The following is a 121,896-nucleotide window of genomic DNA, read 5'->3' as shown; positions in this document are numbered from 1 at the left end:
ATATGTGTATTGTGTGTAATGTGTGTTTATAACGTAGGTAGCTTTAGGACAGGATAGGTTAACTCCTCATACCTACATTACATGACGACATTTTCAGTTACCTACCGCAGATACCTGCATAAACTAAATGCATATAAGAAACGGTCTATAATGCGAAGCTCAATGTGTAGTGCAGCTAGTGTTTGTGATACGCATTTGACTGTTGCTCCTCGTGAATCTACGGTAGGAAAGTGTCCCGCACAAGCTACATGAAGCAGCGGTGATGCCCTGGGGTAAATGTGTTCACGTGTCGCATCTGTCTGCATAATTTAATTCGTTTAATTACTAATGAGTAATGGCAAAGATGATTCGAAACGGCGCAATGCGCATGTTAGTTATAAATGCCATTATTTATGTTTATATGTATTTATGTGCTAGCGCGTCTAATGTTGGTGCCGGTTCTCATAGATCTATATGATCTCTGTGTATACCGGTTCTCACGTAAAGACATGTTAGTTTCGCAGCGCATTTGATGTTCTTACTTCTTTTATGAACATTTATGTTAAAATTGCACGCTGATTGCTCGGACAGTTGGCAGGAAGGATTTTTTTCGTGATTTTCGTTGTGCGGCTCTTTTAAAGGGACCCTCCCACCTTCAAAAAAGTTGATGAATTGGCACGAAAGTGATGTCGCTCGGTTCGGAAAGAGCGAAAACGAATATCTACCAAATTTCATCGAAAAATATTCACCGGTTTTCAAGATATTAGACTTTTACTTTTGTTTACTTTTTGGGATCTCCGCTGTTCCTAGCGACTTTATTTGAAAGTGCGGCATTTGTTGCGCGCAAAGCAGCATATACCACCGCGTGCTACCAAACGTTTTAGTAAAAGATTTAAAAATCGTTAGATCTCCGCTGACGTCACAAATTCTAAGGGGGCATACCAATGCACTAGCCCCTTAGAATCCGAAAACTGCAAGTTTGAAATTCCATATCTCCGAATTAAAGCATTTGTCGATGTTGTGAGTGCCCAAACCGGTATTTGCAGGCCATGGCCACCAATTTGGCTATCTCAACTCAAAACTAATGTTAAGGTGGGAGTGTCCCTTTAATACTACCGTAGGACAAATGAGTCTGTGACGGCGCCTCTATGACGATGTTCTCAACACATCAAGTTGTCAGCTTTGTGTGCGTCGTGTGATTCATCAACTGATGTAACTTTCTGCCGATAATTGCTTCTCTCACTGTTGACTAACGCTGACTGGACTTCCGAGTGATGTGCTGCTGTTATATGTTATTACTTTTCTGTCTATAGAGTTGTCATAATCGAGCAAGCAATGACCGTGCTTTCTGTTATTCGTAAGTCCTGTCAGCGCCAATCATCCACGAATCAAGTCATGGGGTGGAAAAAGGAAAAGAACAGTCGAATGGCCGGTCAGACACGAATCTTTGGTTCACCGGAATCCGATTCCAATTACGCCTCCTGAGAATGGCGTTCTCTTTGTTCGGCTTTTATTCACGCCACCGACAATCAGTCCGGTATGGCGGTTATCACATGTCAGGTCACACAGCGAGCTTGGGGGAGCCGGCGGCTGGACCGCGGGGCCACGGGAGCACCCGCGGCCGGTCGGAGAGGAAGGGACCGGTGCGGGTCTCCCGCGCCCTCTTTGGCACGTGTACGATCACCAGGGTCCCCAGTCCCTTCGGTCGGTGGCCCGGCGCGCTGGGTCCTCCAATGCCGCACATTTGGTAGTCTGAAGATGGGTCGCAGTCGGCCTGACTTCAGAAGATGAGTCAGGCCTACTGCGAGCCAGCAACAGGCTCAAGCGACAGCAACACATCAACACATGTAATCTACAATCAACTCTTTGTCACTCATTTAACACCAACATGAAGTAGAACCATCCAGTTGGTATGCCTCTGCTTCGGTACAATAGAACAATCGCTGGACATTCTCTCTCCCGTGCGTAACACAATGTCGAAGCGCGTGCGAGACACTCGTTCGCAGATCCTGTTCGGAGTCCTGGTTCTCGCCGGGTCGTTATCCATTCTCAGTCGTTCGGCGGACGCGGTGGGCGGTCCCTCGTTACGCCACGCCCATTTCCTCGTCAATGAGCCGGTCGGTGGCGGCGACTCTCTCGGGCTGTTCGACCGGCGGCGGTCCGGCGGCGGAGGCCGGCCGTGAGTTGATGACCCGCGCGGACACTGGCCGAGGTGCCGCCTCCGCAGCAGGCGGCGACTCTTCCGCCTCCTCCCGGCGCTTCTTGCTCTCCTCTCGGTCCTGATCGCGCCGCTTCTTCTTCTTGCGCCGCTTCTCGCCGCCGGCCGGGGCGCCGTCGTCGGCCAGCGACGTCTCGGGGATGCTGGGGTCCCGAGAGCGCTTGTACTTGATGCGCGAGTCGGTCTTCTTTTGCGACTCGATGATGCCTACCTCGGCGGCGAACCAGTGCACCTTGGCGACAATCTGGTCCTGCATCATCTGGATGCACATACTGATGAGCGCCATACCTACGGTGACGAAGAGAGATGTTATTAGGCGGGCGGCGAGGCCGCGAGCGCAGGATAAAAACGGCATTATTTCCCTAATTATTATTGATTTAACGGAAGTAGCCCCTTTTTGTGGCTTTTAGTCGATGGAAAAAACGGCAGATACATGATGAGTTTTTGCGTTTCAACTCGTCACATTTCCTGCGCACAATATGCCTGTTTTTCCGAATATCGAATATATGTACCTATAGAATAGCTAATTAACATTTAGTGAATAATTGGTAAACGTTATGCATGCCTTTGTACGCACCGAAGATGCAGTAGAGAATGGTGACCATCATCTTGAACGCTGCACTTGCACCATCTTTGTAGTCGAGGAAGCTGAGAAGGGGGAAAGACGTTTATCGAGCAAGTGAAGCAGGTTGTTGTCAATCACTTCGAATGATCTTCTTAGTATACGACCTTTTATGCGGGCTATCTGGTATTTTTTTTTTTTTTATACCGGGGCCGCAACTACTAAATTGGGTGCTTCCTTTACACTCATTGCCATTTGCTAAAATGCCTGTTGGTAACGCTTATGGGGTCGCGGGGCGTAAAGAAGTGCTACTATTATATTTACAGCTACACTGAGTTCGCCGGACCGTCCCACTCGGGGCTGACCTGTTTCCGGGCACCATATCTCCGAATCCGATGGTGGACAGGGTGACGAAGCTGAAGTAGCACGAGCTGCCGATGTCCCAGCCCTCCCAGTTGGAGAAGATGACGGCGCCCATCATCAGGTAGAACACAATCAGCACCATGTTGATTGTGATTGGCACCATCACCTGGAAAGCAGCGTACTCGGTTAGCGCGAGTGTCACCTAAGCGAAGCCACATTAAAGAAAAAAATAGACGGGCCGCATTTAAATCGGTTTCAATATGAAAGTTAATCGGGGTAGTCTTTCAAATACGCGTTTGATATGTAAAAGACACCCTGGCTGCTACTCCAAACTTCAACGAATGGGAAAGTCCTGCTTACCATAACCCGTTGGCCGGCATGTTAGTCTATCCTCACCTCGTTGGTGGGCATGTAGGACTCTGAGCCGACTTTGTCGTTGGCCAGTCGTTTGACCTTCTTGCCGAAGCCGGCCTCTGAGTGGTACCGGCGACTGCGGCACCATCGGCAGCAGACGCGACTGCAGGACAGACGGCATGCTGAACAGCTGCGCCATGAAACGCTGGCCGCTTCTGTGCGTCATTAGTCTGGTACAATGACGAGTGAGCGTTGCGAGACAATAAACATTATTGACCCGATAAGTTCGGAGGCATGAGTGTAACAAATGCTATTGTGGTTGAACGAGAAACAGGTTGGAGCTTTGAAATGAATCTACCTCACCTTTTAGATTAATACATAAAACCGAGCTCACAGCATAAATGGTGGGTTATTGAAGGCCAAGCTATACCAAAAGACGACTAAGGAAGCTCGCCTTTTGACACAACCTTCGATCGCAGACACTATAAAGGAAAATTGGCCAGCCTAGCTCAACCTTGCGTTGAACAGAAGCTCCTGACAATGGTTATATCGACAATGCTCCCTATAAGACGCTGACGTCAAACGAGCTTGCTGGCATTATTATCGTGACATTTTGTACCTTGAACCGGGCTGCTAGCGTCCAACGATAGTGGCTATATTTTCAGTCATGCGTTCATTACGCGGCCGATAGTCTGCAGAAAACCTTGTACCTACTAGCTGTCGTCTGATAGAAGCCTGCGGCTGAATAGTGGTCCCGAGCAAATGGGTACTGACAGATAATTGTTCCATATTTCCTCTTGTAGAAGCACCTAATGCACTGTCAACTCTTTCAGGGGACGATCGATAGCGGTACAACGAAACGATATTCCAAGGCTCATATATGCAGTATAAAAGCAAAGTTTTTTTGTACACACAGTCAGGGGCGGATCCAGCCGATCCGTTTGGGGAGGGCAAAAGTTTAGCCGACCATCGGCGACTCCGACCCACCACCGCGCCAGTGACCAAGTTACTTCACAACGCCAGTTACACCATCTTACCGTAAGATGGTGTAAAATGGCTTATGTTCACCCGTGCCCAGCCGCGCTGGGGCTCCTGGATTTTCACGCCCCTGGGGGATGTTTGAACGTCCATATCCCTTCTAACTCGGCTCCTGGGCCACGTAGCAACACGCGGTAGGCGGCGTTTGAAAGAGTGTCAAACATAATGACCAAATTACCCCAGTCACTTTTAAGGTCAGGTCAGATGTCAGATCACCAGGGCCCATCAAAGGCCAAATCCCGATAATACATATTTAGGTCCAGTTTCGACAATTTTTGAAGAACTGGCGCATAACTCGGAAACGAATAGAGCTAGAGCGCCCCAGAAAAGCTAATTTGATAGCACTGTTACTGCTCTTTCTGGATAATTCGCTCAGATTGGACCTAAGATCAACGGTTTAGCCTCCAGGGGAAACTGCCATAATATATACTATTTTTACGGGAACGGATTTTCTGCGATAACTTTTGAATCAAACCTTGTGCGATCTTACTTTTACCGGCATCGTGTTCCTCTTGCGAAGGCGCGTCGAATGAGTTATAATTTGATCTTAAAAAGTGAACCTACAACTTTGACATTTGGTCAAGTCATGACCTGACCGGAAAAGGTCGTATTGCATATCAGTCGATCCGTATCGTAAAGCTGAACGCATCTAAGGTGTTTCTATTGCTCTAGAATGCCTCCAGCAGAAGTTATTAGCGCATTGCTGCAAACTATTGCATATCTTTCGTGACCTGAGATGATCTCAGGGACATAAGGAGGGGCCCGGGTCACGGGTGCTATTTTCCGGTTCACTGTGTGCTGTTTAGGTTGTAACTCGGTATTGTTAAGAGTGACGTTTCTTATAAATTTAGCACGAATGTTTGAAAGGGCGGATTGACGGGAGCTGGACCTACGCTAAGCAGAGCTTGTTGCGTAGATCCCGACCCCTACCGTCCGATCGCGTAATTCCGGGTGACAGGAGAATTTAGTTTAACGTTTAACGATGCCAATGTTTTACGTGCTCTTCGAAGCCGGACACGGCCTGTCCCACTCCTGACTTTGAATGCCTGCGGCTGCTCCCACCAACCTCAGACCATCCCCGTCAGGAGTCTCAAATATCGAGCGCCGGAGCGACTCAAACCCGGGCTCTCACTACCGGGAGTCCACTGCTTTACCAACTGAGCTACCGGACAGGAGGTTTGCCCAAAAAAAGGTGCCTTTCAATTTTCTCTTATTGACTTATAGTGGAGAGGTCGCAAAAATGACCTAGCCCTAGGTCATCGATATAAAAATCATGTGACTAACAATTTGTACGTAGGTACTGTTACCCTTATTAACTGCTGAAAGTTTCAAAGCGATCCGTCACTCGGTTTAGCTATGGCAAGCATTGGAACTGTTTTTAGGTTATACAGCTTAGTGACTTCGTGACCTTGAGAGACCTTGGTCTGACATTTTCAGAACATATGCAAAAAATAGGTATAAAATGGCGGCTAGGCACGTCGCCGTTTTTTTTTACGCGGAACGCTCCACAGCAATGTGGCTCCCAACAAATGACAAAACTGTGGATTGCTTAGGTAATTTCGAATATACCGAGGTAGGGTGGTGGGCGTCTTACCGACTGGGCATCTTGCCCCGTGTTACCCCACACCATGGCCATTGGCCACACTGCATATGCTTATGCATGCATTCAGTTCAGGGGGTTCAATCTAATATCAGCATATCGACCCAAAATATCAGCAGCCAGTGGTCAGCTCCTTCCTTCGGAATGGCCGTCACGGAAAGAAGCCCTGCTTTTCGTCCATATAGGCATCGACGCCGTATTAGATTTGCTCATCGCTACATGCTTTGGGAGGGGCAAAAAGATAGTCTTGCCCACACGATTTGGCTTTGGGGAGGGCAAATGCCCATTTTGCCCTCCCCTGGATCCGCCACTGCACACAGTTTCCAATAGGTTTAATGGGTGTGCTGCCTCATCAGTGTCCAACCTTTTCGATGTCATAAAAGAAATTGGCACCACTTACTGCAGTTCAGCTACACGAGGCGACTTTTTTATTGCAGCGTGGTTTCTGCACGAGTCTGCCCATCGTGCATTGACGCTGCTAGGAATCGCTTGATTGACTCGATACGCATTATCCGACACCCGTGACAATACACAAGCTACCAAAGGCGTTAAATAATGAGTATAAGGCACAATATAGGACTCGACTCCGGCGTCAGCCCAGTCAGTGCAGCGGGGCTGTGATTCGGTCGCCGCGCCTCTCACCTGTAGGTCAGTGCGTTGGCCATGGTATCTCCCTCCGTATCTCACCTGGAGGTCAGTGTGAAGGCGCTGCCGCCTGCCTTGGCGCCACCGCCTCTCACCTGTAGGTCAGCGTGAAGGCGCTGGCCATCGTGTCGCCCACGTTGGCCAGGTAGACGAGCAGCAGCGGCGTGCCGATCATGGCGTAGCAGATGGTGAACATCTGTCCGGCGAACGTCACCGGCGAGATGTGGCCGTAGCCGATCGTCGTCATGATGGTGATGGTGAACAGCAGCGACTTGGGGAACGTCCAGTCGTAGTTCCAGTCGTTCACCGTGCCGTCGTAGTTGTAGGCCTCCACGGCGTTTATGATAAAGGTCTCCATGGTTTTAAGGTTGTCTTTTACCTGTGCGTGCAGTGAGTTTATTGGGAACTTTAGGAAAGAAATACAGCTGGTATGTGCATGTGTTGTTGTACATGTATGTAAATACCTACATGCATCATTTGTGTGTTGATATCGCTCTCGTAAAAATAGATTGTAGATTTTTACCTACAAGACACTGCAGGATCTAAATAAGTACACACTTAGACCTATTTAAAGCGTTCATGGTCATTATCTAAAGCTATTACGAAAACGAAATCATGGAGCATATTTGAAACGAGCTGCACATTTTGTTTTCACGAGCTGCAGAAGTGCTATTTCATTTAGGTACAGTGCCATTAAATTAGCACAATGGCTGCTCATGCAACGTTTAGCGCTATTCTTGCCCCAAATACCTATAGCAATGTCCATCATAACACACAGGATCGCATGCGGAGCAGGCGAGCATATGAAAACGCCCGAATGCACGCACCTTACGGTCCCACTGGACAAACGTCATGTTCTTGCCCTGGTAGTGCCAGAACAGGGAGCTCATGTAGTTGTAGGCATCCTCTACGTCGGCGGCCCGCACCTTTTTCAGGGCGAACCGCTGCTCCTCGGCCGGCAGTTCCAGCTGTATAAACGCCCACGCTCCTGAGGTTAGTAAGACCGGAGCGTGAGGGACGCGGCTGCTGAGGTGTGTAATGGTACTGAGGAATAGCTCGTGATCGGCTCAGCACCGTGAACATGGGTCTCGCAGGTATACATTATTTATATACACTGTGGTATACATGATATTGTGCAGCCGCGTGACGGGTCTTTTTACGAACCAATTTTAGTGATGAAGGATCAATTTCGTAAAATAGGCACGGCATCCTACTTTTTTTGTTGTAAATATTCAAATATCCCCACCCAACTGATTTGGTAGTATTAATCATTCTGCCGCACATACTATTTATGTGTTCACTTATAAGTGGACGGTGGCGGCTGGCAATTTTTATTATGTGGCGAACGAGACTAGTCGGTGGACAATATAAAAAAAAATGTTGCTACTCATTTCTGCACCATCTGGTCAAGATAAGGAAAATGGGCACAAGCGGCCTGTAGAAAAACAAACATTGAAAGAAATCAAACCTTCTGGCTTCCTCGATTCCACTGACCAATTTCGTTCCCATATTTGTACTACGGATTGCGTAAGGACCTTCAAAGTTCAAGTTGACATCGCATTACTGAAGAGCGGCAAACATGTTTGCAGTTCGGTCATATCATGCGAGCGGCTACAGTCGCAGATACCGAGTAATAACTGTTTTTCACTCGGCCGCTTGTCTGGCAAATTTTCTTCTGCGACAAACACGTGATCGATTTGGGCGCGGAAGTTGCCAGGACGGCCCAGTGCACTATGGTTGGAAACGGCCTCACGGATGGCCGTGGGCAATCTCGGAATATATGTATATTTGGGGTGTCATTCTGTTGGAAATTGATGAAATGTTTTGAATTGGGCAGAAAAAATTATTTAGTTGCGCATTTAGTCTCCATTATTGTACGTGGAATCGGGAGTTTCTGAGAGTGGCTTTTTTGGTGCGCCGTCAAAGGTTTAAACAACCGCGCTGGTGATAGCATGTGGAGTACCTCCATGACGTTGTAAAACTGGATTATTATATATCAAAATAATCCTTGTTATGTTGGCTATCGAGTGGAGTGACTCTTTTTCCCATGCGTGTTCAAAATCAGGAACGGCATTGCATTCTGTTTGCAGTGTCACCACAGCAATATTTGCAAAATTACGTTTATGTTTCATTGGACATACAAAAAGTTCTCCATCGACCTCCATTGAGCTTTTTGGCAGAATAAGTCTCTGTTCAATTCTGCGTAAGGGGAACGTAAAAGCAGACTGCGCACTTGTGCGCAAAATCGTCCGTGAAGCTTCATCTCCCGAGGCGTACCTACCCGTCGCTTCGTTAGCACCAGGTCGACTCGTCAGTCTTGCAATCGCTTATCCTTATAAATGATGGTAAGAAGCAGGGTTGCGGAGTCGTGGTGGAGCCAAATCCGACTCCGACTACGACTCCGACTCCTGACTCGTTGCCATGACTCCGGCCGACTCTGTCTCCGACTCCGGACCCCTGCCAGTGTTTCGGAGTCGTGATGGAGCTGTTCCGATTCGGACCGACTCCGACTTCCACTGCGGGCTCCTGACCGACCCCGACTCCGACTCCGACTCCTGGCTCGTTGCCACGACTCTGGGCGACTCTGGCTCCGACTCCGACTCTGACTCCGACTCTGACTTCGACTCCGCACCCCTCGTAAGAAGTAACTGCTCGCCGCTGCACCTGGAGTATGGATATCGTGCAAACGTGTATGGATATCCTGGAGTATGGATATGGATATCCACCGACAGAGCAGACATACAGACATGCTGTAAACGCCATTACACTGCCAATACCATGGCAAATCAAATGGCTATCTATGGTTTTTGATCATCGTTCTACATTTCCCAAAATCTTGAACTGAATGTTGGCAATTTCTCGTGACTACTTCACGACCATGATGCATGCATTTCTGAAATTGATCTTTTTTCAACCAGCTACGTACTCGTATGATAAAATGAATGTCCCCATCGTGTTCTACGCCCAAAAGTACCCATAAAACATGTGTCATGCATGGGCTGCGAATAGGTACCAGTTTTAATTTTCGGGGTTATGTGCTTACCTGATTGACCTGACTTTGACCCTGGCCAGTGGCCTATGTTTGACTGACCCCTACATTGATCTGACACTCTTTTAGCACTTATATGAAGGGTTGTGACAGTTGTGACAGATTGTTTAGGACCAACTGATGACTGAATTTATTTAGGACCAACTGATGACGATATAATCGAAACGCGAAACGCGAGGCACCGATTGCGAGGTTCTAAAGTCCATGCTACTGAAAACCCGATTTCAAGTGTTTGACCTGACCTTGACCCGACCTGTGACCTCGAAATTCAACTTTAAAGTATTCATGTGAATCGTCTCGTCGCGTTCTTCTTTCGTTTGCCGCGCCTCGTGCGCTTCGCTGCGCCTATTTGTTCGCGAGTTATCGGCTGGGGGCGTTGAACGCCCCCCCCCCCGGGCAAACGGCGGATGGGGAAATACCCCAGCAACTGCCGGGTTAATCTGACGCATGTTTTGTCATTTGATCGTCATTTTATTTCTTACTTTTTTGCCCAATCTAAAAAAAAATCATAAATACTCTTTCTCCAAATTTTTGACCGTTTATGACCAATAGTAAGACACTGTGCGTCACTACGTTGATATGTCTTGCCATAAAGCATAACAACAATATCCATTCAGTAATAGCAGTATTCAAAACATGTTCAAAATGCCTCGCGATATCGATAACATAACGAAAGACATAGGCGACTTATAACATACTTGCAATGATGACGTCACACACGCGTGACGTGACGTGACCTCGTCATTTCTGAGTTACTGTATGATGCACGAAAGACACTGGTATACCTATGCAAAGTTTCATCGCAGTCGGTCTACGCATTAACAAGTTATGGGCAAAACATTTTTTCGCGTTGACCCCCGGCCATCCGTGAGGCCGTTTCCAACCATAGTGCAGTGGTGTTTTGGCCGTCTCCGCGGTGACCCCGTGTGCTTTTCCCACCGTGCCATACCGATAAACACGAATGTCCCGAGGGACAGTCGGCCGTGAGTGTCCCCCTCTATTTGGCCGCGTTGCCGGGGTACCGTCCATCGGACGGGGGCCAGGTCACACAGACAACGATTGACGGGACACGCGTATTATATATGAGCCGCCGACCCGGGGCTCGCTGCAGTGAGTGAGCCGATCTATACCCGACATTAGTTCAGTTCCAGGTCGGATTTGTGTCAGCGGCCAGTCCACAGGTGGTCGTTTGAGTCGGCATGAAATTGCGACGTGCGCAGGTCGCTACAGAGCGTGACAGGCTAAAATGAATCATTCAGTCCTTCGAATGTTATGAGAGGCGTAAATGAATGTCTCATCATGTCTTTAAAGCATGTGAATGCCATGCAATGGGTTAATAAAAAGTAAAAACGTAGAGGCTGCGTGGAGGAACATATTCGCCGTTACCCCCTCATATTGGCGAAGTGTTTAATTTTAGACTCGTGCAGGTGCATGGTTGGCACACGCTTCAGGACACCGAGGGAATGAATGAAATTAACGAAAAAGCTGCCGTCATGCGATCATGAATCATGTAATGCGCCCGTAGACGTCATGTATGTGATATAATCAAAATGCAACATGTACAACAATGTAAGGTAGGTATTTACAACAGTAAGCACTCACCAAGGGCGGCGACTCCACCCACGAGAAAGAACAGGCCGACATGTCCGAATAGGAACCTCAGGAAACGCTGGTAGAACGGCGTCGGCTCTTGGTATATGGCTGGGGGCTACAACGAAATGGTGAGTCAATAGGAAAATTCAAACACAATAATTTGTAAGAATACTGTTGAATGCCTGTCTGTTGCTATGTTCATATTTCTACCTTTCCTTCTGCGTATTTCCTATTCTCTCTTTATCATCCTCTCTAATATCAATTTCATTACTTTCTTCCGTAAAGACCGGCATATCTTTGAAATATGCGTTTCTGTAACATTTGCACTTTAACCCTCGCCATGGTAGGGCATTTTTCATAACGCAGTCTGGCAAAATGTGTGTGTGTGGGGGGGGGGGTCGATGCCACCCCCACCCCTGCGTTTCGAAACTAAGCCTCGTAACGCTGTGCAACAAAGACCAGCCGATTACTCTCAACGAGTACCTACTCGTAATTGGTGATATATTTTTGACCCGAGGTCAATATTTGACCCCCTTATGGCAGGTCAATTGTCAAATTTCGGGGAAAGCTATAATTTTCCAAATCATTTAATAGCTAATATTGGCGAATCTATGAAAGATACCGACATGAAACCTTCACGACAGTGTTTCTCAACGAATTAGCGACAAAGTGATATAGGTATAGCTGACTGCATTTCAGTCATTACTGGTATGGCGTAATCACCGGGAACACGGGACTCGGCAGGTCACACCCGCCGCCGGTGAGGACGGTCGTAATTGACCTATTGACCTTGTAAAGGTCAAGGAACAGTTTTGAGGGCGTTTAGGTGAAAATTGAACCACAGATTCGGATTCAGGACAAAAAAAAAACACTTAACACGGTTCATATCACGGAGGTCAGCGTGTGAACATGCGAGGTCTTTGACCTTGGTTTACTTTTGAAAGGTTAGTATACAATGTAAAGATTCATTTCTTGTCCAAATCTGACATAAACCACACGGGTTAGTTTCGTTCTTGTCGATGAGATCACGTATGTACGCGGAATGTACGATTTTGTCAAAAACGGTCGGAAGTTGTATCTATTATGACGTCGTAGCTCGGTAATCTGACATGACCCGATAATATATTTTGTTACCAAAAGTTGCGCAACGGATGCCCATAGATTGAAAACTTCAGCACGATCCGGTCAATAGTTCAGCACCCATCGCAAAAAAACTCAGGGGGGGGGGGCATCGCATCGACCCCCTTCCTACCAGGGCGAGGGTTAAGCTATTGCTATTGATGCATGTGTTTGTTGATTTTTTTTTTTGCAAATACGGTATCCATAGGTTCATTAGGATCTTATTATTCACGCATTCACACACTTTGAACAAGTTGTATTTCATTTTAGAGATCGGTGTCTTACCTGAATGCCACCGTCCAGCAGTGGGCTGCTAGAGCCCTTGGAGTCCATTTTCGGGCGCCTTACTGACGGCGGTCGAGTTGTCTAAAGACGCCCTCTAACCTGGAAACTGAACGCGTATTTACACACTTTAACACTTCCGAACATAACCAACGATATGGGCTAGTAATTTGTGTAATGCCAGTGTCAAAGTGTCCGTTAGGTAAATTCATGATACTGCAGGAGAATTATATGTTCAAGTGAGAGTAAGACAGATGGCAGTGTGCCTGAAGTAATCAGTGTCAATTGAACACCACATACGTTATGTTACGTAACCGTAAGTCTGCAGAATTAGCTCGTCACCTCCGCCCACTCACCATGGCTTGCCGGCCGCCGGGCCGCCAGCGCTGGAGGTGCTGTCCGCCGTCGGACCGGTCGGGGCAGACGCACTGGGACCGTCTGCGACCGGTGCCGCCCGGGCCGACCGACCACCCCCGCGGCTACTCCCCGCGGTCACAGCGAGTCGCCACGCTGTCACCAGCAACAAACACCGACCCCTCCCCGCCGCGCCGGCCCGACATGGTCAACGACGATCACCGATATAGCGGTCACCCGCGGCTCATCGGTTAACAGTTTCCACCAGGTTGTAGTAATGCAAAAAGTCCAGTACACTCAGATGCCTCTATTCACACCCGTACCCGCTCGTGTCCCGGAGCGCACTGCCCGGCTTCACCACATTAGCCTAGATCATACCTCTGTACACGTCATATCACGTCATATCACGTCATTCTGAACCCTAGACAAAGGCTGATCAATTTCTCCCTCCGCCGACTCACCGTCGCCATAAGACCCTGGCTCGCAATACGACGCGCACCATCATCGCTCGAACCACGCAATGACTAAGACACAGACTACACCTCACCCTGATCCTCAAGATCATCACTTCCGCTGCTGCTGTTTAACGCATCAATCGGCACCACGTGGCCGAAGAAGTCAGGCGGCCGCCGATTACGCTGACCTCGGCGCACCACCCTTTCGCCGCTGTCGCTCTCAGACCGGCCGCATTCACCACCCGCATCATCAGCCTCCTCCACCGGGCGCCCCGGCGCGCCATCGCCCTCATAACCGAATGTCATGACGATCGGGGACCCGGCACGGTCCTCCTCCGCTTCCTGTGGGCCCCCGCTGCCCCGGTCGGGGGTCCGAGGGCCTGCTGCTGGTCCCCCGGTGTCACCGCAGTGGCGGAGGTCTCTGATGTGCCAAGGCACGCCGCCCACTTCAACCACCTGCGGCGACACCACGCCAGACACCGTTCCTCGAACCGACCGCTCGGTGCAGCGGGTGCCCGGCCGCCTCACCCACACGGCGTCCCCCACCTGGAAGTCGCCCTCCCGCCGGGCTGGCGGCCGTCCTATCACGGCCTCCTCGGACGCTCCGGCGGTAGCTCTTTGTCTCACGGCGTCCCTCACAGGGTAGCGGTAGATGCCGTTGGCGGGCGCCTCAGCCGCCGTCCCGCCGTCACGGGGCGTGATATTGTACAGGTGCACGGCCTCTCCGATGCCACACTTCTTCCGCGCCGCGATCACTTTGACACTGCGGTGGTTCCGCTCCACGATGGAGTTCCCGCTGGGGCGATGCACTGCGCGGAAACGCAGCAGCACTCCCCAGCGGGCAGCGAAAGCGGCGAACTGACGACTGCGGAAAGCGGTGTCGTTGTCCGCCAGAAGCTCAGCCGGTGCGCCTCGCTCCGCGAACACTTGTTCGAGTTCACTCGTGACTGTCGCCGCGTCCGACCGCCGCAGCAGCCTCCACACACAAAACCGTGACGGGCCACAGTCTATCACCGACAAGTAGGACTGACCACCGTAGTGCGTGACATCGATGGCCAGCCGGTCCCACGTCCCCTCCACAGCCAGCGACCCGTGCCTCCAGGTCACCGGCGCCGGGTCAACCGCGCGGCAGACGTCACAGGCCGTCACCACTTCCCTGACCACTTTCCGGGAAATCGACGATGACACATCCCGACGCGCGAAATACAGCGTTCGTCGGACACCCGGGTGACCCGCCCTGACATGTACGTCAGTGACGGCCTGTCGGAAGTCCACGGTAACGGCGCCGCCGCCGTCTCCCACTTCCGATCCAACCACTGCCGCTGCTGCCACTGGCTGTCCATCGCTCGGCCGCTGGTCCGCTGGCTGCGAGTCCTGACGCAACCACAGGGACGGCACTCGGGTCAGCGTGTCCGAACGGTTCTGAGACGAGCGGACTAGAGACACGGTGAGAGAAATGCCCAGCTCTGCGACCAGCTGCCTGATGACGTCGACCCGCCGGCGGATAAGCATCTCTCCATGTGCCTTGGTTCGCAGTCTCGCGCGCCCGCTCAGAGCGTCGCTGACCCACCGGTGAACAGTGGCGGAGTCCGTCTTCAGCTCGATGGTCTTCATGTCCCACGCCAGGGCCAGGTTGATGCCCCGCACGGCGGCGTCGAGCTCCGCCATGTTGATGTGGGTGGCCTCGTCCCGGCGGAGCCAGCACGCGTCCTCGATGACGTCACCTCCCTCGCTCTCCAGCACGACGCCGGCGGCTATCGAGCTGGCGTCCGTCCACAGTACGGCGCGGTGCCCAGTCACGCACCACTGCCCACGGGCCGGGTCCTCGCTCGCCAGTCGCTCAGCCACGTGCTTCAGCTGTTCCCGCAGGGCCGCGTCGTGTGTGACGTCATCCCACCCGCGTGTGAGAGAGTTGACACGACGCTTCAGCCACGCTGTCGCTGGTCTCAGCCAACCGCAGACCGGCAGGTGCGCCACGATACGACCACACCATGAAAACACGGAGCGCCGCGTCATTGCCGCGGGCGGTGAGCCGACTGGGTTGTCACGCCTCCAGGCCAGCCCACCCCCGACTGGCTCCACACGCAGTCCCAGCAGCCGCGCTCCGTCCGCAGCCCGCTCCGGCGGCTTACACTGGAGCCCATAGCTCGCGAAGTGGGCGATCACGCGCTCCGCGCTCACCACGTCCTCATTGACGCACAGATCGTCGACGTACGGTATGACGGCGCCCTGCATCACTGGGTCCTGTTGCAGCACCGTCCGCACCACCGCCTTCATGATGAGAGGCGCGACGTTGAGCCCGAATCCGACACGGGTAAGAGCGTACCTTTGGCCATCAATCACGACTGTCTGAAACGGCCACAGCCGACGATCGGTCCTGAGCTGCAAGTACGCCCTCTTCAGGTCGACGACGGCGACGTTGGCCCCGTGCCGCCGCCATTTCCTCAGCGTGTCGGCACATACGTCAGCGTCGGCCGTGTGTGCCTCCACATGGCTGTTGAGCTCGCGGCAGTCTAAGACTGGTCGTACTTTAGTCTTGTTCTGCTGTTCAACAGCCATGAGAGGGATCAGCCCGCGCGGCGGCCCGTCCACCGTCTCGTCGTACGGCTCCAGCCAGCCGTTGTCGATCCATGTACGGAGTTCAGCATCAAACTCCTGCCGTGCCTCGGCCGGCACGCCGTACTGGGGGACACCGTTCCTCACGCACCCTGGCTCCGCCCCGTTCCGCCACTTCCACGCCACCGTCCAGTGTTGACTTTTCGCGTCATAAGTGACCGTGAAGTCTCGCTCTTCCACGGTCAACGCCGGGGGCGTCACGGCGCTGCATCGCGGCGGCACCCCTCCCGGGCCCGGCACGGCCACGTCGGGCCTCTCGCTGGCACCGAACACCACATCGTCCGCCGCCCGCACTGTCACCCCGCCCAGCGCCGCGATGCCGGTCATCCCCACCAGCATATCCACGCCCAGTGGTTTGTCCGGCACTACCACGGCGCTGAGCGTCACCGCGGGCCCGCCGCTCTTCAGCTGAACCGCCACCTCCGTTACTCCGCTGCTTGGCAGCCGGGACCCGTTGACGGCCATTACAGTCACGCCGCACCGTCTCCAGCTCGCGCAGCACGACTCGTGGATGATGGTGCAGCTGCAGCCCGAGTCGATAACAGCCACTCTGCGCTGCCCATTCACCAGCAGCTGCACCGTCGGTAGCGCGCCTCTTACTCTTGGGCTGCCCGAGAGGAGGTTGGCGCAGACACCGCCTCTCCTGACGCGTTTCCCGGCATCCGTTCCGGGCAGCGTGCCGCGGCGTGTCCTGGCTGCTCGCACCGGAAACAGATGATGTCCGCTCTCCTCTCCGCCCGGCAGTCACGAGCGAAGTGACCGGCTCGACCGCAGCGGTAACACCGTGATGACGCCGGCGTGTGGCGGGAACGGGCCGGCGCAGCGGCGGCAGCGGCTGCAGCGACGGCATTCTCTGCCATCAGCGCCCGAGCCCGCTCCACCAGCTCGGCCAGCGTCAGGCTCTCCATGCGGCAGCCGGCCCTCAAGGTATGCCTCGCCGCATCCGGGAGACCGGCCACGAAGCCGCACATCAGCGCCGTGTCGCCGAGCCCGCCGAACAGGGAGGCCAGCCGCCGCAGGTCTGCCAGGTAGACGTCGACGCTCTCGCCGACACGAAGTCTTCTCGCCGTGAACTCCTCGTACGCCTGGAACTTATCCACAGCGAACGCCCGCAGCAGGGCAGCTTTGACGGCAGAGTACTGCAGCTTCTCCTCGGGCTTCAGCTGCTGGTAGACGCTGAAGGCTCCGCCGGTCAACCGCAGGGGGACGACGGTTTGAATGTCGGACACTCCGCGCAGCTGACAGACGAGCTCCGTCTTATCCAGCCACTCTTCCACAGAGGCGTTACCGCCATCGAACTCGGGGATTAGCCGCATGTCCAGCGCCGAACTTGCCACAGCGCTTTCCTGTGACATGGTTGCCGAAATAGCTTGTAGTAATGCAAAAAGTCCAGTACACTCAGATGCCTCTATTCACACCCGTACCCGCTCGTGTCCCGGAGCGCACTGCCCGGCTTCACCACATTAGCCTAGATCATACCTCTGTACACGTCATATCACGTCATATCACGTCATTCTGAACCCTAGACAAAGGCTGATCAATTTCTCCCTCCGCCGACTCACCGTCGCCATAAGACCCTGGCTCGCAATACGACGCGCACCATCATCGCTCGAACCACGCAATGACTAAGACACAGACTACACAGGTCACTGAGGGTCGGGTCAGGCAAATAAGTATCATGGGTGAGATCGTAGCGGGTGTCACCACACACCGGTGCTAATGTTTTTGCGCGTCGACCTCGCCAAGAGAGCTCAACTTTGTTCATACATCATGGCGCCCCTGGTGCCTGACTGTCATGAACTTCCATTGGTGTCTACATAATTTTCCAGCATTATTCAGCAGATATCACCGGAATGTTATCAGACAATGAAATAGTTTGTCTCGGGAGACGGCGTCTCGCGTCGCTGGCAGAATAAATACTAATAGAAAATGATGTGAGTCGGAGGGATATGTCATGCTCGGCTGTTCAGTGATAATCTCAATGCAAATAACCAATTACGTACATAGTGCATCAGGAAATAAGATGGGGAAGGACGACGAGTGACGGGGCTCATTGAAATAGGGTGGTAGCTAGGGGCCGTTGAATGAAAAGACAAGTGCGTTCAGTCGACCACAAATGATGTTCTACTTCTCACAGGCAGTCGGTTACCTGGAGTGGTAGGCTGTGCCGCACCACACGGGCTGAGCTCGCCCGTAATAGGGGTGGGGGGTCAAACGGACCCGCCCGGTTTTTCGCGAAACACTCGCGTAAAAGCGGCCGATCGGGACGAAAATTTCAGTACTCAGGAGTTGATTAATTCTAAACCTACCCTGAAAATTTCATGATCGTGACCCAAATGACCTCCGACCGCCTACTTTTCGAGACCATGTTTGACCGGAGTCGCGAATGCGATTCGGCACATCAACATGTTGGCTCGTATTAGCCGCGCATCTGCAGTCTTTTCGTGGTTCAGTTCAGCAAGCGTTCAAACATATGATATGACGTTGCTGCCAGGCAATATGGTGGGTGTCAAGGTCACCTGAAGGTCAGGTCAGGTCATTGACCTTTGATGACCTTGACCTCAGTTCATTTTTTAGAGTTATACATGTTTCTAGGCTAGTTTTTGGAGCTGAATTCGAATTTAGCAGCTATTCGAACATTCATAACGAACTACGAAGTAGTTTTGGTGCCTTCGAAGTTCGATGGAAACATGCTGCGAAGCTGTCAGAGGCGGTTGACGCCTTCTACGAATGCCCGGCAGCCTCACGGCAGGACCCCTACTGGCTGACCTAACCTGACCTGACCCGACCTGGACTAACCCGCGCGGGGCTGGGGTCTCCAGCCGAACGCGCGGGGCTGGGGGGGGGGGTAAATTTTACCCCCCCCCCCCCAGTTATCTCCCGAACTAATGGTCCGATTTGGAAAAATCAAACGCCAATCGCAAGATCTCATCACGAACAACTAAAAACATGTACTTAATTTAAAGTTTGAGGTCAAGGTCAAGGTCAGGTCAAGGGTACAAATTGCAAGTTTCTACAGTATCGGCCTTGCGCCGTAGTTGCCGAAGAATGGAGTCATCGACTGAGACTGATTGCCCAAAACGTGTTCTTAGGCTACCAAGACAATATTCGTTGCATACAATATCATTCAGAGGTCAAGGTCAAGGTCAGGTCAGGTCAGGTCAGGTTAGGTCACCAAAAAACAAAATATAGAAAAGGGCATGTGCGACACATGTTTTATGGGTCATTTTACTCATAGAATTCAATAGGCAAACTCAATAAGTGATATGGACCACCTCTGCATGAATTTCAGGTCGAGGTCAGGTCAAGGTCAGGTCAAGTGAGGTCAAATTTTGAAGTTGGTTGTTAAGCCCTAAAAAGGTGTCTATCTGATGCAGTTTTTCACGGCCAATCGAATGGTGCTATTTTTGTTTCCGTACGAGGTCTAGAACTTCCAAAAAAAATCATTTTTCAAAATTTTTGTGTGTCGTGACGTCATAAAATATTGAATAGCTCCCACATTTTTGAACCGATTCTTCTAAAAATTGGTATGTAGGTGCACATAGACCACTTCTCTGACATATATTCCGGTTTTTTCGATACACTCAAAATTTTGGATTTTATAATCATTTTCCCAAAAAAATCAGTTTTTTGAAAAAAATTTGGGCCAAAATCCAAAATTTTCAAAAAACCGAGATAGCCATTTGATAGACAAAGTAGAATTACGTGTAACATTTTTTGTTACGTCTTGATTCCTTTAAAAATGAAGATGTTAGCGGCGTTTGAACTTTTGCCGTTTTTGAGGCGAAAATGGCGAACATGACGTCACTAAAACGTCAATTTCTCAAAAATTTTCCGACGGATTTCGCTCAAATTTTCAGGGAACGTGTCAAATTGATGTAAGAAAAGGTACTGAAAGTTTGGCGGCGCTGCGCGCCGCCGTTTTTAAGATATTGCAAAAATTCGCGAGGGGGGGGTAAAATTTACCCCCCCCAGCCCCGCGCGGGCTAAATGATTTTGGGCCCTTCGAGACACTTGGGGGCCCTTTTCCTTGAAGGCCCCTCAAGGCCTAGTCCTCCCCTCCCCCCACCTCTGAAATCATTTCCCCAGGCTCCAGCCCTGTTTGGGCAGTTGAGAAAGGTTAGGCATGACGGTCCATCTCGCAGCTCCCGAAGCTACTTTTCAGTTTTCTGCAATTTGGCAATTTGCAACCTTTCTGCTTCCGCCAGCCAGTGTCTGACGTCTGTGCCTCGTGGGTACCGTACCTAAGGGTGAGATGACAGCGGTCAGCGGCACAGTTGACTGCTCGTGTTCAGTAAAGAAAAGCAATGATCATAACTGTAATCTTGTAATCTGTAATCTGAGGATGAAGATGGTCATCGCCATCGGTACAGCGTGCCGTGCCAATTGCCAAACCAAACACCGTGGGAACTACACCGACTCAATCGGCAGTGGTGTCCGCTTAGGGCGTCCTCTATATATACCAACATCAACTATGAGGCTGTGGCGTGCCGTCACATAGGTGTCGCTAAAATCCGGCTGTTGGGTTTTCTTCCCAAAACCAATGCCACTGCTGATCGGAAGCAAGGCCGTATAAATCGGAAGAGCTTTCCTGTCGCCTAGCAACGAAAAAGCAGCGTCTTGGAGGTTTCTGATAGTATTTTTCCAGACTCTTTTTGAAAAAAAAACGTCGAGCATTTGAGTTGGGCTCGAAACATTTTTCTTCTTCTTTGACCTGCTAAAAATTAAAAGTAAAAATAGTTACACATAAATATATTGAAAAATTAGTTTAAAACTGATGAAAATATCCAATAATTTTTACGCTTGCAATGACAGCCACCAGGTTTGCGTCATAAAATTGCCCTCAAGGCTGAAATTCGCTTTGTTTTGGCAGTAACCGGTGGAGGGAATTTTAAAAATTGGATTTCTTTATAAACGCTTTTGCGTATTGTTATTGCTATACGTTTTACTGTGCAAATCATGTACCAGTGAATTGGACAATATTTTGTAAGTATCCTTTCTTTTCATTCTCCATAACCCTGCTGATGAGTTATTCTGTAATCCTGGCATTTTCGTCATACAGTCTGCAAGCACCAGTCAACTAATGGACCCAGTTTGAGTTATTGACTATTGAGTCTTGCATTAATATATTTTGTGTAGCATTGATATCAACATACTGAGTTGTCATTTGTCATTCATTCAGTGAGCATGCCTATAAGTTTTTACGGCATTTAAAAGCATTAAAGTAGAAAAGGGATCTGAGGATATGTTGTGGGTATTTTTATCATTTTGCTCTGATTCCAGCCCAAATCTTCCTGCGGAAACATTTTCACCGTGCTTTTCAGCCAACATTAGCAAAAGATTGCAGTTGCTACAGCATAAGAATCTTTGCTACAGCAAGAACATTTCTATAATATATATGTCGGTATACTGATTCTCCATGGTCAATTACACTAGCAGAGCAGCGCTAGATATCAATGCCAAGTACAACTAACTAAATACCTATCTTTTAATAATTTTTATGAGTGCCATTTTGCGTGTTCTACCGTGTTTATATCAATAAATAACAAAGCTATCATACGTCGCCAGCTGGCCAGCCAGCTGATTTTATCCAGTTGTTGGTAAGGCACCAATTTGATAGGTTTTCAAAAAGTTCAATGGACAGGCTTTTGTCATCAGCATAGATTGTGTCCATAATGATGTAAGATATGCCCCTCCCTGCATCATTCAGAATGTCAGCATTTGGCTAGTGTTATTGCTAAGTTTTTGCCTTCCTGCATTGTTGTTAATTTATGATAGAAACCACACTAGCAATTGCCTCAATAACACAAGGGAAATAAATCAATATATGAGTTATTGGATTTAGAGAACAAAAAGAGTTGAATTGGGACACTGTAAATTGGATTTGGGTAATTTTGTTACCCAATACATGAAAACAGCACTGCTGTAATTCAAATTTTGCTCACCATTGGGCCAATGATTGCTAATTGATCACAACATTGCTTAGCTTCTGGTTCTGGCTGTTTGTTTTCTTCACTAGTACCTACATTGTTTGTCTGAAGCATGATTTATTTACAGCATTGCTCCATTTTCCTTTTTCAGAACTTTAAGATGTGTTGTGAAAACATAGATGCTAGGGCTTTCTGTCTACCAAAGTTGTCTGTTTGTTTTGTAGTGTGATAACTATGCATCAATAATTATTATTCCTATTTCCTGAGCTAAGATGTTGAACACTTGGTGTCAGTTTGAAGCATGGCATGGAATCATATCATGACCAATTTATATTTATATGATCAATGATGTCTCTCAGTGAATATCCAAATGCTGGGCTATTTGTTAGGTATTTTTATCTTAACACGCGCAGTGGAACGGGGGGGGGGGGGCGGATTCCGCCCACCCCTCCTGTTTTTTCGCCAATAACTCGCGCCACAAACATAATATTAATGTGAAATTTTGGCTACCTGTCCAGAATTGAACTGCGGATCTTCTCGTGCAAGAAATAAGAAAATCGGGTCACAACTTTTTAGTAATAGCGGTGTAAAGTAAACATCCTGTCGCCGCGGCGGCGCGGCGGCGCGGCGGCCGGCGCTTACCGTTACGCGCCGCCTGAATTGTAGACTGTGCCGGGGCGGGACGGTTCCGTCTTTACATCGCGCTCCTTACCGCTGATTATATTCGATTAGCGTCAAACTTTGTGAGAAGACTAAGAAATGTACAGGCAATCTCATGGTCAAAGAATTTTGAAAATCGGCCGGTAACAACTTGAGTTATGAGTGTGTAAACACAAAATTGTGATTGCCGCGTTTCCCGCGTCGGCCGATCCCGCTTCAGCCGGCGACATCTTACCCTTAGCAGGCTTCTAGCTGCCATGTTTATTGTTGGATTAACTAGAAATTCACCATACATACTCACAAATGTATGCTCTTTCGTATAGTGAAAAAAAGAAAATCGGCCGGTAACTTTTTGCGTTATCGGCGTGTAAACGCAAAAAAGTCGCTCATATGGCAGATTTGACCACATTTGACCTCATTTGACCTTGAAGATATTGACCTAGGGTCATGAAATTCACACACAACAGAGTTCCCCAGGGCCTTCACCTACCTTCCAAATTTCGTCTTTCTAGCTCCAGTGGGAGCTGAGATCTTAGGGGGGGGGGGCGACATCCGCCCCCCCCCTTCCACTGGGCGTAGTACTCGCAACGCTTCCACTGCGCGTGTTAAGACCAGTTGATTTATTTAAATAAATGAAGCTAAAGCTATGATTCTTACAGCTGGCTTTATAGCATCCCAGACTCATGTATTGCATTATTACAATCATTTTTTTTATTTCAGTGCGAGGAGACGACATAACGACGACGAGCCAATCACGGTAGAACCACTACGAGAATGACGACTGATATTTCGTCCAGCTATAGCTGTTCGACTTTGCGATCCCAGGAAGATACATCACCAACGAAACATCCTGCCATCAGATCACTGAAAACCTCCAGAAGAGATGGTCTGTTGTTGAAAGATGGTCACAGGCATATTTATGCATTTGCTTGCTTGTCATTCTTTTAGTGGTTACTGAGCTTGTTTAATGCATCAATATTGTTATAGCCAATGGCTGACACGTTTCTTAAGAGAATTATGATGGATAGCATTGGGTGTGCCTTCTTGGCATTGGACTATCTAATTTGACCGAGTTAGAAATGTTCTCGAGTCTAGCAATATGTCTCCATTTTTTCTCGAAGGTTGGTAACATACTATTTTTCCTTTCCCAGAGATATCAGAGGGGTTTGATAGCCTTTCAGGACTACTATCTGACTTGAGGTCAGCTCAAGATGATGCCCAGCAAGAAGTATCGAGGGCGCTTAAAGAGCGCGATAAGCTGCTATCATGTTTGCAAAATAAGGACGAAAATGACGACAGGATGCAAGGTAAGTGCGCGTCTTTGTATATAGGGGCTTCCAATTGCGTGGCTTTCCATCCAGCAGCTGATCCTGATAATCTGTCTTGAATAATTGTGACTCAATGTTCAACTTAAACTGGATATGCTATTTTACAATATCATGGACATCGCTATTTATGAAAGTATTAGTAAAGACGTTAAGTGATGGAAATGAATGTCACCTGCTTTGCTGCCTGCAGATTTCCTGAGCCAGCTGAACGTGGCCGAGTCTCGGTGCAGCAACCTGCACGACCAGCTGGACTTTATGAAGCAGATGTACACGAACGCCGAGCGGTGCGCCCGGTCGCGTCGGCAGGCGCCCCGGGACAGCCGGAGTCCCTCCGTGTCGCGCCGGAACAGAAGCCCGACTCCCTGTCGAAGCAACCCCAACAAGAAGGTGCAACAGGTGAGCCGCTGCGGGAGTTTTGCGGGAGTTTCGTCTTACGCCCATAAGAGCTTTTGTGCATAACGTTAGTGTAAGGAATTAATTAATAATTATTCGTCGCAAGAACTGTGCCAGGGCCCAGGTCGGGATGAAATTCAGAATATACGGCTTAGAGTTTTTTTTTGGGGGGGGGGGGATAATTCGTTCATATGCAGGCTACCGGTGTGTGATTAGGAAAACTTTGTCCTGGTAACGATCCTTCCTCTTTGACAGGTGTTGTTAAGCATTTATGACGCCTTCAGACCAAGTTTGATCTTTGCTAGATGACCACCCGCCTCCTCTCTCCCCGGCAGTACATTGTGCAGCGTCGCCGGTCGCTCTCCAACTCTACCCACCCGCAGCCGAGCCGCTCGCCGCCGCGGCGCAGACAGAACGCCTCATCACCATCGCTGCGCAATTCGAACCCGTGCACATCCCGCTCGCCGGGCAGGAAGCCGCCCTGCACCCGGGGAAAACAGCAGACCAGACGTGAGTGGCCGCCGGCAGAGACTGGCGGCAGGAGAGGTTACGGGGCTGGATGGTATTGGGTGGAGTGGTAGGCTCGACGTAGCGTGTCGGGTGGATGATGAATTACGACTATGAAATATGTTGCATTGTAGTGGGCGTATGGTGTTGTTTGAGGGCTCGGTAACGTTAGACGGTGACTCATTGCCGCTGTGGGCCCGTCTGTTGTCGGCGACCGGCTCGAATGATTCATCCAAGATGGGATGAACCGGTGGTGGAAGGTCCAACAGCTCCTGACGGGCCGCACATGTGTCGCTCAATGAGCCTATGTCTGGTAAAGACTATTGTTTGTGGCCAATGTGTCCTTGTCCGGTGACAGTTGTGTCCGTGTCCGCTAACTGAAGTGTCTGCTGACTGTTGTGTCCCTGTCCGCTGGCTGGTGTGTCTTTGTCCGCTGACTGAAGTGTCCGATGACCCACGTGTCCCTGTCCGCTGACTGCCGTGTCCGATGACCCACGTGTCCCTGTCCGCTGACTGTCGTGTCCGCTGACTGTCGTGTCCGCTGACTGCCGTGTCCGGCTGCTGATATGCCCGCGTCCTGTGGCAGCCGGTGTCCGTCTGCGCGCCGAGAGCCTGCTTCGACAGGCGGGCGGCGGCCGACGGGACCGGGGCGACGAGACGGACGCCGACGGCGACCACCTCTGGTGTGACAAGACCCGGCCGCGCTCCCGCTCCCGCTGCGCAGGAGGCATCCTGGCCAACGCCTCCAAATGTACGTCCGAACTGCAGTGTGCTGGAGAGACTAACAGCACAGCACTGTCGACATTGTGTCTTCTATTTTTTTTTTCAAATGATGTACCTTTGGGTATTTTTACGATAGAGGTCGTCTTAGTTTTCTCATTCTGAGGCCTGTTTCACTAACAAATAAAGTGTGTAATTACAAAGAAAAAGCTTGAGTTTAAAAGAAATAATTACCAACATTTGAAATTTGGATTTCACGAAACTTTCGGGCATGAATTTTGAGTTTAAAATTTACCAACTTTTTTACAAGAAAAAAGTTTGTAAGAAACATCGAAATCGCAAACTTTCTGTTTCACGAAGACCAAAAGCTTTAAAGAAAACGTTGTACTTACAAACACGAAATTCCAGTGGCCCTTACGTTTGGAATTTTATTACTTTTTGTGCAATGATGCAAAGCAATCGATTATTTAAAACAAATATGATATGCTGAGTCATTATATGCTCTTTTTCACTTAGCACATTCCCTACGAACCAGCTACGAGCAATAAATAAATATCGTCATGTTTTGTCATTCGCGCGCCATAATTGCATTCAACAGTCTTCTGCTGTCAAATGCTTTACGTGCTATTTTCTTTCAATAATAAGATATTGTGAACTATCATTTATACCATTCAGAAACAGCATCATTATTTTTAATTTATTCCTGCAATTTCTGACATGAAAACTAGACATAGGTTGATAAAAAGAAGCAATATCTGTAACATGTTATAGTTCTTGATTAAAAACATTTTTACTGTTAACAAGTTTATTTGCAAACTCTTTTTATCGGAGGTGCCGCTGGTGATGAACTTTAGTGAAATCCGATTTTACATAGTTTGCAAAAATACTTATGAATTGTAAAGTTCAAACACTTGTAATCGCAAGTTTTTAGTGAAACAGGCCTCTGGTTAGTCTGTATCCGCAGTCAGGAGTAATCTACGTTAACAGTCCGCTTAACTTGTCTGACGGACGTCTAAGGTCGTGTATCTGACCGTCACTCATTCGTTCTCCGTTGCAGACGTGCCCGGCTCGGTGCAGGAGCTGCGAGAGCGGTCCCGCGCCGCGTCTCTGGCCTCGCGCTCACGTGCCAGCCGCTCTCCGGCGCCGGCTCGCGGCGGCCGGCCCCGGCGCCGCGCTGCCAGCGAGTCGGTCGGACGCCGGGTATGTGTGACGTGGACTGTGTACATCCGCCGCGGGCAGGGGGACGGGGCTGGGGCCTGGGAGGATCACAGAACTGAGCTGCGCCCGGCGTATGGCTGGGTCTTGGTCGGCATAGGGTAAGGGCGGGTAAGAGTACGCGGGCGATAAGAGTACGCATCAGCTGTTTCGGTTGCTTAGCAACGCGGGTTTGTCGAGTTCATGAAGTGACATGAAGCCGCCAGTGCGTGCATGTCACCAACGGAACGTGGGCGTTGAGCTGCGACGCTGTTGAGTTTAAGGCGATGAATATTATTTTCGAGCGTTATGATATTATTATGATATGGTACAATAATTTTGATACTTGGCAGTTGAGATGTGGTACATTTCCGTGATTGTTGTGGGAAACTTGTGAGGTTATCTGGGGAAATACTGTACAGTGCAATATTCTGTTTGCGAAGTTTTGCACAACGTTTCGGGGTTGTTTTGTGCGCGAATTGCATGTACGGTAAGAGGACGCACTGTTCAGGAGGGTAAGAGTACGCAGAATTATACATTAAATCGAATATGCAGAAATGTATAATTATTAATCTTTCGCTCAATGACGTTTGTTTTGTAGGTATATCATCAATGGAGCACTGTGATGCAGATGCGTACCCGAAATTCTTCCAAATACGAGTTATTCTCCTTTTTGATTGTGCATTTTTTTAAGAAACACACGACATGATTATTTCCTGATTTATAGACTTGAAAGATTTATTTTGTTTTTCTTTTTGGATACTAGAATTAACTTAAATGCCTTCTGAGTTTGAAGTTAAGCATTTGGACAGTGCAAGCTGCATAGGTGTGTGTTCATATGCTTGCGTACTCCACCCGCCTGGCGTGCGTACTCTTACACACCCCATATGGTAAGAGTACGCAAGTGCAACGGTTCAGAAATTGTCAGTTTTAGACCACTTCCATTTACGCTGAAGGATCGTTGCCCCATGGGTTGATGGCTAATTCAATGAACTTTAATATTCCCTATTTGCGATTTCTTTCCTTCAAATATTAAACAAATGAGAGCAAGAAATCCACTAAGTGCGTACCCTTATACGACTTCACCCTACACAAGCGGAGAACGGACTGGTTGCAATGGGACGATGGTAACAGTTCCAGGCTGTGAAACAGGGCGCGCTGTTCACAGCATCAGCTCTACTCTCTTCGGGTTTTCATCCACCTCGTAGCCTAACGAAATGTCTAGCTGCACAAATAATGGACTGTGTATTGTATTTCCTATTATTGACTGTTTTCTGATGTTCCGTGGTCTGACTCGGCAGTGCGGTCCCGACTCCGGTATCGACTCCGACTCCGAGTCGCCGTCTCGGCTGGCGCGCCACACACTGGAGAGGGAGCAGCGGACGCGCACCCAGCGCGATAAACAGTACCAAATGGGACGCGCACCGCTGCCCTTCCTGTCATCGTCGGTACGGCTGACGGGGATTCCCGGGGGCCGGGGCAGGCCGGAAGCGGCCAGCAGGGCAAGTGGGGCTGAAGTAAACATGGACATGGGTGTAGATTGAAAATATTCATATTCGCGCAGGAATGTGTTACAGCTGTGATTCGAAACTTTGCGATCACGAAGCTATTTTTCGCTCAAGTGTCAGTGGGCTAGATTGATCCCGTTCTCATAACGTTGATGGGTGTGCGGTATGATTCAGTCGTTTGCTAGGTATCAATGCCTTTCCTCATGGTGGTCATGTTAATTTATCACTTTCGAGGAAATATCTGATCATCCCTTGCCTTCTCGTCTCCGCCCCGGTCAGAACACCAACAAGAGCCACCACATCGGCGCCAACATCCAGCATGTGATGAGCCTGGCCAAGCAGGCGGGCGGCTGCACGCGCTCCGGCGCGCCGCTGCCCGACATCAAGGTGGGCCGTCTACCGGCGCGCGGCCCCTTCCTTCGCTACCGGCGCAGAAAACCGTTCCGCTACCACGACAAAATGGAGATCGACAAGTATAAGATCGAGGTGGACCCGCGCAGGTAGGTCAGGCGGTCGACAGTCCGGGTCGGGAATCCCCTCCCGCCGCTGCCCATGTCATCCGCGACGCTTGTTTGTGCTAGTCGTATTGTGCAGGAGCTGCGTAGATGCTAGTCTGCTGCTTATAAATGCCAGATTGAATGTCATCACCCGACTACATTTTGCTGCCAGTCGGATGCCAATATGTTGTGCACTGCGCCATGGTTTATCTCGGTTTGCTCATTGCCAGTCATGTCCTGCCTCCCGGCCTCGTTACTGCCTGTCTGCTGAGTATGCTTTGTTTGCCGCTCTCGTCCGGTCTGCGGGGGTAGTGTGTGGCGCCGGACTGACGGGACCCCTTCCGCCCCCAGGCTGGCCGGCCGGCTGGGTGCTATGACCATCACTACCCACATACACACCACCAGATAGCGGGGCAGAGCCGTCTGTGTGCCGGTAGTACCGTCCACACAGACGTTTGACTCAGCTAGGGAGGCGGGCAACGTGTGTTGTACCCAAACCACAGCGGCGGATTGTGGTGACTAACCTCGCGTCCCCTGGCAGCTGTGGCGCTCGTTGTTGAAAGTCTGATAGGGGTGATAGGGGGCGAATGACGCACGGTGGAGCCGCGCGTGGTGGGACCATTATGCTCATTGTGAACTATGAACTGGTGGCGTAGCCGGCAGTAATTAGATAAGCCGTGCCAAGGTCCTACCCGAGGCTGCTGCAGTGCTGTAAACGTACGGGCAATGCGAGACTACTCATGTGTGATACCATTCGGTAGAAGGTCAACTATAAGAATCTGATCGCTCGCAGTTAGGTTCTGCTTCGTTTTAGTTGCACTACAGTATGTCGTTGCGCCCGTCGCGCCTGTGCCTACCTCGCTACCGCATTTTTATTTCGCACACGTCGCTCATTACGTAATCGCTTTTATCATGTAGTTGCTGAGCTTTTAACCGGCTGATTTCCGCGGATACTCTCTTTATTTCGTATTTGAACCAACCGCACCCGTTTTTCGTTCGTGAATTTGTAATCTCTGGTCATATTACGCCTGTATACTGTGTGTGGACCATGTAACCGGCTGTGCTGTGCTGCGCCGGCTGTGCTGTGCTGTTTGCTGTGCTGCGCGCTCGCCTGTACATGTGCTGTGTTTTACCGTACCGACCAGCTGCGGCCCGGACAACACGGCCGACTTTGCGCGCTACGAGCGGGACCGGCAGGGCTGTGTGATTGACCACTCGGAGACGCGTGAGATGACGCGACGCGCCGCCTACCGACCTGCGCCGGCCAACAAGGTATGTACGGGACGCGTCGGTATCGGTCACAACAGTCTGACTCGGTGTAGAGAACCGGGGGAGATACGGGCATTTGAATGACGTATGACTTGTAGGCATTATGGCACGTCGCTGATAATTACGAGCGAGCGAGCGCAGCGAGCGAAGCGAAGTCTTTTCAATATAAGGGAAAAATCTCAGTATGAGCGGCCCGGCCCGGCCCGGCCTGTAACGCTTTTGAGAGGCTTATATCTCAGCAACCGCTGGACCGATTGGCCTGCGGTCTTTTTTGCTGGGTAGCCCCATCCCTTCTACCCCGTAATTGACTACTTTTGATACATCTCAGTGACCGTCGTGGCACGTGCCACGTGAAAAGTCAAGGGTGTTCAAGCAGTTTTGCAAAAGTAATGATTTTGAGAGGCCCATATCTCAGCAGCGGCTTGAGCGATTGTCTTGCGGGAATTTTTATAGGGTAGCTGCATCCCTTCTACCAAAGGTCGGATACTCTTGATCTATGTGAGTGACCCCCACTGCACGTGCAAAATACAAAAAGAAGAGGTGCCAAATTTGTTCCCATTTCAGTAACTCGGTAATTACTGGGGCGATTTCGCTGAAAATTGGCATACAGGTAGGCACCCACCAGGCAATGCATTCCCATGTGTTGCGGTTAGGGTGCTACTGCACGTGCGCACGTGCAGGGGGCGTTTCCAGATCTCGAGAACGGCTGGGCCGATTGCGCTCAAATTTAGTACGCGGTTGGGGACCGTTTAGTAGGGTGCCGTGCAAAAGTCATTTTGGACCCCGTTTGCACGTGCGCACGTGCAGAATGCCGCTTCCAGATCTCAGGAACGGCTGGGCCGATTGCGTTCAAAGTTGGCACACCGCTAGCGACCGGTTAGAAGGGTGCTTTGCACAAGCCCGTTGGAAGTACCCTCTCGCCCTTCCGCACGTGCAGGGCTCACTGTCTCGCTCGCTCGTTCTTCGCCCAAAAGGCGTTTTACTGGTTGATACATACTCGGGACGAAAGTCTTGTTTGTTAACGTCTACCTAAGTCATATGTTAAAGCAAAATGTAAATATTTGGACAACACAAATTGTTGGTAGGTCACACCCGGTCAGCCCCCGGGTGGGGTCGGCTCCGGCCGTCCGTGTCCGACCTTGACTCTGCCTCACTGACCCGTTCGCCAGATGTCCGGGTACGACGAGGACGCCCGCTCAGCGGCGTCCGTCCAGGTGCAAAAGATGCTCTGCAACCCGGCCACGCTGCGCAAGACCAAGCGCAGTCTGAAACAGCTACTGGAGGAGCTGGCAGAGGAGTTTGCCGGCCTCGAGTGCGTCTGCCAGCAGCTGGAGACGGACATGGGCCGCGCCGACGGCAGCGTGGACCGGTGTCAGCTGGAGGAGCAGATCGGCCGGCTGGAGACCATGATGGAGGAGCGACGACGCCAGGTCTGCTGTCTGCTCAAACTCTACAAACAGGTGAGAGAATAGGGGCGCCGCGGCGGGGGAGGTACACACTTCGAGGCAGGCGAGGGGAGAGGAGCCGCTAGGGAGAACGTGCATTCGCACTGCCATCTTGGTTCCGCTCCGGTGCCCTGACCACTGACCATCGCGGTGCGTTGTGCTCTCCAGATCAAGAAGCTGTCGCGAGCCGGTGTGGGCGCCGGGGGCCAGGACGGTAGCAGCGTGCGTGGCAGGAGACTGGTCGGACGGGCCGGCCGCGGCCTGCCCGCCAGGCCGGGACGACCGATGAGGGTCAACACACGCATACAGGTACGTACGGCCACTGAGTATGCAAAAAGTGTTATCAGGTGATACCTCATTGATGACGTAACGTGATTCAACTATTCATTTCCTTTTATCTACCACTGTTCGATGATGAAAGGACCGTTATTTTTAACCATGTAAAAATGGATTAATCAGGCAGTATGTAATTTTCTCTACCACCTGGTCCGGGGCCGACTGGTATCATTCGCAGCCACCTAGCCAGCTCGGTTCAAATTCAAAACACAGCGCTGCGACGACCTTACACTGACCTAGCTGCCGAGCCGCCGGCACCACACGATCCGTCGGCCCGTGGCGGTGTCTGCTGGCCGTCTGTGCAGGACAAAGCAGTTTATGAGCCGACTCCGAGCGGCACGCTGTGCCATCGGACACCGCTGGCGCCCGCGCTGACCGCCGCTCCCGTCCCGTCCACAGCCCAACAGTGTGCGCCCGCGTGGTGTCACCTTCTCCATGCAGAAGAACTTCCCTCTGCGCCCGGTGCAGCCGCGCTCGCGGCCGGCCGGCCAGCCGCGGCCGCGCCGCCCGGCCGGCTCCAAGAACGCCGACCCGATCCACTGTGCGCAGCTCAAGGTGCTGCGCGACATGCGCAACATCCAGCGCCGCATGCGCATCGAAATGGGCGAGGAGTACTAGGTGAGGCGCGCGGCGCTGAGCGGCGAGCCGGCCGTCTGGTCCCGTCCCCCGGTGTCCGCTGTGCAAATTGGCCGCGCGCCGGCCGGCCGGCCACCGCCGAGCCGGCCGGCGGCGGTGTCGAGCTATCCGTGTCTTTGGTCGAGACGTGAAATTGCACCCCCCCCCCCGCAGTGGCTGAGGCAACGAATGACATCGAAACGAATGCGTAACGACATCAAAAGGAGCTGGAGGTAATATACCGGTTTTTAGCATTACGCGTCTTTTTTTTTAAGCTTTATCGGTGTATATTTTCCGGATACATGGTGTGCCGAGCGACACGAACACATCCCACGTGACACGATGACACGACGCGGCGTGGCGCGTACATCACAACAGCCGCATTACGCGTCTTTGCTAAAATCGACACACGGTGTCAAGGAAAGCAGGCATAAAGAAACTACGCAGAGGAATTGTGCACTAAGTATTAGACATTGTGCTTCATTAGGTAGCTTTGTTATTTTTCCGTCCTCACAAACATACTGATATGGGACAATCTGGAGCTGTTCTGCCCATTGGCCATTACCCATATTTTGTATTAACACATACATTACCGTCTTGGTCCCTGAAACAATTAATGTGAACATCGCCAACATGACTGAACATGCTCTGGCTCTTGGTAATGCGCTCAACGAGCTAATCTCTCACCCCCTCACGCTGAGGGGTACAAAACGACAATCACTTATAGCTCAGCGTACATACAGAACACCTGATGTATGTCAAAACATCTGACTGATCATAAAACACCACACACGCAATGGCAATGCGCGTGCTGGGCCGATCCTATACGTTTCCTAGGCAGTGTGAGCATCGTCTGACCGGGAGAACGGTAAGAACGCATATCACCTGGAGAATGGTAGGAACGCATGTCACCGGGAGAACGGTAAGAACGCATATCAACGGGAAAATAGTAGTAACACACATCACCTGAACAACGGTACCGAACACATCACCGGGAGAATGGTAAGAACGCATATCACCGGGAGAACGGTACGGAACACAGCACCGGGAGAACGGTAAGAACGCATATCACCGGGAGAACGGTAGCGAACACATCACCGGGAGAATGGTAAGAACGCATATCACCGGGAGAACGGTAGCGAACACATCACCGGGAGAATGGTAAGAACGCATATCACCGGGAGAACGGTACGGAACACAGCACCGGGAGAACGGTAAGAACGCATATCACCGGAAGAACGGTAGCGAACACGGCACCGGGAGAATGGTAGCGACGATATGACTGGCCGACGAGGAATGGTCGGTCATGTATGACCGCTAGGCTGTCCGGTGTGCCGGTTCGCTTACCACACCAGAATCCCCTCCTCCCACAGTAGCTGACCAGTGACCAGTGATGCTTCTATTGCACACACGAATGGCCTAGCCGATGGCATCTTCTGCACAGTTGTTGTTGATGATTTTTGTCCAGATCACATACGTCGTCCATCCCTTGGGGCTTATACAGCGGCCTCTGAAAAGTGTCAGGGGAGACACCGGTTGATTTTGACGATGTGTTAAACAATTATTGAAGGAAAGTATCACAGCGAGTCGAGCTCACCGTGTGTGATATAATTAGTACACAGTATTACTAGTTACTACACCTGGAGAGTTTCACTTAGAGATATGATGCATTTGCTAGCGGTGGGGTGAGGGGTTGGTCCTCATGATAGTGTTCATTTCTGATAAAGATACTGATAAAGATAGGGGTTGGTCCTCATGATAGTGTTCATTTCTGATAAAGATACTGATAAAGATAGGGGTTGGTCCTCATGATAGTGTTCATTTCTGATAAAGATACTGCGAACCATTGCCGACCGTAATCCGCAATTGGTTACGCCGTACGTGTTCCAGCCCCTGCCAGGACTGGATGGGAGGGGACGGTCTGTGGCGGTGTGCTACTGACCTGCCTGTGCGGGTACACGTAGACCTTACAGTCCTGGCACGCCTGCTGGGTGTTGGCCCAGCTGCGACTGGACACCCACAGGCGTAGGCAGCTGCTACACTGGTACTGACCGAAACAGCGCCTCTTGCCTTGGTAGGGCGTCCGCTGGCCGGTCTCCGCCGCCTGCCGCGCCAAAGGGGGTCATTTGAAATAGCAATTTATGCGTCGCAAATGATGAGACGGAACGGTGGATTGGTTTAGATAGGGTACTGGTTCAGAGTAAGGAACATGTTGACTCAATTAACTACCACCGAGAAAGGTTTTCGAGGGGACTCAAATCAGTCACCGTGTTTTCTTTACGAGCTAAGTGTATTATGCATGCATCATTTGCTATGCTCCTGACTTTGTGTATTGTGCAAGGTAGTATCGGATCCACACAATTGTTTCTCGAGCGTGATTCGCTTCAGCGCTCACCGTGGGACAGTCGTTGATGAAGTGGTCGCCGACCTCCTTACAGACACCGCACTTGTACTTCCTTGGCGGGGAATTATCCACGGCCAGTCCCTCGAAATCTTCGGCCAGGTCGTCTGTCCGACAAACATAAACAGTCGGCCGATCTATTGCCCGATTGTATTGTATTCTTGAGCAATTGCCCACGTCGGGATATTTGAACGAACTGCGCGCACACTGATGAGCGGATCATTTCATGATGAACTTCGGACTGCCGAAAGGTTTGTGGTTCTATGAAAAACAAACCTTCCCTCTGTTCCGAGAAATAATGCCTCTGTATAATAATCTCGCTTTTTATGTTAAGTCGCCTTTTTAAAAATCTCGCTTTTTATGCAAAGTCGTTTTTTTTTCTTCAAAATTTCGCTCTTTATGCAATTCCTTATGAATACCGTATTCGAATAAAATGTGAACTGTAGAAAATATTTGATTTCATTCAAGACATTCTTACATCGTAGGCCTTTTACCAATAGTCAAGTAGGTGATGAAGTGTGCTTACCACTGTCGTATTCGGAGGAATCGCTCATGGCTCTTGGTGATGTCCAAGTGGTGTCTGTCTGCCCGAGAGAAAGCAGTTATCGGTCAGGCAATCCTGCAAAACAGCGGGCCTGATCTGATCGAGCCGAATAGCGTCAATCTGAGAAGGGCTTGACAGAGCCTGTTTTGATTAATTGTTAGTAAAAACTAAATCAGCATGGTTGAAACTTTGTATGTGGTATATGTGGCGATATCCAAATCTTGTTGATATTCACATCTTGTGGACTGTGGACTTTACACCCAACTATAAGACAACGACGACGACCCGGGATGAACTGCCCTGCCTTTCGAGTTGACCGGTGCTGAGTCACGTAGCGGCCTTAAACAATCGAGTCCCTCTCGAATCATGAGTGTTAGCATTGGTATGCGCAAAATATTTGGCCCGTCGAAGATATGGATACCTACGTGATGAGTCGCCCTCGCTATCGATAACTGAGTATGAGCATGGTTGGTACTCAGCTGATTGTTGATTTGACGCGATGATTTGATTCACAGGCTGCGCGTCGTGATAACTTATCATGACGAAGGCCGTGTGATTGTCGCAGCCTTTGGTGATCTAATGTCCGGCCCGTAGAAAGTTTGATGCCTACCCTCCCCAGCCGAGGAGGTGATGGTGCTACCTTGCAATTTTCTAGGTGCTATTTTTTCAGGAGCCAGGAATATGTGTCTTCAATCTCACTTTCTCGCATGAGACACCTGACGCTAGGTCATCTACGTTAGTCTTAACGACGGAAGCTGCTTGTTCAGCGCCGGAAATGATACAATCTGCTCGCAAGCGATTCGAAACTTTGTTATGTACATGATTAGTAGGTATGATTCTTACTTGCCTGATGTCTAAGCTTTACATTTCGCACCTTCCGTGATCCGTAATAAGCTGAATGTTATCCAAAATGAATCTCCTGAGCTAAAGGCCGACTTGACCAGATGTGACCCGACCGTGACCTGCGGTCTTTATCCTTCCAGGCGGTGGGGGGGGGGGGGGGGGGCATTTTTTGCCTCCCCTCTTTAGTTTTTTTTTCGATATATCTCCAGAACCGCTGCGCCGATCGTCACCAAACTCTCAGTACCCTCCCGTGAATAGCTATTGCACATTGTGACCGAAATTTTTCCAAAGGCTATGATAGGTTGGCCGGTAATGACGTCGGAGTGACGTCATTTCTGCCATTTTCGACCCCAAAAAAGGTTTCGCGGGAAGAGCTGTCAGGCCTACAGCTTTAGAGATACAGAAAAATGTTTAAGACATAAAAGGTGTAGAATTAAAAGGGCTACAAAATTGCTATCTCGGATTTTTGAAATTTCTGGATTTAGACCCCCAAAAATAAAAAATAGTTTTTTAATATAATGGCCAAGACATCCAAAAAGTTTTTGGAACTTCGAAAAAAAATCGGAATATAGGTATGTGATAGTCCTTACCGCCTTCTATTCACATACCAAATTTGAGATCGATACCTCTGTTTTGGCTAAGTTATAGCGAAAAAAACTGCTCAAAATTGAGGACGTCAAATTTTCAAACTCATTTTTTTTTAGCAATTCTAGACCTCGTAGTGCAAAACAAAGACCACCATTAGACTCCCCGTGACGAGCTGCATTGAATCAATACCCATTTTATGCAAAACTATCAACTTTGAAATTTGACCTTTTTGACCTGACCTTGACCTGACCTCCACCAGAATGTGACCTAAACCGTACCTGATGGTCTTATAACCAACACCATTGAGTTGGAAATGAAAAATTGGCCATAAAACATGCATCGCACAACCTTCGTAAGGTTGGATTCATGTGCTGACCCTTGGTGACCTGACCTGTGACCTGACTTGGTGTTGTCAGTGACCTCTAATAGCAACATATGTACTAGGCAACTGACGCCCTATCGCTGTTTTTCGACAAAATGCGTTTTCCTCGGTGTTAAAGCGCATTCCCTAGAAGACCCGTGAACGGTGAAACATTTTATCGTTGACCTGACCTGTGACGTCATCAGTGACCCCGAGGTCGATGAATTTCGTTTTCTTGAGACAAATTTGACAGGGCTATCGAACGCCGTTTGAATTTTACGGATCTGTTCAGTAGTTCGGAGATACCGGGGGCGGGGTAAAAAATGCACCCCCTCCCCCCCCCCCCACCGCGCGGAAGGTGGCCGGGAGACTCACCGCCTGCCGGGTTAAAAAAAAATGGCCTAATGGTGATATTCGTCACTTCAGAGGTCGCCAGATGACAAGAGACAATCGTTGTGGGATCCGTGTTTTTTCCTACATACCAAGGGTGTTATTCCCCAGTCGTTTGGCCGCCGATATTGAACTAGGTATGTAGAGTTTTGATGAAAATGAAATGAGAGTGTTGAACTTCGGTATGCGCAGCGAATTTAAATGGTGCCTACCAAACTTGGGTCCACATTCCACACACTGATTAACTTATACGCAAACAGAGCAAACTCGATCAATTTTGACCGCGAAAGTCATCACCGTTTGTTTGAGATAAAAAACCGATCAAATTTGAGACCGGTCAGCAATTGTTTACCTACTTATACCTACCCCTGGATGATTCATACCTACTACGTACAAAATAAAGCCACCAATGGCCATTGAACTACGATACACCTCCACACAAATCACACAAGGTTTAGCGTTATGGGAACCATGAAATCCACCGTTCGGTTCAGTGACAGGTTAAAACACGCACCACGCAAATAGGATGCGCGTTGTGATGTCAATGACACCTGGCCCATCCGTCAGCAATGACTAGCCATCAAAACTCAGTACTCACCGTACAGCAGGTGAGGCTTCGACGTCTCCTCCCTCAGGAGTTGTCTGAGCTCGGCGTGCGCTTTGTCCTCCTTCTACTCCTTGTGACGACGTGGGCACCCGCCGCACCGGCTGTTGACGAACAACTGCACCGACTGCGCCCGGCCCATGCAACAACCCCTATGACCTCTGACGCAGCCTCTGACGCGCTGCTCTCCGCAGCCATAACCAATGGCGTACCCCGCTCACTACCGGGGGTGGGAGTCGGCCGATTGTGGGGCGGTGGGCGCTGACTGTGCGCAGTGCGCACTGTACTCTGATAGGCACAGTCTGCTGAATCCAGACGTCACAGCTCATTTTGTTGGTGACTTCGAACAGTGCCGGCGCCGGGCAACAGGCGCCGTACGGCATTCCGTCCCTTGGTCCGTGGTAACTCACCCCCATCCCGCCCCACTTTCCCACGATCGCTCGTGTCTGGAGACGCCTCTGGCTGGGCGGGGAAGTCCCATATGACTCTGGTCCCGTCGTCCCCTGCTGAGCAGTGCCAATGCGTAATGCGTATGTACGGTTGGGATCGGGACCGATTAGCTATTTGCCGCAAGGCAAACGATTATATTCTAGGCGGCAGTTCTATATTGTTGCTCAATTATGTTCGACAATGACTGCTTACTCCTTAGGTACTGAAACAGTTCGTAACTGTAGTCAAAAGAAGCCTGCTGGCTGCTTATAAGAAAGTCCTTTTAACCAGGGTTGTGCTTGACTCATGAGTCGAGTCAGAGATCTGACTCGACTCTGACTCAGATGAGTCAGGTTTGAGTCGAGTCGGATAAAATGTTGAGCTGTTGAGTTGAGTCAGAGTTGAGTCAGACAAAAATATTAAGGTGTTGAGTTGAGTCAGAGTTGAGTCAGTAAAATAACTTTGGCATTGAGTTGAGTCAAAAACATTTAGGAACATGAGTCAGCTGACTCATCTTTCTAGAAACAATAGGTATACATATAAGCTTTTCATTCTCCCCCCGCTTAAAAACTTAGGCCTGGCCCTGCTGCCGGATTTTTTTCACCCCCCCGCTCAACAACTTTTTTATCTGAGTCAATTTTGAGTCAACATACTTGACTCAACAAAAAATTGAGTCAAGTTTGAGTCAACTCATATTTTCATTGAGCCGCTTGAGTCATGAGTCGAGTCAAGGGAAAAAATCAGCTCCTTGTTTGAGTCAGAGTTGAGTCAGGGCTTTCTGAAGTTGAATGATGAGTCGAGTCGGCAAATTTTTTTGAGTCGAGCACAACCCTGCTTTTAACAGCAAAATTTTGAGCCGTTAAAATGCCGGTTTTTGTCAATGTTCAATACCATACCCTACCGGTCACTCGTAAGGCTACATTTTGTGAGTTGTGAACAACCGGTATAACTGCAGGCTGCAGCACTGAGCTGGATTGAAACGCTGCTCGCCTGCGCAGCATATCCTATCATTTCATGTTCGATGGTGCCGTTTTGTAATTTATATTACGGATACGGAGTTATGGAGTGATTTAAACGAATATGATAATTCATCAGAGATGCTTCCAGCTTGTCCTGCTTCTATCCTCTGAGGTGACACTCTGTCATATGACCGTAGCTGCCGAACGACATCTATCATAATTTAACCCTATTCCTGGCGGGGGGGGGGGGGCCTCAGGAGCCCCCCCCCCTGAGGTTTTTTGGTTATTTCTCCCAAACGCATTGAGCTAGGAAGCTCAAATTTTCTGACTTTTCCTAAAAGGCTTCTACGCAACATGTCTGAAAATTTTGAGTTGATCTGACCTCAGGTCAGGTCACCAGAGGCGGTTTGGTGACCCTACCTCAGAAAAGTTTGCAATCACGCCAGAGCTAGAGTTTTTGACCGATCAATTTCTTCTCTTCAGGCTTTAGTTAGGGTACCAGTATGTGCAATTTGTTTATCTCGGAATTTTGATATCGGTGACCTAAGGTCAGGTCAGTTTCGCGACCTCCCCATTATAAGTCAATGGGGGAAAAATCAACTCCCTGTTTTTACCACTAAAACGGGTCGGAATGGCCCCATATACCATACATGACTTCATATACGATCAACCTTCACTACCTTGAGGTCTGTTTTGCTGTTGGGCAGCTGTGAGGTCATGTGACGTCATCAAAGGTCACCAAAGGTTTTTGGCCAATAACTCCGTACAGGAACAAGATACAGACGCGTGAATGGTCTCATTGTGTTCAGCTCGTCAAGACGCATCGAATGATATACATGATGACCTCGAGGTCACGTGACCTGAGGTCAACCTTTGACCTTGACCTTTCGAGGTCAACATATATATCATTCGATGCGGATTGACGAGAGGATCACGATGATGCCCTTAGTTTGTTCCTATCTTGACTAATTCGAAAGTTATTCGAGAAAAACTCTCCATATCTAGCGCCGCCCTTTTGACTTTTTCGACCCCTGTGACGTCATCTTTGACCTGACCTGAAAATGACCTTAGTAAAAATTGTAGATCTTGACCGTGCGTATCCGATGCCGTTTACCGTTTGTCGCTGCGATGTGTAGTTTTTGAGATCTGAAGGGGGGGCCGAATCGCTCCCCCCCCGCCAGTTTCTTGTCCCGGCGGAGCCCGCCAGGAATAGGGTTAACCCTAGAACGCCTAGGGGGGGGGGGGGTTGTATCAACCCCCCCCCCTGAGGTTTTTTTTCGAAGTGCACGCTAAACGGCTTGTCGTAGCGGGCTGAAATTTTCAATACCCTCTGGGGCAACCTTTGCGCATCTTTTGCCGAAAAAAAAATTGATCGGGTCATGTCAGGTCACGGAGTTATGACGTCATAAGAGGTACAGCCCCCGGCCGACAGTTACCAAACGTGTGCGCCGAATCCCTAGGTTTTCTGCCGGTGATACCCACATTGTTTGATGGATCATGATGAAACTTCCCATGCACGTTGGGGCAAGCATTGGCTATCGTGTGGTGCAAGAAAATTGACCGGGTCAGGTCAGGTCACGGAGTTATGACGTCATAAGAGGTACAGCCTCCGGCCGGATTTTCACGAAGTGTGTACCGAGTCCCGAGGTTTTCTGCTGATGCTATCCACATTGCAATGGATATCCACATATCTTTTCTGAGTCGTTACCTACAGTATTTATAGCGGAGCAGTGGTCAACAGCCGACGAATCGGGACAAACACCGGAGGGTGATGTGACACCATATCACTCATCAGCAAAAGGCCTCTTACTTTTATAGGGTAAATACACCAAAAACACCATATATGATGCAGAATTGAGTGGGGAATACGTTGTTGAAGGTTTGAAGTTAATATCTCTCACCGTTTTGCCGCAATCGTTGCGCAAAGTTGAAAAAGTTTGATTTTTTCGGAAAATTTGACCTTTGATCGGTCATAAGTAGGTCAAATGTTGACCTAGGACCAAAAAATATACCACCAATCGCGAGATCTCGTTGAGAGCAATCCGTTGGTTTTTTCCGCTAAGCTCTACGACCTTCCGTTTCGAAACGCCAGGGGGGGTCGTAACAACCCCCCCCCCTGGTCGTTCGTGTTATGAGAAATGGCCTGGTCGTGCGAGGGTTAAAGTTTTGACATGATGCGCTGATTCTGACGTTGTGACGCTGTGATATATATTATCCAACTACCCCTTGCGCAATTGCCCAAGTATCCCCATTTACCCAGATGAGAATTGACGTAATAAAGATTGGACATCGTTTATTTGTCTACATGGCATCATCATTGTTGCACACATCTTATAAGGACACAAAATATACGCTGAAAAAGCGTTTTGTCACATCGTAACGTCACACACGAGAGTCATGCAAGCACATATCAACTTCCAGCGGCCAATTCGTCATAAAGGTTGTCACTACTCATTGCAATTACACATACCCACATGTGTTTACGTTGCAATTAAGTGTTAACCTAATCCAGTTAACCTCGATAACAATTCTCAAACCGAACGGGCTATGGACATTAAACTCGGTCCTTACAGGCACCTTTAAGTGCTCAGTCCCAGAGCGCTTCAGCCTGTGTGCTTGTAATCGTTTTTATATGTTTTATAGACATAATTCCATTATCCGTTTATTTTTCCTAGTCAATAGGGGATCATTTCGATCATGCCCCTGTGCCTGCATTAGTTATACGGATGTAACAGATCCTTGGGCCCTATGGGATGTGCGTCTAAGGGAAGCAATGCGCGCGCCGAAAAGCGACGAGGCTATTCATAAATTGACCTCCTTGTCTAAATACGTGGGCATTGGACACTGGACAGTGTACAGTCCTTTACTTACAGTGTACAGTCTTGTACTTACCTACCCTTTCGGATGTGATACTCTCAGAAACAACAAATATAGGTTCTTATCCTTTGACAAACAGACACGTTGGGTTGGGTCGATGGAGCAGGGGGACAGGGATTGAGGCTGGGAATCTCTATAAAAGGGTGTTAAATGCTTCTTTCTTTTAATATCTCGAAGAAATAGCATCCTGTCGGTATCTAAGGTACGAAAATAAATATTAAGCACGTACCGAGCTAGAACTAAGAGGGAATTGTTTGGTTGGTGGACAATGGGATTAATAAGTAAAAGGGCAAAGTAACAACTCTGATAGCAATATATGCTAGCCCTGGAAGCACTGATATGCTTTCACATAAAAATACACACATGTCATTTGCGTACGCGAACTCATTTCCATTCACCCCATTGAGGACACATCGTTCGACTGTTGACGTTATCAAACTCTGTTGACGTCACCAAGATCCGTTGATGTCATCAGAGCAGCTCGGACTTTGAGCGGACGACGGCTGAACTGCAGCTTCTGTCTCCGGACGCTAGACGGCGTGCGAGGCGGCACCCAGCAGCTGCTCACACTGCGGCAGCTGGCGACGTGAGTGAAAATATAACGGTCAGATTCTGATCATCCATTGCAAGATTTTGTCGTAGCCAGGACCAACTCATCCCTCAGGCCCAGCCCACCCCATTGATTGCACACCCCTGTTCCGGCCCGGCGCCCGACGGTCCCGCTAGGCCCTGGGGCAACCGTTCGAGATGGTGGGAGGGCTGTTCGGTGTTCCACCAAAGAACAACTCCCAGGGGGTTTAGAACCGATGCGGATGGGCCCGGCGATAATTAAATGGAGACTATATCCGTTGACCATAGTGTCCTTTCGATGTGTTACGTGCGCCGAATTTATGTAAATATTTCACGTTTCTCGTAAGGTCGCGCAGTTGGCAGCGGACCTAAGTGGCGTTTCAACCAGCCTGTAGTGGCTGGCGCCGAGCCCAGAATGAGCTGAGCCACAGTTAGACGATACAATAGAGTTGCTTATTTACGGTGCACCCGTGATTCCTTTGGCGCGGTTCTAACAATGCTGAGGATTTCAGTCACTAATCAGACGGAAAAGTATACCTATACAAAGCACTGCTCAATTTCGTGTTTTAGTGAGCCCTTCATAAATCACCAATAACTTTGACTCCATGCAAACGTCCTCTCTCGCCCCTCCGTCGATTACTTTCCATGATGTTCACATAGTTGAACTTTAGTGTCTCCTTTCTCATCTGTTCATTATCTGTTCCCTCGCCTGTTCATTATCTGTTCCCTCACCTGTTCATGGTGCTCGTGGCCGTCTGCGTGTGCGGCGGACATTTTGCGCTGCTGGACGGCGTCGGGCAGGGGCGCGGCGATCCGGTGGATGAGGCACATGGCCACAGCGGCCAGGATTGGCGGACAGCCGGCCAACACGAACGCCGTCTGGTACGAATGCGTGTGATCGTACAGCATACCTGCCGAAATGTACAGAATGGCTTGGTAATAGGTATATCTAAGACAGAGTATCTTTAGATGATATCGGAGCGGGGTGTATGACCAGAATGTTAAGTAACTATAGGTATAACCATGCATGTATTATACACCGGGCAATTCATGAAGCCTGAGCATGGTTTCTGACCGATGAGAGCTTACGATAACGTTCAAATTGTTCCATGATATTTCACTTTGGGCGTAAAAGAATTTATTTTGGAACATCGCCAGTACGTTGGCTGTGGAAAGGAATGTGCCATAGTTTTTAGGGGACTCACCGGCCACTGGGGGTCCGACGGTGAGCGGAACCGAACAGAGTGTGAGCAGGAAGCCGATGGCCTGCGAAGCGCCGGCCGGGCCGACCAGCTCAAAGGCGATCGGTCCCAGCAGTGAGATGAAACAGCCGTCGAACAGACCCATGGCCAGGACGATGGCAACGAGCAGCGGGAACGACCGGCAGAACGCTAGCGTCACCGTCAGCGTGCCAATCACCAGGAACGATACCTAATGTGGAGCGGAGAAAACAAGGGGGTCAGCCTCAGGGAATGGCGCGTGGTGATACAGGGGAACGACACGCAATGTGGTACAGAGAACGGCGCGTGGTGATACGGTGGAACGGCAGACAATGAGACATCTATGTCACGGAACACAGCGAGCGACGCGTGGTGATCAGTGGAACGGCGGACGACGGAACGATACCTAATGGGGTACAAAAACGGCGCTGGTGATTCACTAGAGCGGCAGACCACACGGGAACGACATTTGGTAGATTCAGAGAACGGTACATGACGATTTCATTTCATCTCCCTATTTATTCACGCATCAACGAAGGGGATATTCCCAATGACAGGTGAAGTCAATGATAAAAATAGGTCAATAGATGAAAATAAATGCTACTCGTATATTGAAACGACATCTATCGGAAGCCGGGAACGCCGCACGGTGAACCGTTCAACTCGAACTATAGGCAACTTGTATGATTGGCATCTTCATTCTTGTCTCTCTCCAAACAAACTGCAGCTGTCGTGGCACATACTGAGGTGTCGAACACGATGTGCAACTGGTCTGGATGCTGACCTTGCATCTCCCATTGTCTCGACCTCCCGGCCTGACTTACGACACTTTTGTAACACTGGTGCAGCTGCACCGGAGGGGTCTGGCCTGTGCCATGTCACTCCGATGACTGATCCGTTCGACCTGAGCCCGTCTCTTCGGCGATGATAGATCCCCTGACACTTTGCGTTGTACGTATAACGTTACATTTGTTCATTAGTGATGGGTTGTGTCACAATTTGCTGACGACGCATTGATCGTGCATGTCCCTTTGGGACGCGGGGATTCTCACGGTCTCAGAGCAGACCGTATGTCAGCAGGGTCACGACCTGTCGTCTACGAGGTCATGACCTCTGTGTCTGCCTGAGGGGACACCTGAGTCGATCGTGACACAGCAGAATCCATTGCTGGTAGTACTTTGTGACACTGTATCACAGGTCATTGGCCCGACAGCAGCAAAACCTTGAAGAAGAGCAGTTGTTCCAACCTGCAGGTTCTCACAGCTTGTGAGTACCTATGTTTCGTAATGACGTCAAATCACTCTCTTACTTTAATTTGATTTTATACCTGTGAAGACCCAAAAAGACACCATCCAGAGCGTCTCGATTCGAACCCTACACTGTAAAAAATCATAACACGTTTCGTGTTATATGGACAAAAACGACTCGGTATAACCGTGTGATGTTACACGTTTAGTGATGTTATCTTACACGGAAAGGCCGTGTTAAGTAACACTAGAACGAGTTCTAAGTCTGTCGTTTGTAGTGTTCCGCTACTCGCTAAAGACGTGTTACGAGTTTGATAACTCGTCATTGACTTTCTAGTGTATCGAAAGGCGTGCTACAATACTCGCATTAAACATGTAATGTGTTAATTAGCTACACTCGTGTTACTGTGCTCTGCTTAATATCGCTGCGGAATCCTAAATGGTGTTAACATATCGGAGTGTAAGATGTTATTGAGCACGCCAAAAACGTGTGACGTGTTTCGTAGCTCGGTTCGTGTTCATATACTTCCCGTCCAGTACCTCCTTTTAGAATGTATATTAACGCAAAATGAGCTGCATTACACGATTCAATGATCATGTTGAATGAATATATGAATATATAATTCATGTGGACTTATTGCGATGAAAGACGTACCTTCTTTGATGCAAACGGGGCTGTAACAGGCCCAGCCGCGTTTAAACAGAGGTAACGTCTTTAACCGCAATAAATCGACATGAAGTATACATTTATACAACTCATTCCACATAATTATTGAGGCGTGTAACACAGTTCGTTTTGCTTTAACACACATCCTCGTTAGCCAAGTTCATTAAGTCTCAGAGTACAGATCTACTCATTATATATTTCAACAGATTGTTCACAGTAAACAATACACATGCGCTCTGAGCCTCATCAGAAGTAACGCCACGGCGGACGAGCAGTGGACAGTGGTCCTCCGCGATCAGCAACACTAGTATTATGAAAGACACCTATAAACAACACGTCTTTGGGCCTGGCGATGAGAGAGTAGAGGTGCCGTTTCACATGCATTCACTGGCGCGGTCCTCAGCTTGTCGAGCCGCGGTCGTCGCAACGATTTTTTAACGACTTTCCGGTCGACATTTGGGAGAGCTCTTGCGTCAATACTAGCTGGGAGTTCTGAGCGCTGGGGCATTGAATTTTCTCATTGAACACGGGGAACATTGCCGCACAAACTAGGAGGCGCACACTCAGAGGCGTGTTGTCTTCGGAGATGGCAGCCTCGCTCCCCTCCACCCATGACACTAGCGGTACGAGAGGAAATTCTAAAAAGCGTCCAACTTCTCCCGGTCCGTGTCTGAAATAAGAAAGAAATAATGTTAGTAATTGACGAAGTGCATGAGTGAACGGCATAATGATACATACCCTAACCTTCGCACGGGTGGGGGGTGGGGTGGGGGGGGGGGCGTTTTGGCCACACCTGCCAGTTTTTTTGCGAGTGTAAAAAACTCGGCGAGCAGCGCTGCGAAACTTGGTATAGCTTATAATACATCAATTTTACATCGTGAGTAATATTTTCGATCCCGGGTCACATAAGGTCAGGTCACAGGCCAAGTTAACCCGCGCATGACTGGGGGGGGGGGCTCTACAGAGCCCCCCCTCACGTTTTTCAGCAATATCTTCTAAACTGTTTGACGGATCAACACGAAACTTGCGATACCCTCAGAGGCATCAATTTGACACCTTGTGTTAAAATTTCAACTTTCTAGCTACCATAGTTTAACCGTAAATGACGTCAGAGTGACGTCATGTCGGCCGATTTTCATGCAAAATACTGAATTACGGCAAACGCTCTCAAGAGCTCAGTTTTAAAGCTAGATCCATTTTCTTTGCATGAGTGGACTACAAATACACGTAGCTTTTAAACTGCTATCTCGAATTTTGAAAAATTGGAATATTTTGAAAAATATGTATTTACAATTACAAAAATATATTTTTTGATTTTTTCAAAAAGATTTTGACTTTTCGCAAAAACCGGAATACATGTGATAGAACACACCCTGATGAACTACCTTTGCAAGTTTTAGCCCAATATCTTCAAAAATAGCCAAGTTATTTGCATTATTGTCAAAATTTTACAATTTTATGTTTTTCAAATCCATTTTTCAGTACGTTTTTGACGTCGTACAGCAATATAATTGGCACCATCGTGTTCCTGAGCTCAAACTGCATCTGATAGGCACCTTTTTTGTTGAAAAATTTCATTTTCAAAATTTGACCTTTTCTGACCTGAAAGTGGCCTGACCTCCGGTAAATTCAGCTGACAATGACCTCAAATGACACAGACGACACTATATTCGCTACGAGTAAAATGGACCATAAAACCTGCGTCACGTGACCGATACATGATATACAATTTTCGTGACCTAGGATGACCTGGCCTTGACCTTAAAAATTCAAAGTAAAAGTTCGGTACCCTCAGGGTATCTAAGGCATCCGTCAAGGAGTGCGTAAACCAAAAATGAGCCTGATCTGACCGGCGGTCCGGCGGTCAGAGCCTAAATTGTGAACTAGCAAAAATGTCGATAGTTTTTTCTTTGACCTGACCTGTGACGTCATCGGTGACCTCGAGGTCAATTAAAATAGGTTTCGCTCGACAGTTTTTCCAGGGCTATCAGATGCCGTTTGAATTTTGACGATCGGCCCAGTAGTTTCGGAGATAGGAGGGGGGGGGGGGGCTCTCCAGAGCCCCCCCCAGTCACTCGCGTTATGGAAAATACCCCAGTCATGCGCGGGTTAAGTGATCATGCCTCTTTAAACTTTGTGATTCAGTCATTTCTAAAGTATATTCGTACATCCCAGAAGTTTGAAACTCATGCTATTGCATGAGCTTGTCAGTATGAACAATTTGCATCTCTCGGAATTTTGATATCTGTGACCTAAGGTCAGGTCGATTTTGTGACCCTCCACTGACTTTTAGTCAATGGAAGAAACTTGAAATCCGCTTCTTTTGGCCGTAAATACCCTCAAACATCGGGACACAGATGAACATGGCACAATGAACCAGAAAATTGCACCTGTGACCCCTTTAATGCCTCTGAGGTCATCTCAGGTCACGAACCGTCTCAAACAGTTTCTGAAAACACCAGGAATGTGTTCAGCTTAACAATACGAATCGAATGACATGCAACATGACCTTTTCCGTGACCTTGACCTGAGGTCAAATTTTTAAGTTGACCTTTTCGGGTCAACTTATAGGTTATTCGACGCGTCTCCTCGACGTCATTTTTCTTTGACCTATGACATCACAGGACGGCAAGCAAGGTCAAATTGTAGCAGTTTATAATGACAAACATTTTATTACTAAAGTGACTTATCATTTAAAAGAGACGACAAAACGTTGATACCTATTTAGTCAGGGAGAGAGGGGCAAGTATCGTAGATATTACTCTAGACTACTTTCAGTACCTAACAAGTGCTGAAAAAAAAATCGGACGCCACAAGAACAGTCGCTTTTTATTTTTTAGTCTTGCAAATAACTACATATATCACTGGCAGTTTATACACACATATTTTGTTAATTTTTAGGATGTGTATGGTTACGAAACGGGAGATGTTCAAAACCGTGACACTTTTTGAGACACCCTGTAAAGGCAATAAGGAATAAGGATCTCTCCGACATATGCTCCGTTTTTAACTTCGCTAAATTAAAAAACCTGGCGGAGTTTTGAGTGTAGAAATATCAAAATCATGATATTTTTTTTCGGAAATTTTGTGGCAGCAGTTTCCTTTGCCATGCATTTTGTACCTAATGTGCGATTTTTGAGTCTCTTGATTGAAAATCTATTTTGTGATTTATTCCCGTGAACGACTTTTTTATTTTTTAGACGGAAAATGTCCGAACATGACCTCAGTTTGACCCCCATAACTCATGACCCGAGGTGACCTAGGACGCATTTTTCAAGAGTTGAGTGAAATTGATGTCCGGAGAAGTACTAGAATCGGCGAGTTAAAAATCGCGGCCGTTTTTGAGTTATCAGCGAGAAACAACAGGGGTGCCTCCCACTCCCCAGCGGGTCGCGGGCGTCGCGGGTTAAGCTTGCACCCTTTACTGAAGTGACCGTCCCTTGACCTCTAAATGGCCATTCCCTGCCATTATACTCTACACGAAAGGCCAACGTTTATAAACTAACACATACTTGGCGATTAGGTAAGTTCACCATCGACTCTATAGTTTATACCTATTATCGGTAACGTTCAACATCAACCCTGATCAACCCAATAGCCAATGCACATCAAAATACAGACGGCTGAGTTTCGGCGTCCGGATCCGTCCGCCGGAGGAGGCAGTCAGCCGTCGCTATGGCAACGGCCTGGCGCTTGGACAGCGGGACAGCTGACCACGGGAGCGGGACGAGAGAGGAGGGAGGGGCCTTGGGAGGGAGAGCGCAGGGGTAGAGCGGGGCGCCGGGGCGCCCGGGCTCTCGTCGGATTTGGGTAATCGGTTATGCTTTTGACGATAATAAATATGTTAAACATGTGATTTTAATTTTCAATATCGGCTTCATATTATAGAAGGCAAAATCCTAGTCTACTAAAATACAACACAACAGAGTCCCATGCAGACACTAATTGTGATTTGTGATATGTGAAATAATAAATCGGCAGAAATAGGACAATACCTTCTTATCCTGTTAGCAGTTGAGCCGCATTCATCAAGGAATGAAGTCCTGCCTGACAGTCTTGAGCTCTGACTGTGGGACTTCGAGATTGACCTTCATTCTGCTCATCTTGAGCCATATTCTGAAATAAATAAATTGTGTCAGTTCGCAGCCAAACAGATGTCTACCTACTTCTTATCCACAGACAAATGGAAAAGCAGAGGGAGATACCATGGGAAAGAGAGAGAGAGAGAGAGAGAGAGAGAGAGAGAGAGAGAGAGAGAGAGAGAGAGAGAGAGAGAGAGAGAGAGAGAGAGAGAGAGAGAGAGAGAGAGAGAGAGAGAGAGAGAGAAACCAGGCAGACTAATTATAACTAGCTGGTAGATACATAGCAAAAGTTGAAAAGGTACAGTCAAAATTATTCATGTAAGTAGCATGTTTACAAACGCACACATAGCCACCAGTGGTGGAGTGACAGAATGAGAATCAGGGCCGAGGGCTCCTCCTTTCCATCCATAACGCCACGCTACACGGATAATATTTATGTAACCACACCTAAAAGGCATTTAATATCACTGATGTTATTGCTAAGAAAAATTTGGAGCAAGTATCACTTGTACTTACCAACAAGACGTCACACGCAGCACAGACACGACCTCCCTGGATCGCACAAAGATGGCGACTGAGGCCCACGCGGCGCTGCATTTGGCGCGAAACTGAACCGAGTAAGTTAACAACCCACAGTGTTAATTGGTGTTAATGTCCCTCAAGATCGCGGCCCAAATAACCCCATTCGGGTTTTTAAACTCGACGCAGAGGGGTAAAACACGGCAACGTGTCATTCAACCAGTGGCGGCGGATTCGATTTTGGCGTGGGGGGGCAAGATCCCAGTCGAGATGATGTCATAGGCGGATCCAGAAAGGCGTTTTCGACGCTGTAGGGGACATACCCCCCCAAAGTGTCCAAAATCCAAAAACTCCTCGGATTTCGATTTCGATTACTGCTGAACAGTATAAAAAAAAAAATCCTGATAAAAATGTAATTATTAGGAAACATAAGGTACGTTTTGTCTATTTCGGGCGATGCAGGGGCAGGGGGAGGGGAGTAAATATTTGCTTTAAATGCCCGCTCCCTGGATCCGCCAGTGGACGATGTAACGCATTTCGTATTGCTGTATTAGAAAAAAGCTCCAATGGGAAAAAATTGTGCCATAACCCGATCGCATATCAGATGTTGAAGAACGGTGCCAAACCTTTTGAAGTAGGCGAGCGCTGCTCTTCAATGAGGTAACTCGTTACCATTTCCTCTGTTCATTTTACGTTGGATTTTCGTTTAACTTTCTTTAAAAAGTATTTCTGAGACAGATATCAACTGAAACTAGCTCACAGCGGGAGGAGACCGCTCAAACATTCAGAGACAGTCGGTCGCATCTAAACCTATTGGGACAGCGATCCGCCAGAAACCCTCCCCAAGGCAGTAGTTCGCCAACTAAGCTCACCGAGACGGGCTGTCTCGATGGGTTTATACAGTAAGCCTACAGCAAGGCTTAACTAAGGCCCAAATGCTCGTCAAGCTGGGAACGGAGGGCTGAGGTGAGAGAGCGCGGCGGCGGGCTGGGGTGAAGGAACGGTGGACTGGAACGAGAATCCAGAAGCTCTGGATGGGGCGTTTCTTTATTAGGGCTTTAGGGTGCGCTGACTGCGGTAAGGTCCAAATTATCACACCAAATTTTGCCATGACATCTACCGGTTCAGGCACTCGAGAATCAGCGGCCAGTGATATCTGCAAAGACGAAGCATTTCCAACCCAGCTTCAGCCTGGTGTCAGGGCGCCTCAGGTGGCTTTAATTACAGTTGCACATATCAAACGACCTCAGTGCAGCAAGTCTGTGGCCGAAACCATTCGGAACAGACTTCAAGGAAAAGTGAGACAAGGTTAGTGCTATCGTTAAGTGCCATTATAGACTTGGGCCCCGTTGGCTTGACCCACTGGAAGGTGGTAGTTATCGGACGCTGCGGGGCATACTCATTTTTTCCCAAAATGCCTTAGATTTTGCTTTCGTGTTCATGGGCGGCGGAACGGGGAGGGCACCGGGGCACCGTGCACCCTCCTTTTGATTTTGGCATTTTAACGTTAGCCCTATGGGCGTTGCATGGAAAGAATGGGACCAAAAGTCGGCAGTGCCCCCCCCCCCCTTAATTGAAGGTGTTCCGCCGCTACTGTTCGTGTTTGATGCTCTTTATTCTATAGCCAGCCTTACGACAGAGGGGGGCCCACTAATGATTAGTGCCCTAACCCTCAAAAGTTTCCAACATTAATTTTTACTTTTTTAATGGTGAAAACTGAAATAAAGCGGATATTGAACTGTGAACATCCAGTTTTTACACTGGCCCCACACAAGCCTCCGAATGCCCAAAGCAGATCTCTGATGACTGGCCTTTGGGTGTCATACCATACCGTGCATTGGTCAATGTGGTCAATGTGTACGACCTCGGCGTTTACCATTTTATGCGCTGGAAACTGTTGCGCTCGAAAAAATCAGGGGAGTGGCTTATTATGCGCGCTCATCAGTCCTAACTACCCGCAAGCGAATGGCTAGCCCTTCCGTCTCCGCTCGCTTGCGATTTGGCATTTATGTAGGTACAAAATAGCGGCAAACGACCACTGAAGGTATGAGTTGCGTCTCTCGCACACTTAAAATATATTTAAATCGAATCTGAAAAGACAAAAAAATGATATAAAGCGGAAATGGTTAGCATTTACACATATTCAAAAGGCACCGTTGGACAAACTGTAGGAGCGCAAAGCTGCAATATGGTTATGAAAATTACCACATGCAATAGAAAATATGCAATAGGCTATGAAAATTTTCCTCATGTTTAGGGCACAAATTATGGAGGGGCAAGAATATACGTTTACCCCTCCTCCAAAAGTTTCCTAGGGGACGGTGCCTCCTCTGCCACCCCGTATCCGTCGCCCCTGTAAGCGGTCACTGAAGGCCTGGGCTGCCGCTGCGTCACGTTGACGCTTATAATGCCTCCAAAACTAGGTTGAAGAGAGGAAACTTCAGTTGAACGCGAACGTTTGCCATTTAAGAAAGGCAACGTATGATAAAGTATATGGGCATCTGGTTACATCTTCAGATGATCGAACAGAATAATCAGCTATGTGGTTTCTTGTCTAAACTTTGTCACAAATTATGGGGGGGCAAAAAGATACTTTTGCCCCCCACGAGTTTGCCAGGGGGGGCAGCTGCCCCCCCCCCTGCCCCCCCGAATCCGCCGCCCCTGCATTCAACACGGTAGAACCGTGCGCAAAGATGCTTCCACAAAATCGTATTCGTGTTTCGGAACACAGTGTCCGCCAATTGCGGGTATGAATACATGGCGATTACTCGAACACTGTCATTGTACATGGGGATTCCGAGCTAGTTCATCCTGATTTGGACTAACGTGTTTTGCTTCGCAATAAGGTTTAAATTACTCGATAAATACGGATTCATTAGCAAGTTACTTGTTTGAACACATCGTTAAAGTGAGTCAGAAAACTCAAACTGTGCTAACATTTTTTACAGTGTACAGCCGAATCCAACCTATACACGGCTCGGCTGTCTGATTCGCTCTTGGATTTAGGGTATTCCAGCATCCAGACACGGTCGAGCCGCTGGTATCAGAAACCGATCAGGCCAAACCTAAGCCCAGGGATTTCAGAGCTTTCAGCGGCGGCCACACAGTAACTGGCAGGTACATACAATAGCATTGATTTTATACGAATATCGAAATAAAATGGTATGCCTACAAGAATCCAAATTCGAAAATGGGCGCCGTTGCTGCTCCACGATTCTCTGGCCATACCCTCACCTGTTGGAGGACGATCTTGTTGAAGCGCGGCATGTCGGCTATCCTACCGAACACCAGCCGTCCCAGGCCGGACGTGGCACCCAGACACGGCACGAGCCACGTGCCGTCCCACGCCGGAAACGACTGGCGCACGTACTGCACCTGAGGCGGGCACGGGTCACAACAGGTCAACGGAAGGGTCAGGCTCAGCACTGAGGTCATCAGGTAACCAGCTCTTCGCGAGGAAATGTTATCGCACTATGCAGTATGTACACCCTTCTTTCTATGTGTTTATGTAGATTGCTTTTGACTAAGAATAAACATCAAATTGCAAGGTCCAACTGATGTCATTGTTGTCACTTTGGTTATCACAGGAGAGGGATACGCTAGTTTGGTAATGCGATATCGAGTGGATGCAGACTGGCCGTCACGTGGTTAGCAAGATCGCTAAAGCAGCATAAGACGCGGCTTTGTTTTTTTTCAGCTTGTGACCAAATTCAATATCCCGCGCCCTGCTGGGGGGGTGTTTGAACACCCCCCCCTTGCGGTTTTTCGCGAATATCTCAAAAACGGCGGCGCGGAGCGCCGCCGTTTTTGGTACACCTTATCATACATCAATTCTACACATGTTGTGAAAATTTCAGACCAAGGTCATTCAAGGTCAGGTCACCAGGTCACTTGAAGTGACCTCACCTCATAAAAAGTTTCAATGTCTGTCATAGCTACACCGAGTGACCGATCGCTTTGAAACTTTCAGCGATTGCTAAGAGCAATAGCATGTACAAAATGTATATCTCAGAATTTTGATATCGATGACCTAAGGTCAGGTCAATTTTGCGACCTCCCCATTATAAGTCAATGGGAGAAAATTGAAATGCGCCTCTTTTGGATGAACGACATTATAAACACTCCCAAACACCGAATTACAAGTGGTTTAGACACACTGAACATGAAAATGGTGTCCGTGACCCTTGTTTATGCCCTGAGGTCATCTTAGGTCACGAATGGTATCTAACAGTTTTTCGCAAATAACTTTTGATAGAGGCATGCTAGAGCGATGAAAACGCCTTAGATGTGTTCAGCTCGACGATACGGATCGACTGATATGCAACATGACCCTTTCCGGTCAGGTCATGACCTTGACCTGAGGTCAAATTTTCAAGTTGACCTTTCAAGGTCAACTTATAGTTCATTCGATGCGTCTTGACGAGAGGAACACGAAGCCGGTAAAAGTAAGCTCGTACAGGGCTTGGGCCAAAAGTTATTGCAGAAAAACTTTCCGAAAAAATCGGCTATTTTTGCAGTTTTTGCCCCCTGCAGGCAAAACCGTTGACGTTAGGTCAAATCTGAGAGAATTACTCAGAAAGGGAGTTAATAGGGCTATCGAATGCGCTTTTCCGCGGCGCTGTAGCTCTATTGGTTCCCGAGTTATGCGTTGGCTTCTTGGAAATTTTCGACATTCGACCTGGAAATCGGCGAAATTTTGCCTTCAATGACCTCTGGTGACCTGACCTTTGACCTGACCAAAAAATTGACCAAAATGATTTCGTCATTATTTTTGACGCTCTTTCGAACGCCGCCTTCCGCGTATCGCTACGTGGCCCAGGAGCCGAGTTACAAGGGGGGGTGTTCAAACACCCCCCCCCCAGCAGGGCGTGGAAATCCAGGACCCCCAGCCGGGCGCGGGATATGATTCGCTGGAGTCTCAAGAGCGCTTTGTGGGTCACCTTCAAAAATCACATATCATTCTTAGTAGGCACGTCGCATCACAAAGGTGCATTCACGGAACAAGATCATAAAGACGTTCTATATAACTCGAGAAAATAACATAAGTTAATTGATCTAAAGCTTCTACTCCTGACTGGTGAATTTGTACGAAAGAAGTAGTCTCCAGGACACTGTGGTTACATAAGAGAAGCCCACGTAGCTGACAAAGTGAACACTCCGTCACCGCTGAAGCACCGGACCGACTATCACCCCCATCATCGCAGCTTATCCGGGGCATTACAGAACTCCGCGTCACGCCGACAAGCGAGCACCCCAACAAAGGCCGGGCTGAGCCGACCAGACGACTCGAGTGCACTCACGGTACCGTTTCGTAGAAATTAGCTCTGATCCCGCTGAACAGGGGGAGACAAAGGAATAGTTTTCCGCAGAGGAATTTAGGATGTCGATGCCGACGTGATGATTGAAAGCTAATATTACGGCGTCTGTCTAGATAGTAGAAGGGTTTTGTTTCCATTTCAATTGGCGAAGGGCTTCAAACCGCCGTATATACCTATATCAACAATTTTGACGGAAGTCGATACCTATGCGGCCAAATTCACAAGCTCAAATATCTCCGCCTGCGGTTATTTTGAACCTAAAATCGTCCTAAGCTACTCCAACCACACAAAAAAACGTTATGAAAAAAGTAGCCAGCCTAACTGATATGAAAGGAATCATAACTTGTTAAATAAATAACATTAAAATAATTAAATAATGTAAAACGCAAAATAGTTTGGGAACGTTTGATCTCAAGAACGTGCATTGGCTACACAACTGACGCCACAGGCGGATCCAGAAAGGCGTTCTCGGACGCTGCGGGGGGGGGGCATACCCCAAAAAGGTTCTTTAAACTCAAGAAACTCCTTGCATTTCGATTCCTTTACGCACTGCTTGACAATTTAAAGAAAACATTTTATCGTAAAAAAATTGTAGGTATTTCTATTCTAGAAAAAACGACAAATTTTCATCGATTTCAGGCTAAATGCCCCCCCCCCCCCTCGATCCACCATCGACTGACGCCGTTTACATGAATGTATCACAAGAAAAAATCTACACAGACCGTCTTTAAAAAGTAACAAGTTTAACTTTGGTTACATATTCTATTGGTAGAGGGCCATTTTCGAGGCAGTCATCTGTCAGCAACTGGCAACAGACAAGATCCTGGAGAGAAACGATAAAATCTCCTGAGAATTCAAGCGCGTTGCTAGTGTAAGAGGTCATAACTCCAAGCAAAATCATCAGGATCATCCTCCTTACATATTTTGAATTGCCTACTAGAAAACTAACAAAGTAAACAACTCGACCTCGACAAATGCTCACGCTCCATGTTAAGTTACATCAACTTAATACGGCATAGTATACATGACATGGCATGCAGCTCTGAAGCGCTCAAGAGCTTAACCCGCGCCCTGCTGGGGGGGGGGGGTGTTTGAACACCCCCCTTTGTGGTTTTTCGGGAATATCTCAAAAACGGCGGCGCGGAGCGCCACCGTTTTTGGTACACCTTATCATACATCAATTCTACACATGTTGTGAAAATTTCAGACCAAGGTCATTCAAGGTCAGGTCACCAGGTCACTTGAAGTGACCTCACCTCATAAAAAGTTTCAATGTCTGTCATAGCTACACCGAGAGACCGATTGCTTTGAAACTTTCAGCGATTGCTAAGAGCAATAGCATGTACAAAATTTATATCTCAGAATTTTGATATCGATGACCTGAGGTTAGGTCAATTTTGCGACCTCCCCATTATAAGTCAATCGGAGAAAATTGAAATGCTCCTCTTTTGGACGAAAGACATTATAAACACTCCCAAACACCGAATTACAAGTGGTTTAGACACACTGAACATGAAAATGGTGTCCGTGACCCTTGTTTATGCCCTGAGGTCATCTTAGGTCACGAATGGTATCTAACAGTTTTTCGCAAAGAACTTTTGATAGAGGCATGCTAGAGCGATGAAAATGCCTTATATGTGTTCAGCTCGACGATACGGATCGACTGATATGCAACATGACCCTTTCCGGTCAGGTCATGACCTTGACCTGAGGTCAAATTTTCAAGTTGACCTTTCAAGGTCAAGTTATAGTTCATTCGATGCGTCTTGACGAGAGGAACACGATGCCGGTAAAAGTAAGCTCGTACAAGGCTTGGGTCAAAAGTTATTGCAGAAAAACTGTTTCCGAAAAAATCGGCTATTTTTGCAGTTTTTGCCCCCTGCAGGCAAAACCGTTGACGTTAGGTCAAATCTGAGAGCATTATTCAGAAAGGGCGTTAATAGGGCTATCGAATGCGCTTTTCCGCGGCGCTGTAGCTCTATTGGTTCCCGAGTTATGCGTTGGCTTCTTGGAAATTTTCGACATTCGACCTGGAAATCGGCGAAATTTTGCCTTCAATGACTTCTGGTGACCTGACCTTTGACCTGACCAAAAAATTGACCGAAGTGATTTCGTCATTATTTTTTACGCTCTTTCGAACACCACCTTCCGCGTATCGCTACGTTGCCCAGGAGCCGAGTTAAAAGGGGGGGGTGTGTTCAAACACCCCCCCCCCCCCAGCAGGGCGTGGAAATTCAGGACCCCCAGCAGGGCGCGGGTTAAAGGGACCCTCCCACCTTCAAAAAAGTTAATGAATTGGCATGAAAGTGATGTCCCATGGCTCAGAAAGAGCGAAAACGAATATCTACCAAATTTCACCGAAAAATATTCACTGGTTTTTAAGATATTAGGCTTTTGCTTTTGTTTACTTTTTGGGATCTCCCCTGTTACTAGCGACTTTATTTGGAAGCAATAATTTGGCAGCCTTAAAGTGCGGCAGACGTTGCGCGCAAAGCAGCGCATACCACCACGTGTTAACGATGGTTTTAGTCTAAGATTTAAAAATCGTTAGATCTCCGCTGACGTCACAAATTCTAAGGGGGCATTCCAATGCATTAGCCCCTTAGAATCCGAAAACTGCAAGTTTGAAATTCCATATCTTCGAATTAAAGCATTTTTCGATGTTGTGAGTGCCCAAACCGGTATTTGCAGGCCATGGCCACCAATTTGGCTATCTCAACTCAAAACTAATGTTAAGGTGGGAGTGTCCCTTTAAATGTGCTCAGGAGTGTGCCATAAGCTAATTAGGTAAACCATTTCGTTGACAGCGGCTCATCTGCGCTCTTCATCTTGGAGTGGAAATGGCGACTGTAACAGACATTCACCAGGATTTTGCGCCCAGTGTGATACCTACCTGTCGCAATATGAGCTCTTTGGCTCGCTCGCCCGTCGCACCACAGCGGAATGCGAGTTAATCCAACCTTCGCGACCGTTGTTTGAAACGGCAGAGCACCATAGACACATATATTTTTGAACACTGGTGTATAGAGGTCTGCGTCATGCGTGTGACATACTGGCATTCTCGCTAATTATTTTACGCAGCATCTTAATTTCACATAAGTATGAGCTCTTTTGCTCGCTCGCCCGTCGTACCACAGCGGAATGCGAGTTAATTCAACCTTCGCCACCGTTGTTTGAAACGGCAGAGCATCATAGACACATATGTAGATTTTTGAACACTGGTGTATAGAGGTCTGCGTGTGATATAACCCTCGCCCGCACATGGGGGGGGGGTGGTTGCCACCCCCCCCCCCCCAGGTAGTCTTTCTGCTCTGCACTCAACATTTTTAGAGCTAGAAGGCTGATTTTTCGTATAGCTGCTCCTCTATCCTTTCTTGATGTCCACTGAAAATTTCAAGTTTCTGTGATTTTTGGTTTCGGAGATATGACCTTGTTTTTCAGGTCATGTCATGACCCAAATGGCCAATTCTCAACATCTTGCGTTGGCCATGGGCCTTATGAGCTTTTGACACCCTGATTTCGGCCTTTTTTGCCAGTCTTAGGTACCTCCTACCTATCATGGAACATGTTGTTCGACGATGTACAGGGGTCAAGGTCAGGGTCAAGGTCAACCTAGGTCACCTAAGATAATTGCGTTTTAGGCAAGCTGAATTTACTTTTTTTGTAGTTTTTTGACTGCATTTTTGGTAAAAGCTTCTCAGATCATGATTTCATGTAATATGGACCCAAAAACAATCAGCGCACACATCAGTATACACACAGACACACACAGACATACAAACACATATAATTGACCTTGACCTAACTTGACCTGAAATGACCTCAGCAGCAAAATTCTGGTCGGGTAGTGTGACAAAGAGGTTCTAGCTGGCTTGGCACCAGAAAACAGCATCGTCATCGGTATTTGATAAGCAGCACACTTGATATCCAACGGTGACCCAAAACAGCAACATTTTTTAGTTTGACCTGACCTGGAAGGTCAATGACTGACCTGAGAAGGTAAAACTGGGTATCATTGGATTCGGCTCTTCCCAAAGAATCTTTTTGGTCTTTACTGCTAAGCTCTATCTCCAACAGGAACGAAATGGCGCGGGGGGTGGCAACCACCCCCCCCCCCCCCCCATGTGCGTTCTAGGATGGGAAAATGGCATGTGCGGGCGAGGGATAATGGCATTCTCGCTAATTATTCTACCCAACATCTTATTTTCACATAAGTTCCGTCTAAAGTAAAAAGTAACATCGACACTCCTAGGTACTAACCTCCGTTACCAAATCAGCCTCTGGAACTCACCAGGTGCACATAGGGCACGAAGTAGCCGAACAGGCCCAGCGGCACGGCGATGGACCAGACCAGGTAGCGACGGTTGCGCCAGATGTGAACGTTGATGAGCTGACTACAGATCCATGCCGGCGAGCAGCTGGGGCGCGGGTCACCCGTCGGTCCGCCGTGCGCGTGCTGAGCGCGGAACAGGAGCACCAGGGGCACCAGAGCGCCCACCAGGCCTGTGAGGAGAGGAAGGGACATGCTAGGTCTGAGAGACAACACTATGTCTAGGGCTGAGGTCGGGTCGGAGCGTCCGCCAGCTCTGCAGTTAGGTCAGCTCTCCGACTTACCCAGCGTTGCCAGTGGGGTAAGGTCGGAGCTTCCACCTCTGTGAGGGGGAAGAGGTCGGCTCATAGCGCCCAGGATCCATTTGTGGAAGGGGGAGATCGATTCAAACTACCCATCACCCTTGTGTGGGCTGTGGAGGTGATGTCAGGTCAGGGTAGCCCCACGACAGTGGATGGGGACGATCGTCAGAATTTTAACCTCCAAATGCTGTTGTAAGTTCAGAACAAAAAGCACGGGACGAGACCGACCGAGGACATGAAAATAAGTCCGAGAGCATTACAAACGCTGCACGTTACAACTTACAACCCACGCTAACGACGCGGCCCGCACTGCTGCCTCTGCGCACTGTGCGCAGGCACCTTGTCTATTTGCGCGTGCGGATGAAACCCATTGCGTGATTGACAAACAATTGAGCGTATTGCCACCCGCGCGAGGAGATGCGTGGAGATACTGGAGGAGATACTGGATGGAGACCAATGGATGGGAGGCCCTCAACTCCGGAGCTGCCACCCGCTCTGGTTACGGAACCGGCCCGCCGACTGCACCGGACGTGTCCATGGCACACCGAGACCTGGCAAGACGCTGCACCTGGCGTACCGGTGATGATCTGGGCAGTGACCACCTGCCACAGGTGATGACAGTCACCGTCAGCGGGTGCCGGCCTCGACGGATCCGGAAGACCCGATGGTCGTTCCGGAAGGCGAGCTGGACGGCGTACACCCAAGACTGCGAGACTGCACTCACAGCCGCCGCGCCTGCTCATCTGACCGTCGATCAGCTGAGCAACCGCCTCACAGACGCCATCATGCAAGCCAGCGCGAAACACATACCCAGAGGTGCCAGGGCCGACCCGAAGCCATGGGCGCTGGACCCGGAGCTGGAGCGTGCCGTGGCGGAGCGACGAGAGGCGAGGGCTGCCCTCGATCAGTCGCCCACACCGGAGAACCGCGAGGCGTGGAAACGCGCCAAGAAGAAGGCCGCGGAGACCGAAGAGGAAGCGAGGAAGAGAGCGTTCCGGACGTTCGCCACAGAAGAGCTCAACCAACATGCGAACCTGGGCCGTATCACCAAGTTGCTCCGCAAGATGGAGGGCGGTGTACAGTCAACTGCCCCTGGCCAAGCTATCAACGGGGACCGCGGCCGCGAGGCCGTGGAGGACCGTAGCAAGGCCGAGGCATTTGTCGCAACGTACGCTGCTGTCAGCAAGCACGTGCGCAGCAAGAAGTGGGACAGGCGCACCAAGGCGGAGTTGAAAGGACGTCGGCGGGCCCCCTGCTCCTGTGGTAATAACAGGACAGACGCCTGCCAGCCTTTCTCTATGCAAGAGATGAACGCCCAGATGAAGAAGATGAAGTCGCGGAAGGCGCCGGGTCCGGACCAAGTATGCGCGGAGCACCTGCAGCACCTGGGCCCCAGAGCGCGCGAGACGCTGCTCCATCTGATCAACCCGACCTGGACAAAGGGCGCGATCCCGGCAAGCTGGAAACGGGCTACTATCATCCCGATCCCGAAGCCAGGGAAGAACCCCAAGGACGTCTCCAGCTATCGTCCAATCGCCCTGACGAGCACTGTGGCTAAGCTCGCCGAACGGATGGTGGCCGCCCGTCTCACGCACCTCTGCGAGATGCACTGTCTGATCCCGCCAGAGCAGGTGGGTTTCCGCCGTGGCCGCGCCGCTGAAGATAACCTGAGCCGGCTGATCCAGTCGGTACAAGATGGCTGGAACAAGCCGAAGGCTCGCGGCCGCCCAAAGGACGGCATCACTGCAGACAAGTTTGTGCTCGTCGCCTACGATTTCGCGCGAGCATATGATACCATCGACCACAAGATGCTCCAGAACAAACTGCTGAGACACCTACCTAAATGCCTCGTCACCTGGATCTTCCAGCTGCTCAGGGATCGCCGAGCCTGCGTGGAGGTAAACGGCGTTCGCAGCCGGGACAGGCCCTTCAGAGCCGGCCTGCCGCAGGGATCCGTGCTCGCGCCGACCCTATACACGCTCTGGGCCGCCGACCTCATCGAGGAGCTGCGCAAGGTGCCCCGCACGGACTGCTACATGTACGCAGACGACACCGCCACAGTGAGCGCCGGCCCGAACATCCAGATGGCTCTGTCCCGAGCACAGCAATCGGCAGACATGATGGCGAGATGGGCGACCAAGAACAAGATGAACATCGCCGGCCACAAAACCCAAATCCTGGTTCTGTCTCAGTGGGCCCCTGACGCCAAGAATGTCACGCTCAAGGTCGCAGGATCGGACGTCACCGCAACATCTCATGTCAAGCTGCTGGGAGTGACGCTAGACCGCCTCCTCCACTTCGGCGAGCACTGCGCCAGCCTGCGCCGCAAGGTCCGCCCACGCACAGCACAGTTGAGGAAGCTCACCGGCCACTCATGGGGACTACGAGAGCATCACCTGCGCACAGTAGCCAACGGCTATGTTCGCGGCGCGTTAGAGTACGCTGCAGCAGCCTGGCTGCCGGCGGCCTCCCCGTCCCACGTGGAGCTGGTCGATCGGGAACTGCGCGCGGCGGCCAGGGCAGTCACCGGCTGTCCCATGTCGACGCCGACGCACGGCCTGATGGCGGAGGCCGGCATGGCCACGGCAGAGATGCGACGCACCACTCTAGCCACGAGAATGGTGATGAGAGCAGCCTCGCTGCCTCCAGACGACCCACTGAGAGCCGTGGCCACCGCGACACAGCACTCCCGCCTCTCCGCCGTTCGCGGCTGGCGCGAGCTGGGGCGCAACACCCTACGCGACCTGGGAGCGCTGGATGTTCCAGTCGAGCCCAGCCTTGCGGCAACTCTCCCTCCGTGGACTCCTACGGAAGGAGTCTCCATCGCCCCCACCGCTGGACCCGCATGCGCAAGAGGCAGATCAGATGAGTCCCGGAGAACCGCGGCAGAGGACCTACTAGAGAAGCTCCCGGGGGCGGAGCGCGCGATCTGGATATGGTCGGACGGATCAGCGACAGGAGGAGTGACATCGGGCGGAGGAGGCGCCCACATCACCCTCCCGAACGGCAACACGGAAGAGGTCAGAACCCCAGCAGGCGTCTACTGTTCGAGCACAAGAGCGGAGCTGGTTGCACTCCGAGACGCGCTCGCAAAGATCGTGGAGATCGAGCAAGAGGACGCCGCCCCCGCCGGCGGTGACGACCCAATCATAGCCTGCCTAGACTCCCGTGCGGCGCTGATGACACTGGAGAGCGGTCCCGCAGCCCAGACTACCCAGCTGGGAGCCACCATCTGGCAGCAGCTGCTGCTACTGGTGGAGCGCGGTCGACCGGTGCACCTCCAGTGGGTGCCCGCCCACTGTGGCCTGGCCGGCAACGAGCGCGCCGATGCAATCGCAAAGGAGGCCGCAGGCATGGACCAGTCAAATGCCCCTATTGACACCAGGAGCGCCACCCGCGCCGCCGCCAGGTCTGCCCGGCGCCAGTGGCAACGTGCATGGCCAGACGGCTGGTACAAGGAAATATTCGGTGAAGAACATCTACCGGGACCGGTCAGCGGTGACAACCGGATGGCCGCGGTTGACACACATCAGCTGCGGGCGGGACACTGGAGCCAGTCGGCCCAGTACCTGCACCGCATCGGACGCCGCCCAACTGACACCTGTCAGGGCTGCGCCGACACCGAGTGCCCAGCGGCTCGATGCCTGGTGTGCGGCGAGGAGGCGGATACGCCGCGACACGTGCTGCTTCGCTGCCCGTGCCTGTGCGGCACGCGCCTCCACGCGCTGGGAAACATGCACGGTCGACCACCTGACCTACGACGGGACGACGTGGTGGCGGCCTTTGCCGCCGGCTTTCGCTCATTCCAGAGCCGATCGGCTACGCCCCGGCAATAGCTGGGGCCGGGAGGAACATCATCATCATCATCAGGAGATGCGTGGATCGTGCCGCGGGGCTGGCTCGCAGATAAATACACTGACACTGAATACGCACACGACAATGATGCGCATACTTACGCAGATTCCTTAATGAGAGGTCGTGAGAGGTCAGAGACTCTCAATTAACTCCCAACAATAATCCATACGACCAATAATACCCTCCATCCCTGACTGACCTGCCAGGACGAGCAGTGTGCCCTTGATGCCGACCGAGCCCAGCAGGGACGTCATGACGAAGGGCATGATGACGGTGAAGATGGACGATCCCATGGCGCAGAGCCCGTTCACCAGGCCCAGCCGGCGCTCGAAGTAGTGTCCGAGCACCACCAGTGAGGGGGTGTAGACCAGCGAGGCACCGGTGCCAAGCAGCAGCCCGTAGGTCACCAGCAGCGCCTCGAACTGACGACAGGGGGGAGGGGGGAGGGGTGAGAACGACGGCCGGCCGGCGATACTGTCCAGCGACAGAGGTCGATATGAAGCAGAAAAACAAATGGTAGGTCAGTGCGGACTTGATCGGTATTTGTCGCGTCAGTAGCAGTGTGGGTTCAGGGCTAATCATCTGTCTGGGACAGTCGATCAGGAACGTCTGGGGGAACATAACGACGACACAACACAGAGGCTCGACCTTTCTCTTGAGACAGGCGACAAGATCGCGACAGATCCCTCCCTAGACCGGATACGGCGAATGTTTACGGCCACCAGGTCACTGCGGTGGCATGGCCTGGTAGCTCCCACCAGTACTGGTATCGGTAATCGGTCTGCTCGTGGCTGCATTCGTTGTGTCTTGTGAGGAGGGGATTGAAGTTTTACTCATTTTTATTCACGGTGCTAGTCACAGAAAACTACATCCTAAACAAGGTGCCGTTAGTACTTACACTGGGCTGGTATGCAGACAAAGCTGTATCTTACTTACAACAGCTAAGATACAGCTTTGGCCTTCGTGGAAGAAATTCGGAAATAATCGCATTGGCAGCTGGCATTTAGTAAGTTCCCAGGGTTATAATCCGTTGATGCAATGCTCGCATTTGTGAGTATGTTCCTAACACATGCTGTCATCATCTTGACATGTTCTAACGGTCATCGTAAGGCTCTCCATATCACCAGAGCGCTACAAAAGGATATGCAGAATAAAGCTGTGTTATGACAAAATGGTGTCACTTTTTAGGTACGTTTGTCTGTTTAACATATTCGTTAATAAAGGCTGAATCGCTTGTGAGCATGTAAGCGAATAAATAGACACGGAGATAGGGCATCTCTCACTTTTTGCGTCATTTCTATCTTGTGATTCTGAACTCGGCTCTCCTTTCAACGGAACAGATCTTTATTTCGCAGTAACTACTCCATGTTATGACTCTGACATGAGTACCTACTTACCAGGTAAACGTCAACGTGCTCACCAGAAACATAACCAACAGATAAACTAACCATGCTTGCCGAGACACGAGAGCGCAGCGTGTTGAGGTCTGCGTCAGTCCGGCGTAGCATTAAACCCACCAGGAATGTTCAGCTGTTCGCAATTCTCCAGGTGTGCACGCCACACACCAAGCGTGTTAAGTCTGATGAAATCCGATTATGAACCACCACAAACATATGTTCACATCGCTTTTTGCCGTAGAGACTCACAAGTCTAAGAGAAGCGCCAATTTCAGTTTTGTGAAGATACGTATATTTAAAGGCTTTACAAAGGATTGGACGATGGACATCAAATTTCGCCATTTTGTATGTTCCAGCTTTTGGGAACGGTGCGACTTGCGCTTGGTTGATTATTATTCTCTGTTCTTGTTCAAATGATCGCCTAAAACCCCAATGGGTATTTGGTATTGTTTGAGCAGACAATCGATAGTGGGACAGCTATACGGCTAAATTCCCGTAGAACCCAACAGGCTCACCTATATGAAACTACTCGGGAAATCCAGCTTTTGCTTTTGCAGTGGTAGACGCTTCCCCATGTTGATCTGCGTTGTTTTGGAGCAATTGCCGCTCGAATTTTTTTTTTAAAATCAAAATTCAAGTAATTTGATATAAGCTTATGTTTCTGTTCAGACTTCAGAGACAATCATGACCGCCCAAAAATGTTCCGCCGTTCCATAAAATGTCCGTTTACAAACGTTTAACAGACCAATTGTTTCAAAGACGTGTTTACTGTTTATGCAATCGGCAGTCGGCACAAGTAATTGCGTCGTTGATGGTTGCAACGACAGTTACAATACGTCACTACCCGAAAGTGGTAACATTGTTTTGACATTATGTCAGCTTGAGTTTTACCAGGCATACAACAGGCTAAATGCTTGTTTTCCTGTGTTTAAACGGTGTGCATTGATTGAAGAGTTTTAGGTAAAAGCTTCCTGTACCCCATCCATCAGGAAAACTCATCATCAATTCATCCAACACAATGAAGGCGCTACTGATGAACGCCGCCAGGCGGTCAGTGTTCAGACGCCTACGCAGAAATACTCTCCAGGAAGTGGATTTCTCAAAAATATAGCTATGTATTGGCACAGCTGTGAGAACTCAGGGCCGCCCTGAATTGTTACCACGCGGCAGTCACCGAACTGTCATTGGCAGGCACCTTAGCCCGAACGGCGCTTTTTTGCGCGCGTGCCGAAAGGGCGCGCTAAAACGGCGCGCTTCACCTTGTGGAGGTGCCAACTTATTCGTCACCAGGGCCACATTCGCGTCCCGGTCCCAGAGCTGTGTGTCATCGCTGCCACCCTAAACCGTCCCACCGTCCCCTCCCCTCCCCTCCCTCACCACCCCACTAAGACCCTGCGCCGTGCCAGCTCAGAGTCCGAGCCGCCGCGCCTCGCGCCGAGCGGCCGGCTGAAGAGCGCCGCCTCGCGTCACGGGCCTGGCACCGGTACCGATTGGCGTCGGCCGCCCACCGGCCACATACCGAGTCCATGGCCAAGGGCGCCACCCCCCGAGTGTCGCCCGAGACTATCAAGCTGGCACGCGACCGGTCATCCGCGGGTGATGGGGCGGGGGAGTGACCTCAAGAGGTCGTTCTAAATTCGGCAAAAATAGATGATGGATAAAAAAGAAATCGGTAGGTAAGTGAAAAGCGCCATTCTTTTACCGTAGGCAATGAAAAATAACTTCGACTATTAAAATGATTATGTAACAATCTGGTCTCTATTCTCGGCTTGGCCGTCCCCGGTTGGTAAAATGACTATAACAGTCATTAAAAAATATTTGTTCTAACTTTTCTATAACTACACATTTACCATGGCCAAGACGCACTTAGTTAGGTAGGAAAACCTCTAATAGTAACATAAAAAGTAACTGCATTATTATACTATTATAAATTCATTCGACTGTTCTCAGCCAGAGACTAATGGTTGACTGTTGGCATGTTTCCAGCCCCATGTCTTTTTTATGTGGGCAGACATGTAAACAGCATGACTTATGACCTCAGTCAGGCTAATGATAAAATAATGAACAAAAGCAATACAAGAAATGGCAACACTTATCATGATACAAAAAAAATATATTTTTGTCCACGATCAGCAATATGATTGTTCATTGACGGTCGACAGACTGCGCAATATTCCTTTTTTTCGGGCATTTGGTATTAGGGCATTTCATAGGCATTGCTTGCAATTGCATAAGCAAAAAGCGTTGTAACTTGTAAGTACAATACACTTGGAAATAAATATAAAACACGTTGCAGCTAATATTATATAGTGAAAGGAACTAAGTATGATTGACGAAATATTTGCCCTAAATTGAACCAAGCTTATTTGTCATGAGTACTAATGATTCCCATCATCAATGAAGACAGACAAAGCAAAGCCTTTTGGTATCCCTAATTCACTATGACCATAATTTGGCTCTCGGGCATACTTTATTTACAGCCAAAGCTCCGACGATATACCCGTATGCCTCAACAATACCGCGATTTATAACTTTTACAGCCCAGTGTTGTGTTGCACCTCAGACCTCAGCTGCGCAACTGGGCTATCGGCTCAGTATCGTGCAACTGATATCAGCCTTATAAATTACACCGTCGGTATCCACTGTGCATTTGGCTCGCAGCACGTCAGATACGGATAGCGGGAAAGTGTTGTCGACAACCACATAAGCCTTAATTACCGAAGTTTACATATCAAAGTATACAAGATGCAGTCGAAAGGCTGGGCTGAATCCACTACCAAATTTTGTGTTCGATCATAAAAAGAGGATATTGTCATATATCTTTCTGTTTGTAACACAACATATGCATGCCTTTACAAAAAATATCTTAATTATGATTTATGTGTATGTTATTGTTTACATATGACGAGGTTATGTGTACTTATAAAATTACACACAGTTGGGCCGGACCCCAGCACCACCCAACTCGACCCATACTCGTATGGAACAGGAGCCCCTGGCACCGAGCCAGCTGTGGTGGCATTGACTGGACGGCCAATGCCGGGTCAAGGTCAAGGCTCCGCCCGCGGCACCGGGGTCGATAATCAATGGCGGGTTGATGTGCCAGCTGACCACTCTCAGAGACACTGAATGAGCTGAGATGGATACGGTAGTAATAACCCGCGCCCCGCTGGGGGAGGGCAGAATCTGCCCCCTCCCGTTTTTCGCCAATAGCCCCTAAGCGCGTTCAGCCAAAAACGCCAAACTCTTAGTAACTACCTTAGTATACATTAATTTGACATTTCCTCTTAAAATTTAAGTGAATCCGTCTAAAATTTGCTAAGAAAATAACGTTTTAGTGACGTCATGCCACGCCATTTCGCTTAAAAAATACCTGAAAATTTCAAACACCCATAACATCTTCAGTTTTATATCAAGGAATCAAGACGTAACGAAAAAACATCTACGTAATTTCACTTTGTCTTTATGAAAATGGCTATCTCATTTTTGGAAATGTCTTGTTTCAGCCAATGTTTTTCTCAAAAACTGATTTTTTTTTGCGAAAATCGTTGAACAATCCAAACTCTGTGGTTTATTGAAGAAAAACCATAATACAGGTACTCATGCGAGACAAGTACTGCCTGTGAGTGTGTACAGTCGTGTACAGGTTGATGGTCCCCCACTCTTTATCCACCGGGTTCCTATGGCTCAGCATTGGCAGCAGCCGCCTGGTACCGGTAGGCTGTGCCGCATGACCCGAGAGTGAAGCGGCACAGTCTACCCACGCCGTTTGACATCGGCTCGGGTCGCCGGGTGGAGTACTTTGTAGACCAGCTGTCGCGTCAGACCAGCGCGGGGGGGAGGGGCTCGTCTCGGTGGTTGGCGTGGGCTGGCGAGTGGTGTGGGGCGTGTTGGTGGACCATGGGGGCTAGGCGGGTGTGTGTGGTCACTTGCTGCATTGCACATTTTGCGTCGCTTAACAATTGCATTCCTGTTTTTGCTAAGCAAAATGCACGGAAGACCCAGCGAATATAATTTAGCTGTGCATTGTGCAAAATGTGATTTGGCACGGTATCGAGGCAACCATAGGTCTTGTGCCACATATATGCATGATATTTAGGCAATACGCTTATGAAAATGGTAGATTGATCGGATTGATCCTGGATGTCAATTCGTATGTTAAATGTCAACATGTATTAAATGAACGAATGAATGAATCAATCAATCAATCGACAATCAACATGTAGATATAAAACCGTATAAATGGCTCGCAACCACTAAAATCAAACCAGATCCTAACTCGGAAAAGTAGCCGGAGCCCCGATGAGGCTCGAACCGGGACTCCACGTTGAAAGTTTTGCCAATGATCCATCATTTCACCAAGCTAGAGCGACCGGCACCCGGAACCACAAAAACATTCATTGACTTTGCTGCCAACCTCCCGGCCCCGCCGCCCGCCCGGCCAGAATTTGCCCCAGCCGTTGCCACCATCCGGTGTAGCTCAGCGTAAGAGTGCTAGACTGTCAAACTGACCGGTAGTGAGAGGCCCGGTTCGAGACGCTTCGCGTGCCGGATGTTTATTTCTGTGTCCGAGGCTATGCGATTATTCCACTTTTTCAGAAAGATTATTTGGTGACAGGTCTGTTTTCTTTCTTTGCTGCAATTCATGAGGAGGCCATATGGACCCTTACCTGTCCTTCCGCACTCCACTTGGGAGATGGGTGTTTGAACCCCCCTGGGTTTTGTGAATATCTCTAAAACGAATTTGTGGAGGGTGGATTTCGATCGGTTCTATGCGACAAGTGACCACACACACCCAGCCCCAGGTCCACTCACTCCCTCCCCACATCACCCCCGCCCTACACCACACTCCAGCCCGCCTCATCCACCGAGCCGAGCCAAATAGACAGGCCTGACCCTTACCCCCCCCCTCCCCCCAGCCGGTGTAACGCAGCGTCCGGTCAAATCGCTCTACCAGGCGACCCGAGCCGGTGTCATACAGTGTGGGTAGGCTGTGCCGCTTCACTCTCGGGTCATGCGGCACAGCCTACCGGTACCAGGCGGCTGCTGCCAATGCTGAGCCACAGGAACCCGGTGGATAAAGAGTGGCGGACCATCAACCTGTACACGACTGTACCTATGTTCTAACTTTTAGAAAAATCGGCTAAAGATTTACGAGTTATTTAAATTTTAAGTATGTCACGACGCACCAAATTTTCAAACGTTTTGAAGCTGTGAACCTCGTACAGAAACAAAAATATAGCACCATTAGATTTGCGAGATTTGCATCAGATAGACACCTTTTTTTAGTATTACCGATAAACTTCAAAGTTTGATCTCACTTGACCTCACATTGACCTGCCCACGACCTAAACTTCACCCAAATATGGTCCATTGAGTATGCCTATTGAATTCTATGAATAAAATGACCCTTAAAGGGACCCTTCCACCTTCAAAAAAGTTTATGAATTGGCATTAAATTGATGTCGCTCGGTTCAGAAAGAGCGAAAACGAATATCTACCAACTTTCACCGAAAAATATTCACCGGTTTTCAAGATATTAGACTTTTACTTTTGTTTACTTTTTGGGATCTCCGCTGTTCCTAGCGACTTTATTTGGAAGCAATAGTTTGGCAGCTGAAAGTGCGGCACTTGTTGCGCGCAAAGCAGCATATACCACCGCGTGCTACAAAACGTTTTAGTCAAACATTTAAAAATCGTTAGATATCTGCGCTGACGTCACACATTCAGAGGGGTATTCCTATGCATTAGCCCCTCTGAATCAAAATGCTGCAATTTTGAAATTCAATATTTCCGATTTAAGGCATTTCTCGATGTTGTGAGTGTCGAAACCGGTAATTGTGAGCCAGGGACCCCATTTTGGCTATCTCAACTCAAATCTAATGTTAAGGTGGGAGGGTCCCTTTAAATCCTATGTCGCATATATATCATTTGACAGTTTTCCGTAACCCGGATATGTATGTAGTATCTAAACCGTATTTAGTAGAAAACATCATCTTCGTCAATCATCTGTCTTTAAATCGTTATTAGTCGGGGACGTACAAACATACCACAAGATGAAGGAAAAACAGCACAAAAAGCAGATCGCCGGGTCAGCCATGGTGATCAGCGCCGTTTGAGAAGAAAGCCGCGCCCAGACATCCGCAATGCAGCTCTATCATCGGTTTGCATTCGCTTATGTAGCTAACCGAGCGTTTTCTTAGCCAGTCTCGTCATCGTGTTTACAAGTGGGAGGTTAGGGCCTGGCCCAGGCTTTCGGTCCTAACTGAAGTAAAGTAACATTGACACGCGGTCTGGCCGTGCTCTGTCGTCACAGTCTGCTGAGTGTGTACACAGAACGGAACATCACTGGCCGCATATTGCGCCGAATGCCATGAGCAATGAGCATCTGAGAGTGAAACAAGTGACAATATCTGGACTTTGGATGCTGTCATTCACAACTCGCAATGGGACAAGAGCATACAAGCATAGGAGTACGCAGGCGAGACCGACCAATTTAGCTAACTGCATTTTGTTGTATTATTGCCCTGCCTTCTTTTGTTACCTTTCAGATCACCTGTCGGAAAATTACGAGAACCGGCAAGGTAGCTAACGGTAGCAGACGGGCAGTAGCTAACCGAGCTAGCGTTAAGACTAGGTATATCAAAACTTCGCTTCCAAATTCAGCCCCGTCGCTCCCCAAACGCTCCCTTTTTACATAAATTACTTACTCGAGGTCATCTTTCTCCATTCCGATCGTCACATCTTTCACACATCTCTCACACATCTCTCACACACATCTCACACATCTCACATAGCTCTCACACATCTCTCACACATTTCCCACACACCCCTCATATCACTCACTGAGTCTCTCACATATCTCACACATCTCTCACACATCTCTCACACATCTTTCACACATCTCTCACACATCCCTCACACATCTCTCTGACATCGATCACACATCTCTCACACATCCCACATAGCTCTCACACATCCCTCACACATCTTTCACACATCTCTCATACATCCCTCACACATCTCTCACACATCCCACATAGCTCTCACACATCCCTCACACATCTCTCAAACATCTCTCACACATCTCTCACACATCCCACATATCTTTCATACATCTCTCATACATCCCTCACACATCTCTCACACATATCTCACACATATCTCACACACCTCTCACGCATCACTCACACATCTCTTACACACCTCTCACACACCTCTCACACATCTCTCACACAACACATCTCTCACACATCTCTCACACACTCACCTGACCGGAGACGAACGCCGAGACGAGGAGGCCGGTGAAGGCCATGAGGGCGCCGCAGCACGCGGTGCGGCGCATGCCCACATGATCGGCCAGCACGCCGGAGGCAGCCGACATCAGAAACGTCAGGCCCGTGCACAGCGAGCCCGCCAGAGCTGCAAGGCAGGGGGGGGGGCGTCACTGGAGGCGACTTTGGGCTCTGCGTGTGTCAGAAGAGGCAGCGCAGCAGCCAGTGATATCATTATTCCGGAAACCTTAGTTATTTAATAGTCAACCCTAGTAGATTACTTGCTAATGAATTGCAACAGTCAGCGGCATTATATATGAATTCATCACAACGTTTAACGGCAGCAATTTGTGAATGACGATTGACGGTCGTCCGTAATCTGTAAGCATGAAAAGTGTGGACATGACGTGCGCTGACCCGGTCGGCGTCGCATTCACGACCGACCCGGCTTAGGTGTAAGGGCTGCCTAGTGGTCTCTACGTGGATGTTCAATCGACAGAAATAGCCTGCATTCACTTGGCGGTCGATAGATTCGTTTTGCTCGGCTCCCGCGCGTGTTGTCTCACTTGGTCTGCAATCTTTGTTACCGCGGCCGCGACAGGCACAATCACAGCGGACGACTGTTATCGTGACAAGATTTATCCGGCCATAACCTTCCTCTTATGACAAGATTAATGCACTGCACATTGCACATACGTGCATTGGTTAACCAGCCATTTCACACGTTAGCTGGCATCATACACACATGAACTGAGCCTGAAGTATAAGCGTAAATATCGTGGACTTTTGTCTCCGGAGTGCATTTTCGCAGACAAGAGACAACCATCAGAAGTAGGTATCCATCAAGGCTTTAATGTGGTTAGCATGGTAAGCGACAAAAAAAAACTGGTCTGGACCAGCGACAAAGTCATAGTTGCGTTAGCACGATGAGGATTACATTATCAGCGCAATGAACAAAAATCTGGTAAGAAGTTTTCAGGAGGTTTACGTCTGTCAGTCAGAAGTTTAGAGTCCCACACCGTTCCAACCAGCTGTTCTCAGACTCGGCGAACCCGACACTCCCCCATTATCGTTTACAATCCCCGTGACTCACGGGCCGTGTTTAATTGCCGACTGTGCTCCGTGATCCGTGGAATGCAGCTGTGGTCTTGTCTGACGTGACCTATGAGAACTACATGCATCTGATGCTCTAACTGTTTGGCCGGGAACGCTGGGACACTATAGCCTGTTTCTTTATAATTTGTTAGCGAGCAAATGGGCATTTTGGATATCTTCGCAAAGACGGCCGGCGCTCGGAGCGCGGCGGTCGGTCCGCCGCGCCACGCCGCTCACATATGTGTCATCTGGCCCCTGTCCTGGTTCTCATGCCCACGTGTTGTGCGTACCACGAGGGCTGAGACGGGACGGGGGCCTGACAGTCTTCGACGGGACTCCACCGGTGCGCGACGGCCCGGTGCACGACGTGGCCGACGTGGCCTTACGTACGACGCGGCCGACGTGGCCCTACGAGAACGATTCAGTGAACCGCATTTGTGACCGCCGTATTTTGTGCATTTTAATCGTTTCCGTTTCATTCAAGAATAGACTTTTACTTATATGAACAATAACTTTATGGTCCTCCGGGTGACGAGTACGAGAACGAGTGACGCACGAACATTTCCGTATCGAACGGGTAAACTGTACGATTCTCATGAACATTCTGGTCCTCCGGGCCGGATATCAGTGCCAGAATGTTCATGAGAATCGTACAGTTTACCCGTTCGATACGGAAATGTTCGTGCGTCACTCGTTCTCGTACTCGTCACCCGGAGGACCATAAAGTTATTGTTCATATAAGTAAAAGTCTATTCTTGAATGAAACGGAAACGATTAAAATGCACAAAATACGGCGGTCACAAATGCGGTTCACTGAATCGTTCTCGTAGGGCCACGTCGGCCGCGTCGTACGTAAGGCCACGTCGGCCACGTCGTGCACCGGGCCGTCGCGCACCGGTGGAGTCCCGTCGAAGACTGTCAGGCCCCCGTCCCGTCTCAGCCCTCGTGGTACGCACAACACGTGGGCATGAGAACCAGGACAGGGGCCAGATGACACATATGTGAGCGGCGTGGCGCGGCGGACCGACCGCCGCGCTCCGAGCGCCGGCCGTCTTTGCGAAGATATCCAAAATGCCCATTTGCTCGCTAACATAGCCGTATTTTTTCATAGTTTTCATAGTTTTCATAGTATTTAACATAGCCGTAGGCTTTTCGCGATCATCCGCGGAAAATCCAACAACTAGCGAGCAATCGTTCAAGCGTCCCGTACGCACGCACACACTCGTAACGATCCGTTCAACATGCGCGATATGCATACACTCACATACAATACGCATTACGCACTACACAGAGTCTGGCCGGGGCGGAGGTCATTCCTGACAACAATCACGTGCCCAGTCGTAAAACTATACGACGGCGCGGTCCCGGCCGCCGGTCACTGTCACGCACTGACGCATGTCGTTAACTATGAACACTCGCTCGAGAGGCACTGGCGGCAGTGACAGCGCCGTCACATTGCCGACACACTAACGCCCATCGCACAAAGTACAACACGACACACATTACGTTACCGAAACGGCGAAGCGAACAAACGCGGACGTACAATAGCACTAACACGGTGCGTATCATAAACTAATATAACACTGCTAAGGTCGTAAACTACTAGCGCGTCCAAGAACTGTCACACGGCTCACAGCTGATAGCTAATGGCTGAACAGTGAACACTCAACACAAATGACCATTCGCAGCGGACAGAATGAGCGGCTCACTCTCTCACGCACACACACACACACACGTTAGCACCGCGAATGGTGGGCGCAGGAAACACTAATAAACGCTCCGATCTCCACACTGCTCGCCGGCGGCACAGTGCGGTCGTAGACGACTCACTTTAGCCGTCCCACGTGCGCGCACATTATCTCTCCGAGTCCATTTACTGTCCGTCGCCGTCGCACTCAAGACGGCAGAGACGAGAGACAGGCCGCCTGTACTGGCCGGTATCAGTCGTCACGTCAACGGCGGGAATACGACCGCCCACACCAGGGTCACACACTCCGCTCATCTCACCGACCAATGTCCACGTGGTACGTTTACGTCGGTCAGTCGCACTAGTTCGCCAACCCTGACCTCGGTCGGGTCCATGATCGACATGCAGTGTGCGGTCGGCGTGCGCGGGGAGACACTCTCGCCGCCGGCGTCGCCAGGAGCGATCCTGCGGCTGCGCGTTCTTCCGCTTCCAGCGGCGGCCACCGACTCTGAGCAGGCCGCCGGAGTCCATGAGGCAGGACGAGAAGACACTGCCGTTTACGACCGGCTCCGCTCGCTCGGTGACGCACGCCGTCACCCTCGTCTCGTCGTCGGAGAGGGCGGCCGGGCCGGACCGCGCAGCTGGACCTCGTATCCACGGTCCGCCGGGGGCGAGGTCCGTCCCCGGGCCGCCTCTGCTGAAGATGTCGGCCGGGCCCGGCGGCTCGGCTGCGTGACACCACTGGGTCGTCTCTGATGATTCCTGGGTGTGAAGGTCAGCGACTGCACTCGTTTTATCACTGACACGAACGTGATTGACAACGTGTTCACCATCGAGCACCGAGCGTTCCGACGCCCGCCCAGTCACCGTCCATCCCAACAGCGTCCTTACGGCGCACAGCGTTCCCGTCGGTCCCTCGATCACTTCCCGCGGCACAATAAGTTCGATGACGTCGGTTCCCAGGAGCACCTCCACTGGGCCGTGGGTGGCGCTGGGGAGATCCAGGTCGGCAAGGTGCGGCCATTTCTCCTTTGCTACTGTGCAGTCCATGGCCTTGGCTGACACGTTTAACGTCGGCGTCGTTTGGGCGTTTCGTATACGGTGTGCCCTGCCGTCGCCGCCCACAGCCTCGACGGCGAAGGATACACGTCGTGACGTCGTCGTTTGGGTCCCACTCAGCGTACTCAGTACCAATTTGTCGGTGGGCCCCGAGATGCCGAGCCGGTCACACAGGTCGTCGGTGATCAGTGTGACCTGACTGCCCAGGTCGAAGAGTGCGTTCGTGGTGCGGCTACCTGCCGGCCCATTTACGGTGATGGGCACCACCTGCAGGAGAATATCACTGCGAGGCTCGGCCGATGCGGTGCCGACATGTTTGGCAGATGACGGCGTACCATCATCGGAATCGCGCAGCGGAAACACTCGTCCTCCATTGTGTAACAGCGTGTGATGACGCCTGCCGCAGTGCTCCGCGTCACATCGTGCATCACTGGGACACGTGGCGCTGATGTGATCGCGACCCAGGCAGTTAAAGCACAGTCCGTTTCTGCCGACGAACTCTGCCTTCTCACTCACAGTCAGCGCGAGAAATTTGTCACAGCGCTGGAGCTGGTGTGTTTGCTGACACATGGCACAGCCGGCGCTGTTCCCGTCCGCTGATGGTTTTATGGCCGCCGTCCTCCCCCGCTTTACAGCCGCCGGCGTGGTCCGCGCCGACGCGGTGGTAAACACGCGTCTTGGGCGGCACTCAGCGTCATTAGCCTCGACCTTCGGCAGCTGCTTGGTGGTCACGTTCAAGGCCAACCGACCAGCTGACACATGACGGCGAAGCCATTCGTCGAGATCGACGAGCGTCGGACGAGTGATGCCATTTTCCACCATGTGCTCGCCCCATCTCCAGGCGAGGGAGGCTGGTAGCTTCCCAGTCACAGTGGTGACGTTCGTGGCGGCAGCGAGGTCGTGCTCGTAGTGCAGACACTGTAGGACGCTCACCGCGGTGTGGAGCTCACGAGACAGCTCTGTGAGCGCTGACAGGTCACCGTCTTTCACTGGCCGCGCTGTGAGCAGTCTTTTCATCGTGGCGTGTATCACACGGGACGGGTCACCAAACTCTCGCTCCAGCTCACACAGGGCGGTGCTGTATAGACTGGCGTCGCAGAGCATGCCCCGCACAGACTCTCTCGCCGGCCCCGTCAGGTGAGTCTGCAGATAGGTCAGCCGTTCTACGTCGGTGAGGTCGGCGCGGTCGTGTACCAGCGCTTTGAAGAGGGCTATCCACCGCGGCCACTCGATGGCAGAGCCGCCGAACTTCTCCAGCGTGATGCGCGGCAGATGTGGGACCGCTCTGGTGTCGTCACGGGACGGGTGCTGCAGCCGCACCGCAGGTGGAGGCAGGGTGCCGACAGGAGCCGTATCCACTGGCGGCACATGCAGCTGAGATTGAGCCAGCCACTGTCGGGTGCGCGTGACTGACTCGTCCGTCTGTCGAGACACGTCCACCGGTGCCGGTGGCTCAGTTGCAACCACCGGTAGTCTGGCGACGGATGGTGCAGCGGAAGAACGAGGGTGCTGCGAACCCCGCTCCTCCTGCTCCAGCAGCTCCAGCTCCAGCTGACGGTATTCAGCTTCATCCATCGCCGCCTGAGCTTGCAGCGCTGCCTGCGCCTCCGCCTGCTCCGCCTGCCGCCGGGACTGCTCTGCCTGTTGTCGGGCTTGCTCCGCCTGCGCCTCCGCCTGACGCCGGGCCAGCTCAGCCTTGGCGGCGGCGGCGCGCTGGACCTGTTCCGCCTGGAGCTTGCTTAGCGCAGCTCGGCGGCGGGCTTCACTGAGGCCAGAGGACGCCGTACTGAAGCTCGCCTCACTCCTCGTGTGATATGAGCTCCGGCGACCTTGATGCGATTTTGCATCACTGTCGTGTCGTGACTGTTTGTCAGACATTGTACTCACAGCTCACAACACCGCGTCGTCACTGTAAATCCATCACACTAGTTCACTGACATCCGGCCCGGAGGACCAGAATGTTCGTGAGAATCGTTCAGTTCACCCGTTCGAGTACTCGTTCTCTGTCATTACCCGGAGGACCATAAAGTTATTGTTCATATATGAAAAAGTCTATTCTTGAATGAAACGGAAACGGTTAAAATGCACTAAATACGGCGGTCACAAATGCGGTTCACTGAATCGTTCTCGTAGGGCCACGTCGGCCGCGTCGTACGTAAGGCCACGTCGGCCACGTCGTGCACCGGGCCGTCGCGCACCGGTGGAGTCCCGTCGAAGACTGTCAGGCCCCCGTCCCGTCTCAGCCCTCGTGGTACGCACAACACGTGGGCATGAGAACCAGGACAGGGGCCAGATGACACATATGTGAGCGGCGTGGCGCGGCGGACCGACCGCCGCGCTCCGAGCGCCGGCCGTCTTTGCGAAGATATCCAAAATGCCCATTTGCTCGCTAACATAGCCGGCCCGGTTTTTCGCGATCATCCGCGGAAAATCCAACAACTAGCGAGCAATCGTTCAAGCGTCCCGTACGCACGCACACACTCGTAACGATCCGTTCAACATGCGCGATATGCATACACTCACATACAATACGCATTACGCACTACACAGAGTCTGGCCGGGGCGGAGGTCATTCCTGACAACAATCACGTGCCCAGTCGTAAAACTATACGACGGCGCGGTCCCGGCCGCCGGTGCCTCTCGAGCGAGTGTTCATAGTTAACGACATGCGTCAGTGCGTGACAGTGACCGGCGGCCGGGACCGCGCCGTCGTATAGTTTTACGACTGGGCACGTGATTGTTGTCAGGAATGACCTCCGCCCCGGCCAGACTCTGTGTAGTGCGTAATGCGTATTGTATGTGAGTGTATGCATATCGCGCATGTTGAACGGATCGTTACGAGTGTGTGCGTGCGTACGGGACGCTTGAACGATTGCTCGCTAGTTGTTGGATTTTCCGCGGATGATCGCGAAAAACCGGGCCGGCTATGTTAGCGAGCAAATGGGCATTTTGGATATCTTCGCAAAGACGGCCGGCGCTCGGAGCGCGGCGGTCGGTCCGCCGCGCCACGCCGCTCACATATGTGTCATCTGGCCCCTGTCCTGGTTCTCATGCCCACGTGTTGTGCGTACCACGAGGGCTGAGACGGGACGGGGGCCTGACAGTCTTCGACGGGACTCCACCGGTGCGCGACGGCCCGGTGCACGACGTGGCCGACGTGGCCTTACGTACGACGCGGCCGACGTGGCCCTACGAGAACGATTCAGTGAACCGCATTTGTGACCGCCGTATTTTGTGCATTTTAATCGTTTCCGTTTCATTCAAGAATAGACTTTTACTTATATGAACAATAACTTTATGGTCCTCCGGGTGACGAGTACGAGAACGAGTGACGCACGAACATTTCCGTATCGAACGGGTAAACTGTACGATTCTCATGAACATAATTTGTTGTATAAATATTAGCCGTTTTCACGACGGGCTATCCGGCGAGTGCACCTAATTTGACCAGATCTGCACCTAATCTTTTTTTACAGCAAATATTTTCATTTTATGAATATATTTCAGTGTTTTTATCGATTATGCTTTCTGATAATATGACAAAGCAGGCATATAAGCAATTAGTGCAACCCTAGCTGATAACTATTAAGAGACGCACTGAACTTGATTTGACCAAATCTGCACCTAATCTGTTCCAGATGTGCACCAAATGTGTACCAAATGGCCGTCGTGAAAACGGCTATTATATTTTACGGTTTACGGCCCACAGACCGCCCATGCTATGCTCTGTGATCCGTGCGCTGTTCTCTACACTTGTTAGTCATGTTTTGTCTCGAGCCATGTCGCTTCCCAAGACCACGGTCAATGCTCCATGATCCATGTTCGGCGGCGTCCTGTATCGGCCCTCGCCATTGACCGGGGTCCGGGATGCGGGATAATGACTGTTCCGACCCCGGGGGCACTAATAGAGCCAGATTGGGGCAGACGCAGGAGATGAGTTCGTATTGGGTATTGGGTATTGGGTATTCTATATACCCCGGCGGGTCAGCTATTCCAGGAAGGTCGACACGGAGGAAACATCTAAGCAGAAATGAACGGTCACAAAATAACATTGCAACAAGCAATCGTATTACAAACCAACCAAATAAAAAAATGCACCCAAAAATGTTTTAGTTCATCCAGGTCAGGATTTTGTGTACGTGTTCTTGAAATATTTCTGGCATATTCATGCACAATGAAATACATAGGCATGCTAAAAGTACACGATGCATGCACGCCTCATTGAAGATCCGACCATGGATTTGACCAGTCGAACATTTGAAGAAATTTGTTACCGGCCCAGTTGGGCGTGTTCGACATGAAGCTCTTTTATATATGGCAGCTGGTCAATACGTGGCCACTGCCGAGTCCTAAACAGCATGAGCTGGTTCCAGCACCGACGCACGAAGATTTCTTGAATAATTTTGCGTGAAGTAACTATATTGGGTGTCTTTTGCCTAATTCAAAATCCATTGCTGCCTGCAACGTAGTGATCGTTGTACCATGGTTGATCTGGATTAGGCTGCGCTATCAGGATAATACCGGAAAAGGAATGAGACAAAATGCGCACATTTCATTCAGCTTGCATAACCAAACGGTTCAACGGACAGTGTTATCCTCTGTTATAAACCGATATTAATATCAGTGCAACCGCGGTGATAAGTGTGTGATGATTTCTCGGAGAGCGTGTCAAGTCTGCGTCTTTGGCGGCGATCAGTGTGTGTGCATGCCAATTGCGTGTTTAAATATTTAAGTGCATGGAAGTTTAGTTGTTGGAACGGAAGCTTGTTTTGATTTTTTCACCAAAACCAAAGGCTAAAGTTCGAAATTTTACAAATGCGAATGAAAATCTCTTTTACAACAAATGTCTTCATTGCATGAATTTATTTCAGTGTTTTAATCGAAAATAATGTCTGATACTTTGAAAAAGCAGGTTTATAATCAACTGTGCAGCCTAAGCTGACAACTTCGAAAAAACACAATGGTCCTAATTTGACCAAAGCTTCACCAAATCTGCACCAAATGTGAACCAAATGTGTACCAAAGGGCCGTCGTGAAAACGGCCAGCATTCACACATCGCCCAGTAACAACATAAGCATTAAGCAAGCATGACACAAAACACGGATTAAGCGTTAAAATAAACTTGCAATTATCTCAGACATTTGAAATGCAAAGAACTAACATTGCGCACATTGCGCACAATGCACAGCGACGCCTGAGGTCACTGACCGGGGTTGACCGAGTGTTTATTGTTCATGTTCCGTCGTGTCGGTCTGTCGGTCAACGGTCGGCTGGTAAGAACGACCAGACTTTGTTACTAGGTTTGTGCGGCTGCCTACTCAGTGAGTAGGCAGCCGTCTGTTGAGGCAGCCGTCACGTCTGACGGGTGAGTAGTACTCACCCGTCAGACGTTTTCCGCAGCATGCCTGTATGTAGAAGAGACCTGTGTTGTGCGGTTGACGGTGTCCGAGCCATAAATGGCATCTTTTGTTTAATTGTTTCAGGCTGAGCTATCAGTGTTTGGTAATCTGGAGATTTAACAGCTACACGAACGGACAAACAGCCAGATTTACTAGAATATACGGCATGTTTCCAGGAATGATAAGCGACCATGACTGACCGCCCTGTTAGGGCTCGGTTTCTTTTTACATTCGTGTGTTCATAACAAAGCGATATTATAAAAAGTCGTTTTCACTACGGGCTATCTGGCGAATGCACCTAATTCAACCAAATCTGCATCATACCGCTTTTATAACAAATAGGTACCTTTCTTCATATCATGAATTTATTTCAGTGTTAAATCGAAAAAAGGTGTGATAATATGGAAAATAAAGTATATAAACATCCGTGCAACCCGAACTGATAACTTCTAAAAAGCACAATGAAACTTATGACCAAATCTGCACCAAATCTGCACCTAATCTACACCAAATGTGTACCAGATGGCCGTCGTAAAAATGGCTATTGTCTACTTCTTTCTTAGCATGTAAAGAAAATTGTTAGCCCTTGAGGTCGAATTTCTTGGACACATGACAATCTTCCATCAATGCCAGCCGGTAAGTTTCAACAAAAGCATGGCAGTGCCTCTATTCTCAGTGTCTCGTTTTTCAATGGTCATGCCACGGCGTTTACAGATTTAGAGAGCAGTTGAGGCAATGAGTGCTGATGATCGGCGCTCTCATGAGACAAACGCCGCCGGTCTCAATTTGACCTGGCGCTTGATCTGAGACAGATAATTCCTATTGCCTAAACAGTATTGTTTAGTACACGCTATACGTTGCTGACGGGACTGACTAGCGTGCTCGCTCAAAGCAACCAAGCTGTCAGTCAACAGTCAGCACTGCATGCACTCTGTCAACTGGCACAGATGTCGTCACGGCCCCACACCGGTGGTGGCGTGAGAGTATCAACCAGTGTACATACTCACAGCACTTGAAGGCGGCGTTTGCCACGCCGGCCGTCTCCATCTGCTCCAGGAACGAGACGTAGAGCACGCCGTAGCAGTTGATGATGCCGAAGATGACGCCGTTGCAGAGGAAGCTGACCAGTACCACCAACCAGGCGCGCAGACCGCCGTCGACCGGCGGGTGCACCGCCACCGGCTTGGTCTCCTCGGGAGGCTGCTTCTCCGGCAGCGGCTTCGTCAGGCGCGTCATCTCCGAAGGAGCCGGAGAGTGCCGCCCGGAGGTCTGAGGCGGCATGGTTGGTAGCGGACGGTTGACGGTTGTCAATCGGCTATCGAAGGTTAATAGGAAGTTTCTGGTGGAAGGTATTTACAAACGACCGACGACTGACGACTGGCGGACGAAGGCTGGGTAAATTGTTACCTGACGATTGAAGTTGTACCTGACGCCCGACGAATAACGTCTGACGGCTGACGAGTGAAGGATGATAATTTATCTGTCAACTGGCCGATAGCAAACCAAGACCTCCAATGCCTCCAGCCTCCAACCGTCGATCCTTCGATGAGGCGCCGGCCCAGTCTCCCAGCCGTCGGGGCCCACTGGACGACGAGCGATCGATGCTTGATGTCGGGTCACCGGCGGACCAGCCACCACTGACGTACCGGCCGCAGCCCGCGCCGACGAGAGCCGCAGCGTCCCGTCCGCGCCCCCTTCTCCCCCCCCCCCCCCGGCGAGACACCGACGGAAGGTCCGGGCGCCTCCCCAGCAACGCCGGGCTGGTAAAGGTATTCGTATGCGTATCATTTAGGTAACAGTAGCACCTCATATAAAAAAAATAAAGGAATAACGTTCGACAGAATGGATAAACTGGACGCGCTTAGTTCCCAGCCAGCAATTCGCTTGGGCTGAACTGTGGCAGGCGTCGGGCAGCTTGGGCTTAGCTTGGGTTTGCCCACTTTGATCAAAACCAATGTATTTTTTACTAAGGCTGAGCTGGGGCATGCCGCAGCTATGCCCACGTGCGGATAGCAGTAGCTCAGCCCGACATCTGCCCGCGCATCCAAAACAGGCTTAACTTGGGCGGAGCGCGGGCTGATCAAGCTGGCTGTGTCCTTCGGCTAACTGGAGTAAAGCCGGAGCTTAGCCATACTTGTTCGGCTGTTCGCGCATGCGCAGTTCTGCGCCAATCATGTGCAGCGTTTGTGACAGTCTGTGCGCTGTGCGACGAAACGACACACCGGTGTTGGGGCATTTGGTGGTTGATGTTTGGGCGCGTGTGACAGCGCGAAGAAGGGATAGTGCTCACTGCTCTTTTCAAGTGGACTGGCATGGAGTTTTACGGTAGGTAAGTGTATTGAATGGTGCGCTTGATCGTATGTAAACGTCATGATTTTGACTGAGTTTGACGCCATCAAACATGAAGCTGAATAGCTGTTCAGCCTGGCGACTTACACCCTCGCTCAGAAAAGCCGCATTGCGTGCCTTTATATCTTTGTGAAATACCAGCACTTCTGAACCAGGAAAATGAAATACAAAACACAAATATTTATCTACTTATCACCGAGCACGCTCATTCTCTGTCCGCGTTGAAAATCAAATGAACATTCTATACGGATCAATGAGAAGTGCTTTTACAGTATTAATGCAACAATAAATTATTTGTCAAGCAAACATGCAATGTAAATTAAACCAATTAATCTCTTTTTCAGGTACGTACCATTAGAGCAAATAGTTCCAAAAAATGGAATAGTTATGCAAACCAGGACCGGGTGGACGCCGCAGTCGCCCTCGCCAAGTGGTTTAGCGGAAACTGCCTGCTTATAATTAAGTAGGCATACCTACATATAGGTGCGGAAACTGCGCCGAAAGCTGGCCGACCACCTACTGCAGATGTGTGTGTGTGGAGGAGCCAACGCCTCCAAAGCTCCCATTCACCAGAGTGAAGTTCCTTATAAACGATTGTTTGCTTATTGCTTTATGTCTTATGAGCGATTACTTGCTGTCCTTACTTTATGCTTTCAGTTGAGTGTTAAACCAAGTATTATGAACGGGGAGGGAGGCTAGCGGGCCTTGTGATTGTTTTATAGTTATGATGGCGTTTTTTCATGACTCATGCCATATTACTGCTGCAGTTTGCAGTCCACTGTTTCATGTATTTGTGTTTCATTTGACGTGTCTATAATCGTTTGAAATATACATTCAATCAAACTCAACCACTACTTTCCTTTTGCAATGCTCGAGCCTCGATGGCCGGTTAACAGAGCATATGAGTGACCGTAACAATTTTAAATATGCATTGAAACCGCACAACCTGCTGAAAGTGCATTGGCTGCTCCTTGCTACTTGATCCAGTGTGAAGCAAAAGCAAGATGAAGTCAAGTCGAGACTTGAGAAAACAGGAGCCATCACTCGAGCCGAACCCGAGCAAAGCCACAGCAGTTTGCAATGTATAAACCCCATTCACTTCTATGGCTTAAGTCGGGATAGACAGGGCACACAGAGTGGGCTTGCCGGAGTTCAGCCCGCTCGGGCCCAGAGTAATCTCCATTATATAAATGGATTCACTGCTCGGGCTTAAATCGGGCTAACGCCAATCGTCGCTCAACTAGGGCTAAACTACGGCTGTCCGGAGCTCGCAGAGCGGGCATACCTCCGGCAGAGCATGGGCTTTAGTCGGCGTATTTGTGTCATACGCCGACTTTAGCCCAAGCCCTAGCCGACTTTAGCCCGACTAAAAATCTCGGGCAATCCGCACTTGAGCCTGCTTGGGCCCGGAGCAAAATTGCTGGCTGGGTTCTTATTTAAATTGCCTTTTCGAAACTTGTTTTCGGCATCAAAATTAATTTGTAAATATCGAAAGTCCTTTATAATAATCTAACACTTCTTGAACGAAAGTCTGTCTCGTATACGGGACTTAGTTGAGGAGTTGAGGAGTTGAGGACCGTCAACTGAGCTGAGCAGCTGATAAAGCGTTGGATGGACTCCCGGTAGTGAGAGCCCAAGTTCGTGTCGATCCGGCGCTCGATATTTTAGACTTCTGACGGGGAAAAATCAATTGGCGCTATCTTGTTTCTGGGAGAAAACTTTTCACGTTTGAATGATTCATGCTTGATTATCTCGCAGGTTTTAGCGGTATATTTTTCCCCTTTGAAATTAAGTAAATTTCCGGTTACATCTTCTTCGTCTCAAGCTTTTAACCCTCGCCGGACCTATTGGTTTTCTACATACGCGCCGGCCGAGGGGGGGGGGGCGGGTACGACCCCCCCTCGCCGTTTCGCCCCTGGTGGAGCTAGCGCGTCGCGGAAAAAACGAGCGTGTGCGCCGTTACGAGACGCAGAGATTGGTACCCGATTTTAAGGTCTTAGGTCAACCGGTGACCTCTGAGGCCAGGTCAAGTGCCCCAGGGTACGGTTCTGTTTTTGGTGAATAACTTCGCAAAAAACGGCCGCAGAGCCGCGATTTTGGCAGCATCGTGTTCGCCTTGCTCAGGCGCGTCGAATGATATACTTTTTGTTCGGGTCAGGTCAACTTAGGGTGTTGACCTCAGGTCAAGGTCAGGTCAGCACCCCCAGGTCACGAAGTTGGTCGAAAGAGGTCATGTCGCATATCATTCGATTCGGCAGGTCTTCCTGAGTCCATTGGTGGCTTTCTCGACTCGCTAGCTCAATTTGATCAAGAGTTATTGACGAAAAACTAATATGACCTTGATGACGTCATAAATGACGTCACGGAAGGTCAGCATTGCAAAAGTGACGCATCTAACCTTGCAAGGAGTGCATCAAATCACGATTCTGTGTGCTTGAGATAGTTGGAGATCGTTCCCGGCGCCAGAATAGCAGTTTTCATTTTTCCCCATTGACTTCTAATGGTGAGGTCACGAAAATGACCTGACCTCATATGACCTTCAGGAAAAATCCGAGATAAACAAGTTGTGAGACTCATAATGGATACTAGATCCTGCAAGTTTCATTTTCCTGTGACATCTTTTCTGGCAGTGAGGGCGTTGCGAAGTTGCGACATCTGAAGACCATGCAGAGGTTCACTTATGACGTCATAGGTCAGTGACCTGACCTGACCCAAAAATGCAGTTGGTGTCAAAAGATGCGGCTTGGATCAAAGGTCAGGTATGCGAAGTTTCAGCTTTCTATCGCCAGCGTGTTCGGAGCTATCGCGAAAAAACCCTATGGGGGGGGGGGCGGCACCCGTCCCCCCCCCCTCGGCCGGCGAGGGTTAAGGGTTGAAGATGCGATCCATTTATTCGTACACATGCCTGCCACATTTCCGGCTATATCTCAGAAACCTAAAACCGCGAGAGTTGTACGTGGCGATTTTAAGTTTTACTCTGACACAGGGAACTGGCGCCATCCGTACTTCGTCCTTCGATCGCATAATTTGATAGAAACGAAATTTTTATGTGTAGTTAGAATTTCAAATGACATTTTCCTCGATAAATAATTGGAAATGCAATAAAAAAGCAAATGTTATATTGTTTGACAAAATTTTCGAACAACAGTTCATAATCAAGCCACAGGAAACAATTGACTATACCGTTTCTTCAGAAACGAAATTTTTGCATAACGCATAACATTTTGTTACTATCTCAGTCTCTTACTTTTTTTGTCAATGCTTTTGCGCACCAGCCGTTGCTGTGAATGCGCCGGTGGCATGTTTTAAATTGCAGGTAAAAAAGCTGGCTGTTTATTTTCAGATTAGCTTCAATTGCAGCTTGTTAGCCTGATGAAAGTTGAGCCAACGCCTCTCCATCGGCAAAATTATCCAATCAGTGCTCTCTTCAAGCTATGAACGGAAGAGGTTCCGACTTCAGAGTTCCAATTAGGCGAATGCCAGGAACTCCTGGCTCAAATTACGCCACTGACGATTCGGGTCTGCTGAAATGCTTCCTGGAAAATACACAAAGCAAAGCTCTGCATGCTTCATATCACGTTTAAGTATGGTATGGACCCAAGCCTGTCAAGAACCATTGACCTTTAAGGTTGGGGTGCTACTGCACGTGCGCACGTGCAGGGGGTGCTCCCAGATCTCGAGAACGGCTGGGCCGATTGCGCTCAAATTTGGTACACGGCTGGGGACCAGTTAGTAGGGTGCCGTGCAAAAGTCAGTTTGGACCCTGCTTGCACGTGCGCACGTGCAGAATGCCGCTTCCAGATCTCAGGAACGGCTGGGCCGATTGCGTTCAAATTTGGCACACCGCTAGCGAAGTACCCTCTCGCCCTTGCGCACGTGAGGGCTCACTATCTCGCCCGCTCGTTCTTCACCCAAAAGGCGTTTTACTGGTTCGGATAAAGCGTTTATTGACAAGTACATACATGCAACCAAGTACCTAAAACCAGTCATTGCATCAAAACAAATATAATTGGAGACATTGTTAAAATGCTAAGCACAGATACACCTATAAATGAGGATGCATTGATGTGAAACAGTTGGAACAGACGTTTGAGCCGGTGATTATTACAACGATGAAATGATTATACCTTAATTAGTGGATTCTCTATCGTCCAACAAAAAAGACACAAATCTTACGATCAGACTCGAAATGGCTAAACAAAGCTAATGCATCATTCAGTTATCTACTTTTATTTGGGGCCTTAGCCTTTTATAACCCAATTTTAGCGCATAATAGTAATGCTTCTATATTTCTGATATAATTTACATTCATACCTTAGTCGCATGGGTGGTGGATAACTGCGCATAAAATCAATGACATAATAAGAGATCGAGGGGTGCACTGTGAGGAGCATCCAGCTCTGACGGTTGAGTAAGTTTTTGGTCTACATTTCCGCCTCGAAGTCGCGCTGGGCTAGAATTTCTTCAGTCCATCGCCCGGACTTTGTGCGGGTAAGGTTCATGCGAGCGGTTCTGGTCGTTGCACACGCAGGGACGCCTTGAGACTGGCAATCTTCAGCCACGTCGGATTCCAGCTTTCCAGTGTTGCTGGTGCAGCCATCAAGCTCTTTCTCGTGTATCGCAGGATGGGTTTCAACCTTCCCTGTCACGCGACTGTGCTCTTGGGCTGGAATTTCCTCTTTCGTCACTATGCTTTCCTCTTGAGTCACAGTCTCCTCCATTTCCATGGCCGCCTCGCTCTCTTCCTGATTCGGCTGGACGTGCCGGCGAATCTCCTCCCAGGAGGTGACCACGTCCTCGGCGGTCGTCACCCGCGACACCACCACAAATCGCGCCGCCAGCGCCCCGTTGGCCAGCGTCGTCTTCACGATAAACACCTTCTTGGCGTCATTCACGCGGCGTAGCAGCTCTTCCGTGGCGGAGTCTCCCCCTCCGCGCACGCGGAAGAACACCACGCCCATCGAGGCGGGCGCCACCACCTCAAACCGGTCGTCACGCCTCACCAGCTCCTCAAACTGCCTGGCGAGCTGCACGTGCCCGCGGATGTACTCCTGCAGCCCGCTGACGCCGTACAGACGCAGCACGAACCACAGCTTCAGCGCGCGGAACCGGCGGCCCAGCGCCAGCGACCAGTTGCGGAAGTTGGGCAGCGTCGTCTCGGCAGTGTGCAGGATCGGAGCGTCGATCTTGTGCGCGGCTGTGAATGTGCCCGAGTCGCGCACCCACAGTGCTGCGCACTCGAAGTTGACCAGCATCCACTTGTGGGCGTTGAAGCTGAAGGAAGTGACCTCCTCCACGCCGTTCAGTAGGTGGCGGAACTCGGGGCAGACGAACGCGGCGCCCGCGTACGCCGCGTCCACGTGCAGCCACAGCTCGTGCTGTCGGCACACGGCTCCCAGCTCGTCCAGCGGGTCGAACGCGCACGTGCCAGTGGTGCCCAGCGTGGCCAGGACGTAGATGGGCACGTTTCCAGCGGCCAGTTCCTCCTCCACGGCGGCCTGCAGAGTATCTCCCCGCAGACGACATTCATCGTCAGTCGGCAGGACGCGCATGCGCACAGCGGCCGAGGCAGCTGCCTTGAGGATAGCTGGATTTGCCTGGGCGGAGGTGAAGGCCACCAGCCGGCCTCGCGCAGTCGCCTCGTCCAGGTCTGGCTGGTCCCGGCGCAGGTCCTTCAGCGCCCTCTCACGGGCAGCTGTAATGGTCAGGAGGACGCCCTCGGTGGCAGAGCCGGTGATGACGCCGCCTCCAGCGCCTGACTGGGACAGGAAGTGTTCAGGCAGACCGAGCAGGCGCACCAGCCAGTCTAGCACAACCACCTCGAGCTCGAGACAGGCCGGCGCCGCCTCCCAGCTGAGGCCCACGCAGCTGAGGCCGTGCGCCAGCATCTCTGCCAGCAGCGCCGGCGGGGAGTTGGCCAGCGGACAGAAGGCGTGGAAGTGCGGCGAGTGCCAGTGGGTCATGCCCGGCTGGATGACCCGCTCCATGTCTGCCAGCACGTCTGTCCAGCGATCGGGCGTAGGTGGCGCCTCGGAGGGCACCAGCCGGCGCAGGTAGCCGGGCTCCACAGAGGGCAGCACTGGCCGGTCCCGCACCGTCCGCTGGTACTGGAGGATGTAGTCGATCACCTCGTGGGCGGCTGAGCGGAACTGGCTGTCGTTCATCGTCTTCCTGTGGAAAGGGAGGATGAGAGGTGAGCTCTATGTATTACGCTAATGAACATTAATGCCGGAATACCGACTGTCATTTCCTTTGGTGCGGGCTACCTGGCACCTCGTACCTCACCTGAGCCGAGGTACCTACGAAGTATGTACAGCCCTCTGCAGACTGCGTGGTAGGTATTCTTTTTTCGACAAAACCGATAATAACTCAAAGGTTATGTTATCAGTCGGTCGGAACTCACTGCAAATAGATGCGCCATGCCCCACTCCTTCGATTAGGTCTATCAATAAACAAAGTATGCGCCTTGCGTGGCAACAAAATGCAAAAGTTTGTTTTGGGGGCAAATATAAACTTTTGGGTTTAGTTGCCGAACTAGATGAAAAATGGATACGGTGATGATGCCAATCTAAGGGCGGGGTCTAGCGCGTCTTGCTGTTACAATTTCCGAATGACCGATAGCATAGTATTCGCGTTATTCTCATTTTTGTCGAAAAAAGAATACCTACCACGCAGTTTGCAGAGGGCTGTACTTACCTGGCACCTCCTACCTCACTTTAGCTCCATGCTACAATTAACCTGCGACAAATAATTAAATGCTTATTTCGTACAGTATAAACTGATGCGGACGCGTAAACATTCTTGTGGTGTCACTTCGCTGGATAATGCAAATGTGTGTTCTTGACGATTGAATAGATTTCAAGCATGTTGACAGCATATAAAACTTAACGAGTATGTGCCAAAGATTAATTGAGACGTGAGACAGGTAACGAAAAGGAACGAAAACTTTTTATTAACTTAAAAGATAAATGGTCCTAAGCCTTACCGACAGTATAAGCAAACGAAGCCTCGTAAAATATGATGCACATAAATGTTGCGTATCCATGACAGGTTTGATGATGATGTAAATAATAAACAAATTTAATGATAAGCATTTGTAATAATTTGTTTATTATTTACATCATCATCCACTGATGCTCATAACTTACCAGTTAGTGATTGAGCGGTTAGTGGTATCTATGAGGATTCTTGTTCTATGTCCACTGAGCCCACAACGCACGTCAGCTGTCTTCTTCGGGAGCACACACTGTCACTCACAAGCTAGCAGCTTCAACTGATGACAGTGAAACCAACAAAATGTCTTTTTATATGAAGTACCACTCGGATAAGTAATTTCCAATACGTTTATTACCTATTTCTTGTGAAGCATTTGCTCTCAAAGCCACATGGACTTCTGACCGTGTCAAGAGACGTCACAGGCCAGTCCGCTAGGTCATGACGTCAGCAGATGCGTTTGTGACGTCATTTTACGTCACCGGTGACGGTGCTGCACCCAGAGATGTAGGACAGCCATTGTTGGGATTTTGTTTTGCATTGAATGCCTGTGACGTTATATCATTGCCTTGCTTCCTGCTTCCGCTGTGTCTGAATATCATTGGGTAGGGATGTCGATGTGGCAACGAGAAGGAAGTGCCTTATTAGATCGTGCATATTGATATGCTACCGTCAAAGATACGGCACCTAAGAATGCATTGACGCGACGTTAGCACACCGTTCATTTTAGCACCGTTACAGGATAGTACAGGCTACGTCCTTAGTTCAGTGTTCTTAGGACTAAAATTAGTCGTCCCGGCACGACCGTTCACGCACGGATGAGTAGCGGTTTCCGGTCGCGACGTTATCTGGTTGCTCAACATTGCATATGCTGTCGGCGCTGGAAATCTCCGATGAATTCCCCATATTTCCATAATGATGTAATGACGCTCTGCTCGGCTGCTGACGTCCCGTGGCCGGCGGCCAGCGGTCGGTCATCCCGTCCCGTCCAGTCTGCGTGGCGACAGGCTGTGACCGACACCCGCCGTTACTCACCGTTCTGTGAACCAGGGACATCCTCAGTATACGAGGAGCTGCACGGATGACCGCAGACCGAGAGCGAGTCGAAGGGAAATACGGCGACTTTGAGCGAGTCATGTCCGGTGCTAGGATTGTTGCGTAAAGTGAAACAATGGTTACAACTTACAAATATGATGTTTATAATAGCCTGAGACTTATTAGTACCGTAAAGTGGGGCTATTTGAGACAGTGGGGCTATTTGAGACAGTAAGGTAATGGTATAGTAAAATCGCTGTAAAATGAAAACCGTTTGATGTTTTTTCGTCATTTTTGCTTAGGCTAATGTGGAATTGAACAGTGAATGCTCTGAATAACCTTTTTGAAAACTTCGAAAAGTTCTGAAAGAAATTTGCAAAAAAATACGAAATACAGAAAAACGCACAATTTAAGTTGCTCGAAAAGGACCCCTACCTGCAGCTTAACAAAGTTGAAGTTTTAACAGCTTCGCCAATGCATCTATCGTTACTACCTTTTTGCTTATTGGCTAAGCACATTTTTCATGAAAATATTATATATTGTTAACGGTACTGCCGATTGCGTAACCCACTGTCTCAGAATCCCGATGATGCCCACCTGGTCAAACCTCAACGGATATGCCAAATAGCTGATGATAACGGTGATGCGATGCACCCGAGAAGACTTACCGCCATTTACCTGAAGTGCATCGACCGTTCGACATGAGCAACACCGGTGAATCGGTCGTGGTCATAAACGTGCAGTGGGTTCATGGTAGGTACTTTTAGCAGCAAGCAATTTATACATGTTCGTAGTGTAACATAATGACCCTTTAGCTGGTGACCAAACTAGCTATTCTGATGAATATGTGCTTAAAATGTGCTTCATCAGTCACTGACTCATTCAACAATCAACATATGTCTACCTTGGTTGACCAAAAAAAAAAAAAAAACACCATTGAATGTTACTTAACCCGCGCCCTGCTGGGGGGGGGGTGTTTGAACACCCCCCTTGTGGTTTTTCGCGAATATCTCAAAAACGGCGGCGCGGAGCGCCGCCGTTTTTGGTACACCTTATCATAAATCAATTCTACACATGTTGTGAAAATTTCAGACCAGGGTCATTCAAGGTCAGGTCACCAGGTCACTTGAAGTGAATTCACCTCATAAAAAGTTTAAATGTCTGTCATAGCTACACCGAGTGACCGATCGCTTTGAAACTTTCAGCGATTGCTAAGAGCAATAGCATGTACAAAATGTATTTCTCAGAATTTTGATATCGATGACCTAAGGTCAGGTCAATTTTGCGACCTCCCCATTATAAGTCAATGGGAGAAAATTGAAATGCGCCTCTTTTGGACGAAGGACATTATAAACACTCCCAAACACCGAATTACAAGTGGTTTAGACACACTGAACATGAAAATGGTGTCCGTGACCCTTGTTTGTGCCCTGAGGTCATCTTAGGTCACGAATGGTATCTAACAGTTTTTCGCAAATAACTTTTGATAGAGACATGCTAGAGCGATGAAAACGTCTTATATGTGTTCAGCTCGACGATACAGATCGACTGATATGCAACATGACCCTTTCCGGTCAGGTCATGACCTTGACCTGAGGTCAAATTTTCAAGTTGACCTTTCAAGGTCAAGTTATAGTTCATTCGATGCGTCTTGACGAGAGGAACACGATACCGGTAAAATTAAGCTCCTACAAGGCTTGGGTCAAAAGTTATTGCAGAAAAACTGTTTCCGAAAAAATCGGCTATTTTTGCAGTTTTTGCCCCCTGCAGGCAAAACCGTTGACGTTAGGTCAAATCTGAGAGAATTACTCAGAAAGGGCGTTAATAGGGCTATCGAATGCACTTTTCCGCGGCGCTGTAGCTCTATTGGTTCCCGAGTTATGCGTTAGCTTCTTGGAAATTTTCGACATTCGACCTGGAAATCGGCGAAATTTTGCCTTCAATGACCTCTGGTGACCTGACCTTTGACCTGACCAAAAAATTGACCGAAGTGATTTCGTCATTATTTTTTACGCTCTTTCGAACGCCGCCTTCCGCGTATCGCTACGTGGCCCAGGAGCCGAGTTAGAAGGGGGGGGGTGTTCAAACACCCCCCCCCCCCAGCAGGGCGTGGAAATCCAGGACCCCCAGCGGGGCGCGGGTTAACACATGAACGTACTGTTAGGTGAGCCTATCCAAGTACTTGATGTGGTAGGGTAACCGGCCAATTGATACAGCATGCAGCGATCGAGGAAAATCGGCATAAAATCAAAACCGTCTAACATTTTACTGTTATTTCTTCGCATGGAGATGTACAATGGAACAAACTATCATGCAGACCATTCACTCAAATGTTTTGGGAAACCTTTTACCTTGTTTGATTCATTACAGTGTGCTTCATAAGGTAGCGAGACTGTCTCAAATAGCCCCACCGACTTTCGGTATATCTGTTTTCACGTCACCTGAAAGCACAAATATACACAAAAACTTATTTTCAAAACTTTACTGTCGATGACTTTGAAATAGTCCTTGATGATCATCCTGTCAGTTTGAAAGCTATGGGTCACATCATATTATGATAGCCTTAGCATATAGTGATGCAATTTTATATCCTACCGAAATGAAGTGTCCTACGAAAAAGGAAAATATTGAATATAAAGGTCATATAACAGTCTTTGAAAAAAACAATTTTTGCCAAAATGATCAAAATTCAATTTCCAAGTGCATGGCGTTTAAAAAATTATCTCTAGTGTGACCGATTTTCTTTAATTTCCTTGCAACTAAAACTGTCTCAAATAGCCCCACCCTATGGGGCTATTTGAGACAGGCTTTAACATAAAAAATAACCTTAATGATTATAACCAGCTGAACCAAAATACACCTATATGAAAGAGCTTACAGAGAACTACATTTTTGCAATTTACATGCTATAAGAAATATGAACCGTCTTAAAGGGAGAGGCCAAAAACTGTAAAATCCGTTTCAAATAGCCCCACTTTACGGTATTTATTCATTAACTGTATCAACGGATCGATGGATCAGCGGATTGGGGGGGGGGGGGTCAACGGACATGAACCTTGATTATCTCTGCCGGTGCGTCCGGCTCTCATCTATATCATGTGGAAAAAAATGACGCCGTAATGCAGGGTGCCCACTGCCCATTGTTGTGGTCCAGACAGTGATCTTAATTTTCCCACTGGTATTTCAAGGGATTATTAGGTGCAAATGCCTTAAAGGTAGTGTGCCACCTTTGAAAGATTTCCCGTTTTATTTTTCCTAGGATAAGAAGCTTCTGTTTTTACCTAATATCGCAAAAAAAAAATCAAAAATGGGCCTGGAATAGTGCCTTTTTCGCCTAAAAGTTTATCGGTTTTTAGATATGTATAACAACTGTAGTGGGCTCACCTGCAAACAGGCGTCGGGCAACAATCGCGAATGCGGCGCACTTGTGACAATAAGCAAAGGTCATTATAGTGTTACGACCATACGACGTACGGGAATGAGTTATCAGCTGTCTAATCGTAGACAACACAATGTCGAGCCCGTATTGTAAGCCCGTATTGGTATTGTTTCTTTTATTTGGCTGTCGAACATTATTTATGGTTTGAAATATGATTTTATGTAAAATAATTGATATGAAACAGCCGTCTCATAAGTTATGACCCCATTACACCACACGCAAGTGGCAGAAATGACAATGATCAGCTGACGCATTTTTCTTGGCCGAAGTCAGAGCGCGCGGCCCGACGCACCACGCGTATTTGGAAATTCCGACCTCGACGAGCATCAGAAGCCACCTAACAGGCGTGTTCGAAACCGCAGGAGATGATGATGAACGGGTTTATCGAAACTTGATTGGATGAGCCTATCGGTAAAAGCGATTTTAGTGTGTGCATTTATTGTTCATAGTGGTGTGAAATGTGGTTGGGGTACGACCGACAACCCGTCGGGGCGAATTTCGCACTGGGGTACTCAAAATTTGAAGAATTTTAGACGTTTCCATAAGTTTTGAAGGTATGGATAAGTTCTAAAAATCCGGTTCTCCTTATCCGGGTCATTAACTCCATATGGTCCAAGAAAGCTGGCACACTACCTTTAAGGTGCCTTCATAACGGTATCTGTATTCAGAGTTTTATGAAAAATTGCTAATGTTCTTCGGCAGACAAGAAACTTACCAGATATCTATTAGAATAGGTTTACTTGCCAGGCCTGCGTCGTGGAGCTGGGTGTTTTACGCCGTTAATAAGATTGTTTAAAAAAAAGTTAAAAAAATACAAAAGAACTTCGCATACCTACATTTTACCTCCATATGTTGCGAGTACCTAGTTATTTCAATCCTAAAGCATCTGAGATCAGATTGCTTCTAATCAGGTCACGGTAAAATACCATACAGTCTACAGTTCCATGCACTCATTAGACGAATGTTCTGCAACTTTGAGCGACGAGGTGATAAAAATCGATCCCCGTTTTCTCTGTCCATAACGTAGTGTCAAACTACAAATGTTTTTATGTGTATCAACGAAATAATCAGAATGTGGATGAAATCGATGTCATACAACTATTGATATACTTACCCGGAAATAGACTACATAATTTACGATAGCATTTAATATAGCATTATTTTAACCCGCGCCGGGCCGGGGGGTGTTTGAACACCCCCCCCCCTGTGGTTTTTCGCAGATATCTCAAAAACGGCGCCGCCGCCGTTTTTGGCACACCTGTTCGTGCATCTTTTCCGCACTTGTGAATCTTTCAGACCCAGATCGCCTTAGGTCAGGTCACCAGGTCACGCCAAGTGACCTCACCTCAGAAAAAGGAATGCTCGTCATAGCTACACCGACTGAACGATTGCCTTGAAACTTTCAGCGATTGATTAGAGCAACATCATCTATAAATGTTCATCTCGGAATTTTGATATCGGTGACCTAAGGTCAGGTCAATTTTGCGGTCTCACCATTATAAGTCAATAGGAGAAGATTGAAAAGCGTCTGTTTTGCACGAACGCTATTCTAGACATTCTCGAACATCGAGGTGTAGGTAAAATGAAAAATCAACACACTGAACCGGAAAATGGCAACTGTGACCCCTCGTTATGTCCCCGAGGTCAACTCAGGTCACGAACAGAATCGAACAGTTTTTCGCTAATAACTTCTGATAGAGGCGTTTGGAGTTTTTGACCTCTGGAGGCTAAACCGTTGACCTGAGGTCAAATCTGAGAACATTACTTAGAAAGGTCTGTAAAAGGGCTATCGAATGCGCTTTTCTGCGGCGCTGTAGCTCTATCGGTTCCCGAGATAGCTGTCGGCAGTTTCCAAAATGTTGAAATAGTCAACATTTTACCTTTGGTGACCTTTGGTGACCTGACCTTTGACCTGACCCAAAAAATGACCGCAGTGTTTTCATCCTTATTTTGAACGTTCTTTCGATTGCCGCTTACTGCGTGTCGCTACGTGGCCCAGGAGCCGAGTTAAAAGGGGGTGTGTGTGTTCAGACACCCCCCCCCCCCCCGGCCCGGCGCGGAATCTCAGAGCACCGGCCCGGCGTGGGTTAACGACTCTTGCATAGACACTGGCTAAGCAAAAACGTCTTTTTCCACGGTGTAAAGCAGACCAACCCTTGGCAAATGGCAAGAGTACGAATCTGAGGTCATGCTAGCAAAATTCGCTGCAATATGTGAGCTATCAGCCAGCCTCATGTTCAAAAGCGTTAAAGGTAGTGTGCCAGCTTTCTTGGACCGTATGGAGTTAATGGCCCAGATAAGGAGAACCGGATTTTTAGAACTTATCCATACCTTCAAAACTCATGGAAACGTCTTAAATTCTTCAAATTTTGAGTACCCCAGTGCGAAATTCGCCCCGACGGGTTGTCGGTCGTACCCCAACCACATTTCACACCACTATGAACAATAAATGCACACACTGAAATCGCTATTACCGATATGCTCATCCAATCAAGTTTCGATAAACCCGTTCATCATCATCTCCTGCGGTTTCGAACACGCCTGTTAGGTGGCTTCTGATGCTCGTCGAGGTCGGAATTTCCAAATACGCGTGGTGCGTCGGGCCGCGCGCTCTGACTTCGGCCAAGAAAAATGCGTCAGCTGATCATTGTCATTTCTGCCACTTGCGTGTGGTGAAATGGGGGACTATTAAAGCATCCAAGAGCGCAGCATCCAAAATACGCAACATCCAAAACCGCAGCATCCAGCGATCAAAACCACCAAATAACATCCAAAATCGGCCCTTTTGGGTGCATTCAGAGCATCCAAGAGTGAAACATCCAAGGATGCAGAATCCAAAACCGTATCATCCAAAATGGCAGCACGAGAATACCTGAGAACCGTATCATCCAAGGACGGCTCATCCAAAAGCGAAACATCCAAGCATGCAACATCCAGAATCGTATCATCCAAAACAATACAGAAAAGATGGAGCCACTCAAGAGACTCAGTAGCGCCACCTAGCATATGTATTATAAACTATTAGTTTAAGGCTTGCTTGATAGGTGGCGAATGAGTCGTGTTTAGCGTCACATCTTCACGATATGACGTCACTAGGTAATATGACGCCACTAGGTATTCTACAGTGGATCCCCATGATATTTATAAATTATATACAACCGGAGCCGACTGCCGGTGGCTGCTCTGTGCTCTCTCCGCCGCCGCCGTCTCCCGCCAAATAGCTGGAAAGCGCGGGAACCAATAGCGCGCCAAATCGGCGCGCCGCGTGCTAGCTCTTCGCTCGCTAGGTGCAGCTGAACTTGGCGCCGCCTGGCAACTCGTTGCTCGGCCGGTACAGATGCACTTAACAAAGCAATGAATTGCGAACAGAGCTGTTAGCTGTTGGCGCCTGGTGGCATTATCGAAAGGTTAGGAGGTCGATGGTATTTGGTTTGATTGATAACTAGGTAAGTTATTCGTTGAGGTTGCAGGCAGGGGCGTCGCCACGGATTTTTGACTGGGAGGGGGACGATCGACAGACGTGAAATCTAAAAAAAGAACAGATAAATACTGCTCTCCGCTTTCTTTTCAAAATCGCTGCATCACATGTTAAACCCGCGCCTGACTTTTCATAACGTGACTACCTGAGGGGACAGGGGGGTACATTGGGCTAGGAGAACACACAGGGCTGTACCAGGGGAAGCCGGGGTAACCCCGGGCGCGGGGGAAGCCCGGCTACCCCGTTTCCGGCTAAATTATTCATAATAAAATGCTGAAGTGCTTGTCCCTTCAGCGTGGCAGCTGAGGTAACGCCAGCGTAAAAGTTAACGCTAACAAAAATTGTAGGCATATTGTTAAAGTTAAAGAGCATAAATGATATTTTAAGGGTTTTTAACTAAAAACTGAGATATGTTGCACTGTTAATGTTATACCATACATCCCTAATATTTATACGAATGTTATGAAAGGATCATTTAAGTGCTTGTAGTGAGGGGTGACGAGGCAGGCTGGCATATTTTCCAAAGATCGCTGTTCTAAAATAAAATTAGCACATTGGGGTAACCCCGGGTGAGTGAGCGAGCTTACCCCCAACCGAGAGCAATGCCACTGAACCACTGTGTTATAAACGTTATATATTAATAAACGTTATACGTTATAACGTTTATTAATTACGTTATAACGTTTATAGATTAAACGTTATAAATGTTATGAACGCACTGACTTCATGATTGATTTCTAATTGATGTAATTTTAGTATTTGATGTAGGTAACGAATACTAAAATTCCCCTGCAAACGTGTGAGCCGTGGGCACTGCAAATGTGTAAACAGCGGACGAATGTGCATCGCCCATAGGGCTAATGTTAAAATGCCAAAATCAAAGGGGGGGGGGGGCGCGGTGCCCCAGTGCCCTCCCCCTTCCGCCGCCTATGGCTCAAGCGGCCACAATAAGCGGCTGGATTTATTATCTGAGGATTTATTAAGCAGATTCCACTGTAGAGCATTAAAAAATAAGTCCACTGCAGACCTACGCTGCTAATGGGCAGGTACATCGAATAGTGACTAGTTATTTGCTTAGATTTTAGATGGCCCGAGTTTTGATATGGCCGTGAGGAAAACAGTGGGTTGTATTAATACCGCCCGGTCGGTATTAGAACTGCCCGGCCGTTATTAATACCGGCCGATTACCTACTGACCGGCCCGAATTTATACGGGCCGGCCTTCCGGCCATTATTGATACGGGCCGGACAGTACGAGTATTAATACGGGCCGAGTTTTCAAACGGACCGTAACGTTAAACATACCTAAGTGTTCTATAAAAAGCAAGGCTGTAGAGTTTTTGCGTGTAGAGCTTTTGCGCTGTTGTTGATATTTTATTATACATAATAATTATAGTTTTAAAAACACTTTGGATTATGGGGCCATGCGGATTCCGGCAAGGGGGGGGGGGCAGGGCATTTGCAATTGCAGACGGTGAAAATCCCAAGGTGTGCAAACTGCAAACACTAATTTTTGCACATCCACATTTCATTGCGGGGCTCATGCGGGCTAATAAGGGCTCTCACAGGCGCTTGCTTGTCTCAGCCCGATGCTCGAGAGTCGAGGGCCCCAGCCCGAGCCTGATGGCCCCGCACTGGAACTTTAAGTCCTAAACAGGTACGTGCGGGTGTTATCTTGCAGGTTATCTCAGGGCCCCATGTCAGTATCTAAAGGCTCTCCCCGGCTCTTAAGGGCCCCAGCCCCCTTAGGTCTCTTGGGGCCGAAGTCTGAGGGCCCCGCACCGGTACCTAAAAAGCCCAGTTATCCCAGCTGGCCCCACGCCAGTTTCTAAGGGCCCTCACCGGCTCTGGAGTGGTGAGGATGACCCGGATATCATTTACTGAAATGGATAGGTGGTCAAATAAGGTAAAAGTAGTTTTTCCACGATATAATGGTGCTTCATGTCGATTGCTAGGTGCAAAAAGACCTGCTTGGGTCAAGACAAGACCTGACCTTGACCTGGGTCGAATAGTGAAAGTCACCTACCGACTACCGAGGTCTATCAAATACATATTTCGAACCATCTCGATGGAAAAAAGATGGTACACATTTTATGTCTAACGAGTTCAAAACGAGCTAAAACGGTCGGAGTTTGGGCGGAGAAGCTACTTATTGGAAATAACGTCAGGGTGACGTCATGTTCGGCCAATTTCGATGCAAAACATGTCGGGCTTCCCCCGGCTTCCCCCACTGTACAGATCCGTATGTATTCTGAGTTCTCTCATCTAAGAAAAATGATTTAGTTAAGAAACTAAGCTATTGGGAGCGATTACCGTAGCTGAATGTTTTATTGTTTATTGTTTATTGTGACTTTTCAGTCCCATCCCCATGCTGGGGCTATTAGTGGGCATCGTCATACAATTTCACACAGTATGTAAACCACTGAGGGTATCGTCAACAGTCAACACGGCTACACATAGCACATAGCACATAGCACATAGCACATTTTTTTGCATCAAAATTGGCCGAACATGACGTCACTCTGACGTTATTTCCAATAAGTAGCTTCTCCACCCAAACTCCGACCATTTTAGCTCGTTTTGAACTCGTTAGACATAAATTTTTTACCATCCTTTTTCCGTCGAGATGGTTCGAAATATGTATTTGATAGACCTCGGTAGTCGTCGGTAGGTCACTTTCACTATTCGACCCAGGTCAAGGTCAGGTCTTGTCTTGACCCAAGCAGGTCTTTTTGCACCTAGCGATCGACATGTCATGACAGTTTGGTACCACACTATTTACTAGTTTTAAGCACCATTACATCCTGGAAAAACTACTTTTTACCTTATTTGACCTCAGATGACCTATCCATTTCAGTAAATGATATCCGGGTCATCCTCACCACTCCAGAGCCGGTGAGGGCCCTTAGAAACTGGCGTGGGGCCAGCTGGGATAACTGGGCTTTTAGGTACCGGTGCGGGGCCCTCAGACTTCGGCCCCAAGAGACCTAAGGGGGCTGGGGCCCTTAAGAGCCGGCGAGAGCCTTTAGATACTGGCATGGGACCCTGAGATAACCTGCTAGATAACACCCGCACGTACCTGTTTAGGACTTAAAGTTCCAGTGCGGGGCCATCAGACTCGGGCTGGGGCCCTCGACTCTCGAGCATCGGGCTGAGACAAGCAAGCGCCTGTGAGAGCCCTTATTAGCCCCCATGAGCCCCGCAATGAAATGTGGATGTGCAAAAATTAGTGTGCAGTTTGCAAACCTTGGGATTTTCACCGTCTGCAATTGCACATGCCCTGCCCCCCCCCCTTGCCGGAATCCGCATGGCCCCATAATCCGAAGTGTTTTTAAAAATATAATTTTTATGTATAATAGAATATCAACATCAGCGCAAAAGCTCTACACGCAAAAACTCTACAGCCTTGCTTTTTATAGAACACTTAGGTATGTTTAACGTTACGGTCCGTTTGAAAACTCGGCCCGTATTAATAATCGTACTGTCCGGCCCGTATCAATAATCCCGTATAAATTCGGGCCGGTCAGTAGGTAATCGGCCGGTATTAATAACGGCTGGGCAGTTCTAATACCGACCGGGCGGTATTAATACAATTGTATTGTATTGTATTAACATTAAATGTCCGTCCGTGTTCCCACAGTTTTTCAGGACATTTTAACACGGCAGTAATGTAAACACAAATTTCCACACAGATGTACACGGCAGTGCCAACGTACGGTAACATACACTACATGGCGCACAGCAAGGCGCAGAGTACACACTACACATTACACAGTATACGCGATCCGTGATACTATCCCTGAGCAAGTGAGCTGGTATGGTTCACGCGTTTTTGCACCTAAGTTTTTTCCTGAATTCTTTTTCTGACCCTGTTTGTGTAGTTTCTATTGGAAGTCGATTCCATTCAGTTGCAGCTCGGTACGGGAAAGATCGTTGTGTAATAGACAGACGCACCTTTGGAAGGTGGAGCCGATTGGTACATGCCAGGTGGGTCACTCGAGTGGTTATGTCTGATCTTTGGTGGAACATCCTTTTTAGAGCTTTGGGGGCGTCGCAGTTATTCAAAGCGCGAAATACTTTTAAACAATCACGTTCCTTGATGAGCTCTTCAATTGTTGGCCACTGAAGCGCACTTAGGGTAGGTGTGATGTGCTCATGGCGGCGTGTTCCGGTTACTACACGGGCTGCGAAGTTTATTACTTTCTGAACGCGAGATATTTGGTTTTTGCAGGCCCCACCCAAACTGGCAAGCAGTACAATATCTGGGAAAAGACGTGTGCCTGGATAATGAGAATAAGAGCCTCAGCAGAAAAGTGACGCCGGAACCTGTTTAAGGACGATAGAATAGAGTAGCAGCGTCGTAAAACTTCTGTAACGTGTTTTTGCCAGGATAACGTTTGGTCTATTTTCACTCCCAATACTTTAATGTTGTCTGAAGGTTCAAGCGAACTTTCACAGAAGTCAAGTTTGAAATCAGAGACTCTCTGCAAAGCTGATGATGTGCCGATCAGAATGAAATCAGTTTTGGCTACGTTCATTTTAAATGAGTTGGTAGTGAACCATGTCTGCACTGAGGCCATTGAAGATTCCAAACGCCTTTTGAACTGGATGAGACTTTCGCTGTCTGTCGGCGAGCTGTCCAAAAGCTGAGTGTCATCTGCATAGCATATAACGCGGCCATGAGGTATACAATTTGGTAGGTCAGCTGTGACTAGACTGAAGAGAACAGGTCCCAGGATTGATCCTTGTGGGACACCGAATTTCACGGGAAGAACCTCAGAACCACCTCGAACCATTTGACCACGACCGCTCAGATAACTTTTGAACCAGTGTGATGGGACGCCGTGCCACGCTAGTTTCATCAAAAGAATTTCATGATCGACGCTGTCGAACGCTTTGCCCAGGTCTATTGCTGTTATTGAAGCAATGTGGCCCCTATCGATTTGATCAGTAGTCCAGGCAATGGTCTCGAGGATGGCGTCTTCCGTTGAATGGCCCTTGCGGTAAGCGTACTGGCTGTTACCTAGTAGGTCATTTTCTTTGAGATAGTGGGTTAATTGGGTGCACACGACACGCTCAGCGATTTTCGACATGACTGGCAGAAGTGAAATTGGACGATAGTTGCTAGCGCGACTGTGATCACCATTCTTATGTAAAGGAACTACACACGCTATTTTCCACTTTTCTGGAAATATGCCGCTTGATATTGAAGTGTTAATTATATGAAAGAGCAGCGGACCGATCACAGCAAAACAACGACGAATGGCCAGGATGGGGACCCACTGTTTTCCTCACGGCAGTATATCAAAACCCGGGCCATATCAAAACTAAGCAAATAACTAGTCACTATTCGATGTACCTATCCATTAGCAACGCAGGTCTGCAGTGGACTTATTTTTTAATGCTGTACAGTGAAATCTGCTTAATAAATCCTCGGATAATAAATCCAGCCGCTTATTGTGGCCGCTTGAGCCATAGGCGGCGGAACGGGGAGGGCACTGGGGCACCGTGCCCCCCTTTGATTTTGGCATTTTACATTAGCCCTATGGGCTATGGGCGATGCACATTCGTCCGCTGTTTACACATTTGCAGTGCCCACGGCTCACACGTTTGCAGGGGAATTTTAGTATTCGTTACATTATATACTAAAATTACATCAATTAGAAATCAATCATGAAGTCAGTGCGTTTATAACATTTTCAGAATCAACCCTCACCCGTATTGGTGTTTTGCCAGCCGCAAACGTATAGGGGGGGGGGGGGGTCCGACTTGGACCCCCTTGCGTTTCACCCCTGATCGAACTAGAGCTTCGGAAAAAACGAGCGTGCTGCCCGTGACGAGACGAAGCCAGTGATACCCGATTTTAAGGTCCTATGTCATTGGTTAACCTTCCAGGTCAGGTTAATGACCCAAAAGTCTGGAAAATCGGGACCTGTTAGAACGTCGTAAAGCGTGGCTTCTATAGGATTTTCCGGGGTGCTAATCACGAATGTCATGTGGGTTTTGATCAAAGATGATGTCGTCATGCATTTAGGCCAGGTCGGGTCAGGTCAGGTCAGGTCAACCAGTAGGGGTCCACTTCCAGCCGGGTATTCGTATCAGGTGTCAACCGCCTCTGACAGCTTTGTAACATGTTACGAAGGCACGAAAACTACTTCGTCAATGTTCAAATGGCTGCTAAATTTAAATTCAGCTCCAAAAACTAGCCTAGAAAAATGTAAACTCGAAAAAGTGAACAGAGGTCATCAAAGGTCAATGACCTGACCTGACCTTCAGGTGACCTTGACACCCATCCTTATGCATGGGACCAACATCATTGAACATGCTCGAACGCTTGGAACCACGAAAAGACTGCAAACGGGCAGCTAATGCGAGCAGACATACGCCGAATCGCGATTCCGGCCAAACATGGTCTCGAAAAGTAAGACACTGGTCAAAGGTCATTTGGGTCAGGGTCATGAATTTTTAGGGTCGGAGAAGAATTGATTAACGCGAGGGTACTGAAAGTTTTGTCGCGATCGGCTGCTTTTTTATGCGAGTTATTCGCCAAAAACCGAGGGGGTCCGTTCGACCTCACTATATACGGGCGAGGGTTAACCCGCGCGGGGCTGGGGGGGGGGTAAATTTTACCCCCCCTCGCGATTTTTTGCGATATCCCAAAAACGGCGGCGCGCAGCGCCGCCAAACTTTCAGTACCTTTTCTTACATCAATTTGACACGTTCCCTGTAAATTTGAGCGAAATCCGTCAGGAAATTTTTGAGAAATTGACGTTTTAGTGACGTCATGTTCGTCATTTTCGCCTCAAAAACGGCAAAAGTTCAAACGCCGCTAACATCTTCATTTTTAAAGGAATCAAGACGTAACAAAAAAGGTTATACGTAATTTTACTTTGTCTATCAAATGGCTATCTCGGTTTTTTGAAAATGTTGGATTTTGGCCTAATTTTTTTCAAAAAACTGACTTTTTTGGGAAAATCATGATAAAATCCAAAATTTTGAGTCTATCGAAAAAACCGGAATATATGTCAGAGAAGTGGTCTATGTGCACCTACATACCAAATTTTAGAAGAATCGGTTCAAAAATGTGGGAGTTATTCAAAATTTTATGACGTCACGACACACAAATTTTTTGCAAAATGACTTTTTTGGAAGTTCTAGACCTCGTACGGAAACAAAAATAGCACCATTCGATTCTCCGTGAAAAACTGCATCAGATAGACACCTTTTTAGGCCTTAACAACCAACTTCAAAATTTGACCTCACTTGACCTGACCTTGACCTGACCTCGACCTGAAATTCATCCAGAGGTGGTCCATATCACTTATTGAGTGTGCCTATTGAATTCTATGAGTAAAATGACCCATAAAACATGTGTCGCACATGCCCTTTTCTATATTTTGTTTTTTGGTGACCTGACCTGACCTGACCTGACCTTGACCTTGACCTCTGAATGATATTGTATGCAACGAATATTGTCTTGGTAGCCTAAGAACACGTTTTGGGCGATCAGTCTCAGTCCATGACTCCATTCTTCGGCAACTACGGTGCAAGGCCGATACTGTAGAAACTTTCAATTTGTACCCTTGACCTGACCTTGACCTTGACCTCAAACTTTAAATTAAGTACATGTTTTTAGTAGTTCGTGATGAGAGCTTTCGATTGGCGTTTGAATTTTCCAAATCGGACCGTTAGTTCGGGAGATAACAGGGGGGGTAAAATTTACCCCCCCAGCCCCGCGCGTTCGGCTGGAGACCCCAGCCCCGCGCGGGTTAAGTTGCCATACCCTCGGTCCTCTGTGAAAACCATTCATTAAGATCAGACAACGAAGCTGATGAGATACGCCGATACTCACTGACCACTGTCGCCCCTCCAGCGGTAAGACTCAAAATCAGCGCGCGGCAATGTCGCACACCCTAAAATGACCTTGGAATGTGTTAGATCGGCTTTTATTCTCCTGGGCAACGTCTAAATCAGGGGTCGGCAAATGGTGGGGCATGCCTCCTTTGGAGTAACGGAGCCCTTTCGGTGGGGGTAATGAGAGATTCTGAGAAGGCCCATCTTTTTAGAGATAGGGGCTCCATTGATGGAACCATCGTAACTGTTGCATCCCGGGATTCAAAGATTAGCCCAGGCCAAAAGGCACAGCACACATTGATAAGATACCAATTTCACGTAGCTGTTCGCCTCACCATCTCACTGCCTCCGTACAGTCGTACAAAAGCAGCTGCAATTTTTAGCCGTCGCCCGTCTGTTGGCGTTTCCACAGCCGCTAACGTAAGGGGGAGGAGTCGATCGGACCCCCGCGGCCTCTCGGGCTCTGAGATGGAGCTGTGCATAAAAAGACGAGCGTGCTACCCGCAGGGATGGACAAATGTGCTGAGTTGGGGTAGCACGGGCGCAGCAAATCCGCCGCCGCCCTAGCGGTGACCTTGACCTCCCCGTCTGTTGCGGCTCTAAAGCCAAGCCGGCGTGGAATTGGGAAAGCTCGTGCCACCCCAACTCGGCACAGTTATCCACCCCTGGCTACCCGTGTCTATAGGAAGCCGCTGTTGCCCATTTTTAAGGTTTTTGGTCATTTCGTCTCATTCAAAGGACCCACACTGGCCTCTGAGGGCCCCAAACTGGCCTCTATGGGCCCCCAGCCGGTCTACGTGGTCTCTACACCGGCCACTGATGGCCCTATTATGGTCTCAGGGGGCCCAAGACTGACCTTTGAGCGTCACGCACTGGCCCGGGCCGTCATTGGCCTCTGGGGGGCCCATACCGGCCTTTGGGAGGCCCCTCGCTGACTTCTGTTTATCTTATACCTTATAATAAATGTTTACTTCTCGGAATATTTATATATGTGTCCTGAGGTCAGGTCAATTTTGCGACCTTTCCATCATAAATCAACGTGAGAAAATGGAAATGCGCCTCTTTTGGACGAATGTCGTTTACCTACCTATCAGGGGCGTCGCCACGGATTTTCGACAGGGGGGACGGATCGTCCGACTAAAAACCAAATATTAGGTATTGTTACCGTACTTTTTTCGGGCCGATGCGTTATCACTCTATTGGTAATAGACCGAATTCATACACAGCACACGTTTGAAATCAGATTCATTTTGACACTGTTAAGGACAACGCCTCTGGTCTTCTATCAGGATATACCTAGGTAATTGTTCCTATGCCACCAGCAGTGGTGAGCACTTGTAACTTGAGCAGGACTTCGATAACGATAATTCGATAACCTCTTTCGAAGTCAGCGACTTCGATAACGATAACTCGAGAACCAAATTGGTCACTTCGATAACGCGATAACGATGACGATAACTTTAAAAAAAAAGAGAGGAATCGAAAGGATAAAACATTTGAAAGGAATACGCTTCTTATCAGTATTTAACCCATTTGCTCATACAACACCATTATTACCCAGCTGCTTACACAAAAAGGAGTGCTTAGAACAGTGAAAATGTCATTTTTCTTGTACAAACAAGCAAACAAACATACAAAAAAAGCTTGAATATCTTTGGCGACAGAGCTTGCTGGGCGAAAAGACATTCCTAATAGCATTTTTTCAGTGTTCAATCTACAGAACTGCTATCTCAGTTCAAAACCCCATGTTGAAGGCAGTGGCGGCGGATTCGATTTTGGCGTGGGGGGGGGGGGCAAGATCCCAGTCGAGATGATGTCATAGGCGGATCCAGAAAGGCGTTTTCGACGCTGTAGGGGACATACCCCCCCCCCCCAAAAAAAAGTGTCCAAAATCCAAAAACTCCTCGGATTTCGATTCCTTACGGACCTACTGCTGAACAGCATAAAGCAAAAAAAAAAAAATACTGATAAAAGTGTTATTATTAGGAAACATAAGGTACGTTTTGTCCATTTCGGGCGATGCAGAGGCCAGGGTGAGGGGGAGTAAATATTTGCTTTAAATGCCCGCTCCCTGGATCCGTCAGTGGACGATGTAACGCTTTTCGTCTTGCTGTATTAGAAAAAAAGCTCCAATGGGAAAAATTGTGCCATAACCCGATCGCATATCAGATGTTGAAGAACGGTGCCAAACCTTTTGAAATAGGCAAGCGCTATTCTTTGCAATGAGGTAACTCGTTACCATTTCCTCTGTTCATTTTACGTTCGATTTCCGTTTAACCTTCCTTTAAAAAGTATTTCTGAGACAGATATCAACTGAAACTAGCTCACAGCGGGAGGAGACCGCTCAAACATTCAGAGACAGTCGGTCACATCTAAACCTATGGGACAGCGATCCGCCAGAAACCCTCCCCAAGGCAGTAGTTCGCCAAATAAGCTCACCGAGACGGGCTGTCTCGATGGGTTTAAACAGTCAGCCTACAGCAAGGCTTCACTAAGGCCCAAACGCTCGTCAAGATGGGAACGGAGGGTGAGGGAGCGCGGCGGCGGGCTGAGGTGAAGGAACGGTGGACTGGAACGAGAATCCAGAAGCTCTGGGTGAGGCGTTTCTTTATTAGGGCTTTAGGGGGTACTGACTGCGGTAAGGTCCAAATTATCACACCAAATTTTGCCACGACATCTACCGGTTCAGGCACTCGAGAATCAGTGGCCAGTGATATCTGCAAAGACGAAGCATTTCCAACCCAGCTTCAGCCTGGTGTCAGGGCGCCTCAGGTGGCTTTAATTACAGTGGCACATACCAAACGACCTCAGTGCAGCCAGTCTGTGGCCAAAACCATTCGGAACAGACTTCAACGAAAAGTGAGACAAGGTTAGTGCTATCGTTAAGTGCCATTATAGACTTGGGCGCCGTTGGCTTGACCCACTGGAAAGTGGTAGTTATCGGACGCTGCGGGGCATACCTACTCATTTTTCCAAAATGCCTTAGACTTTGCTTTCGTGTTCATAGGCGGTGGAACGGGGAGGGCACCGGGGCACCGTGCCCCCCTTTGATTTTGGCATTTTAACGTTAGCCCTATGGGCGTTGCATGGAAAGAATGGGACCAAAAGTCGACAGTGCCCCCCACCCCCCCCCCCTTAACTGAAGGTGTTCCGCCGCTACTGTTCGTGTTTGATGCTCTTTATTCTATAGCCAGTCTTTAGACAGAGAGGGGGGGGGGGCACTAATGATCAGTGCCCTAACCCTCAAAAGTCTCCATCATTAATTTTTACTTTTTTGATAGTGAAAACTGAAATAAAGCGGATACTGAACTGTGAACATCCAGTTTTAACACTGGCCCCACAGAAGCCTCCGAATACCCAAAGCAGATCTCTGATGACTGGCCTTTGGGTGTCATACCATACCGTGCATTGGTCAATGTGGTCAATGTGTACGACCTCGCCGTTTACCATTTTATGCGCTGGAAACTGTTGCGCTTGAAAAAAAAATCAGGGGAGTGGCTTATTATGAGCGCTCATCAGTCCTAACTACCCGCAAGCGAATGGCTAGCCCTTCCGTCTCCGCTCGCTTGCGATTTGGCATTTATGTAGGTACAAAATGGCAAAATCTCTAAATCGACAACAAAATCTCTAAATCGAATCTAAAGACAAAAAAATGATATAAAGCGGAAATGGTTAGCATTTACACATATTCAAAAGGCACCGTTGGACAAACTGTAGGAGCGCATAGCTGCAATATCAGGTTATGAAAATTTTCCTCATGTTTAGGGCACAAATTATGGAGGGGCAAGAATATACGTTTGCCCCTCCTCCAAAAGTTTATTAGGGGACGATGCCTCCTCTGCCACCCCGTATCTGTCGCCCCTGCAAGCGGTCACTGAAGGCCTGGGCTGCCGCTGCGTCACGTTGACGCTTATAATGCCTCCAAAACTAGGTTGAAGAGAGGAAAACTTCAATTGAACGCGAACGCTTGCCATTTAAGAAAGGCAACGTATGAAAGTATATGGGCATCTGGTTACATCTTCAGATGATCGAACAGAATAATCAGGTATATGGTTTCTTGTCTAAGCATTGTCACAAATTATGGGGGGGGGGGCAAAAAGATACTTTTGCCCCCCCCCCACGAATTTGCCAGGGGGGGAGGCAGCTGCCCCCCCCCCCTGCCCCCCGAATCCGCCGCCCCTGGTTGAAGGTGAGCTATTCTCTTTAATACGCTCGCGTCTATTTGATGAAGTTATCGTTATCGATTGACCGAAACGGGGACTTCGATAACATTACTTCGATAACGATAATCAATAACGATAAACACAAAAAAACGGTATCGTCGATAACGAATTCGATAATCGTTATCGATGGGAGTTATCGAAATGCCCACCACCGCCCACCAGTCGGATAGGTAATGCATACATCCTGCATTGGGGGATGCTTTATTAATCACTACTCACAATTTCTGTTTGACTAGTGTATGAATCACTTCCAAAACACCTTAATTTTGCAGCCCGTGTAACAAGTTTGATGCCAGAACACCTAACTAAGGTCTGGTCACCACTCACCAAGTCAAGTAGCCCCGTCTCTAAAAAAAATGTGGTCCTTTTAACCGTATAACTCATTTCTTAGAAGTTTGAAGTTTTGTGTAGTGCAACTGCAGGACTGCGGGATCGGAGCCGGAGCTTGACAGCTCGTCAGCTCGACTTGACAGCTCTGGCTAGAGTCGGAGCTGGAGTCACCGAAGTCGTTTGTACTTCGACTCCGAAGTCAGAGTCGACATTCTCTGGCTTGATGTCATGCTCATTGCTCTTTAACTGGTTAGTCGAAATTTATGAAGCCGTTTTAGCCGGTCGTTTACGGTACGCGTGGAATAAGTGGATGACAATAAAAATTAGCGGTTTCGAAAGGACGGGTGGGATAAGAGCTGGAGGTTCTGTTGGCCGTTGCGACTGGTGGACGGTGGTTGTATCAGTAAAGGGGTCAGACCAATATAGGCCCACACTGAGTATTCAAACCTCCTGGACCATCTCATACCACACACCGTTCCGTCATTTCTATCCTCAGGACAGTCAAACTCAAATCCCTCTCCTCCACGCCTCAACCCCTTGTTCCGGGCTGGACGGGCAACTTTATCCCATGCGGGAACCCCCGATAAGAGCACGCCCATAACCGGGTGCGGTGATTGGTGAGTGCTTGGGGTGCTGGTCGGCCTGCCCTCTGGACGGGCTCAGCCTCGGTGACTCACCAGGGTGCTCGCCCAGACCAAATGTCCCCCTCTCCCTCCCCCTAATTCCTATCTCCTTCCATCTCTGAAATGGTCTCGTCAGACCGAAAAGGCCTAACCCAATAAAAAAATCCCAGACCGTGGCGAGGTCATCTGACCTCTCACACCAGCATCAGGTACTCGGTCATAGTGAACTGGTGAGCCCCTTCGGCTGTCGTTTTACCTAGCACGGGAGGATGGCCATTTAAAAGTGGGGGTCTTGCTTGAGTATTGTGAATACTCGAATGTGTGGCTTATGCAGCTGTCACCCCACCCAGAGGACCGAACTTCAGTCTTTGGTGGGTGTACCTGAGCCGCTGAAGTGTCTGAGTTCTCAGTTGTACCGTCGAACTGACCAGCACCAGTATTCTTTTAAAAATGGTTTATTTCTGTTTACATGACTCCATTGTGAATGACCGTTGCAAATAGTCACTTTTGAAATGCTTTATGGGCGATTTTTTGGAGGGGATGTCCCCCCCCGGATTCCTCGACTGCCGGGGGGATGTGTCCCCCCGTCCCCCCGCTTTCGACGCCCATGCTACCTAAACATTTCCAGGGATGCGGAGTCGTGGTAGCGATTTCCGACTCCGACTCCGACTCCGACTCCGGGTCTGATGCGAAATACGACGCTCATTAACACTGTCCAATCATTGATCACAGTTTTTTCATAATCTTTTTTGATACATAACTAGTCACTCATCCACATTCATCACACCTTATAAGAAACAAACAAAACATTTAAATTGCCCTGTGGGCCCACCTGGCCAAGTCGGGCGGCGCCCTAATCCCGGCAAACACCACCCGACCCCGGGGAGAGCTGGGGGATACCTCCCCGACCGGGGAGATCTGTGGGATACCTCCCCAGATCTCCAGATAAATTTATTTCCAGCAGGCTCCGGCGGCTCCGGCTCCTTTTCAGTACATCCCCTATGCGATTAATTAAATACCTACGGGTGGAAGAGAAAGGGCGATTGAAATCGGATTGGTAGGTACACGTTGCCTCTGTATTTGCATAACAAAGCTAATTTGAATAGTGAATACCACATGGCCTTGTACTGTCAAACCGAACTAGGTCAATAAATTTTTCCTCTTAAAAAAAGAGCCGGAGTCGCCCCCTTTTTTGACGGCTCCGGCTCTGGTCCCGGCTACGGGCCATATTGTTTCACGGCTCCGGCTCCGGCTCTGGGCAAAATATGCCGGCTCCGGCTGCTCCGGCTCCAGCTCCGCACCCCTGGTATAAACGGCTATTTTTATATTTTTTGCCCTCTGGAACATGGAATATATCACATAGGACAGGAAAAAGGTTAACTGTGAAGGAACGGGAGGAGCTGACGATGATAAGCGCGATCTGACGGTGAGATGAAGATCCTTGCGGAGGCTTGGTTACGGGGATAGTGGACAACTACACGACTTATTAGGCACTTCTGGTGTGAAAACTGAAAGGACAATTAATAAACCCACTTTCGGTATCGGTCTCCATTACCGACACTTCAGCCTACCTACATAGTGCCGCGCTTGGATACGCTGCAATGCGTCTTCATGTCATCTGTCAGGTTTGTAGTGGCATCGCAGCGATGTCGCTACCAGCAGCTACGCACCTCCGTCTTGAGGATGTAAGGTCATTATAGGGATGCCACTGTATAGAGACTCAGTGATGTCATACAATTCCGTCACTTAGGAACCGTACGTGCCACCACCTATCGGACAGCCATTGAACTAATAGTTTGCAGCTTGTACAACAGATGTCACTATTTTGGATGATACGGTCTTGGATGCTGCGGTGCCAGAAATGTTTTTTGGATGATACGGTTTTGGATGCTGCACCCTTGGATGTTTCACTCTTGGATGCTGCAATTCCTCGTCCTTGGTTGCTGCCAATTTGGATGATACGATTTTGGATGCTGTGGTCCTGGATGTTGCAGTTTTGGATGTTTCGCTGTTGGATGCTCTGAATCATCCCTAAGGGGTCGGTTTTGGATGTTATTTGGACGTTTTGATCGCTGGATGCTAAGGTTTTGGATGTTGCGTCCCTTGGATGCTGCGCTCTTGGATGCTTCAATACTCACCCGGTGAAATGGGGTCATAACTTATAAGACGGCTTTTTCATATCAATTATTTTACATAAAATCATATTTCAAACCATAAATAATGTTCGACAGCCAAATAAAAGAAACAATACCAATACGGGCTTACAATACGGGCTCGACATTGTGTTGTCTACGATTAGACAGCTGATAACTCATTCCCGTACGTCGTATGGTCGTAACACTATAATGACCTTTGCTTATTGTCACAAGTGCGCCGCATTCGCGATTGTTGCCCGACGCCTGTTTGCAGGTGAGCCCACTACAGTTGTTATACATATCTAAAAACCGAAAAACTTTTAGGCGAAAAAGGCACTATTCCAGGCCCATTTTTGATTTTTTTGCGATATTAGATAAAACAGAAGCTTCTTATCCTAGGAAAAATAAAATGGGAAATCTTTCAAAGGTGGCACACTACCTTTAAATCTTAAAAAAAAACTTGGCCTTCAATGACCTCTGGTGACCTGACCATTGTCTTGACCTCAAATGATCGAATAACTTTTGGCAATTGTTTTCGCTTTTCGATCGTCGTTTACCGCTTGTCGCAAAAACGTGACCCACCGCGAGCGGAGTCAGAAGTGCGGAGTCATGCGGTTGTTTACCCGCGCCCCGCTGGGCTATTCAGCCATACGCGCCCTGCTGGGGGGGGGGGGGGAGGGGGGCAGATTCTCACCCCCTATCTAATTTCCGAACCGATGGTCGTAGAAAGACGGGGAACACGGCAATCGAAAGCTCTCAACAAGGCGAATCTTAAGAGCCCAATTTTTTTGCTTAACTAGGTCAGAGGTCAGGTCAAGGTCAGGTCAAGGGTACAAAATGCAAGTTTCTACAGTGTCGGCCTTGCACCGTAGTTGCCGAAGAATGGACTGAGACTGATTGCCCAAAACGTGTTCTTAAACTACCAATACAATATTCGTTGCATACAATGTCATTCAAAGGTCAGGTCAGGTCAGGTCAGGTCACCAAAAACAAAATATATAAAAGGGCATGTGCGACCTATGTTTTATGGGTCATTTTACTCATATAATTCAAAAGACACACTCAATAAGTGATATGGACCACCTCTGGATGAATTTCAGGTCGAGGTCAGGTCAAGGTCAGGTCAAGTGAGGTCAAATTTTGAGGTTGGTTGTTAATGCCTAAAAAGGTGTCTATCTGATGCAGTTTTTCACGGCGAATCGAATGGTGCTATTTTTGTTTCCGTACGAGGTCTAAAACTTCTAAAAAAATCATTTTTCAAAAATTTTGTGTGTCGTGACGTGATAAAATTTTGAATAACTCCCACATTTTTAACCGATTCTTCTAGAAATTGGTATGTAGGTACACATAGACCACATCTCTGACTTATATCCGTTTTTTTCGATACACTTAAAATTTTGGATTTTATAATTATTTTCCCAAAAAAGTCAGTTTTTTTAACAATTTTGGACCAAAATCCAAAATTTTCAAAAAACCGAGATTGCCATTTGATAGACAAAGTAGAATCACGTATAACCTTTTTTTTATTACGTCTTGATTCCTTTAAAAATGAAGATGTTAGCGGCGTTGGAAATTTTACCGTTTTTTAGGCGAAAATGGCGAACATTACGTCACTAAAGCGTCAATTTCTCAAAAATTTCCGACGGATTTCGCTCAAATTTTCAGGGAACGTGTCAAATTGATGTATGATAAGGTACTGAAAGTTTGACGTCGCTGGCGTAACGCGTTTAGAAGTTATTGGCGAAAAACGGGAGGGGGGCAGATTCTGCCCCCCCCCCCCCAGCGGGGCGCGGGTTAAAACGTCAGCACCGCTTCCCTGCCTCGATGTGTTACGGACCAACCACTGACGCGGTCGCAATTGAAAATGCAACGACTTCTTAATCATGATTTGTTTGTGTATTTGCTTTGTTGGGTCAGGCCCTTTCGGTCTGACAAGACCATTTCAGAGCCAGATGGATGATGGGAATTATGGGGAGACATTGGTCATATCATATCAGACAAAGGTTATATACAATATAAAGATTCATGTCCTATAAAAATCTGACATAAATCACACGGAATAGTTTCGTTTTTGTCGATGAGATCACGTTCAGTTACGCGGAGTGTACAATTTTGTCAAAAACGGTCGGATGTTGTACCTATTATGTCGTCATAGCTCGGCGACCTGACATGACCAAAAATGTATTTTTTACCAAAGGTTGCGCAAAGGATGTCCCAGAGGCTATACAAAAAGTCAGCACAATCCGACGAATAGTTCGGCACCCATCGCAAAAGAACTCAGGGCGTCGGGGGGGGGGGGGGGGGTCGCGTCGCTTCCCCCTGCCAGGGCGAGGGTTAAACGTCCTGAGGATGAAAACGATGGACGGGTGAATCACGAATAATTTATGGAGCAGTTATAGCGGCGCCAAATTTCGTCTTTGTAGGACCACAATTGCCTGTTGTAGGCTGTAAGATCTGGGTAATTACTTTCAGTTTCATCCATATAAATTAACTACATTAAGACGGATTGGCCATGAATTACATATGTTTGCATTTATATGCTCGTATTGCATTGTTTCCATCAATAAATAGACAGACCCTAGAATGAAGCCGCCTATGGTCAGAGACTAAGAGTGGTCCGGTGCCAACAAATTTGATCATCACCTGGTGGCTAAGATCTGAACTAATAGTTCCGTACTGCTCCACGGCGCCAGTTGAGTTGGGCGCTGCTGTCGGCGCGCGTGTGTGTAGCGTTTCTTTCTATAGCAGCCCAGCCCCAGTAGCGACATTTTTTTTTGGGGGGGAGGGGTTGACCCTTTCGGTCCATTGAGACCATGGCAAGGACCGAGAGGATGATAGTAATTAGGGGAAGACATTGGTCTGGGCAGGCAGCCTAGTGAGTCGTCGGGGCTAAACCTGCCCATCCGTTAGGACAGGCCGACCAGCATAGGCGGCGGGACGGGGAGGACACCGTGGCACCGTGCCCCCTTTGATTTGGGAGTTTTAACATTAGCCCTATGGGCGTTGCATGGAAAGAATGGGACCAAAAGTCGGCAGTGCCCCCCCCCCCCTAAATTGAAGGTATTCCGCCGCCACTGCTGACCAGGCCCCCAAGCACTGGCGGATCCAGGGGGGGGGGCCACGGGGGCCATGGCCCCCCCCCCAAAGGCCTAAAGTGGCCTGTTTGGCCCCCCCCCAAAACGTAAGAAAAATTGCTAAGAAAATATACCTTGATGGAGGTTTTTAGCCACTTGGTGAAGTAAAGCTTTCCACAGCCTAATATGGAAGCAATATGGTAGCAGTGAGGGTCAGTCAAAAGTTGCGCGAGTGGAGTCGACCTTCAAAAAAGACTTGTTGGCACGTGTTTATGGCGCGGTAGCTGGGAGTTGGCGGTGTTTGGCGTGGTGTGGCATCACTGGCGGATCCGGGGGGGGGGGGGCACGGGAGCCTGAGGTGCCCCTGACAGACCCGTGGTGCCCTTGGTAGGTCTGTGGTGCCCCTGGACCCTGGCAGGCCTGTGGTGCCTCTGGCGGGCCTAGGGTGCCCCTGCTAGGCTGCTGATGCCCCTGGGACCTGACAGGACTGTGGTGCCCCTGACAAGCCTAAAGTGCCCCCAACAGGCCCGTGATGCCCCCGACAGGCCCAAGGTGCCCCTGCGTGATGCCGTGATGCCTGCGAGGCCGGTGGTGCCCCTGCGAGGTCGGTGGGGCCCCTGACAGGCCCATGGTGCCCCTGTGAGGCCGGTGGTGCCCCTGCTAGACCGGTGGTGCCCCTGGCAGGCCTGTGGTGCCCCTGCTAGGCCGCTGGTGCCCCTGGGCCCTGACAGGACTGTGGTGCCCCTGACAGGCCCAAGGTGCCCCTGTAAGGCCTGTGGTACACTTGCTAGGCCTCTGGTGCCCCTGACAGGCCCATGGTGCCCCTGCAAGGCCGGCGGCGCCCCTGGCAGGTCTCTGGTGTCCCTGACAGACCTGGGGTGCCCCTGACAAGCCTAGCCTGTGGGGCCCCTCACAGGCCCGTGGTGCCCTTGTTAGGCCTGTGGTGCCCCTGGCGGGCTGGTAGTGCCCCTGCTAGGCCGGTGGTGCCCCTGACAGGCCTGTGGTGCCCCCGGGCACCAAGGGGGGTCATGACCCATGTGGCCCCCCTTGGATCTGCCACTGGTACATATTATATTGATTTGTAATGGCGTTATGGCTTATGCAATATGCAATTGCAGGCACTTGGTATCCCTCACTTATCCCTCATTGGGGGCTCTGGCGGGCTCCTGAGGGCCCACGTCTATCTCCGGGAGCCCTAGACAGGCTCCTTTGGGTCCTTTCAGTCCACTATAGCATAAGAGGTCTCCATGCGAGTCCTATACATCTGAGGACGTACCCTGACGTCTGAGGTACTCAACTGCAGCTCCAATGGTCTCTTACACTGGCGGATCCAGGGAGGGGGCATTTAGGGCCATGCCCCCTTCCCAGAGGCCTAAAGTGGCCCGTTTGCCCCCTCCCCCAAGCGATAATGAAGCACAGTTCAATCAGTGCCTGGCCCAGGAGCCGAGTTAGACCACCTCCCGTTTTACCACCTCCCGGCCCGCAAAGGGACCCAAGCACTGACTGGAAGCGGGTTAACTGGTCGACAAAAGCAATAGTAAGTGTTTACAAAGTAATATAAATGCATGGGTCGGGTGGGCTACCATTTATATATTTTTATTTTTAGTTAAAAAAAAATATTCATAGTGTCAGGGCTGTGACGAAAAATAAGTGGCCTAAATCCGATGAGAAAACAGGATTTGGGGGTACCCTAGGTTTGGCTCCTGCATGAGTTGGCCCCCCCCCAAAACGCAAGTCTGGATCCGCCAGTGCCCCCAAGCACTCACTGCACCCGGCTACGGGTGGTCCCCCCCCCCCCCCGTAGGAGCTGCGGTGCGCTCATATGGGAGTATGGGACAGAGTTGCCTGTCCAGCCGGGATCGGGGGTTGCAGCGTAGAGGAGAAGCATTTGAATGTCCTGAGGATGGAAGCGGCGGAACGGATGCAGTAGCGACATCTGACCAGTTCATTTTATAGCCTGCAACTACGTAGGTGTCGCTTTATCAAAGAGGCAGACCAAGGCGACAAGAAAACGACGCCACGAATTTTGTGGATGTTCGAGCAATATGCACGGAAAATCTGTCGTGACTGTAACATGGAATGACGCTCTGTTGCTGGTAAAATTAAAAGAAATTAAACGTTATTTAGCTTGGCCATGAATTTCTTTGAGCTGACCTGACGGCACCACAGTCCACACGGGCTATCCTATATAGCTCTCCGTGGACGGCCCTGATTGGCGGTTTGTCGGTTCTCGCATGGCTGGGAAAATGGGCTACTATTTTGGAGGCTCGGGTGCCTGGGCGGCTGGGCGGTTCCCGCGGATGGCTGGGAGGATGGGCTACTATTTTGGAGGCTCGGGTGCCTGGGCGGCTGGGTGGTTCCCGCGGGTGACTGGGAGGCGAACGACTACGGGAAGCTCTCCGTGGGCTCTGGTGTTCTGTCTCGGACGCTCATCTGTCATCGTTCCTCAGTGCATGCCGAAAATAGAGCTTCGGTGATGGTGCTGTCGCTTCGGAACACTGTGGGTCCCAAAGATGGACCACTAAATAAACAAACATACCTCACGCTACATTCAAGCCTACTAGAATGAGACAGGTGCATATGTGACTGAGTACCTAAACGTAGCTTCAGTAATGATCGAATAGGCATCATCCGTATAATTAACTATGAAGTAATAGGTGGTGGCAATGATCAGTTCCACTGATCTGTTTCGACCTTGTTTGATTTTATAATGTATTGTAGGAAACATCCAATTATTTGGCATGATTTGCATCTCTAGCACCTGGCAGATTTGTTAGATAATTATACGCGGTCTGATTTTGTAACAGGGTGAACTTGATCGATAAGTTTCGTCTTAGCATTAGCAGCCTGATACTTTTTACGCGCTCTGAAACCCGGGTATCTTCCTTTGTTAATCAAGGACACGCGATCAATTGGAACAGATGACGAGGAATTTTCGAGTTGGCACTAAAACATCGCCAATATACCGAGCATGACATTTAAAAAATAAAATATCACTAAATGACAAGAGATAAATGGTTACAAATTCATCTCACAAATAGTTGTACTGTAGTGTTGTTACATTTAACACCGAAAGTCTTTTTAAAAGTTGTGACATAACAATAGAAAGTGTAACATTAACATAACATGTTATCTAATGTTATTTGTTAGGTGCTAGATACAACACCATGCTAAATCAAAATCAAATATAAAACCAGGCGGTTTCGTTTCTCCTGCAAGAACAGCAATCCGATTGAGAACGATAGAATAGGTAAACTACCCGTTAAACCTCCATCAGGAACCATAGATCATTTGTTAGCTCATAGCTGAGACAATCAATCAAAATGTACGCATTCAGCTACTGTCGTGCATGGGGTTCGTAAGCCAACGATTTTTTTACCTTATGATCCAATATTTATTCAAGCATGATCAATGCGTAACTGTGTGAAACTGTTGTTTATCCCGGGATCGACATAAAACGGCAATGTCAAATCTCGACCCTCTTGTCCTTGACATTGCATCACGTGCATCCAGCAGCACATAACACACGTCCGGCCCGGGGCGTTACCTCTCCTCGCGGATGTCTATGAATCACTGCGGAGACACCTTAACAGTGAACACGAGCCGCGCCATCAGATGGCCGGCGCTGTTTGGGTGGGGAGAGCCGGCGGGTGGCGGCGGGGAGCGGGTGGGATACGGGGGTGTGGGAAGCTGCAGGCGGGGCGTGCTGTTGGTCGT

General features: G+C 49.2%; 7 protein-coding genes and 1 long non-coding RNA gene across 12 annotated transcripts; 1 reads left to right on the top strand and 7 right to left on the bottom strand.

Annotated features, from left to right (window-relative positions):
* Positions 1-1,475: 1,475 nt before the first annotated feature.
* On the bottom strand, positions 1,476-13,342 carry LOC122392381 (TWiK family of potassium channels protein 7-like). Of its 2 annotated transcripts, none has more exons than XM_043387183.1 (9): positions 13,159-13,342; positions 12,806-12,911; positions 11,411-11,516; positions 7,587-7,747; positions 6,855-7,138; positions 3,519-3,639; positions 3,125-3,288; positions 2,775-2,845; positions 1,476-2,485 (listed from the first exon to the last, which is right to left on the bottom strand). In XM_043387183.1, the coding sequence occupies exons 2-9, from the start codon at positions 12,851-12,853 to the stop codon at positions 2,064-2,066; spliced, it is 1,377 nt and encodes a 458-aa protein (XP_043243118.1). In that variant the 5' UTR covers positions 12,854-12,911; positions 13,159-13,342; the 3' UTR covers positions 1,476-2,063. The 2 variants fall into 2 exon arrangements, with proteins under 2 accessions (XP_043243118.1, XP_043243119.1); XM_043387184.1 differs by having other exon boundaries at positions 12,806-12,904.
* A 350-nt stretch (positions 13,343-13,692) lies between these two features.
* LOC122392376 lies at positions 13,693-16,692 on the bottom strand. Its single transcript, XM_043387174.1, has one exon. The coding sequence runs from the start codon at positions 16,690-16,692 to the stop codon at positions 13,693-13,695; it is 3,000 nt and encodes a 999-aa protein (XP_043243109.1).
* A 118-nt stretch (positions 16,693-16,810) lies between these two features.
* LOC122392382 lies at positions 16,811-17,582 on the bottom strand. Its single transcript, XM_043387185.1, has 2 exons — positions 16,911-17,582; positions 16,811-16,838 (listed from the first exon to the last, which is right to left on the bottom strand). The coding sequence occupies exons 1-2, from the start codon at positions 17,580-17,582 to the stop codon at positions 16,824-16,826; spliced, it is 687 nt and encodes a 228-aa protein (XP_043243120.1). The 3' UTR covers positions 16,811-16,823.
* Positions 17,583-20,777: 3,195 nt separating this feature from the next.
* LOC122392379 lies at positions 20,778-32,883 on the top strand. Of its 4 annotated transcripts, none has more exons than XM_043387177.1 (13): positions 20,778-21,213; positions 23,538-23,703; positions 23,969-24,124; positions 24,336-24,541; positions 24,874-25,048; positions 25,632-25,796; positions 26,823-26,965; positions 28,261-28,407; positions 28,747-28,967; positions 30,110-30,236; positions 31,403-31,693; positions 31,847-31,987; positions 32,414-32,883. In XM_043387177.1, exons 2-13 carry the CDS (start codon positions 23,592-23,594, stop codon positions 32,630-32,632), a joined length of 2,103 nt encoding a protein of 700 aa, XP_043243112.1. In that variant the 5' UTR covers positions 20,778-21,213; positions 23,538-23,591; the 3' UTR covers positions 32,633-32,883. The 4 variants fall into 4 exon arrangements, with proteins under 4 accessions (XP_043243112.1, XP_043243116.1, XP_043243113.1 ...); XM_043387181.1 differs by lacking the exon at positions 20,778-21,213 and adding an exon at positions 21,272-21,325; XM_043387178.1 differs by lacking the exon at positions 20,778-21,213 and adding an exon at positions 21,436-21,827.
* Positions 32,869-38,562, bottom strand: LOC122392380 (zinc finger CCHC domain-containing protein 24-like). Its single transcript, XM_043387182.1, has 5 exons — positions 38,355-38,562; positions 35,557-35,614; positions 35,025-35,137; positions 34,572-34,733; positions 32,869-34,139 (listed from the first exon to the last, which is right to left on the bottom strand). Exons 2-5 carry the CDS (start codon positions 35,582-35,584, stop codon positions 34,029-34,031), a joined length of 414 nt encoding a protein of 137 aa, XP_043243117.1. The 5' UTR covers positions 35,585-35,614; positions 38,355-38,562; the 3' UTR covers positions 32,869-34,028.
* A 3,462-nt stretch (positions 38,563-42,024) lies between these two features.
* Positions 42,025-84,286, bottom strand: LOC122392391 (monocarboxylate transporter 10-like). The gene is made up of 8 exons (XM_043387196.1): positions 83,655-84,286; positions 73,403-73,554; positions 64,935-65,157; positions 60,540-60,751; positions 54,165-54,305; positions 44,401-44,626; positions 43,928-44,106; positions 42,025-43,203 (listed from the first exon to the last, which is right to left on the bottom strand). The coding sequence occupies exons 1-8, from the start codon at positions 83,926-83,928 to the stop codon at positions 43,156-43,158; spliced, it is 1,455 nt and encodes a 484-aa protein (XP_043243131.1). The 5' UTR covers positions 83,929-84,286; the 3' UTR covers positions 42,025-43,155.
* On the bottom strand, positions 46,506-51,138 carry LOC122392392. The gene is made up of 3 exons (XR_006258508.1): positions 50,928-51,138; positions 50,325-50,445; positions 46,506-46,999 (listed from the first exon to the last, which is right to left on the bottom strand). It is a non-coding gene; the product is annotated as an uncharacterized LOC122392392 (long non-coding RNA).
* A 4,631-nt stretch (positions 84,287-88,917) lies between the features above and the next one.
* LOC122392404 (3,4-dihydroxyphenylacetaldehyde synthase 2-like) lies at positions 88,918-92,354 on the bottom strand. The gene is made up of 2 exons (XM_043387227.1): positions 92,145-92,354; positions 88,918-91,167 (listed from the first exon to the last, which is right to left on the bottom strand). Exon 2 carries the CDS (start codon positions 91,158-91,160, stop codon positions 89,421-89,423), a length of 1,740 nt encoding a protein of 579 aa, XP_043243162.1. The 5' UTR covers positions 91,161-91,167; positions 92,145-92,354; the 3' UTR covers positions 88,918-89,420.
* Positions 92,355-121,896: the final 29,542 nt, after the last annotated feature.

Source organism: Amphibalanus amphitrite, unplaced genomic scaffold (assembly GCF_019059575.1).
Source record: "Amphibalanus amphitrite isolate SeventyFive unplaced genomic scaffold, NRLGWU_Aamphi_draft 000484F_arrow, whole genome shotgun sequence".
Lineage (NCBI taxonomy): Eukaryota > Metazoa > Arthropoda > Thecostraca > Balanomorpha > Balanidae > Amphibalanus > Amphibalanus amphitrite.
The sequence above is the reverse complement of the archived record's forward strand: the minus strand, read 5'-3'. Positions and strand labels throughout refer to the sequence as shown.

Coding starts and splice junctions, on each gene's coding strand:
- LOC122392381 (XM_043387183.1), bottom strand. CDS start 12,853: ATGGACTCCAAGGGCTCTAGCAGCCCACTGCTGGACGGTGGCATTCAG. Junction 11,517..12,805: donor TGCTGGACGGTGGCATTCAG/GTAAGACACCGA, acceptor ATTTCGTTGTAG/CCCCCAGCCATATACCAAGA. Junction 3,640..6,854: donor GCCTTCACGCTGACCTACAG/GTGAGAGGCGGT, acceptor TCTGTCCTGCAG/TCGCGTCTGCTGCCGATGGT.
- LOC122392376 (XM_043387174.1), bottom strand. CDS start 16,692: ATGGCCGTCAACGGGTCCCGGCTGCCAAGCAGCGGAGTAACGGAGGTG.
- LOC122392382 (XM_043387185.1), bottom strand. CDS start 17,582: ATGTCACAGGAAAGCGCTGTGGCAAGTTCGGCGCTGGACATGCGGCTA.
- LOC122392379 (XM_043387177.1), top strand. CDS start 23,592: ATGACGACTGATATTTCGTCCAGCTATAGCTGTTCGACTTTGCGATCC. Junction 24,125..24,335: donor AAATGACGACAGGATGCAAG/GTAAGTGCGCGT, acceptor TGCTGCCTGCAG/ATTTCCTGAGCCAGCTGAAC. Junction 28,968..30,109: donor ATCGAGGTGGACCCGCGCAG/GTAGGTCAGGCG, acceptor CGTACCGACCAG/CTGCGGCCCGGACAACACGG.
- LOC122392380 (XM_043387182.1), bottom strand. CDS start 35,584: ATGAGCGATTCCTCCGAATACGACAGTG. Junction 35,138..35,556: donor TTCCTCCGAATACGACAGTG/GTAAGCACACTT, acceptor TTTGTCGGACAG/ACGACCTGGCCGAAGATTTC. Junction 34,734..35,024: donor TCATCAACGACTGTCCCACG/GTGAGCGCTGAA, acceptor TTGGCGCGGCAG/GCGGCGGAGACCGGCCAGCG.
- LOC122392391 (XM_043387196.1), bottom strand. CDS start 83,928: ATGCCGCCTCAGACCTCCGGGCGGCACTCTCCGGCTCCTTCGGAGATG. Junction 73,555..83,654: donor AAACGCCGCCTTCAAGTGCT/GTGAGTATGTAC, acceptor CCTGCCTTGCAG/CTCTGGCGGGCTCGCTGTGC. Junction 54,306..60,539: donor TCGTGCCCTATGTGCACCTG/GTGAGTTCCAGA, acceptor TGCCCGCCTCAG/GTGCAGTACGTGCGCCAGTC.
- LOC122392404 (XM_043387227.1), bottom strand. CDS start 91,160: ATGAACGACAGCCAGTTCCGCTCAGCCGCCCACGAGGTGATCGACTAC.